General features: G+C 41.1%; 5 protein-coding genes across 8 annotated transcripts; 3 read left to right on the top strand and 2 right to left on the bottom strand.

The window, feature by feature from the left end:
* Positions 1-14044: 14044 nt before the first annotated feature.
* LOC117270038 (uncharacterized) lies at positions 14045-17688 on the top strand. Its single transcript, XM_033647451.2, has 3 exons — positions 14045-14176; positions 16150-16591; positions 17042-17688. Exons 2-3 carry the CDS (start codon positions 16284-16286, stop codon positions 17541-17543), a joined length of 810 nt encoding a protein of 269 aa, XP_033503342.1. The 5' UTR covers positions 14045-14176; positions 16150-16283; the 3' UTR covers positions 17544-17688.
* Positions 17689-68714: 51026 nt separating this feature from the next.
* Positions 68715-82343, bottom strand: LOC144458735 (scavenger receptor cysteine-rich type 1 protein M130-like). The gene is made up of 9 exons (XM_078161972.1): positions 82301-82343; positions 79405-79437; positions 79020-79316; positions 76844-77122; positions 76052-76357; positions 75179-75460; positions 73030-73350; positions 70766-70848; positions 68715-70644 (listed from the first exon to the last, which is right to left on the bottom strand). The coding sequence occupies exons 1-9, from the start codon at positions 82341-82343 to the stop codon at positions 70552-70554; spliced, it is 1737 nt and encodes a 578-aa protein (XP_078018098.1). The 3' UTR covers positions 68715-70551.
* A 4102-nt stretch (positions 82344-86445) lies between these two features.
* LOC117269353 (uncharacterized) lies at positions 86446-99186 on the top strand. Its single transcript, XM_078161997.1, has 4 exons — positions 86446-86576; positions 88972-89703; positions 95911-95989; positions 96516-99186. The coding sequence occupies exons 1-4, from the start codon at positions 86543-86545 to the stop codon at positions 96595-96597; spliced, it is 927 nt and encodes a 308-aa protein (XP_078018123.1). The 5' UTR covers positions 86446-86542; the 3' UTR covers positions 96598-99186.
* Positions 99187-116786: 17600 nt separating this feature from the next.
* scpp8 (secretory calcium-binding phosphoprotein 8) lies at positions 116787-121653 on the top strand. Its single transcript, XM_078162065.1, has 3 exons — positions 116787-116946; positions 117190-117269; positions 119115-121653. Exons 1-3 carry the CDS (start codon positions 116796-116798, stop codon positions 119703-119705), a joined length of 822 nt encoding a protein of 273 aa, XP_078018191.1. The 5' UTR covers positions 116787-116795; the 3' UTR covers positions 119706-121653.
* A 5108-nt stretch (positions 121654-126761) lies between these two features.
* On the bottom strand, positions 126762-134659 carry spp1 (secreted phosphoprotein 1). Of its 4 annotated transcripts, none has more exons than XM_033646463.2 (8): positions 134524-134659; positions 130672-130744; positions 130498-130542; positions 129840-129914; positions 129267-129347; positions 128985-129125; positions 128330-128662; positions 126762-128005 (listed from the first exon to the last, which is right to left on the bottom strand). In XM_033646463.2, the coding sequence occupies exons 2-8, from the start codon at positions 130723-130725 to the stop codon at positions 127628-127630; spliced, it is 1107 nt and encodes a 368-aa protein (XP_033502354.1). In that variant the 5' UTR covers positions 130726-130744; positions 134524-134659; the 3' UTR covers positions 126762-127627. The 4 variants fall into 4 exon arrangements, with proteins under 4 accessions (XP_033502354.1, XP_033502355.1, XP_033502356.1 ...); XM_033646464.2 differs by having other exon boundaries at positions 128985-129122; positions 134524-134654; XM_033646465.2 differs by lacking the exon at positions 129840-129914 and having other exon boundaries at positions 134524-134654.
* Positions 134660-134868: the final 209 nt, after the last annotated feature.

Genomic DNA, 134868 nt, shown 5'->3' with positions numbered 1-134868 from the left:
TCATCTTTGTATGTTAATGAACTGCAGCTATAAAACCTTGGGAGAAGCGCCAATCTTGGCTAAACTTTAGCCGTCCTGGCCAAATTTGTGCAGACTTGTCTTTCCACTAATTTTATAAGCAACTGTCTAAGATTTGCTAGACACGCCTTAGCAGCAGCCAAATCCTCAGTGTGTTTGTTTCGTCCAGTACATTTTATGTAATGTGTTGTGAATATTAAAGCCTTGAGGGGACTCTATTGTGGCTTGAAAGTTGTGGTCTTGTTGGACTTTATTTATTTAATCCTAGTTCACAACACCCATAGTAAACATAAATGCATACAATAGAGTAATAATTTCAGCATTATGTTCTCCATCCATTGGCAATGGTCAGGTCCTAAATAGTAACATGAGACTCTGAATGTTAAAAACGCACCACAACACAACATTCTGAAATGCAGAAAGCACAGCATCATTTGAAAACAGTGAGATGTGTGTCACTTGGCAGAGCAATCTCCAGGCGTCCTCGCTCAGAGTTATTAAGGATGGAGCAATCCATGACATTTTCCATCTGCCTCTTAAATCCCACTGTCTGGACCTTTTCAGACACATAAACATTGTGAAGTTGGAGGTTTGGTTTTGTTGAGTCACATTTTCTTCAAGATTTTACCTGCATGATTCCACTGTGATCCTAGAGTTGCCCTCTCTATTGGTTCATACAGCACCATGTAGACTGTTGAGTGATTGCTGTCTTAAAGGACGAGGCCATCAATATTTTCTTCCATCCATTAATCCATCCATCGGGCGGCAGTAGCTCAGTCCATAGGGACTTGGGCTGGGAACCGGAGGGTCGCCTGTTCAAGTCCCCGTCCGGACCAAAAAAATATGGAGCTTGGACTGGTAGCTGGAGAAGTGCCAGTTCACCTCCCGGGCACTGCCGAGGTGCCCCTGTGCAAGGCACTGAAGCCCCCCAACCGCTCGGAGCGCCTGTCATAGCCCCCTCTGACATCTCTCCACTTAGTGCATGTATAGGTCCAGTTTGTGCATGTGTGTGTTCGGACCAGTGTGTAATTGACAGTAATTGACAACAGAGTGAAAAAATGGAATTTCCCCACGGGGATTAATAAAGTATATAAAATTAAATTAAATTAAAAATTAAACTATAGTTGGTAATCCTGTTCAGAAACACTTCTTGTTATACTGGGTGAAATGGTCCTTCCATCCTGAGAGTAGTCAATACATAATGTGTTCAGAAAAAGGAACGAAAAAAATCCGACCTCTGTGGCACCTGCAGGCCTGTAAAAACTCACCAATCCCTGCCTCTCGGTGCGAGTGGAAAGAACCAATCAGATGCCTTCATGTCTTGTCCTTATATATCACTCTGGTCCTGCCCACGCCCCCTTCTGCCCCCCCCCCCCTCCTCCCTGCAGGCACTCATCACGTGTCACTGTTGCTGGAAATATTCAGCACACTCCTCAACAGAAATACCGAGGTAGCAGGAGAAAAAGTTTGCTGAACAATGGCAGAGAAAATGCAGCCAAAAGTACCACTTCCAGTGTTATTTGTAACGGCTTGCCCCGCTAAACAGGCTGAGAAAAGAAAGTCGGAGGCAGAAAAGGCTGTGACGAAAAAGCCTTTGGATAAAGCAAGAGGACAAACCAGAGTCAACCAACATCGCAGCTTTTGAACAGGGGGATTTGTTATTTTCATGAAATATGTAACTTTAGCCAACTTAGCTACTTTTGTAGCTCGTATTAGCCCAATGCTAACATTAGCTTCTCTGTCAGTGTACTGCAGGATGCGCGTTCAAGTTTGTGGGGGCGTGGTTTTGGACGGAGCACTGAGGGGAGGGGGAGGAGGGTGGTGGAGCTTAGAGGAAGTGCCACTTTCAAATCTCGCTAGCTCTCCAACATTACCATTACCATATAGCTTTAATCCATCCATCCATCCATCCATCCATCCATTCATCCATGTGTTTACAGGGTCACAGTGGGCTGGAGCTGATCCTGGCTGACATTGGGCGTTAATTGGGGAATCATTTTGCCTTTTAAAAAATAAGACTACATATTTGTGATCAGGCTTTTTTTAAATTTTCACAAATATAACAAAAACCGTTATGACTCTAGCAATAAGACTGTTGTCTTGTCTTGTTTATATTAAGGGTTGGAAACGAATGTACAAATCAAAATCAGCACGATCATGAGGAGAACTGCCCATTGGTCCGACAACCCATTGTTCCGACCGTATTAAACCCATTGTTCCGAAGTCCCGTTGTTCCGAAATCATCATGATGCCCTGTGGTTAAGGTCTGGTTAGGTTTAGGCACAAAAACCACTTGGTTAGGGTTAGGAAAAGATCATGGTGTGGGTTAAAATGAAAAAGAAAGTGGCAAACACATAAGCTGTGAGCCTGCTTCGCCTCAAGCCTTTCCCAGCTGACCCAGAGCCAGTCGCGGCGCACCATCAAGGTAGAAATACGCCCGCCGGGAGCCGTTCAGCACCCCGGAAAGCTCCCCACACGACCCCGACCCCAGAGTTAATAATGGGAGGTTATGGTGTTTCATTCTCTCCTCTCTATGGCACTTGTATCTTGACCAGTAGCCTACTTTTGTTGCGTTTGCTGATCATCTATGGTACACAAATACAGTATAGCCTAGTATAATCACATATCGGAACAACAGGACGTCGGACTAATGGGATGTCGGACCAGTGGGCTGTCGGACCAATGACATGGACCATCATGAGATCACGAGTAGGATAGTCCATTTCTCTCAAATTGTCTCTTTTCTGCCCTCTTCATATCAGGGACCCTAAATAAACTGCATTACCCAGGGTGCACTCACTGAGTGACGCTAACCTGTTTCCATTCTTGCCTGTCTACTTTTCTCTGCCTGTGGCTCGTTTAAGTAACATTACATTACAATAATGTAATGTCGGCCTGGCTTCAAAAGGGCAACACAAAGAGAACATGGCCAGAGATAAAATATATATGTCTGAAAACACACTGGCATATTCGGTCTGATTTAATGGAGACACACATATGGTGAACTGCACTGATGATGACTTTATGATGATGATTTTATACCTAGTATTTATAATTATGATTTTTATCTAGTTATTTTATAACTTTTATTTTATCCAGTTTTGGAGACAATGTCAAAACAACCCATTGTCCACCTTCCCACTTACTTACTGGTCGACTGCTACTTGCATTAAAAAGTAGTCCACCTCCATATCTGAGTGCACATAAACCATACTCCAGACCACTTTTTCAAGTGTACTCAGGCACTGATTGATATAAGTACTGTTCAGAGTGTTCACACCAATCAAACAAACTGGACTTTGTGGTTCCTTGTATACTCTGATCCAGGCCCTGATGTGAAAGCGTCCTCAGTGGACCAGCTTTTAACAAAAGAAAATAAAGCAGACCTGATTAAGTTTTAATAATGGAAAAGTAGTTGTGTTAGTTGTGACATAAGTTGGTATAGAGGATGAAGTTTGGAGCAGAGAACAAAAAGTCCCCGACATTTTCACACACACCGTTCCCACGTCAACACAGCAAGCTTCCTGGAGTGAGGGTGGCATTTTCCTCTCCTCTTAGTTTTGATCTTTGGTGTATGACTAACAGCGAGGGGCACTGGTGGACTCCGCAATAAGAGGCCCTCAGGGGTTTTCTCATGTTAGCTGGAACACTTCAACTTGAGCTGAGCAGGCCAGCCAGTATCAGCGTTCATTTAAGCTAACGTTATTGACAGTCACATTAAAGGCCTTCCAGTCGCTCAGAGATGAGCCATCGGACTGTTGGTCAGGGAGAACAAGCAACCTATGGACATCAATTTGAGCATTAGCAAAATTGGGATGTGGCTTTTTTCACAATTTTCTGACATATTAAAGATCAAACGACTAATTGAGGATACAACTGGTGAATAATTAATAATGAAATAATTAGTTACAACCCTATACAAGAGAACTGGTATTTCCATACCCCCCTCAGCCCCCAAAACACTGAGCTATGTCCCTACTGAAAGCTTAGAGATGACACTAAATATCGATATCTAACCGTGAGTAAGGCAGCAAATCAGAGACTTTCCCAAAATGTCAGGAGGGGCTTTTAGAGGGAGATATTTGGCTGTGAGTGTATTTGCGTGGCTGCCAAGCGGAGCCACCCTGACGGTTGGTGAGCGCAGGATGACGGCTGACTGAGAATGAATGTGGACAGCTGAGCGACCGCGGGGCAGCCCCGGCCGAGGGTCTTCGTCTGATGACCTTGTGCTGTCTGCTGTGGAAAGCTGATCTGACAGTGCAAGGCCCGAGGCCGCGGACACACATGTGGGGAGTGCAGATAGCCACCAGGATGTAGGCTGGCTGACCAAAAGACGTAGTGTCAGAAGGACTGTGATGACTGGGAGGCGTCGAGCTGTTAATGACGACGCTTTGCACGTCAATTAAATAATTAGTGCTCTTTTTTTCTTCAAAATTGGCAGTGTGGAGTCAGTGTGAGACTGTGACACATTCAGCGGGTCAAGAGTTCAGTCCCTGCGGTCAGTTAGTGCTGAGATGTCCAAGAGTGAGATATTGAGCTCCTGAGGTGTTACCCCTGACTGTGCCTGCCCATCATCTCCTGGACAAAAGATAGATGAGAAGATACACGGAAAAAAAAGTGCCCCAGATAAGAAGTAACTAAAAATGTTCTCTTCCCTTTAACACCACTATGTGGGGGGCACAGCATTAAACTAACTCCATAAACAGCACCAAACAATGGCAACAGTGCTGACAGAGCTACTCTACCATCTTTACATGGCAAATTGTGTTTTACTGCCATATTAATGCTCTGAATGTTGCAAACCTTTAAAGGGGCAATTAGCGGAAATTCATCATTTCTAGATTGAAGGAATTAAAAATCACTATGTGAAGAACTAGAGGTGTAGTTTCATAGCATGACGTCACACACCCTCTCTCTGTGTTGATCTCCAGCCCCTTGTTTACAAGCCGGTCCGTTGTGCGTTCATGTACGTTCATGTATGTTCATGTGAATCACCGCCTCCTCCCTCCTCTCGGAGCCCTTGGTCCTCCCTCCCTATAAAAGGCTACAGCCAGTGAGCAATGGCAATGTGTATTTTCGAAGCGAAATGGCAGAGAGCGGAACGAAATGTTCACTTGAAGACGACCAAGATCCGACATTACCTCTAAAAAACAACGGTAGTTGGCGAAGAAGGGCTTCAATTTGACTCAGAGCTAGCTCTTCTTCTCCTGGACAGGTAAGCTAAGTAACAACATAAAGTCAAATGTCTGTTTTAATTAGTGTTACAGTAACGTTAGACACATGTCGCTATGTCGATTCAATTAAATTTAATGTTACAATCATAGCATGGGTTAATGTCCGGAGCTTGAGTTATTAGCGGCTCAGTCCCAGCAGTGGGTCAGGCGTTACGGTTGTGTTAGGTGAGTAGCCCGGCAGCCCAGCTAACATTTGCAATTAGCATTGTAAAATGTAGTCAGGCTAAAACATCGCTCTCACTCACGAGAAGAGTAGGAACATTAGCGTTAGCTCCCGGTGTTAGCACTAGTCAGTATCCGGCGATGGCTCTAGCCGAGTCGGCTGCCTCCGGCTACTGGAGTAACTTAACGTTACAGCTATGGAGCGCTTCTACCAGCTCTTCTAGTCACTGAGCCTCGCCTCCATCTCAGCAAATATATTACATTTATTACAGGTACCATCATCATTTAAGTAGGCAGGGAAATAGCTAAACACAGCAGAGACCGAGAGTGAGTGAAAGACATGCTAACTGCTAAATTAAGTAGAGGGAGGTGTGGCTCATGACACACTTTGTTTTGGTCTACAGGCAGTGCACAACAGTAAACCTAGCAGTGAAACGATGCTTTTTGCCCCTTTAAAGACCTTTAAAATTTAGCTACAGTATCACACATCACCCCTAAAGCCCAGTTCAGACCAATGATTCACGACAAGATGAAACTTTGCAGAGAAGTTGCAGAGTTGCAGCGATGTGAACTGGCCAGTCTGAGCTCGGCTCAAGCTGGCTGATGGTGTCACCTGCAGCTCAGCTGGTCAAATCGCCGGCGGCTGGTTTTAGAACGTCAAGTACGTCACCTGTTTCAGCAGCCAATCAGCTTGTAGTGAAGTCCACTGGTCAAGTCAAAGTGACCACAGATGACATGTTCGCTTGCTGCTGCAGGTGCTCTGTCCCCACTGAGCCCTCTGTTTCTGTCCTCACGGTGCACTGGTATTGGATGGTGGGTCAGTGCTGCTGCTCGTTGTATGTGCTTATGCCCCCCACCCAAAATGTCAAACAAAAAAGGAAAAAAAAAAAGAAACAGAATGCATGGGCGCAGTTCACAGCTGTGCTGCACACTTGAAGTTGGCACTGCTGTTTTTCCTCTTCACCAATGATGCAGAGTAATGTCTGCACGATGTTGATTGTCCAAAGAATGGAGTTGTGCGCTGATATTTTCAGAGCAAAAAAGAACTGACTAGAGTCTTTGTCACAGTCAGTGGGATATTTTAAAAAATGTTGGGTTTGTGCAATGAGTCCGTTTGGACCAAGACTCACAAATCTCTCTTGACAAATCAACGGACAGCAGTGTTTTCTAACTCCACCTTTCCTAGGTACCTCAACAGAGGAGTAACAAAAAGAGGATGGGATGGAACAGCTCTGTTGGTACCATCCTCACCTTTTGAAAATGGAAAAAAAAATAGCCATTTTAATGTGTAATGAACTGAATTGAAACTCACTGCTGGGTGGGAATCAGACTTTAAAGGCTATTCATAAGACTATAGCACTAGATAAACAGTGATGGTGCCTGAGCAACTGGACCACTGTAGTTTAGTCTTAAGATAGCACATAGTATGTATGCCTTGTCATACTGCAGAGTATCTGCTCTTGGTTTGGGTGGAAGTAGGATTCAAAGACAGTTTAAGGGTACATTGGTTCAGGGCAAGAGAATGGAGTTGCCTCTTATGGGGTCCAGTAGATTTGTGCTGCACAGCCCACTGCAGGGCCTAATGACAGATCACGACATCATTTAACATGAGTATTGGTCTTCCATAGTAATGCGCACCCAACTCTTAGCACATTTTATTATTAGACTATTGATAACCAGCGAGATATACGGTGATGATTACTGCGATTTAGAGGTGCCAGTAGACAGATTGTGCTACCTTTAGACAGAACCAGGCTCCCTACATAAGCAAGAGTCAAGTCATTGTTGGCTTTGTTCTTTGGGATTTGTTGGGAATAAGAAAAAACTATTACAAGCCTTATCCTTTAACCAGCAAAGTGTCATATCATAATTGCTCCCCCAAAGCCAGCGGCCAGCACAGAACAGCCATCTAGAAACACAAAAATGGATTTATTTCATGTTATCCTGAATAACACGTCAAAACAAGTTCCTTTAGGCGTTCTGTGTTTAAGATAAACATCATCATGAATGAATCTAGTTACAGTTTTCCCAAAATTTCTCCAGAGGTTAGGTTTTAGAAACAATATTTTGATCAAGCAGGTGGCATCTAGTCCTGTGGAGTCCATTTAAATTCTATATCCCTCAATCAAGAATTTGCCTGAAATAGCTTCAGCCCCCATGCAGATATTTATCTGTTCGCCCTGTGCTGTGTTATTGAGCTCAGCATTAGTGGCCACTTTGCTCCTGAGCTGTCTGAGCTCCAGCAATGGGTTCAATTTCCTGATATCAATGTAACAAATGTATCACAGAGTTTATAATTTCCTTCAACAAACACACTCTGTGTCTATGAACTGTACTGGATATTACTGACAATTAAAAATCAGTGCTGACTCCCTGATGCAGCAGTCGCTCTCTGCAGATTGCTCTCTGCAGAGTGGATGCTATTTTTGGGGTGGAATTTACATCAGTCCTAGTCAGTGACCAGTAAAGTCATGTTACCCTCTTATGGTTGACTGGGCAGATAAGGCCTAATCACTCCATTGAGACTTTGAAGGAGAAAGAAATTCTGAAGTATGCTGAATTACACATTGAATTGAGTCCACTTTTATGTAAAATACTTCTATTAATAAATGCGTCAGATTATGCATGCAGCTTTTTTGGAATAAATGTCATAGTTGGATATAATTGCTGACTCCTCCAGAACTTTTCAAAACCTGCAGATATCACATTTGATTTCACGTAAATACATTTGAAACTTGTTGAACAAACAAAGGTCACTTTAACCCTTTGAAACAGCAGTGATAGATGGAAAGACAGACACTTAAATTGTGATATGAGAGTAAATTACAGAGTCCCTTTGAGTCTCTTTCTGAGTGCTGGACAGAACATTTTTTTTATTAAGACAAATAACATACACAACATATTGCAACACACAGCACGGTACACGTATACATATCTGGGGGTCACGTAGTCATGGCTAGGCCCCCCTCTGGCCACCAATTCAGACATGCCATTAGCATGTTAACGGATTCCCCCAAACAAGTACCATAACATATATGAAAACAATACATACACACACCCACACACATCTCCACAAATGATAACAACACTTATAATGATTACAATAGTAATGAAAGAAAATATTCATATAAACATATGATACATATTCATCAGCATAATGTGGTCGTGATGAAACAGAATCTGATCCACCGGGCACAGGGCCTATCCCACAACCTTCATACATCATTCATTTTATTTATCTATCTTTATTGAGATGCACTGTAAAAAAGTTATTTTGGGGGGTGGTAAATAAAATCCATGCATATCATTTAAACTTTAATTAAGTATATTAGTCAGCAATACTTTATAATGGTTAAATTGTACCCACTCAACCTATTTGTTAACAGTAACAACTGCAACATGAGAAATATCATAAGATATACTCCAAGATATTGTATAATCTCTGCACTGCAATGTATGCATGTATAGGCGCCCATGCAGCGAGGCTAAAGTCAGTTTCATTCAGGGGACTTGATCTGTATTCAAACAATGCATAGTTCTCGTTAGTCGCTGTTTCTCAGAAGACATGAACTATTTAGTTGAACATTGTGTGGTCAATTAAAAAAATGACATGGTTAGTGTAATCTCTGAACGGCAAAGTGTTACAGTGATTAGCACTGTTGCTAGAAGCTGGACGTTTCTGGGTTAGAATCCACCGGCTGGGGCCAAGAGCTGATACCACTCCCTTTGTATGACTATAATCAGTTGTGTAATGTATTAAAAAATGTTAGGTGTCCTTTACCCATTAAGTTTTAGTGCGTCATAGTTGTTAAATTTAGGTACTCTTCACTCAAGACAAGAGATGAAATCTACTCAAAGAAATCGAGTGCAAATTTTTACCTCACATTTATTGAGTAGATTGTACAGATTTGTTTTAGGGCCAGATCACGCTGAAAGCGTTTTAGCAGCTGGAGGTGGCTTTCTGTAATTGTTTTTAATGGGAATTAAGCATTTTGCTTGCGCTGTTTACGTTGCGACGTGCCTCATGTGTCTGCGCTCTATGGGTCTGGTTTTTTTTTTGTTTTTTTTTTTTGCTGGAGTACTCTGAACTCCTTGAGGAGAAAAAAACGGAAAACTGCCCTACAGCATCTCTTTTTTCATCATCTTCTTCTCATTGTCCAATCAGATGATTTGAGAGGCGGGCCTTCTGTGGTGGCCACGACAACAAGCTTAGAGTTGGTAAAAAATAAAGAGGAGCAACTGGTGGTAGCGGTCGCTGGATACCCACAGCTATACGGCCCCATGATAGACAGCAGGTTGTCAAACTGTCCCAGAGTCATCCTAAAATATGCCTGGAAACGGCCATCATGACCATACCATTGTGTAACAGAATATTTGTGTCTAACACACAGAAAAATTGACCCTAGAAAACATTGGTTGTTCATGTAAGGTGCAGGTTTGGAAGCTTTTACTTTGTAGATTGTTTAGCCATGGCATCCCTATGTTTCTCTTTATGGTTAAGATTGTCTTTTCCTTTCTGTTTTACTCCCAACAAGACAAAATAATATTTGGAAGAGGGATAGAGAGCTTGTATAACAGTATAATCTTAACTCAAAGGTTCACCTATATCCTTATTCATTCAATCACTTCTTGTGGTCGTGCTCAGTAAAGTGATGGCTCAGGTGGCCTGTCATTGAGGCGTGCGAGCAGAGATCTTCTGGAGCTCCTGGTAAGTGCTGATTCCTTGTGCCTTGAAGGTAACATGTTCTGACAGCCACTCAGGGGAGTCCCACTGGGATGTTTCTGGGGGTCCCTGTTGTTGACATAGCAGTGTCCTTCTCCTTTCCAGCTTCCTGTCCTTTTAAGTTTTCATAATTCCCGCTTTATATGTATTGACACCTTGGATCTGCTGCACCTCCTTGTCTTTATCCTCCACCTTCCTAATTAGATATTCTGCTCTGTGTAAGTGAAAACTGCATTTAGAAATAGGGATGAATCGATCAGCACTGTTCCTTCCTGATATTTATTCCAATACCCAGAGTCAGGGTGTCTGCTGATACCAAGAACCGGTCTGGGACCAATTATTTTTTCCCCTAATGTCCGATCTGGAAACCTCCCAGTGTGAAGCTGATTAAGACCATACTTCTGTGTGTAAACTAATGCAAGGCTGTAACTGCACATCGGTTCTTTAGTGTTTGTAAAGACATTCATACACCAACATCCATTTTAGGCCCATGCAACTGTCAAACCAATCGCCAGAATAAATGTTGGCACTGAACGAGACTTTGCAGCTAACTTAACAGCTAAACAGTACACTAAAATATGTTTCTGACAACATTTGAGGTGAGACATAGGCAATGCAGTAGCAGGATATTGATTCATATTTAATCAGCTCTGCCTAGTTTGACAGTTTAACCACAGTTCAAGAGCAGCATTAGAGACTCCTCGGCTCTGATTGGTTGTTTTCCTTCAGCCATGGTACATTCTAGCAAATGCAGATGTTCTGTTATATCACTCTACATGCACACAAGCATCCTGGCTTTTTTCCCCCACACTCCATCATACTTAAAGACTTTCGAGGGTGGTTGTAGAGAGCAGGATGTGATGAACAGTCTCTTATTTAACAGTGTAGGTTAACAGCGGATGGCCAGTCAAAGAGCACTTAACAGCTCCCTGGTAGTCTTTAGTCATACACACAGAAAAAAAGAGTCCAATCACTGAACTCCTACTTCAGCCGTCCGTCGGCTCCGTCAGCCTGTCGGAGCGGCGGCTCCACACATTAGCTCTTCACATGAAGAACTCATGAATAGATTTACATCTCTGGGATCATTAACTGGATGATTCTCTCCACTGCTTTTCACACCCAAATGTCTTTAATACACCACAATCAGCTCTAAAACATCGCCTTCATCATCATCATCATCATCTTCCTTAATATCAACATAATCATCATCACAATATCATCATCATCATTACAGCAAAGTCCTCGTCATCGCTGTCTGCATCCTCTATACTGTGTCATCATTCTTCTCCTGATCATCATCGTCACCATCATCATCCAGCCCCAGGTGCCAGTCATCAGGAGGTGAAGGGGTTGGTGGATGGTGCGACATATAGGCAAGATGGCTGCCAAGCTGCAGACCGCTGCAGACCACTGTTCGAGACCAACAAACAAGAAAACCATCAGTGTTTTGATGAGTCATTGCAGTGTTTCCAGCTACTTTTTAAACACCGAATGAGGGTGTTTTGAAGCAACAGGTTGCTGTGTTTACAGCTGTGTCTTTCGGCAAAGAAAGCAATTGTTTTTTTTACCGAGACATCACTGCGATTTCTGCTGGGATTGTGCCATCAAATGTGGGTATTCTGAGCCAAATTATGATATTTTCCTTACTGTGACCAAGGGATTTTTGTGCCTAAACAGAACCAAAACCACATTACCAACAGTACCAACCACCAACAGTATTCTAATGAGAATATTTCATTTTTGAAATATATTGATTTACTGTAATAACCCTGATCCTGCCTCAAAAGTATTAAATGACTGCACCACCGTGCCACCCTAAAAAAACATTTTTGGTCTAAAATAAATAAATACATTTAAAAAACCTGCTGGGAGCTGCTATTTGATTGTCTAAATTAGCCTATTAATGGGCAGCTGTGGGCTAGTTATAGGGATGTCCCAATCCGGTATTGGCACCGATCACATTATTTTTATAAAATCGGAATCGGTAATAAAAGATTGGAGGAATTAAATGGCCAGGTTTTTCATCTATGTTGTTCATTGTTGCCTCTGCTTTCCAATGTATTGTAACCGAGCATCCTGGGTTCGCCTAACTGAGTGCAGCTAATGAGCAATAAACGGACAGGAGTCGAGACAACAGGTTCAGCGGCCACCGCTTCTCTCTTTATTCCGAGCAACACAGCCACACCTAACGGCAGAACCTCGCCTACCACAGTCCTACGGCACCTCTGGGGGGACAATTTGTTTACAATTCAGAATTTGTTGACATTTTGTGCTGCTGAACCACCGATAAGCTTTTTGGATACTATTTAAATGAAAAACAAACCTTATGCGACAACTTGGACGCATTCTTTTTTTTTCTTTCTTAATGCTTTGCAAAGTATTGAATCGGACTCGGTATCGGATCGGATGCAAAAAAAAAATGTGATTGGGACATCCCTAGCTATTTATGATTATTTGGTACTTAAACTAGTGAACAAATCTGTCTGTGCACTGATAAATCATCCATTTTACTCTGAGACTAGCTGGACAAGCTTTTCCTTTATTGGATACCGAATCCAAAAAAGGAAAAGCTTGTCCAGCTAGTGAGACTCAAGACTAGACTATACAATGCACATTTCAGCTGACAAAATGTTTAAACTTTTTTTCATTTGGAGTATAGACAACATGTTTTTACAGCTGAAGAATGTAAGAATCAATGCTAAAAAATAGCTGTTGTTCATTTCCATGTAACCTTTTGTCCAAGCCACACTGCAGAGGGGCCAATAAAGAGCTGCATGGCTCCTGAGCTGCAGGTTGTCAAAGGCTGGTTAAGTTAAAGGGAAAATGACACGGACTGTTAAAGCAGGAACCCTGGCCACAAGACACATTTTGTTCATTTCATTTTGTACTTATGGCCCTCCATAGAAACCTAAATTTAAAAAGACATTAGGAATAAATAAACTAACTGAAGGTATCAGAGTGGAGACACTTGTTTCTATTATTGTCTTTGTGGTTTCAGAAAACAGCACAGCTCCTGAATCCCTCTCCAGCAGGTTGTCTGGGCGGATCGCCTCCACCCGCGAACTACAATTGGACCTCTGATAACAGATCTTTTAATATTACTCTCCTCTTCAATATCGGAGGATTGTGAGGGTGCCAGGCAGGGATATTGAGTGAGAGCTAAGAGTTTCTCCCTTTCGGCTTGGCCTGCCGTCAAAACTTATTAGACAGATAAATGAGAGCTGGACTTGCGTCGCAGCGGGCCTCTTTCTGTGCCCGTGTGTCATTTATTCGTCCCCTGAATACCGGCTCAATCAGATAGCGGCCAGCCTTTCACAGCAGTCACCATCTCTCTGCATCTGTTGACCCGCACTAACACAAGTAATGTGGGCAGCTTCGGTGGCACTGAAACAGCCGTTTCCCTTTCGCTTTGAAACTGCTTTTGTTCAGTTTGTTCCTTCTTTTCCCCCCTCAGATAAAGCTCTGATCTAAAGGTCAGGCTGTGTATATGTGGCTCTGCTGCTTCTCTATTTGGTGTTTTGTTCCCTGATGTATCAAAGTTAAGATGCCTAGTAAACCCCTTAAACACAAAGATCTCTCTTTGTGCCTCAGGTGACTTTCATCGTACTGTTCCAGCTTGTATGACGAGTGATAAGAGGCTTAATTTGCTTTTTTTATCCTACGTGGATGGATGATGTTGCCTGAAAGACTCCCAGAATAATAAGTATCTCTTTCCTCAGTGGACCCGTGTCTGCTTACATGTGTGTGTGTTGTGTTCTGACTTGCACAACTCAAAATGAAGTCCTTAAAAAAAAGACATCCTTGACCAGTTTCCTGTAACCATGGTGATAGGAAGTGCTCTCCAATCACATCTTTGTATCGTGTATTAGGGAAGTACACTGTTTCCTGCTGTTTCCACTGGCTTCCTCACACTGGAGTGTGCTTTGGATTTTAGTCCTGGAAAGCCACACAGTTCTTGACCAGTGCTCTGCTTGCGTTCAGTTTTTCTGTTTTGTTTTTTTTTCTAACGAATGTTGGAACGCCATCAAATTTAAATGAAGTAAGTTGCAATTTTTTGGTAACATTTATAAACAAACTTTCAAGACATGTTTTCTTTGAGTAGCAAAGTTTTTCTTTCTTTAATTTGTCCACTTAATCTTCTCTTATCGCATGTTAATATCTTTTTGGTTTATTGATTTCACTTGAATAAAATACTTGTTTAAAGATATTGTCTAAAAACTACATTTAAATATACTGAGATTACTAATTATTTACTGCATGGTTGTTCATAAAATCAAAGTAATCTAAAGGTATCCTGGGGAGTATTTGACCACTTATAGTGTTATGGAGTGCATTATGCTGATGGTTTCATGCTATTCTTTTGAGCTGCTGCTGGTGGTGCACCAGGACACCTTTATGTGTGAGCAAAGGTGGGGAAAAAGGAGACTTCAAGCCAGCAAACATGGACGTAAACAACACAGTTTGTTTAAAGTAGCTATAATGGATATTGTGATGTGAAAACAATGTATTTATGTGAGGGGGGGTTACCCGTATATGGCTGCAACTTTACTGCTTAAGTTAACTCTCGCCACTCTCACAGGGTCATTTTTGGCTCCAGCTGTCTTCAGGGAAAAAGCTACTGTATAGAGATCAACTTAACACTCCCTGCTCAGCAGCAAACAACAGACAAACACAGTCAGAGACTAGCTAGTGAACATAGTGGATCATTTATAAGCTAAGGAGACATATTTCCCTCAGGAGGTGGTGGAGACCATAAACAGAGCTAAAAGAGAGTGGATAATGGACTTGCGTTCATCAGGTGGACACAAACAGGACACCAAATGAATGATAGCATTTCTCCGTAACCAATATGATACGATACGATATACTTTATTGTCTGCTTGCACAGAAATTTGTCTTACGGCACAGCAGGCCCCGATTGCTAAAACAAGAGAAAAAGAAACATACAGAAAATAACACCACAAAAACATTACAAATATACACAAACAAACATGACACCAAAAGATGTTCCATTAATGCTCTTCTGTCCTTAGGTGTGAATCTTGATTTAACTTTAGAATTGACTGGTGGACAAAAGACCTTTGAAGTCTAATGGACATGTAAATAAGAAACTGTTTGCTAACAAACTCACCATATTTTTTAAAAGGTGATGACATGACATTCAAATGTCTTATCAGAAAGGAGATGCACTCAACACACGTGATAGGCCTCAAGGATACACACACTTCATTTTAATAAGAAAAACTGAATGTAAATATATGTTGTAACACAGGCATTTCACAAGGTCCACAGTGCCGCTTTTAGGTTTTGGGATTTAAGATTTTAAAATCTGTAATATTAACAATATAGGCCTGAGTGTCTATATAGTGTTTTTTTGTTTTTTTTTCTTGCAGAAAAGCGCTAGCTCTCTGAAAAGTTGACATTTTTCACTAGAAGTGCTCAAAGCAGCCATGCAAAAAAAACTCAAAGCGCTCTGAAAAAAGATGCTGGAGTGTGGCACTTATTCTCTGGGTGGCCACATATGCTCACACCTTAATTGGACCAACTGAAAAAAAGATGCTGGTGCTTGGATAAAACATGCTATATAGACACTCAACTTAAGATGTGTTGACATCAAAGAGTAAAAGCAGTCATTTTACTGTCCTCTATGATTTAAAGTTTAAAGCCTGTTTCACCTTTGACCACAGCCATCACTGAGGGTGGGTGCTCTCTTTGCACCTGTAACCACAGTGATGTCACTGTGTACAAACACACCTTGGAGTGCACTTGCACGTGACCGCAGCAATGTGAGAAGTTAAACCATTGTTGTTAAATGGCTCTGTTCCTTTCTAAGTACTATTTTTGTTTACAGTGTTTGTATTCTAAAATAGCCATTTTTAACACAGAATCCTGTAATATACACAAAAGACACAGAGAATACAGGTGGAAAATGACACAAGGACCTTTTTTGTCTTTATTTTAATGTAGAGGAATTTTGACACATCCAGTGATTGAGATCTTTTTGTGTTACAGAGCATCTGACACTTAAAGCCATCCAAAGCCACCTCCTTGGAGACACCCAAATACACTTCTCAGTGTATTCAACATGTCGAAATAATTCAAATCAAAACAGCACTCCACCGTTTTCCCCATCGAGCACGGCAGCGATGCAAGCTGGTCATCAGGTAACCATCAGCACATCTCTCCAGATCCCTTCCCAGCCTGAGACTGCTGTACTCAGGAACAGACACCCAATCCTGCTGGACACCATCCATCCCGGGTTGGTCCAGGCCATCATCAATCCAAAGCGAGGTATGGAGGGAGCCCACCAGACTCCGCAACCCCCGGGGACCTGCAGCTCACCTGCTGGGAAATCATGCTGGAACTTGGATGTGAGGGTGGCCGTGCTTCTGGTGACTCTGGCTGGAGCTGTGATCCTGCTGCTGCTGTATAAACTGTTACAGCTGAGACATAGGTGTGTACATGTTGCTGAGTGATACGTAATGTAACAAACCAACTTGATCTACACCCCATGTGACACATTCTATAAATAAAGTAAAGAAAAAGTCAGTCATACAGGTCATGGTAATCCTTAGTGCCATATTGTAGGCAACTGGACTTGCTTGAATTGACATTTCACCTCTCATCCACCCAGCCATCGTGACACACGACGACCAGATGGGTCAGTGACTCATATGTGATCTTAACAACTTTGAAACTCAGAGCTCACATGTGACCTCAACAACCCTGTAAGGGCTCACACCCACACAGAGCTGAAAGCCTACGACTCGGCACCAGTCTGTTAGAACTGAAGAAGCCTCTTGGATGGGAGGTGAAACATCTTCAAGAAACTCAAGCAAGTCCAGTTGCTTGCGATGTGGTTTGTGCTGACTTGTGTCATACTGGTCTATGTCGTGTCCTGCAGGTTGAAGTTGGCCCGGGCGAGGCACGCTCTGGAGTACTACAGCTTCTACCACACTGCCACCTACACGCTCAAACACTCTGCGTCGTGTCAGAGCTTGCCAGTGAAGAACGGGTCGGTTCCTGAAGCTACACAGCCGGTCCAAACGGTAACCCCTAGGACTACCACCGTCTTCACCCCACTTCCGCCCCCACCTGTGTCTTCTCCACCCCCACTGCCACTCCCCCCACCTCCTGTCCTGCCTCCACCACTGCTCCACTCACTACCTCCTGTCCTGCCTCCACCACCGCCCCTCACTCCACCTTCTCTCACTCCAACACCTTCTGTCCTGGCCCTCCCTCTCCCCCTGCCTGTGATCCACACCACCCCGCCCAGCCCTCACCTGTCGTGGGGCGCCTGCTCGGACGTGGAAGTTTACTCTCGGATTGGAGCTTTTAGGCCCTCCAGGCACTCCAGCCTCTCCAACCAATCAAAAGTCATCCTTTTTGAGCACTCGTCTCTCTGAACTCTTATTGGAGATGTTGACGGAAGACTGTTGCCAAAAACAAGCACCTCTGCTTCGAGTACTGTACACTGTATGTCCTAGTATACAGTGTAAATGAGAGGTGCAGACAAGTATTTGAAGTTCAAATACTTTCAGTGCTCTCCAAAAGTTCAAAAACTGACGTTTGAGTTTTGTGGGGCACTGAATTGATTCACCTACTATCCGTAGCAGACTTTGTGCCAACCTCTGCGGGAAAATTGCATTTTGGAGCAAAACATCTCAACTATAATTATGTTTTGTTCCACTGGAGAGTGGTTTGTCTCTCTCTTCTTTTTTAACAGGTATTTTTTCAGCATTTCTGCTTCATTTGACAGTGACAGCTTGAGAGAGACAGGAAGAGCAGAGGAGACAAAGCGGATGACATGCAGCAAAGGGCCTGGACTGCAATTGAACCCTGGGCGCTGCTGTAAAGACTCAGTCTTGACACATGGTCTTGTGCATTATTATGCAAGCTATTGGGGCGCCAGTGGCTTTGTTTCCTAATTCAGACAGGTGGAAGGACAGTGGAGAGTTCTTTCTTTTTTTACCCCTGAAGACTTTTACAACCTCACGTCTGTTCTGAAACTTGTTTTGGACATAAATGAGAACATTTAACTTCAAGAAAGACTTGTGTGCTGATCATTCAGAGCCTCACATTCCCCAGGATCGTCTTCGGCGCTTTATTTTCTGAGTGTATATTGTAAATAGTAACTTTTGGTGTTGAAATCTTTGCATACACTGTAAACACGACAAAGCTGAGGTAGACTTATTAAGGCATAAGTCTGTAATGACCTATTTGATTGCAGACAATTTTAGTTTTGGCTTTCAGTTCATCCGGCTAAGAATTTTCATTTTGTTTACTTGTGTTACACCAACAGTAACAGTACCTTATACTCTTACATTGCTACAGTGGCAAACTTGCTGAGTCAATTTAATTTAACTTAACTTAAGCTAGACAGACTTTTAAATTCACCAACAAGCAACTGATTAGTTACTTTGACAGGAGTTTCTAATTAGGCAACATTTCCAGAGGCTTTTGTCGAAGACCGATTTATTAGTGCAAGAGCTAGTTGTCTTTAGGTGCGTCCGTACTAAATAAACAGCTAAATAATGCATTGTAGAGAGCTATGATGCAATTATTAATTAGATAAGTTAAGTTCTAGCATGGGGTGTTAAAGTGCAGGCTAAAAAAGTAGTTCTCAGCCAGCAATGACTTTGCTGCCCTGACTTCATTGGGGAGTTCTTTCCACCCCTGTGGGACTAAAACAAAGAACAGGGTTCGACCATGGAGCAGTTCCTTTCACGAGCTGTAGCGGTGTGGCTCACACTGTGGCATTGTCAAGGAAGGAGCTGCAGTAGTCCAGGCAGGAAATGACAAGCATCTGCAGGATCACTTGGACTGATTCCATTGGGAGGGTAATGTCAAGGCTGATCCCTCATGTGTTGCACCACCTAATACAGTGATCAAAATTTAGGATATCTGGATATTTTTCACTTTCTGGTGGAGATTTTAATGAGAAGAGATGAGATGAGAAGGCACTAAGTAGTCTCCAAGCAGTCAGCGAAGACTCCAGGAATTTGTACCGGACTATTTCTTGACAACACATTCTCACTACGACCTCGTCACATATCGGTGTTTGGTCATGGACTTTCCACATCCAGATATAACATGCAAGGTACCCTGGGTGCATTGGATTTTTACACCATGTCAAGTTCTGCCTGTTACATGCATTGTCATCTTTCAAAATACACTTCCGTTTTCACAGGAAATTTATCATTTACATACAGTCTCACACTACATTGGTACAACACCAGTACTGACATATGGTTGGGTTTAGGAAACAAAAGTATGTGATTGGGTTTAGGAGATGAACGCCTCTCTCCCGGTTAAAAGTTGGTGTTTGTTGCTGCCTTAACTTTCGTTGATGTCCCGCTTTGTTTCCCACTGACACCGTTATAGTGACCAGCTGTGTATCATGCAGACATTAAAAGACGGCTGTTTTCGTTGGTATCTGACGCCAGAAGTTAGTACCCAAGCAACGACTTTGGAGTGAGACCTGGTTGTTTTTGACTGCAGTCAATAAATAGTCTGGTACATAACCCCAGGTAAAACTGTTGCTTTCATAAGGATTAAAACCACAGACTGTAAAAATAACGGACGTAGCCATGGTGAGGCTAAGTGTTTCCTCCTGTTTCCAGTCTTTGTGCTAAGCTAAGCTAAGCTAACTGCCTGTAGCCATATATTTAACGGACAGATAGGAGAGTGGTATCAATCTTCTAACATCTAATTCTCCATCAGGAAGTGAATATTTCTTTAAATGTCCAAATTTTGCTTTAAGTTACAAGACTGACTCACAAATAGAAGCGTTAATGACTCTTAATGTGAGGATGAGACAATTTAAATTAACCAGACTCAAAAGCGACAATCACATCTAATTATATTAAGGACATGATAAATGATGAGTTGATTAATTAACATGGTGTAAAAGTTTTCCTGCATTCCATAACTAAAAAAACACAAGTTCACAGAACTTTCTGATTTTCTAAGGCATCACAGATGAATGTTTTAACTGTGTGATTTTAGATCGCAAGACAAAAGTGTGGTTTATTGGCATAACAAAATGTTTTTATTCTTAATTGCTTAAACTTTATGATTCATATAATGTCTGTTTACAGTGTAGGTAGCAGAGCCCATTGTTTCCCTGAAAGGGAGGCATTTCCTGAGCTGGTTTTCCATGGCAGGGTCCCTCCCTGTTTTACACCATTCTCTGCATTCTCTGTGTTTCCTCTGACTTTCTCTCTCTGGAGAAATCCTGCTTTGCATTTCCTTCACTTGCAGTCTTAAATTACGACTCCGAAGATGTCCTGTTATTTAAACAAATGTCAAAATTTCACAGACAAATTTTAAATGGTTCATTCGTCTCTTAAGCGCAGTACAACTAAGATGTAGTTAGTACAGGTGCAACTTCTGAATATGTTCCTCAGTGTGCAGATGAAGGCGTTTACAGATGAGCTCAATTCATTATTCTGTAAAGCAGCGTTGTCGACACGCAGGTAACATCTGTCTGTTGTTGATATTGGGTAACCTGAGCATCCACCTTGGCCCTTAACAAGCTGTTAAGATGAGTTTTCTTTCAATATTTAACCACATTTTCCCAACAGGCCTCTCATTTATAATTCAACAATAGTTTGGAAATTCATGAGGGAAGCTGTTTTAGCTTGTTTGTTGCTTTCTTCTTGCCGGGGTGAAAACAGAGACCTTGTGTGACATGCCTCCTTAGTCTTTTCTGTATCCAAGTCTGCTCGTGAGGCCGCTGTCTCCATACTAAAAGCCCGTTAATTCAATCTGTGCATGTACTGCGGCATTGTCTCTTAATTGGTTGTAAGCTGAGCAGGAAAGACATTTGTAACAATATACTGCTGCGGCAATTAAATAAAACGAGGGACTGTCATGTGAGGATGAATACGAATGTGTTTGTGTTCTGGATCTGATTAATATTTATTGAGGGTTTTCATCTCAAAATGTTATTTGTTAATTTTAGAATGCTCACTGAGATGCTTTATACAGGGGTAAAAAAACATACATGAAGCAATTGTTGTGGTACATTCAAGTGTTATCTTTTCCATTGATTCTTTAATCCTTGAGTTATAAAGAGCAGGTAGGAGTTGCATCTTAATGCAATATATGCATGTATAGTAAAACTTAAAGCACCTTGTTGAACTGGTTTGTAACTCAGTCACAAACTCACCTATTCACATTTAGCAGGTTGAAAATACTCTACCAGAGCTGAGCCCCTCCCCACTGGACAAAAAACCCATTAACATCCACTAATATCTGGCTTTTATCTTTAGCGGGGAAGGTTACAATCAGCATTAATTCCTTGGACAAATGACTCTGCAGTAGTCAGCTCTGATTGGCTCAGTGGTGGAAACATGACACCTTTGTAGACATGCTATTTTTCGCCCTTTTTGTGGTGTAATGCAATGACACACAAGTTCAAAATTATTATGCACTGAGTTAGAAAAAAAAAAAAAACACTACAAAACAAAAAGGAAGTACCCTAACATTTTCACGGGCCCTCATGCTACTTTATACTGTTTATTAACCATATTTTTCTGAAGTTCTGGCTCGTCTGTGATGTTCAGTTTTACACAACAGTAAAAATAAAACAGAACGGAACACTCATCTACTACAGATTGCTTAATGGGAAAGGAGTCTATCCATTATTTTTAGCAGGTTTTCCCATGTTTAAAAAATCTGCATGTATGTGATAATCTTGGTGAAAAAAGGATAAATGAAAGGTCACTAACAGCAGTGGCAGCTTAGACCAGTAGATCTAGATATACTGTATCGTTGTCGCCTTCTCCAGGCAATAGAAGGTAACAGCTGCTGTAAATTGACATCGTTGACATCTCATGTTTGGTAACACTTGTAAATATAATATTAACTGATGAATACTTCTTGAGGTGTGAATTAGGCTGTGTGTGTGTGATTTAGGACCTTGGTCTGTCAGGTGCAAAGGTGCGGACCTAGCACAACATTACTAGAGAACTGCAAAACCTTGTAGACAGGAGGCCAGGATCAATGGATTAGTCAGCAAAGCCTGTGACTTATGCCCTGACTACAGATATTTTTGAAAATGGATACTTCCCTCTATGTTTTGGCCTCTTGTCCACACGAAAACCTACCTGGTCTCACTCCAAAGTGGTCGAAATCCTGCGCTTGGGCAGTGACTTGCGGCATCAGACACTGACGAAAAAGCCCTCCCTTCATTTTGGAACAGGCTGTGTGTAAACGGTAAATTTCCTGTGAAAATGGAAGTGTATTTTGAAAAGAGACAATGAACGTAACAGGCAGAATCTGACATGGCGTCCTAGATCATCAACAGCCAACACATCCAGGGTACCTTGCACGTCAGTGAGTGCAAATGTGTTGCACAAAGAGTTCTAGGTCACTAAAATGGAATTTTTAAAACTCCTTCTAAGATGCAGGTTTTTCAAAACTGTGGTTATTTTGTATCTGTGCAGACATGTAAAACTGAGCATTTGGGAAATGATAATATCATCTCTTCAATTTGTGCATGCCCATTGTTGCTTTGTGAAATGAGCATGCACCAGAAACAATAACAATGGCAGACTACCGGATAGTTTACATTTTGTTAGCACTTTTTGGTCCAGTGAGAACTTTATACTTAAACTTTAAAGTTTGGTCCAAGTAAGTTTCGGTTATGGATGAGATCTTGTCTTCTGTTCTGTGTCTGCTGGACCATAACATTTGAAGCAGTATGCTCAGCTCATATGAACCATCTTTTCATGCTGGGATGAGTCTCTGCAAAATGAATAATCTTGAGGAATTTAAGAGTACAAACTATCCTACTTTGCACTGGTTGGCGGACTACCCTAATCTGTTAAACATGGAGAAAGTGTGGCCTAGGCGACTACTGGGTCAACGTCATTAAAACCCAGCATGTAACAGCTTACCCAAAGCAAAAAGGTTGATGTCACAGAGCCGCGCTTTGTTTCTCCAGATAGAACGTGAGTCCTCACAATGTCAATGTGTGAACAGATGTTTGTCCCCACAACATATTTAGCAGTTAAAGAAGCCATCTAAATAGATAACAGCTGATGGATGTATCACTCAATGCCTGCAGGTGGTGCTAGTGTAAAAAACACCAGAAGCATCTGGGGATCTGCATGTGAAAATGTGCAGTTTCCGATTTTCACTTTAACTAACCTTTGTGTCCTTGTTCTTGAAACGGACGTAAACACAGTTTCTTGAGTAACAGGCTTGGCTGACACTCTGCAGGTTCATCAATCTGACCCGGTCTCCCTGCAAATGGTTTGTCCCAGAAGCCCTTGACTCAAATTGCCGATTCTTGGTAATTGCATCTGTCCTCTTCTCATTTTCTAATCTCTGCAGCTACACAGAGAGGAAATGGCCATTGTTTTAATTGCCCTCAATGTCGTCACCTGTGCGTGATACCAAAACAAGTCCTTTACTTGTACAACTAAGGGAAGCAAGTGTGGTCAGGTCAAGGCTAAACATCTCCTGACGACTACAATTAAAAACACATCGCTTAATGTTTAAGTCCATTGATTCTTGAGTTGAAACAAAGCCTGATGAAAGTGTTGCTGCTTGTTGAAAATAAATACAGTTTCAACGTTAAACATAGATGTGATCTGTGGAGTTGCGTATCCAGGCATTGGCTCCCTTTTATCCAGCATTAAAATGCTCTCCGATTTTATCTGATTACATTTACACATGGTATTATATGTCTCTCCAGTGTCCACATTAGATCTTAAGCGTGGTTGACAAGGCAGAAACAGGTCTACCTGATGGCAAGACAGTGATTTACGAGAAGAACACACTATAGATGAAGAAGACACCCCAGTAATGTTAGCAAATGATGAGAGAAAGACCACTATGTGCTCTGCAGCGTCAGGTAAGAGAGAGAGAGAGAGAGAGAGAGAGAGACGCTTCTGCCTTGCTGGTTTGGAACAGTCGCGTGCATTTACATATTTCCACCCACATAGTTGTTATATTTGGATTGAAAACACAGTTGCATTTACACTTGTGTTCAGTGTGCCCACCTCCGCAGGGGGTTTGGCCGATCAAGTTTTGGGTGCATTTACACCTGTACTTTCCTGTGGTCGAGCACCATCCAATTGCAATATGATCACCCAAAACACATTTTAATGCAGGGTGTGAAGTGGTGTCATTATGTTTTATATTCCATCATATTCTGTAAACTCATCAGCCATTAATTGCCATATAAAGACACATCTCTCAAGGCACAAACTATCACTCATAAAAAGTTAAAATGATTATTCAAACCACAAGGTCACTCACCACAGCCAGACCAAATTGAGTTAAAATGATGTGCTCTATCATTATAGCAAAGTATGCATTATTCTAAACATAAAATACAATTAATTTCCTGATCCTACATTGCATATACACGTGTCTATTATATGTATAGCTGTTTTCCCACTTCAATTGCTTCTATTTATCTGTTGTTGTTTTTTAAATAAGAAAGGGAGCGATTATGCCCTTTGAGCTGTTGGAAGGCTTTGAACCTGCCGACTCCACAGAGCTGACTGCTTCGTCTGGCATTATGACATGAAACAGCAGTTTAATGGTTGGAAAAAAACTGATCAATGAGCGCTGTGGGGGGGGGCAATGATTAGCAAAGCAGCTTCATGGGTGGGACTAACACTGTTGTCGAGTGTTGTCAAGCACTGCACTGGAGGCAATGACACATAACAACAACAACAATCGCTATTGCTGTGGACAAAATTGACGCTGCTATTGAGGTTGTTCTAATTCGACATGTCTTGTCAATATCACTGCCATTGTAGTTTATTTTTACTTCACTCCACTCCTAAAACCACAGCAAAACCGATATGTTGGCATTGCTATGCATCAGTGTTGACTTGAAATGGCACTGGATTTAGACAGATATGTTGGTCTCATAGACTGTAAAAATAAAGGACGTAGCTACTCTAGTTTCAGCCTCTTTACGCTGGTTCCCAGTATGTTATGGAATAGATTTTAAGATTTTACTGATTACTTTCAAGGCTCTTCATGGTCTCTTTCCCAGCTATATCTCCAACCTCTTACTGCTGAAACACCAGGACGTACTTTGGAGGTCCTAAGGTAGAGGTTTTTTGTCTGTTCCAGAGGCCGGGCTGAAAACCAAAAGGGGACAGAGTGTTTGCTGTCAGGGCCCCGAGGCTCTGGAACAATCTACCCGAGGAAATCAGGTCCGCCGAGTCAGTGATCTCTTTTAAGTCCCTTCTTAAAACCTACTTTCACCTGAGAACCTTTTCTGATTTTACTTGGGTTTTAAGTACATGTAAACTGTCTTATATTTCCTCATTTTTTATACACTTAAGTGTTTGTATCAGTTCTTTGAAAAGTCATTGTTTTCATGTCTTGTCTGTTTTAATTATTGACATTTAAAGCACTTTGTAACTCTGCTTTGAAAAGAGCTTTATAAATAAAAATTATTATTACAGTGACATCACCCATTGGTTTGTGGACTACCGTTTTGAAGCCTCAAATTCTGCATTATGGCCATCGCCATCTTGGTTTTTTGGAGCCAGAAGTAACCATAATTTGGTGAGAGGCTGGTGCTGTGGAGGCATGTGGAGGAGCACAGGGTAGATCTGACTAAAAAGCTGAAGCCACTATTGGTGGACAGCCTGTTACTCCAAGCGGCCAACACATTCTCACTCCGACCTCATCATATATTGACATTTCGTCATGGACTTTTTTGAAGTCTAGATACGACATGAAAGGTACCCTGGGTGTGTTGACATTCTGGGACGCCTTGTCAAGTTCTGCCTGTTACATGCATTGTCTTCTTTCAACATACACTTAGTTTTCACAGGAAATTTTCCGTTGACTTGCAGTCTCTTTTAAAGTAAACGCACTTTGTCAGTACAACAACACAAATTGACGTTTTTTTTTCTTCAGCAACAAACATACATGGTTGGGTTTAGGCAACAAAAGCAACTGGTTACGTTTAGGAAAAAAGAGCAGGGTTTGGCTTTAGAATCTTATGGGACACGAATACGGCTCTCCTGGGTGAAAGTCTGTGGTTGTTGGACCCATCCACCACCCCTCTCACCCACCCTACTTGGACTTTCGCTGCCTTAACTTTCGTTCTTGTCTTGCCGCTTACCGTTAAACTACAACAGTGACTGGCCTCGTATCATCTTGACATTCAAGGATGGCTTTTTTTTTGTCATTGTGTCACGCGGCAAGTCACTGCCCAAGCGCCGGATTTTGAGGACTTCGGAGTGAATCTACATTGAAGCGGCCCAACCCGAATTATATGTAACTTTAAGCCTTAATGAATGTCAATGGAGGAGTTATATAAAATTGAATCCCCTGTGCAGTTGTCATAAAAGGTGGAAATTAGCTATAGAGACCAAAACTGTTTTTTGTTCCAGGTTGTAAACATGTTTATTTCTGCTGTAAAGTTGGGCATTTTAACATGGAAGTCTATGGTGACTGACTGGCCTTTGGAGCCAGCCTCAAGTGGCCATTCAAAGAACTGCAGTTTTTGGCACTTCCATATTGGCTTCATTTTTTAGCCCCAGAGGCTGCTGCATGGTTGGTCTCCTGTGATTGGTTAGGGGAAATTGAATATCAGATGGAAACATGGACACAGATTAGAGTGGTGGCAATGTCAGACTGAAGATGGAAACAGAGGCAACCATTTTTACTTTTGAAAAATAATTGGTGGATTTCTTTAACATAATAAATAATAAATCCAGCCTGATCCTTCAATTTAATGTTAGTATTTGGGATACAAGAGGGAGAAGAAAGAAAGACAGATAAAATAACAAAAGGAATATGTGAAGACAATAGTCAAAAGCCATACAAATAACAAAGGCTGAGTAGGTCTCATTATCCCTTAGAAAATGTATCATCGTACGCTTCAGGTAATTTCTGTCTGTCGGACGTCAGCACTTTGGCGAAGAGTCCGTCTCTGCCCATCGAGCCATGACCCTCTCCCCTCCGTCCACCGAGAAACAACACTTGAGACTGAACAGAGTCTTAATAGACCAGTAGAGGACAGAATGCGAGCTGTTTAGGACTCTTGATGGCAATCACCAGACAGCTTGGGCGGAAATTGGTGCTGCCATTTAATGTGTCTCCTTGTCAGCAAGAAACACTGAGGAGGACTGAAGAGCTTCACCTTCCAAACTCTTCAACTCACACTGAATGTGTTATGAACGCAAATGACCGCCCCCAACACACACACACACACACACATACACACAAACACACACAGACATGACAAGATTAAAAGTCTAAAGGCCTGCTAATGTCTCAACGAGCCTGCTCTGGTCATCACACCCACAGATAAGAAACAAAATGAAAAAAGGTTCAAAGTAGGATTTCATTCAGTCCATTCACAACAACACTCAGTATACAGGGGGATGAAAGTGTGTCCCTTCACTGCTACAGTGTGAAAAATGGACAGACATGATAAACAAGAAACAGAAAACAAGCACAGAGACAGTAAAGAGTGTGTAGTATTACATGACATTTGCTTTAAGCGTTCGGTGAGAGGATTGATACCACTCCTAGCTGTCTGTTGAAGGTCCAGTGTGTAGCATTTAGGGGATCACCATGTTGCTTTGCCATGTTTCTACAGTAGCCCAGAATGGACAAACCAAACACTGGCTCTTGATAAGGAACACTTACTTTTTTGTGTCGGCCGCTGTATTAGGTAGCAGCCCCTCTGCAAAAACAGCGTTGGAAAAACAGCAATTTTGTAATTGTGAAACTGCTTTGTTTGGTGTTTTCACTGGTTTAAATCAATGGGTTTAATTGTTTTGGAGAGGAAAAGACCTCTGTGAATAATTCAACTCTTGGTAAAAACCTCCTGAACGTCTGGATCTCAAGTCAATAGAGAAAAAGGTGAGCACATCTTAGCAGGTGGTGGGCTAGCGGCTCATCTCTGACATGCCAATTTGTAGCTCGAATATCTTCCAGACCCTGTCTAAAATCCTTTACAAAAAATTAGAGCTAGACCTATTGTTGCCTTATTTGGCATTGCTGGTGGAGATGACCCCACCCTGACATCTGCAGAGCACTGTATGGTGACTTTTGCTCTGCTCTTGGCCAGGCGTGCCATCTTGCTCAAATGGAAGGAGGCTTCCCTGCCAACATCTAGCCAGTGGCTTTGAGATGTAATGTCCTGCCTACAATTAAAACAGCTGTGCTTCTCTGCCAGAGGTTAAGAGAAAAAAAATATCAGACCTTGGGACCCTTTTGCCTCATTTTCATAACACTCAAACAACATCAACTCTCAATATGATTCAGCCCTTTACATACTTTTTTTAAAAACTAAAACCTGACATCATGGATGTTGCTGCTCTGCATATTAAATTCTACACATTGTGCCTTAAAAATATTTAAACAAAGGGAAAAACTGGGGATAGGAGGATGGGTGTGGGAGGAAAGGGCTATTGTGTCATAAGGTATTACTGTAAACCCCTCAGGATCATGTCTACTATTGTTTATTCTGCACACTGACATATACTGTGTGGTGCTGTGGAATGAGTCTGCCAAATCCTGACTTTTTTTGTTTTGTTTTCCCCTTTTGAAAACCTTAGTAAAAATACTAAATAAAAAATAATTTGTGAGACGAAAATGCTTCATTCAGTGTTTTTACCAGTTAAAATCACATGGTCCATTTCTTTTGGAGAGGAGGAGACCTCTGTGGATAATTCGGCTCACGGTAAAAACCTCCTGAACATCTGAATCAGAAATAAAGTGAACACACATTAAGCTATTAGAGGAGAAAGGTGAGTACACAATAGCAGGCACTGGGCAAGGGGCCCGTCTGTGACGTGCCAAACTGCATAGGAGAAACACTGATTTTTAACACGAAACTGCTTTATTTGGGGGTTTTACTGCTTTTAATTACTTAGTCCATTTATTTTGGCGAGGAGGAGACCTCTGTGGATAATTCGGCCTCTGGTAAAAACATCCTGAACAATGAACACTGAAGGAACTCTAACTGGGAGAAGTTTCAGCCGGTTGCAATTTGCAATCCTCACCACTAGATGCCACTAAATCCCCCTAAATCTAACACACTGCTCTCTCTGAATACTCCATGTTATGAGCCTGTTTTTGTTGGATCCTGTTTTATTCTCATCATGTGTCATGTCTTGTTTCACCTTCTGCCTTTATGTGTTTTCCCGCCTTTGTGATTGTCTGCCCCGCCTTGATTTGTTTCACCTGTTCCCTGTTAGCCTTGTCATCACCTGCCCCTTAACACCCTCCTTTGCTTAGAGGCCGTTTACACGTTGCCGGCTATTTTAATAAACGGACATTTCGTTTTCAAAAAGATCTTCGTTTACACTTACCCGTGTATATAGACACAAGAGCATGCCAAACCTGTAGGTGGCAGTGTAACGAGAAGCTCAAGCCTTCCATGTATCCATTGTCACCATGGCAACATAGGTCGCACTTTTGACACAGGCGCAAGTTCCGGCGCATACTGTGACGTCGACTGCCTATAACTCCGTTTATCTCCGTTTATCTCAGTTTACATGCAAACGCGCTACCGGAGTTTTCCAAAATCTCCACTCTGGCCGGAGTTTTTAGAAAGACTCATTATCAGAGGAGAAATCTCCGTTTGCGTGTAAACGAAGGGCACAAACGAAGGAAGATGTCTCCGTTTATCAAAATCACCGTGTACGTGTAAACGGCCTCTCAGTCTGTGTGTTTTCCCTGTTCCAGTGTCAGAGCACCTGTGTTTGTTCCTTGTGCCATTTTGGTTTAGCTTTGTGATTTTTCCTTTTTACTTTAAGTTACTTCTGCCTTCTTCTTCTTCACTCTGGTTACCTGCCTGTTTTGGATGTCTGAGACAAGCTTACAATGAGACCAGTCCAGAAGAAAGTTGCAAGGGCTGAATTTTGTTTCCATTTTGTCTCTGGTTGGAGTGAGAACATGTTGAAGTACAAAACCACATTAACAACTTGTGATGTATGGTCACAGTCACAGAGACCACATTTGCAAACACTACACAGCTCTATGTGAAGTTTTATTTCCACAATGTTTTGGATACTTCAAGAACCTCTGAGAGAGATCTGAGCGTGTATTTCAGGATCAGTTTTCACGCCTCGTGATTCAAAGTGGACGTTAGTGTCAGATTTGGTTTGGCTCGAGTGTGGAGATAAGATGTGGGTTAAAAGGCTTTCATTAGTCTGTAACCGAATGCCTAATAAATGCTTCACACTCATCAAGCTGTGGTTCAATCCACTTCATAATTTGAAGGCTTATTTCCATATTCATGGCAGCAACGCAGAGGTCAGAGTTTGACTTATTGTCAAGGTGCCTTTGAACAGATTTTATGGCGAGGATTGTGTCTGATTTATTTGCACTGTTTAAAAGAAACAGCAGAAAAGCAGACAGCTCAAACTGTGATACAAAACTCAACCTAAAATTTTAAAAATGACATCTTTCAAAGTTTAAGAATGAACACCCACATTCAGTCTCCACTCAAGGTCTACTTACTACCGTGTTCCAGAGCTTTTGACTGTCCTCCAAAATGTGACCACATAGGTTGTTTTTACAAGCAGAAATTATGACCCACATCTAGGTTTTTTGTGTGGCTATAGTAACTATCCCAATGGCGTTTTGCAGCCGAGTGTGAAGCAGTTGGGATGAGAGTCAGCACCTCCAAGTCTGAGGCCATGGTTCTCTGTTGGAAACCGGTGGATTGCCCTCTCCAGGTTGGGGGAGAGTTACTGCCTCAAGCAAGGAAGATCAAGTATCTTGGGGTCTTGTTCACGAGTGAGGGTAGAATGGAGTGTGAGATGGATCGGCGGGTCAGTGCAGCTTCTGTAGTGATGCGGGCGCTGCACCGGTCCGTCATGGTGAAGAAGGAGCTGAGCCGGAAAGCAAAGTTTTCAATTTACTGGTCCATCTACGTCCCAACCCTCACCTATGGTCATGAACTCTGGGTAGTGACTGAAAGAATGAGATCATGGATACAAGTGGTGGAAATGAGTTTCCTCCATGGGGTAGCTGGGCTCAGCCTTAGAGATAGGGTAAGGAGCTCGGACATCCGGAGGGAGCTCGGAGTAGAGCCGCTGCTCCTTGACATTGAAAGGGGCCAGTTGGGGCGTTGGTGGCCTAGTGGTAGAGCAGGCGCCCCATGTATAAGGCTGTTGCCGCAGCGGCCCGGGCTCGAATCCAGCCTGTGGCCCTTTGCTGCATGTCATCCCCCCCCTCTCTCTCTCCCCCTTTCACACTTACCTGTCCTGTCCATTAAAGGCAAAATGGGGTCAGTTGAGGTGGTTCGGGCATCTGACTAGGATGCCTCCTGGACGCCTCCCGTTAGAGGTGTCCCAGGCACGTCCCACTGGTAGGAAGACCCAGGTCAGACCCAGAACACACTGGAGGGATTACATATCTCGTCTGGCCTGGGAACGCCTTGGGGCTGGAAAGAATTGCCGGGGAGAGCGACGTCTGGGGTGCTTTGCTTGGCCTGCTGCCCCCATGACCCGGCCCCAGATAAGCGGATGAAAATGGATGGATGGATAGTAACTGTTATGGGACCAAAGGAGGAAGTTGGGTGACGTAGTGAGTGACAAAGTCTGTTTTGGCAATCCATCTCACTCGGAAGTCATCAAAAAGTGTTGCTTGGTCAGTGACTTCTGGCATCAGATGCAGACGAAAAAAGCTGTCCTTTCTCATCGGCATGATACGTGGCCAGTAACTTATTGTTTCATAGCGCCCGGCAGCGTCAGGGGGAAACATGGCAGGACAACGATGAAAGTTAAGGCAGCGGAAGTCAGACAAGGGTTGACGTGAGGGGCGGTGGATGGGTCCAACAACCATCGTCATTCACCCAAGAAGCCGGTGTTCAGTTCCCCTAAGATTGTAAAGCCAGACTCTGTTCTTTTGTCCTAAACCCAACCATGTGTGTGTTGGCAAAACGTAACCACATGCATTCATTGTTGAAAGATAAAAACGTCACTTTACGATGTGGAATTGTATTTTGAAAATAGAAAATGCAGGTAAGGCGGCAACAGGCAGAAACTGACACGGCGTCCCACCCAGTACGTCAAGAACCAACACATCCAGGACACCCAGGTATGTGAAAGGTGGCATATGAGATAAGAAAACATGGCTTTCATTGGAATCAGTAGTTATTATTTTGGGTAATTTGGCCTTACGTAGTGTACACCTGATCACCTACAGTATCACTTCCAACAACCATCCACTGTATGTCCACCTATCACTGATGTGAGCCGTCTACGGACCTGCAGTCACCTCCACGGAAAACAATAGACATGTTCTCATTTCCTGCCAGACGTGTCCATCTCACTGACTGAGCTGCAAAGCTCTGAATCAAATGCCTCCCTGCTGCTCTGACTCATGACTTTCAGAACTTTAATTGCACTTTCAGTCAGGCAGGTGGCCGAGCACCTGTCAGCTCCTTTGTATGCAGTAACAAACACACACACATACACACACACACACACACACACACACACACACACACACACACACACACTGTATTAATTAAAATTAATTAAAACATTCAAGATATTTAATACAGCCACAGTTAAACATTCATTTATTTATCTAAAACCTGATTTCATTAAAGTTTTATTTGATAGTCAATAAAAACAAAAACAGCTCCCTCATATTTTTTAATGAAAATCTGTCACAAGGTCAGCTATGGGGGAGGAGGAGGAGGGTAGACAGAGGAAGGTGAACCAAAAGGATTTTTCTAGAAATCAATGGACAGTGTTAAGCAGTAGCATTGTTTGGTTCTTGTTTCATTTCCTTTTTTCAGTTCATTTTGGCTGGATGTCACAGTTCCCCTGAGTTGATTAGAGGGTAATTCAGATCATCTGTTGTGCAGGGTGTGTGTACTGACCTCTAATTAAGAATGGAGAGCAGCTTGGTGCATTTCTCCTCTGGGCCAATCAGAGTGTGACGACACCCCTTTCTGAGGGCTTAAGAGAAGTGAGGAAACACACACCCAGGGCTTTCTGATCCTTCCTCAATTGAATGCAGATCTAATGTTATGCTGTGTGGTTTAAGGCTGATTCTGTCCACCTTAAAACCTAAGTTGAGGGAATATTAAAGAATCTCTTAACACTAGGTTGCCTGCATCTGGGATGTTCTTGGTGCATTCATGCAAGATTCAAGTTTGCCAAACAATCGCCTAATGTCCACAGGCTTCATATAGTAAGACCCAACATAAACACATTTGTTCACTATTGAAGATGCATATGTTTAATATTATTGTTAGGAATCTCCATTGTGAAGGCTCACATGAGACAAATTCATTTTTTTTTTATTCCTTTCATTGGAAACTGCTTCTCATACCTCCTGTGCGACCTGCTGAAGTCTGGGGTATTAGTAACACCACAAGTGAACAGACATATGTGAGGGTTGTCCAGACTAACCCTTTAAAACACCAACATCACACAAAAGTTTATAGACGCTATAATTAACCTTCAGAAAAGAGCTCTTACAATAATACATAAAGCTGGTTATAGAGAATCTACTAATCAATTCTAAAGTTTAATTTCAAGTTTAAGTTGTGAACAAAAGCCTGCCTGACAACATTTAAAAAAAGAAAAAAATAAGAAAAGGAAATTTATAATTTAAGAGGGCTGTTTACAAGTACAGATGTGTTTCACTTTGAAACTATGAAACGGACTCAGTGCTGAGTTGATATTGTGTTGCTCTCTCTATTGAGTTTCCAAAAAGGATTTGTAAAATGATTACAGATTATAATGCAAAATGATTTTAAAGTATAATGTATTTCCTGTCTTTGGTATTGTTGATATTCTGGGTTATCCTTTTGGTTGATACAGGATAGGAAAAAACAAGCCTGGGGCTTCAGTCTGTTCCTTTTTTGGTTAGTGACTGTGAGAACATTTGCGTGAAATCTTTGTTTTTCAAGATGTATGAGACTGAAATAAAAATTGTTCATTCATAACACAAACTGATAAAAGCAGTGGTAGACCAGCAGCTCTCACGTTTAGTGAGGTAAAATCACTAGTGTCTGGCTTTGAAGAGAGCAAAGATAAGTTTCACTTCTATTTCAGTTCCCCAATAAAAAAGCTGTCAGTTTGAGAAGTACTGAGCATACGACTGGATAGATGAGACGTGGATTATACAGTACTGCATGAGTTGTGTAAGTGTTTCTAAACTGATGTTTTTTTTATACACTAAACAAAAATGCCCGCCTCTGTTCTCAGTTCTGCCAAATTGACACTGGAGAGAGCTTATGTTAGTGAAATGAACATGAAGTTCAGGAGCAGCAGCTCTGGTGGACATTCCTGCTGTTTAATCAGCCCCTTGATATGCTACATCTGTCAGGTGGACGGATTATCTTGGAAAAGTGCTCACTAACACAGATTTTAACATATTTGGAACCAAGATTTGAGAGAAATATATCTATTGAGTGCATTAAAAAGTCTTGTATTTTTAACTGGAACCTGTGAAAAATGGGAGCTACATCATAAGTGATGTTTCATTGAGTGTAGTTTTGTTGTTTAAACACAATCACCAAGAATCTTCTCTGTTTTTGGATTCTTTTGTTCACTGGAGGCATATACGAAAAAAAAGTGTCCTTCACCACAAATTTAACGAAACACTGGGCAGCTAGATAATATGTATTGTCATCAGGGGGTGAAGTATTCCTTTGAGCTAGAGGAGCTGATTAAGCAATTAGGAGCAGGTGTGCAGTGAGGCAGCCAGGTGACATATGGAGGTAGTTTCTGATGGTAGCTGGTGGACTGGTTCAGGAATGGCAAGGTCTGGAAAGTGCCAGAGAACTTATCCAGGAGTTATTCAGTGATTCAGTCACATTGTGTTTCCAACTCAAATCTTGAGGGGAAAAAATAAAATGCCTTTTTTTAACCTGTTATTCAGCAGTAGATTACTTATTGAAGTTTTGCAGTTTTGGCCAAATACATTATAATACATGCTGTATATACATGTCAAATGTCACAAGCACCTCAGGTTTTTAATTCAGCCTCATTTAATCTCCATCTCTGTTGGTAGACCGTTTTGCTCTTGCCCTGATCTCAGCGGACCAGAGGGTATAAAGCTTGGGGGATCATTTGGAACAGAGCCTCTGGATTTGTCACTGTGTGCCACAACAGAGGTAACTTAGCAATTCAAATCTTCACATGGCTCCAAATCAGTTCAGCTGCAAAAAGATGCTCATCTGTGGATATAAATACGATCGGAGCACTAATCTGAATCTAGCTTTGTAAGCCACAGAATCACCTGCTTAAGAGAATAAACATATCACTTCACCACACACTACGGCACAGTAAAGGAGAATATCCAGTCTAATCCCTTTAACAGCATCTTTCCTGTTCGCTGAGAAGAGACATACCGTCTTTTGTCTTACTGAGGGCAACATGAGGACACAGGAAGAGACGGTTGAAAAGCAGAGTGATTACAGTATGTCTGGGAGCAAACTCAATCAATTTCTCTGAATGTATTGTAGGTGTTAAATTTAGATGTGGGCCTCCTCTTCCACCTCCTCCGATGGTTTTACAAAGTGAGGTAGTGGGAGCCGGTAGAATTGATGCAATTTAAAATCCCCACTTCCTGTGAGAGAGATGGAGAAAATAAGTATTTTGTCAGCAACAGTCACTGTTGGAGCACTGATACCATAAACACCCCGTTAGCTATAGCGAGAGTAAACTGGTACTCCAGCCATTCAGTATGGCACCTTCAAATATTTTGTGCCTAAAAACTGAAGTGGCCATAGTGATGGGCAAAAATGAACGAACAAATCTCTTTGAACCACTGTTCTTAGTGTCCTTTGTGTACCAGGTCAGCCTGTCGAACATCTGAGTGTTGATGAATCCATAACATGTCTTAACCTAGCGCAGCAATGCGGTGAATGAACAAGTGAGGGCCGATTTTACCAGCCATGGCCAATGATGCATTTATGTGCTCCTCAGATGAAGATTCTTCCAACTTTTGGTGCATTCTTGAGCTTTAAAGTGTAATGTGGAAACAACATAGGTGCTACATATGCATTTAAACAGAAAGTTGATAACAAAGACCAAAGCAAACAGATCAGGGGAGCCATGCAATATGATGGGGAACTAATTTTTCAAATTTAATGACACCACATGAATGCAGCACAAGATGGGGAAATAAATGGGATCACGGCTACTTGCCCTTCCAAGAGCGACAGATTGGTCAGCGACATTTCTGTAACATTGTACTGAGCTAACGTAGCCTACTTACATACAGGTAGGATGTTAAATCAATGCATTAAAATAAATATTTTATTTCAATGTAACTTTCTACATGATGACTGGTCACATTTTGTGAGTTGGGCAGCAATTGCAAACGTATTTGAACAGAGTGTCACAAAGAAACTGACACCATAGTAGGGCTGGACGATATGAACAAAAGTAAATATCTCAGTATTTTTGAGCTGAATGGTCATACACAATATATATCTCGGTATTTTCTACATGTTCAATTATAAGCTGATCCACAGCTAATGTTGCCTGCTATTTTCGCTGCATGTGTTTTTCCATCACACGGTATTGCAGGTCAAAGAAGTTTACCTGTTGTAGGTGAGCTGTTTGCAGAGGTGCAGTAAAAGCCTGTTTGTAGCTCTTCATCAAACATCTCACTGTGGTTGCTTCTGTTTTCATTCTTCCGCTCTGATTTGTTATTACCTGCCTTTTATTAAAGAAAAGCTGCTAACAAAGTTCCACAAGTTCAGTGAAACACATTTAATTTCCTATGGATTTTTCACAATAAAAGTCCCCTGTTATTTGTAACTTAAAAACTTGTATTGTGAAGCAGCAAAATCAGGAAATGTCAAGTTTTTGAGCAGCAACTTCACACTACTTCTAATACAGCTGATGGCGAACATGAAACAGTAAAATAAAGCAGATATGTAAAGTAAAAACAGGAGGCAGGAGAGAAACTAAACTCCAAACCACAGAGATTCAATCAGAAGCTAAAGATGTACTAAGAGCTGAACACAGACTTTAAAGACACCTTTCTGTCTGGTCTCCTGCACACAGAGGGGAGTAGAGTTTCGTTACGCACACAGCTTGTTTGAGAGAAGTGGGGTCATTGGGGCTTGGCTGGCTGCAGTCGGTGAGACGTCATTACGACCCGCTTGAGGGTGGGCAGCCTGGCTGTTGGACCTACACTGGAGAAGGTCCATCTCTGGAGCAACTCCGTGTGGCTTGGTGCATCTAAACAGACAAATTGGCGCGGCATGGCTTGACTCAGCGTGACCAGAAGTGAGTGGAAAAGGCCCACAGTATTGCACAGGTGCTGCTGCGGTAATTTCATTCATCTCACAGAATGATTTAGCATAGCACGTGCAAATTATAGATCGATGTCACACTGTGGACTAATTAACAGACGGATTAAACAGAGTAGCAGCTCTGTGTCTCTCTGAGTGTTGCTGGAGAACTTGTGAGTGAGAGGGCAGAGCTGTGTGAGAGTGTGAGAGAGAAGAGATGCACACAGGGTCAAGCTGTGTTAAATAACGCATACCTATTTCAATATAAACGGTGTTGTCTAAATCTATGTGATGCTTGAAAAATATATTGTTATATCGCACGTAGTTGTTATATCGCATGTATCAGCTCAAAAGAACCGATACTGTGAAAAAAATTGGTCCGTCCATCACTAAGAGGCAGAGGCTGAGAGATCCTGACATTCAGCACCAAGAAGTGAGTCCAACTCCAAATACACCTACACTTCCCATAATGCACAGTTGACTGTGTCTTTCATTCTACTTGCCCAATAAATGTTCACATCTTTTAAACCCAACACCCTCAGTTTGTAAAACAGTGGCACAAATACATTGCATCAAAACTAATGCAAACTCAGACAAATGTACCTCATTCCAAAAGTCGCTTTTTTTTTTTTTGCTGCATAATATTTTGTGTGAAAGCAACAGCTCCAAAAATATATTGACTTGCAAATTAATTGCAAAAAAAAGGGAAAAAAAAGCCCCAGGTGTGAAAAGTCCTTTATTCTGTTCAGGGTCACACAGTTTGAGAATCACGGCTGTGCTGGAAAATGCCTAAAACTAGTAGGTTTTTAAAGTGTGGACTGTGTTTGGCTCCAGTGTGTTGGGCAGTCCTGAGCAGCCTCGAAATGTCCATGTAGTTTCAAAAATAATGCAGTGTTTACAGAGTCGTGATTTTGCATTTAAATTTAATCAGTTACATCACTGGGAATATAATGCAGATGGGTAAAACTCTACCGAAAAGCAAATTAAATTGTCTTTTAATATTAATATTGGCTGCCGGCAGACATATTTTGGGCCATGAGTCTGAGTCGCAGATGGAATCCACTGTAACTGCTCTGAATCCAAACTGACTGCGGCTGCCTTCTTCCATTAGGGAGCAACGGTGCAACAAAAAAAAAAAAAAAAGTGACTCGCTAAAGTCTGAATCTTACAGTGCAGCACAACACTGAATTTGCACTTGAGCATATTCTGTCATATCAGCCACCAGTGTCCAAATGTTTGAAGCAGTATCTGAATAGGAGAGTAACAGTAATATGAGATAAGGGTGTAGAACATGAACTGTGTTGTCTTACAGTAAGGTCAGCGCTCTACGTGTCTCTGTGTAAATTATCAAAAGGTCTCGTAGCCAGTGTTTGGACGAGGCCGCGTGTCTTCCTACCTGCCATTTTTAATAAAGTGTTTTCATCCACATGGCCTTGTTAAATCTTAAAATATGCTCTTTGTCCTGAGAGGAGTGGGCATATAAATGATCTGAAAAAGACAAAGTCATAGGCTTTTAGTCACCATGGTTACGGCCAATGGTGTGTCTGTGTCACTGAAACTCGTGGAATCAGACATTTAGTAAAATTTAGGTCATGTGGCTTGAAAATGGTCAGAATGGAACATGCCTGACAAACATGGGCCAAGTGGGGAAATATAGCACAGTACATGTTAAGTGCATCAATTTAAAATCATTTAGCCACTAGAGGCTTGGAAACATGGCATCACCAACACTCCTGTGCATGTATGAAGGAAAATCGAGCAGACAATTAGGGCAAAGAGAAAAGCTCAGGAGGGGTAAACATGAGAGACAAAGAGGGAGAAGTATATTTTAGCATTTAATAGGAAGGACTGACAAGTGGCAATTTAGATTTTACCAGAGGACTGGGCACACTGCTGGGCAAGCTACTTAAAATGTAGTGAGCTAAGCCACCGGTTACTCTACGTTAAAATGAAGTTTTACTACATTGTAAATTGGCCATCTTTATATGCGCGCCGGCTTGGCCATTGGTATGTCTTGATTTACAAGGCCATTCTTGAGATGATTCCATCTTATTTATCATCTCTTTTAATCCTGAATAATAGAGCCCACAGTCTCCGTTCTCAGGACTTTTTACATTTTACTGTTCCTAAGATCAGAACAGAATTGGGGAAGAAGGCTTTTAGGTTTTCTGCTCCAACTTCATGGAACAATTTGCAGTCAGAGCTCAAACTCCAAAGCCTGGTATCTCTGAATGTATTTAAGTCCATGATAAATCCCATTGTATCCAGGCTTTATGAGTGTAAATGTTATTTGATCTCGACCTGATTGTGTAAATTCAATTCTTTGTTATTTGTATCTCTTATGTCTATGTTTAATGTGACAATGTGTTGAAACTATATGTGCTGCCATTCTTGGCCAGGTCTCTCTTGTAAAAGAGATCTTTGATCTCAATGGGACAAACCTGGTTAAATAAAGGTTAAATAAAATAAATAAAATACATTGAAGCTACCCCAGAGAAATGTAGCAAGCTAAACTATGAGAAAATGGCAAAAGTAACTTGCTACTTGTCCTCCAATAACATGCCATCATCAGTCGGCCTATTGCTTGTGAGTATCCCCACACCTGCCCGGCACCTCTTCAGGAGCCACGGGGCGATGGCTCCATGTTATCTCTTCGAGCTGAGCCCGACCAGGCCCCATGGCCTATGGCCCAACAATCAGATGCTCAATGGTGGGCCTGGCTCTAGGAAGGGGCCCCGGTGTCCCCATACTGGGCGAGGTGATCACATCTCAATGAGTCCGTGTCATTGAGGTCTTTGAATCGTAGTCTGGTCCCTCCCCTGGGACCGCTTTGCCTTGGGAGACCCTACCAGGGGCTATTAGCCCCGACAACACAGCTCCCAGGTTCACAGGGACATGCAAACCCCTCCACCACGTTGCTGTGGCGATTCTCGGAGGAGCTTCCGACTTAATGCATTTCTCTGTCTTGGCCTTTTTCAGTAGGCCATCTGGTTATGTCAGTCATTCTTAAACAATATATATTTTTCACTCAATAAAACCATGACAAATAAAAACAGTGATACAAACAAAAAATAACAGACCTCAAAATGTTTTTTTTTTTTTTTGAGACATTAGAACATGAACATGCCCTGCAAATAACACGTGACATCAGTATGTCACTCTTAATACTGTTCTCTGTCTCTCATCTCTTTTCTTGGCCCTTGTTGTGTCTATTTTAATGGTGTCCATTGCAAAACCACTAAATATATACAGTCTATGGGCAAGAGACGCAAAAAGAAGTGCAGGGCGGGTCTTGCAAAAAAAAAAAAGCCAGTAGTGAAGCAGCAAGTAGAAGAAACTGAAAGATGAGTATGTGATGTCTGTGCCTGGAGCAGATGACCATATAGGCCAAAGTAGACCAAAAAAAAATTGTATTCATAACAGTCTAAAGCCTGAGGTTTTTGCCCACAGGGTTTACTTTTACATACACTTACCTCATTATCTGAAACTTTGGCCAAGTTTAATATGAACATCCTTCCTTCTAATATGATATATATATGTGACACACAGTACAGAACAGCATAACAAATCCTCTTTTAAGGTGCAAAAATGGCTTATGTGTATGGTGGCAGGTGGGAAGAAACTATTATTGGCTGAATTCTTCCTCGTAATGATTTGGAGTGCCAGAGGGGAGGAGTTTAGGCTGAGGGGTTGTGTGGTGATTGTGTCTAACCACACAGTGATGAGAGAACAGAGTCAGCGATAGCCATGTAGGACTGGATCCAGCACTGTACATACCTACCCCTGCTGCACTAGCCAGTACAGTTTCCAAACCACACACAGGCAGAGGCACCAATTATTGAAAGTCTATTCATCATCAGCTATTGATCAGCTGTGTCAGTTGGCTTTAGTGCCCAACACAGGGATGCAAATTTTGCTCGTCATCCAAAGCTCAGTTCAGAATCTCAAACAGCTTTGAATCCAAAATTTTAAGTGTTAATACTGTGAAATATAAACTGAGTGATTTCAAGCACTTTGACACTAAAGCAGTTGGCAAACAGCTTCTTTCTGAGCACCAGTGTTGCCACATTGGCCTTTTTCTGCCAAATTGACCTATGTTAATTAATTTAATTGGGTGGGTAAAAATTGCCTTGACCTAATTGTGTTCATTGGGCTGCCTTTTGTACCAAGTGAATGTTTCCACCCACAAAAATAAGTTAGGATATATTCCATTAAACTGCACCTCCTCTCATCTGAGTAGTATGATTGAGATCGACAAGAAAATTCCCCAAACTCAGGTCAACATTGATTATTAGTGTCATTTCAGTTCATCACAACAAAGTTAAAGCTTTTATCCTATTCTAATTAATTTGTGTATTTAGAAAAAAAAATATTCTGAAAATATGTGACAAAACTGTTTATTGTGATCTTTTCTTATTTATTTTTATTATCTTCTTTTATTCTATTTTATATTAGTAAAATTAGTTTGCAATAATACTAATAAAACAAAAAGGCTGGAGGGAATAGGACAACTTATTTTTCTTCTAGCTTGTTCCCAGCTACACGACACACACACACAAACATCTGTTTAGACTTATCAGCAGTGACTACGGCTGCCAGTGAGGACAGTAAAATCCGTTTTCATTGATTTGTAGTCACTCCGAGGTAAATGTGGTCAATTAGGGTGAGAGGAGGTGTGTCGGATCAATTAGCAGTGTGTTAAAGACACATTTGACATCTCATTACGAAAAGATGTGACTGCATTTGTATGGGGCAGTTTTTTCTCTACAGATTTTTACAAAAGATGTTTCGTTGGGATGTCCCAATCAGATCTTACAGATCAGGATCGCGGCTGATCAAGGCATTTTTTTTTTTCTGATCAGGATTGTATATATTTAGCTGTATAGAGGATTGTATCCTATGTTTAACCTCAGCTGTAACACATGTTGATAACATACATGCCATAAACAAAAGCAAAAATGCAATATGAGACTGTTTTATTTATGTTTTTACCAAAACTATGAGCACTCATTTCATTTCAGCTCAGTGTGAAAGTCCCAGCCATTTACGCCACATGGTGTTTATCTGCAAGTTGAGGAAAAACAGATGGTGGCGCTGAACCAACGACAGCCACACTCACCAAGCCACTGCAAACCAATCAACTGTGTACACCGTCATCCATACTACCATACTGTATAGTATGCCAGAAAAAGACTAAGTATGTCCCAATACATAGAATGTCAAATACAGTATGCCAAAAATAGGATGTTCTACTACATATGGTCTGATTTTGCCATGTGCAAGCCAGCATGCTTTTCTGGCTGTCCTGACTAACGATACACATTAGCTGAGCAGGAAACAGATGACATCTTGACAGCTCATTGACAGCTGTCAGCAGTCCTAATGATGGATGAAAGCGCACTCAAGTAACTGATGACCAGTCGAATAGTAATAATAGGAATGATGATTGTTCAAGTGTACAAAATAGTCACAAATATTACAAACAACAAAAGGACATAACTATAAAAGTAGTGATGATGACAGAGATGCAGATGTAATTTTACTGTCGCAAATAAAATGTTAGAATCTACGATCCGTGCAGTTATACCTTTTTAAACAACTTTAAACTACACACATTACAAAGTAACAGCAGAGCTCTCCAGGTTGATCTCCATCTTTGGTGAACTCTGTAAATGGCTCTTGTTTTATCTCCAAGGTGACGGATATAAAAGCAAGAGGGTCAAAATTCAGGGCGTAAGTAAGTTGTATGTCCCGACTGTGTGCACACTGCATGCAACAGTACATACTTTTTAAGGGCAGCTGCAGTACCTACTAAAGGTAAAAACAAAGTATGCGATACGGAACACCCAGCCAGAAAGGCAGCAGCATGTAGATAAAAAATAAACTGACTTTGAGTGCAACCAGTGTTGTTTGTTGAACACCACTCCTCTGGGTTAAAGTCCAGTGTTTGTTTGACCCATCCACCTCTGCTCCCGCTCAGCCTGAGTGGACTTTCAAGCTCTTAAAACAACGTCTGTTGCTCTGAGCATCTAACGGTGATGCGGATGGGTTTACATTGGAGTTGATTAAAAATCCCGGGGCGTCTCACACACGGTTGTTAGAGTGCCGGTGTTTAGAGAGCCAAGTGAACAAAAATTGTCTGGTCAGATATGGGGACATATTATAATTGTGACTGTACATGAGAGTGAGAAGAGGCAGTAAAAAAATGAGGGAAACATTTTTCCTTCTGAACTTTCAATGAAGTATTTATTTATTTGAGCTCTTATTCTGAAAAAATAGCCAAATAAAAGGCTGAGTTCTGCCATTCTTTTTTTAAGAATCTCTGAGAAATTTTGAGCAGGAAGAGAAGGAGACAGAAGTGCGGTCAAAGATGTGGACAAGCAGAGCCACCAGCTGCCGGTGTGCCTCTCCACCTTCTGGTCAGCACTTGGAGTATATTTGCTTGGGACTCCATAAGCCTATGAAAATCCTGTGTGATTATTGCATGTGAGCGTCGGGCTGTGAATGAATCATGTGTGAACCTCGGGGCAATCCAAGTGTGAACAACTTCTGTTCACCTCCGACGAGATGCCACACTCTGATGATTTTCCAGTGTTTGTCCACCCGCTCACATCAAAAAGCCTCCGCTGAGTGATGATTGGTTTTTAAATGAGCTGTCTAAACTGCTGTCCGCTCAACATGAAGATGATAATTCTCATTACCCTCAGGTTATAAAATCTCTGTGCTTTGTTATGCCCACTGAGGCATTACACTGGCGGCTAATTATCTGTCATCAGCGGTGACAGCGTCTGCCACTTGATCACATACGAGATGTCTCAATCTGAAGTGATAAAGAAATGCACACAGCGATAAACATGTGCACAGTGTGTCCCCATACACCTCTTTATATGTACATTTAAAATATGCGCATAAAGACATCAAGCAGTGCTGCAAGTGTGGGTACACTGCAAGCTTATATTTCTGCTGTGACATGTGCTTTATATGCTTCTTGAATAGAATTATGGTTTGTTCATCTGTATGGAAAGCACATTAAAATAGGTGACAACATACTCCTTCAGAACAAGGCTGGACAATGTCTGAATAAGACAAATTGTGTATTCTGCTTTAGAACAGCTTCTTTTGAAAAGTGGGAGACTGAAACGGAATGTATTAACTGATAAGGTGTATCGATCAAGTCCACCAGATTGGGAACAAAGATACTGAACTTATCCATTTGGATCAAATAATGGCCAGATGTGACACACACCAGTGTCATTAAAATTTGTATTTCCAATACTAGATACAATATTTAGTGCCTCAGCAGTCCCTGGTAATATTGCCATATTCATTAAATACCAGGTATGGGATCAAGACTGCATCTGCATCCTGAGTTTAGGAATCAGAATCGATCAACATGATCTCATTCCTACTCTTTTACGTTGTATCTTTACGCAGAAGGAGTCCATGGTAAGTCAGGTGAATCGAATCACATGACTAAGAAGAGCTCAACAGCGGATTAAGGCAAAAAAACTACTTGGCTAGGATTAGGAAAAAAAACTGACTGAGTCACAATCGACTCGCTTAACTGTGACACCCCTCCCATTGTCTTGGAGGCTGTTCTGGCCAACCTTATCAGGCAGTTCAATCAGGAGAGACAGAAGAATGAGGTAAGATAATATTTAAAACAGAATATGAGTGTACAGATTAACAGATGATTTGTGCTGATTAAGATATAACAGAAGTCTTTGGCACTCGGACACCATATATTTTGTGATCCAGGGACATCTGAGCAGCAGAAAGACATATCCCCCCATGAAGTCCAGACACTGGTGGTGGTGTGGTTACTGACTCTGAGGCTGCTGAAGCAGATGAGGCTGATGAATCTGTAAAGACTAGGTGGTGATGGGGAGGTGGAGGGCGCGCATGACTGCAGCAAGAAAGAACTACGGCAGAGAAAGAACCATATTTAAAATGAGGAGCAGTAAGATGATAGGCTGACAGAAGATGTGTTGCTATTGGTTGATTGTGAATCAGCTGATGACTCAATTGACCTACCCAGACAATGACACCTAGAGGTAGTGAGTGAGCATGCATGCAAGGAGTGAGTGGTAGGGTGAGAAAGAAACTTACAGCCTGAGCATGAAACATATTATCTTCCTGACTGAGCTTTCGCTAGAGCTTCATTTGGCTGACCTGGGCCTTCCAGGACATAAAATCTGCCTCATGTATTCACTCACTCTCTCCCATCCTACAGCAGATGTCCACCCTGCATCACTGCTTTTTGGTTTTGCTGTTTATGACAACTCAAAGTAATAACTGACATAAGAAATTAACTCAACATTGACTTTAAGTTTCACAAACGATGGTCTCCTTGGTCAAAGTCCTGTGCTTGTTGGACTCACCTGCCCAAAGAAGACTTCTGCACTCCTTATACTACATCTGTTATGAACATCTAATGATGCAGATGGGTTTAGAGTTCCTCAGTGCATCTCATAAAGGGATGGTAAAGGGAACCTGTCTTTATAGTGACTTTTTTAGTTTGTTTTTTGGGCATTTTTTGCCTTTAATGACTGAAGAGCTGAAGAGAGGGAGGATGATGCAGCATAGGACCGCAGGTTGGAGTCAAACCTGGGCTGCTGCGAAGGACTGAGCCAGCTGCTTGCAGTAGGCAATACAGGACTGCCAGGTGACAAGTCCCCTCGAGTGACACGATTGCTGAGTTGCTTTCTGACAGTTAAACATTTCGATTTTATTTCCTGAAGACATCCAACAAAATATAGTAATTCACATGGTTTCAAGTACTTTCAATTTTATTGTTAAACCTTTGGAGAGCTGTTTGTTTTGGCCAGTGCTTCATGAGAGCAGTATTTAAGGGCCAAAACAACCAGATCAGGAAATCCCCAGTAATTTCCCAAAACTACAGAAGACTCCGCTTATCTTTACAGGCACATATTGGGAAACGGCAACAAAGCAATCTGGAATCAAAGGTTGAGTTTGTTGCATACGGACACATTAATGATAGCTTGCTGAGGTGAACTTATTTGACTCCAAATTATTGCTTTTAACCACCAAATATAATACATGTACAGGTCTGAATAACATATATAATAACAGTTATTTGAAATGGGACCATAAAAACATGAAGTGATTTCTCAGCACATGGTGTATGACATTCAGCCATAAAGAGCACTACATTTAACATTCAGCCTCAACACCACATGGCGATTTGCTATGACACCTACTGGGGACATCACCTCTCCCAGCATAAACATGGAAGATGGGCTCATTTGAGAGAGGAGAGTTATCAAGCGGCATCTCGCCCACACAGCCGCTGATAGCTGCAATCAGCAGAAGAAGGAAGAAGGGGACTCAAGAGGGCAGCTCGTCAGCTCTGATAAGGCCTTTTGTATCACCTCTGATTGAGTTGGAATACTTAGAAGATGCACTGTAATGATAGTCATCTCGGCTAGTGCCTGTCTGGGTGGGTTGTTTGAGGATTTCGGCCGTTTTGTATTCATGTGCGTGTTCCTAAGAGCGAGGGAGCGAAGAGAGAGAAAGCGAGGACGCGAGAGTGTTTGTGTAAGTCAAGAACTCTTGCAGGAAAAGGTAAACACGACATGGCAAATCATCCTCAATCAAGAAATTCAATCTAATGTCATGTGGGACAAAATGTGAATGCAAAGACCTGTTGGGAAAAGAGACGGCACGCATTTGCATTTACATTGCAGATGTCGTGGTGAGGCTGCTATTTAGAAGGATTTACAGTGTCTCCATCAGCACAGTAAATATAGTTCTTCTGGTTCAGTGTACAATTACCTGGGAACCTTTTTGTGACTTGGAAATGTGTGTCCTATTTCTGTGTCAGAAACCCAAACTGGACAGGATTCATTTCTCCAGGGGGGCAATAAATATTTTGCTGGCTAGTTATTTCAATGCCAGCCGCAACACTTGATTGTCATCCCCCTCTTCCATGATAAATAGTTTCAAATATTTAAAAAAAAAAAAAGTTTGGCTGGAGCAGAAAGCAGTTGATTATTCAATTAACCAATCAGCACAGAATTAATGCAACAATTTTGATGAGTGATTGTCATTATTTTTAAGTAAAAACACCCTGGTTGCAGCTTCTCACATGTGAATAGCTGATGGTAAACTGAGTATCTTAAGGTCTGGGACTGTTGTTCAGACAAAACAAGCGATATGAAGTTGAGCTCATTAAGTATTTTTCTCAGTATTTCCTAAAATGAACTGGGCAGTGAGTTACAGCTCGAGTTTCAACCCCTTTGTTGTTGTTTTTATTACAACTACCAAGCACCGATCAGCCAAATCGTAAAATCAGAGCTGACTGATTGACTAATGAGGCCTTCAAAAGGCTACAAAACTACCAGAAACTACCTCCAGAGGGATGTACAGGAGGATATGCTGGCATGGCAGTTGTGGAAAACATCATCCCTAAAAACACTGAACGATGTTTATATCTGAACTAACAGTCCACACTGCTGTAGATGCCAGTTGGATTTCTTTCCATGCACATGGTATAGATGTCACATTTTGGCTGGTTCACCATGACAAGGCTACCAAATAATGCAAAAGCAGACCTACAAACACTGTATTTAGCGTGTTTAAGAAATCCCAGCTACCTCTCTGTGCTAATCATTAGCTACCTAAATGTCGGATGTTATCTCCAGGGAGCTTTTGGTGATACTGTCGGTAGTAACCAAGGCAGGTGTGCATCATTCAGTGGATGATAAATTCAGATACACTGTGACAAACAAGTGCTTCATTTGATTTATTGGCTCTAACATCACAGCTGTCAAAGACTTGATATCCACAGAACATTTACATTGTTTCACATTACATGTAGTTACAGGCATAAGAACTTCATCTAAGAAGCAAACAAAGCCACGCCCTGTATATTGTTTATTCATTTGTTACTCATTTCATGTGATTTCATTTCATTATATGGATATTTCACTTTCACGGCTCAAGGAAATACACAGAATACACTGTGCTCCAGCTTCCTGCGTTCAGAGATGGTAGAGTTAGCCAAGCGTTGTTGCCACTTTCAGCCACAAGAGGGAGTATAGTGCCCTTCTGTCAGAAGTAAACAAAGCCAGGGCACGTGCATTATACTGTAGTGCTTAGAGCAAGGCTGGACACAAATGTCTAACAATGTACTATGATGTCTGTATTTTGCAGAACGCCAAGTAAAGGAAGAAAACTATGATTCACAATGAGTCTTGTGCAACATAGTAATTACTGACTGTATGAAATAATGGATGTAGTCACTGTGACATCACCAGTAGGCGATGACAAAGTTTGGCATTTTGGCTGTCACCAGTCAAGCCAGAAGTGACCATATTTGGACACAATGGTGGAGCTAACCCTAATGCTAACTGCTAGCTTGGTTAGGACCTTCGTGCATTTACAGCTATGGTTATTTATTATAATGCTAATGCTGATATTTGTCACCGAAAAACAGGCTTTAAACAATTAAAACAAAATGTACAAACAAAACTTAACACTTAGGTCTTTTATTACAACCACATGCTGAACAAGACTTTTTAGGTTGACCAAATGTTGCAAATAAGTTACTATGCTTTGTGAATCTGGGCTTTCACCATGGTTAGGCCACCTAAGCAATACTGTCTTTATAGTAGCAACTTCTCAGCAGACAAAGTAGTCACTCAAAGCAGCTACACCCTGTACAGTTGTCATGAACAAAATTTGCTATAGAGACCAAAACCATGTTTATTTCTACTGTAAAGCTGGGCATTTTAACATGGAGGTCTCTGGGGGTTGACTCACTCTTGGAGTGCCTCAAGTGGCCATTTAAAGAACAGCAGTTTTTGGTGGAGGCTGCCGCTTGGTAGTAATGTCAACTATCTTCTTAATATAGAAAATATGCATCTGTAATACTTACCTTCCCTGGAATATAAATCCAGACCACAGTGTTTAAAACACTGTTGTCTTAAATGTAATGAAATGGCGTAGCATTAAGATCTACCTTCACTGAAACTAAGGCGCCCAAACCATGACAAACAGCCCTGAGTGTATCTATACCTTTGGCCATGAAGTGTGAAAAAAAATAGAGAAAGCTTGCTTGAAGAGAACTTCCATCTATTTTGGGTGCCATTGTTTGCCGGGGCCTTGTTTTCATGATGGTTGATGGGGGTGGGTGTCTGGTGCTTTTTGTCTCGCAGCATGTTGCCGGCTTCCTAGAAAGCTCTTTGGCATCATGAAGCTGTCAAGACGCAGAAGGTCCGAATCAGCTGAGCGTGCCGCAAGCATTCCTATCCGCAGATGACCAAGGCCTTCCTAATATTATCTGATGTCGTCATATGATGCTGGTGTTGTGTGTAATGTGTGCTGGATTGTGATAGCCCACTCCCTTACTACTTTTGAAAGGCCTAACTAATCTTTCTAAGCACACTTTAAGTTTTGAAAGCATGTACGTTCTGTGTGTAGTCATACATTCAGAAATAAAATATCAATGAACAGAATTCAGAGTACACAGGTGGGATCGATAGTTTGGCCTGGAAACTCCTCAGGTTACATCAGGTGGAGCTGCAGCACGTAGCTGAGGAGGACAATACCAGTTGGTTAAATGGATGGACGGATGGCCTCCTCTTCAAAGCTGCAGCCTCTGTGAACTCAGTTCCCAGCTCCCCAAACATCCATGTGAGCTATTTTCTCCCAGTTTAAATCAGAACCCAGCTGCTGATCATGGGGCTCTGCCTGTAGTAGAGAAAAAAGCCTGTGGCTCATTTTGGCCTTGGAAAATAAACCTGTGAGGGCTGCATGGAAAGCCTCTGCTTGTCCCCTGGAGCCTCAGTCTCTCTGGACCATTTTGCAATACTCATCTTTGAGAAATGTGAACATGTTTATCTGCAAACCACTCAGTCGCCAGAATAAATGTCGGCATTGTAAGTTTCTGAAAACAATGGATATGAAACATTGGCAACATTTTCTTCTAGCAACCCGGCTGTGACTAAACCCTTTCGGTTTAACAAAAGAAGCCAAATTGTGCTGTTTTCCAAACGCAAAAGCCATAAAAGTACTTTGCAAAAATAAAGTAGTCTAAAACTGGCAAAAAAGGCAAATATAAATTAGGAAGTGTCTAATTAGAGAATGTAAGTTTCTTCTTTATGGAAGTGGCTGTGTTGGTGGCACCAACTCCACAGCTGCTCCTCTGATGAAGAGGCAAGGGGGATTGTGGCCTCTCCTAAAGTCCACAACCATCTCTTTACTCTTCCCCACACAGAGATTGTTTAGAATAAGTAAACAAGGCCAGACTTTTCAATACTTGGAGGTACAGATGGTTTGGTCGATAAAAATAAACTGGGATAATAATTTGGTGATCAGCCAAGGCCGGTCCTCACACATTATCAACAGACCATACTATAAGTGTGCTGATGAGATATATTTCTTAGCTTCCTGTTTATGGCAGTACCATATGTTTTTGATGTTTTACTTAACACAAAACATCCCAAATACTTTAAAACAGCCATCTTCAGTCTCGAGCTGGTCAGTTATACCTCAAGTATATACATGTGGCATTTTCTCAGAGCTCTGACTGGACTTGTGTTGATCATCATGAAACTCTGGTAGACCTGAGTGGCTGGAGGTGCTTCCACCTGACAGAGTAAAGTACACATGTCTTTGTTTTTAATATTATTTCCATGCATAGACTTCTCCCACTTTCCCACAGAGCATGATTGAGTGCTGATGCCATTTGTGGTTCTAGGGAAGGGTAGTAGTGATATGATGAAGTGCTGACGGCGTTCCTGCTAGTGGGTCTGTTTTTTTAAAACACATGAACCGTGTCCCTTGCTCATGAGTGCCACAGTATTTTTTGCTTTCCTCTCAGCTCCACCTTTTCTGTCACTCTTCCTCACTTTATCTTCTGTGCTGTCCATTCTTCCTCCACCCTCCTCGGCCACACTTACTCCACACGCTGGCTGACTGTTGTGTTGATGTGTACGTAGAGGAATTCTCCTAGTGCCTCAGATTTTTATTTACAATCTTCAATTGTTACCATTAATGAATAACACCTTAGTATGTAAATATCAGATGTGGGTCATTAGCTTAATGACATACATTTATTTATTAACATGCATGCAAACAGTGGTACAGTGGTTCGCATTGTTGCCTCATAGCAAGAGGGTTTCTGGTTTGAATCCAGGGTGAGGGAGCCCTTTTTATGTGGCGTTTGTCTCCCTATGTCAGCGTGAGTTTTCTCTGGGTACTCCAGCTTCCTCCCACAGCCCAAAGACATGCAGGTTAGTTTAACTGGTGACACCAAATTGCCCGTAGGTGTGAATGTGTCTAATTGTCAGCGACCTGTCCAGAGTGTACCCAAATGTCAGCTGGACCCCTTACAGGATAAGCAGTCATGGAAAATGAATGAATGAATGCCTCATTAACATGCATGCAAACACCATCACAACAGTCATTGAGATTACTCTTCTGGGGACCATTACTGTCTGTACAAAATGTAATGCCAGTCCACATATTTGAGATTCTACTCTGGATCCAACTGACGGTGACATACCAGGAGTCACGTCACTAGTGTCTCCAAAGCTCCACAAGGGAAGAGAAGCAAGCTTATTGTCAGCCTCTGTCTAAAAAGTGTGTCTCAGCAGAGGAGAACAAGCATCTGTGGACTAACGTGTGAGCTCAGAGACAATAGGTGGGTTTCCATCCACCTGTTTTTATGCGTCATTTTCAATTTGGGAATTAAAAAAAGCAACCTGTGAATGAAAAAACTGCAATGAAATGCCACAGTGTATCAAGACCTGCAGAAACAAATGTTAGACAAAGGCTTTGTCAAATGGTGACGAATTCTGAGAAGCAGATGGAAGAGTTTGAAACACTTTGTGACTGAGAAGCATAAAATATGTACAATAAAAGAACATTAACTGGCAATGTTTTAAAACAACAAGAGATGCAACAAGTCAGTGTAATGTGTAACAAAGTTCATGTTGTATTTCCTCTGTAGGGTTACTCCCGTTGTCCTAAACTTTGGATATCAGATTCTATATGCTCGGCACGCCAAACTTGTTTTCTACAAAGTAATATGTAAATTCAGACTGCAGAAGCTAAACAACTTTTCCGTGGCCTTCAGTGAGTAGCAGGTCTTCTGATACTGGCAACACGCACAGCATGTTTGATTTTCTCTTTAAACTGCAGAAGGAGCCGTTAGGGAGAGAGCAGGAGACCTTGCAGTCAATATCTAATGTCCTAAATCGGGCTGTGCAATGATTTGAGAGATGTACACAAGCTGCTGAGGTTATGGCAGGAATTAGGCAGGGCAGTGACACACACATCCTATCCACACTATCCCCTTTAACTACCCACAGACACACACCACAAACATACTATGACTAACTTCTTCACTAGTGATTCATTTTCTGCCTGTTTGAATGTGACACCATTATTCCTAAAAGGCCACCAGATCACCTATTTTTTTATTGTACTTTATTTAGAGTGCTATACAGGTAAGTACAGTAGAAACATGTTGGGGAAGGTGGGTGTTAACAGAGTACAGGTGACAACAAGGCTGAATCTAAATGTCCAAATGAGCCCTCGCAGACTTCAGTTGTAAGTACTGTGGCAAGTTCATCATCATCACGTAAAGTCCGCAAGGGCAGAGACCGCAAGCCACCAACAGACAGCCCTGGAGACTGTTTTACTCGTTGCCATGGAAACGTTCAAGGGATGATTACAATCATTGTAACTGCGGTCATATTATGTCTGCTCATCTGTCCCTGCAGATAACAAGATATGAATCTCCATGTATAGGATTGTTTTGTAAAATGTATTTCTGTATAACATGCAGACTGCAGACATTCAAATCAGATGTTTGTGAATAAGGACTGAGCTATGACTAAATAAATCCGGTATGGCCATTAGTTACATCAGAAGATCTTCCTCCTTGTTTTTCTGCCACAAATGTAGCCTATATATTTGGCATTACACTGCTCAACCTATAGCATAGGCTGCAATAATACATTACGTTTTGATTCCTCTCTATAGCCTTTATTTCTACATATTTGTGTATCGTGATGCTGTTGAATATTTTTTTCTGGTCATGAGTCAAGCATTGTTTTGATAGGCTAAAGTTACAGCTACTGTTTTACACATACATAAGTTTTGTTTTTAAAGATGGCTATATATATTAAAAAAAAAAAGTCAGTCATGTCTGTATTGCAATGAATTATGGGCAGTGAAATCAGTGAAGTCTGCACCCCGAGCAGACTCTCTGGAAGTCTGCAGAAAGTCCACCTTAGGGCCCCTTGTGGACCGGATGAATTGTGGATTCAGAGAGCCCTAAGCACTCTTACACTCCCCGGGAATGCGCCCGCAAAGTCATCAAGTTTGCTCGTGTGGTGAAGTCTGGGCATTTGGATTCAGCCCAAGGCTAACTGGGTACAGGTGAAACAAATCAGAGTGGGGCAGACAATCACAACAGCAGGAAAACACAAAGGAGGGAAATAAAACAAGATATGGGCCATGAGGAATGATCTTCAAAATCAAACCACGAGAAATAAACAAGCAGCAACCTCTGGAGCTGAAAAATGAAGCCATTATGCCAAAGTGCCAAAAGCTGCAGTTCCTCTAATGGCCACTTGAGGCTGATTCCAGAAGCGAGTCAGTCCTCATACCCCCATGTTAAAATGCTCAACTTTACAACTTTGGAACTGCTTTGAGTGACAGGCTGAGTAACATCCACCCCTTGCTCCTTTGCAACTCCTTCACCCTCTCCTCCTCCAAGATGGCGACATCCACAATGACAGACTTGAGGTTTTGAAACAGGAGTCCTCAAACCAATGGGTGATGTCATTGCAGCTATGCCCATTATAGTTTGCAGTCTATGCAAATAACAGGATCACAACTGCAGATATTGTTTTTTTTTTTAATGAATCTCTCACCACTGTCTATTTCAACATTGACATTTTCTTTTAGTTAACTGTCACTGTTTGCCAAAGGTAATACTTTGGGTCTCCAGTTATCAACTGAAGGTCAACACATCTGGAGATTGATACTAATCTTCCAGACTTGTAATCACCTTATCAGCTTGTCACATGCTCAGCCCACCCACCTTTTGGTTGTACTTGTGAGAGATTTGAGTGTGCTGTTTTGGTAATGAATGTATAGTGAGTATATGATCACAACAAGTGACACTGATGCAAGTAACAAGAATAGAGTTTCAGATTCTCACATGTACACATTCAAAGGACATGGGGATCACTTTGGGTGAGGAGGAAGAGGAAGTATATATCTCTATTTTGTTTAGCACTTTGATCTGGATACAGACTGTGTCTTTCATGTTTTAGGGGTCAGGAGAGGCCAGAGGACGTGAGGACAGTTTGCTATTGTTCTCTCTGTAAGTAAGGTAGTATACCACCCATTCTTATCTACTAATCTCAGCTACAGGGGCTGTACATATTTCAGAAAGATAACTTCCAGCACATGTTGCATGAATGGCGGATTCCGCCACTGACAATGAAAACTAATGTATAAAGAAGAAAAATCATAAATTCTGTCAGAGTTTGATTTGAATGTTAAGATAATCTTTCCTTTTTTTAGTGTTTAATACAAGTTTAATCATTTCCATCCTGTGGAGTGCCAAAAAGTTCTGCATTTCTTTTTCATATTTTGCTCAGTTGTGAGCCAAAGGACTGTGGCATACAGTAAATCATAATCCCCCTGCAGTCCTTAAGTCCATGTAAAGGCATAAATCAGTAGAGACAAAAGCCACTTCTGTCTGGCATTTTCCAGGTCTGAATTTTTGCAAGTTGTGCAGGCGTTCAAAAGGTGCGTGATTCTAAAGGGTGGGGGAAAAAAGAGTGATTACCTGCCTTGAAATGCTTTCTTCACTGGAAGAAAGCCTGACCTCTTCATAATCTCAAAATGCCACAGTTCCTGTCTCTCACAGATGCCTGCTCCTTTTTGCCTTCCGGTCTTTTCTGCAGTGGGAAACAGAATGCATCACCCACTGCTACCATCTGCCATTCTGGCATGGCACAGGTTAGCAGGTTTTCACATTATAGAGAAGGTCATATGACCTGTGAACTGTATGGAAAAAACTACCAGAGCAATCATCTGAAACCTTCTCTAAATGTGTCCATAGACAAACTTTTGACAAGTAACGTACAGACCTGTCTCGATGTCACAAACTTCCTGGAAGTCATTAAAGGAAGTCAAGTCATTATGAGCTGTGTGAGAACACTGAGTAATTAAAAGGGAAAGCAAAAATAATGTGTGTGTGTGTGTGTGTGTGTGTGTGGGAGGGTGTGTGTGTGTGTGTGTGTGTGTGTGTGTGTGTGTGTGTGTGTGTGTGTGTGTGTGTGTGTGTGTGTGTGTGTGTGTGTGTGTGTGTGTCAGCACTTGTGAACCAGTAGGAGATTTGTTACTGCGTTCAAGTCCTGGGGAGGATTCAGTCAATTAAAAGTAATCCATTAAAGGTAATTGGGTTAGACTGCTATGACAATATGGGACCTTAATTAAATATCAGATACTATCTCTGATAAAGATAATGATATTCTAAACAATTTTATAGCTACAGATAAAATAGGATTCTCATTAGCATAATGGAGGTCAAATTAATGAACACGCAGCACAAAACAAAACTATGTACACTTTAAATTAGATCCAAAGACAGCAGCAATTTTACACAGTGATCACACTATAGAGCGGCGACAGCGTCTCTTCTTTATGCTGCCTTTGCATCTTTACACAGAAACAAACAACTCCAGTGTGTCATTTGTAGAAAGCATGCCAACATCACAGAAGCAAGAGGCATGACGGGTATGGCATGTAACACAACAGTGTTGGCCTCTAGTGTGACATAACACATGCATCGGCAGCACTTTATAAACAATAACAATGGCATTAACATGGCAATAACAGTCATTTACCTTCTCTGTTATATGGTGGCAGATCTCATCCTCAGCTCAGAGGGTAAGGAGCTCCTAGACTTCATTGTTTTCCCAATTTTGAGTTAGCTGCTAACTGTTACCTGCTACTTTTCTGCATTGGTGAGTTGTTGCACGGATAACATGTTGTCAAAACGTCACACCCACATGATCCCAAACTGCCAGGCGTCCCTCTTAGGGGGTGATCACACAAAAATGAGACGCTAGAGACGCGGACGCTTCAAAGACACTTGAAACGCTGGAAGCGCTTATTCAATGCGCACTAGCTACTGGCGTCTGACGCTCAAAAGTTACAAATATTTTAACTTTTCAGCGTCTACGCATGTCTAAAAACGCGCGTCTACAAAAACGCGTGTCTAAAAAGACGCTGGAAAAACGGCCTGAACGGTTTAAAAAGACACTTGAACGCCGGTCAGACGCGCCATATGATAGGAAAACAATGGTTTTATTAGCATCGTGTTTCTTGCGTTTCATCTCGGTGTGATCGCTCCCTTAAGCTCTGTTTCCACCGAGCAATACGGTTCAGTTCAGTTCAGTTCGGTACATTTTTTTTCTTTTGCTTCCACCGTGAAAAGTTGTGGATGATACCAATGGAACCGTTCTGTACCGTCCCCATTTTTGGACACCCCTCTGTTGGGGTACCTAGCACACAGATCTGGTACTAAAAGTTGGAGCGGTGAACACTGCAGTCTGTTGATTGGTCAATAGAGGATGGTCACTCTGCTCAGGGCTGAGTTGTGGCTGGTTTTGAGGCTCATGTAACCACTGTTTTATACATTAGTAAACTGTAACTATATAATGAAAGGATGGTTTGCTGCCTCTCACAGCAGCGGCAGTCTGAAAAAAATAACTTCATTCACTGGGTCAAGTCCCGGCGACTTTTAAGGTGGAATGTTAACTTGTAATGCTACTCTATGTATGAGTTGACGACATGAATCAATCAACACATCTTAAATTTCAATGTGACAACGTGACCATTACTTTAGTTTTTTATTCGCTCTCTTGGATGACATACACTTTTACTAATGAGTTCAAGCATTTAAAAATATTAAATTCGATCGCATTCTGTGAACGGCATATATCCCAATCCTCACTCTGAGGGGAAAAAAGGGCATCACGGGGCGTTGTTCCTGTGGGCTCCGGCAACACTAAACCCCCGAGCTTGCCTGAGAAGGACTAAATCCACAAATCTGCTAATTCTAAATTTCCCATGGAAAGAGACTCTCACTGCAGCCTGTTCTAGTTTGTTATGAACATGTCAGCGTGCAGCCCGTTGTGTGGACAATAAACGAGGTGCAGACTGATATATGAGGAAATACAGTGAGTGCTGGACAGAGCAGTGAGTGACAACAACCCCGCACACATAAAATTGTACTAGGGTCTTGGTACCATGTCTGAAGGGTTACTTGTCGTTGCAAAGACACCATACAGAAAGTGTTTTGTGGAAATGGGGCTTTATACAGATATCATTTCGGCACTCTTACCACCTTCGATGCTGTCTTAAAGGTGAGGAAAAACTGTCCTCCCATTCTGCAATCATACGTTTTTACACAGAACAGCAAGGTGGCATCATGGCATAAAGTTCCCATCTTAACAAGGCAATTTAAAAGGGGCTAATGGTGGAGAATATTGGTCACAAGCATTTACAATTTATACAGTTTAAATTTGATGACATTTAAAAGTCTTATCTGCCATTGTTTTTGTTGCTGTATGTGTCTAAAAAATGTGTTGCAAATAAATTGTATAACAACAATAACAAGAAGAAGAATCACTATTACATTTTTTTAACGATGTGTGTGTAAATGTTGACTATCTTAGTGTGTTATAATGCTAATATATGCTAATTAGCGCTCAACAAAAAGTGCAGCTCAGGCTGATGGGACTGTCATTACTGTTACATCACAATAATTACAATTCATTCTGAGGAGAAAATTAATGTCTGCACCAAATTGTTATGGAAATCCATCTTATAGTTGTCGAGACATTTCACTCAACTGTACATTTGGTGAAGTAGAGGAAAATCCAGCGCATCACCAAAGTCTTTTAGATACATCATATGTCCAGGAACGATCAATGTCTGTACAAAAGTTTATGCTGGTCCATTTAGTGATGTTGATATTTCAGTAGATGCATGAAATCTTAATGCTGCTTGGCTAAAACATTCCCTCATGTGGATTTTCTGTGTGTTTTTAATAGAGTAAGTCGGCCTTTAAAAGCGTTTAGTTAGCCCAGGTCAACCTCTCAGAGCTATTGATGGCTTGTGTGAGGTTTTGCTGCCACAGAGGAAATAAATCCCTGACAAGCGAGTCAAAAATGTCTCCCGATGTCTCCACTGTAAGCGGACCAGGGACTGAATCATCTGTCAAGCAGGTAAGAATTAGCAGTGTCACAATGTCGTGACAGGAGGGCGTGTAAGTGTGTGACTGAAGAATCAGCTGCACTTGGACAAGCTACACCGATTGGATTTATAGTATGCTTTAATGGAGGTCACTTTTCCCTATGACAGGAAAAAATTCAAGGATGAGGATAACTCTTCCTTTGAACTAACAGTAAAGCAGAGACACTTTTCCAACAGGCCCACTCTGCAAGTTTAAGTGTAAATGTTACTCTCTTTTAGCTCTGCTTTAGGAAGCCCGGTCACCAAAACAACATGTTGGTATTGTACATTTCTATTGGTATTGTACGTTTCTGTTGGTATTGTACATTTCTATTGGTATTGTACGTTTCTGTTGGTATTGTACGTTTCTGCAAACCACAGACGGCTCTGTATTCCCTGTGCTGTTGTCCCTTTTTCCTCTTCTTCTCAGGTGTGCTGCATTGCCTAACAAGCAAGGAGCACCTGGCCTGGGAGGGAGGGGCTTAAGAGCTCCTGTGCCAGCAGCAGAGAGGAAAGGCATCGGGCATGGGGACTGCTGGTCCTGCCGCCTCTCAGCCCTAAATTTTACTGTCTTGTTTGCATGTCGTGTGGATTTTATTATTTAAAAGCTGTCTAATGTGGTTAATTTGGACCAGTGGTGAAGTGTTATTCGACCCAGGGCTGCCCAACGGTGGGACGTTACACATATCAACAGTTTCATAGAGGGAGGTGGAGGGGTGGCGGATGGCGGATGGCGGATGGCGGATGGCGTGTCACCCAAGCAAAACAAAACTGCAGACCACTGTCTGAGACTCACAAAAAAACAAAGCAGTTGTTTTTTATTAAGCTGTTTTTGAGTTTCCAGCTGCTTTTTGGACAACAAATGTGATTGTTTCTGAGCAACCTGTTGCTGTGTTTCCACCAGGATAGTGTCATGAATAGCAGTTCCGAGAGAGTGCCATGCAAAGCGGTGTTTTTTTGGGTTTTTTACAGAGCCATTGTTGCATTTTCTCCCAGGATAGTAGCACCAAAAGTGGGTATTTCCCAACCATAACGTGGGGGTTTTTGTGCCAAAACTTAACCACACTGTAACCACATATTTTTCACATAATAATGTACAAATGTAACATATCCTTGGTTTGCAGAAATGTACAATGCCAACATTTATTTTGGAGATTGGGTTGGTTTTTGGTCTCTACCAACTCCTGAGGGAAATATCTCGCTCTTTAGTTGCTGAGTGATAAGCGACACTATGTTCACCAGCTAGTCTCTGACTCTGTGCGTGTCTGCTGTTTGGTGCTGAGCAGCTAGTGTACAATGAGTTTTTAAAGCCTTTTCTCAAAACAGCTGCCTGTTGCAACTGATAACGAGACCATGAAAGTGGTGAAAGAGAACCAAAACAGTAAAGTTGCTGAAACTCACTTTAAAGCTCCTTAAAGCCAAAAGGAGCTGCAGATACAAACAAGTGACCTCTTTGACACTGTCACATTGTTTTCACATTGTCATTTGATACATTATTATAGAAATAGCATCTATATCTGCTTGAAGAACTCCCTGTGTTATTGCTCTTATTGGTTGAGGTGCTGTGTCACTTATCAAAACCCTTTTTTTTGTGTTTGTTATTAGCAGTGTTAGAAAGAGCAAAACTCTTCAATAATGTCCCTGCACTCTCTCATATTGGTTTCTTCTCCGAGCAGCTATTGATTGATCATCGCCATCGACCCCAATCTCCACGACGACCTTTGGGACTTCATCAGAAAAATGTGTGAAACAGGGAAAAAAAGTCGTCTGCTGTCAGCTTGGCTGGGGAGACCAAAAGGTGCCCAGATCATCCAATATGTCATTTTATCTGACTGTGTCCAGGCTGCAGCCGCTGCAACCACCACTGCATCAATCAACACATTCCTCCCGTCAATATAAATGCAAATCATACAATCTGGTAAGGCCGTGTGGATTATGACTTAGCAGTAGACTGTCTGTGCAAAACGATGCTGTGAAAGGTCACTGGCTCATTAACTTCGGGCGATTGCCAGGACTGGAACAGCAAGCATAAGGGGATGAGCTGACTCGTCTGTACACTGTAAAGAGCAACAATATTGCCGGGCCTTTTTAAGATGTTCAGAGCTGGGACTGCTGCATCGGGTAGCAGCTGTATGATGTGTCAAATCACTTGCAGTGAGGCAAACCTGCACAGGGGAACTGTGTGACCTTTTGTCATTTGATTCAGTATACTGGAAATTTAGCTTATTCTCCATCTTGTTTTATCATTAGCATGACTTTCTTTATATTAACTTCTTGACTTTATGTCTGCCGTTAACGCACGATGCCTCGTTACCTTGGTTTCAAGAAAATCCCAAATCAGGTGATAAGAATTCAAGAGAGGAAAACTGTTGGGAATGATTTTACAGGGAACATAACATTTTTTGCATAATAAAGAGCACATGACTTGAATGACTAATATCCAAAAATACCCACTGCATATATTCAGGAGTCCCATTGGCCAGATTACATATTGCAAATTAATATTTCACCACATGACTGGGCTGTGGATAAGTCCCCTGGTGAGGCACACACACATAAACACACATGCACTCATATCAGGACAGTTCTGATTGACCCACTTTCCATTTTAATTACAAATTTTTTAGTACTTGGGATGTGTGTTTGGTAGTTTTTGTTAAAAGGAAATGACCACTTTAGAATGAAAATACAGACAGTACTTACTGACCCTCATGCCGACAAGAAGTCCAGTGTAGTTTTTTAATCCACAAAACTCGTTCGGGGTATCGGAGGATAACAGCTAGCCGGATTTTTCCATACACTTAAAGTGCATGGAACCCACGTCCAAAATCATTTTGAAAATGTAATAAAACTCCGCTAATGCATGTCAAAAATGTCAAAACGGCTCGTCCATCATAATCCAAGTGCCCTGAAGCCGCGGTATGCAAAATTAGAGAATGTTCAGATACGTTCTTGTTCTCCAGTCTCGCGAGTTGCCATGTAAACACAGCACGCCTGCAGGCTAACTGACCATGGTGAGAAATTATGCTATAAAAGTTGATTAAATTATGTCTTTTCAAGTCAATTTTGTACACCATGGCTTCAGGGCACTTGGATTATGACGGACGAGCCGTTCTGACGTTTTTGAAATACATTAGCAGAGTTTTATTACATTTTCAAAATGATTTTGGACGTGGGTTCCATGCATTTAGTGTGGGCGGCACGGTGGTGTGGTGGTTAGCACTGTCGCCTCACAGCAAGAGGGTTCGATCCCGGGTTACTCCAGCTTCCTCCCACAGTCCAAAGACATGCAGGTTAATTGGTAACTCTAAATTGTCCGTAGGTGTGAATGTGAGTGTGAATGGTTGTCTGTCTCTATGTGTCAGCCCTGTGACAGTCTGGTGACCTGTCCAGGGTGTACCCCGCATCCCTGCCCAATGTCAGCTGGGATAGGCTCCAGCCCCCCCGTGACCCTCAAGAGGATAAGCAGTTAGAAAATGGATGGATGGATGGATGAAATTTAGTGGGAAAATTCTCATGAGATTCACTCAGCACATTCAAGCTCCAAGGAGAATGATCTCTTTTGATTTTTAAAGACCCTGGGACCTTTATTCTAGAGCCACCTTTAGCAAAACACAATGTTTGTCTGGTCCGACTCTTCCATAACTGTTAGTGTACATACACGCAAGAACAGACAGAGGCACACACACGCACACACAGATGGACACCTCCTGGACTTAATCTAGTGGTGGCTAAACTCCAGCCTCAATCAAACAGTCCATTTAAATCGCAGACCTTTCTCCACTCCATGGATAATTACCCCCATTATTCTATTGATGAAGTGGCACCTGAAAAATCCCTTTAATGTTTTACCCTCTTTGTATTTTGCAGCAGCAACACGCCTCCTGTGCTGCATAAAGCAAAAAGTTCTTTAAAAAAAAGGTTGTAATGACTGTGTGGGCGCTGGTTCAACCTCCAGAAAAACCAAATGTCCACCTGTGTCAAGCTGTGCTAAAGGAACACTAAACTCCACCTGCTGCGGCTCTGTTGCATGTGTCTTTTGAAAGCACAAAGTCCTCATCCTCTCTTGTACCTTCTGTGACCATCAATATAAAGCACAGAAAGAAATATGAAGTTATTCCTCAAACATTAGAGAAGTATAGGTCTTGTTATTCATTCATGCCAGCTCCTCTTTCACTGCCCTTCCCCACAGAGGTTTCAGTGGCACGGCAGCCGTCCTCATTTGTTTTGCAAACTAATTCAGGGCTATCAGCAGCCAGACCGATTAATTAGGCAATCGGTCGGGAGCGGAGGGAGTTTGTCACAGCGAGGTCACTGCATGAGGTGTCCATTATTCCCATCTCCCACTGAGGTGTATGTAAACCTCCCACTGCTGGCCTTTATCAGGGAAAACAATACTAACTCACAGCAGAAATGTCTTAACATTACTGTGCATTTATGGACTTTAGTGCAGGTGTTATCCATAATGGTTCCAGGTTCTCACTTTTAAGCAGCTGGAACCAGAAATTGTGGCTTTTTTTTTTTTTTTTTTTCACTGTAAGTTACTGAAACAATCCATTATCCACATTCACACTGTTAAAATAGCTGATTATTTTCTGTCCTGACTTGTTGGTCCGTAAACAAATGTTTCAGCACTTAGGAATACTTATTCACAGAATCCTCTGATGCATATGCAAAGCAAAAGGCAAACACAGTCAGTTTAACATGCAGATAGAAAACCTGTTTTAAGACATTTGAGACAGGTGGGGTTAAGGGGTTAACAACTTTATAAAACAACAGGAAGTTGCTTATTGTGGTTTGGCCGCCTGATTCAGCCCTCTTACCAACATGGTCAGCAGTTGCAGCAGCAGCAGCAGCAGCAGCAGCTGTGCAACACTTTTCATGGTGGAAATCCAGGTACTTTAAAAACGGTAGTGCCGATTGCTGCAATTTGCATTACAATCCTTCTTACAGTCTTAACCAGTGCTGGATGTTGCACATTCTGCACCCTAACAAGCTTCCCCTGGAAGTCAAGTCAATTTTTGCTTAGAAATGATTGAAAAAAGACACTCCTTATAACCCCTGAACTTGTCTGAGGATCATCACATTTTTAAGTTTTCTTTAATATTAAAGTAATCTAGTGATTCTTTACATCGGTGGGTACATTGCAAACAGGAACTGCTAATGGACAATGTGGCATAATTTTAAAAGGTATACTCTGCAGGATCAGACTGTTCTTACACATTGCCCAAGCGTTTCCATCCAAAAAGTAATGCACCAAAATTCATACATATCTCAGTAATAAGTCATTTAATTCATGTCATGTAATTTCTGCATACTACTTTTTTTGGAGGGCTGTGATCATGTGACTAATGTGCTGATGGGACGAAAGAAGTAATACTGAGCAATCCAATAGGGAGGCAGGTTGGGGTGGTGGATGCAGTGTTAATTTTGACAGCTATTTTAGATTCAGTCTTAGTCTTGCGATGAAAATGCTTATTAGTTTTAGTCACATTCATAGTTTTAGTCAACGAAAATTCACAACATTTTAGCCAACTTTTAGTCATTATGTTTTCTATGTTTTTAAATCTTTAAACTAATCCATTTAGGCTAATTCATGTATTAGAATCACAGTCACAGGTTGTATTAAAATATCATTTAGACAATTTTTTTTCTACAACTACAAATTATTTATGCGCACTTTCATTTCTCCCGCAGTTTTTGGCAGGTTTTGAGCGGTGACTGAAGAGCACACACTTACTGATCATCATTTTGAAAAGCTAAGCATCTTTATTTATGGTCTCAAAAACTTTGACACCACAAATAACTAATCTGAGACAACTATGATCTGTAACCAGGTTCATTGTAAATTCTGACTTATTGATCTCACTGTTAAGAAGCAGAAAAATATCCCAATCAAAGCTTAAATTCTTTCTTCATCTGCAACATGTTCGTCTGGAGGTTTAAACTCATGTCCTCATACATAGACGGTCATTAAACTTTATCTCTCAGCAAAAACTCAGCTGAGTTCAGACTGTTTACACCACAGTTACACTCACAGATAACTGAGCTTTTTACCTGCCTGTCAGACAGCATCAAACCATAAACCTTCTTCATTCCGGACTGAGTGGTCCTACAGGGATCAGCTGTGAAGTCTGGCGGCCAGTGGCTGCTTGCTCCACTGCCACCACAGCAACTAACAAACTCCACAAATCCATTCAACAGCTCCACCATCCACAGTCAGACACACATGGCTGATTATTTACTGCTGAATTACAGTTAATAGCTCGCAACAATGGCTGATGCTGCTCCGGTGGGGTCCATGTCATTGGTTCGACAGCCCATTGGTTCGACATCCCATTAGTCCGACTGTCCGCGGTGCTGAACGGCTCGCGGCGGGCGTATGGTGCGCCGCGAAAGGCTTGAGGCGGAGCAGACTCACGGCTTATGTGTTTGTCACTTTCTTTTTCATTTTAACCCACACCATGATCTTTTCCTGACCCTAACCAAGTGATTTTTGTGCCTAAACCTAACCAGACCTTAACCACAGGGCATCATGATGATTTCGGAACGGACTTCGGAACAATGAGTTTAATATGGTCGGAACAATTGGATGTCGAACCAATGGGCTGTCGAACCAATGGGCAGTTCCCGCTCCGGTGTGAGTGTTTTTGGCTAACGAAACATCCTGGTGCAGACTATTTACTGGAGTTTCCCAGTCTGTTGCTCACGTGGCATTTAAAGGTAATTACAAGCATGACCGTTCTCAGCTTTCAATGTCCAATAGTCCATCTTTCTCGATCATTTTTATCAGGTCTCATCTTGTCAACAAATGAAGCATAGATTTCGTCTTTTTATTAAGATCTATTTTAAGCTCGTCATTGTTTTGTTTTCATCATGGAAAAAAGACCATGGACAAAAAATATTGTCAGTTTTTTGTTAGCGGAGTTAATACTGGGGGGTTGTGTCAGAAAAAACAGGACTCTTCCCAGGAGACCAGAGTCTGGAATTGTGTTACTTTGAGTGAACTTTTAGTCATTTGAGTTACAGTGTCACCATGTTTCATTTCCCGAAACCTAACCACAGTAACTTTGTTTGTCTAAACCTAACCTCCATAACTGTTAATTGCATGATTTAACTAATAAGGACGTAACATCATTCGTGGGGCACAGATTCTTAGGACATCATACAAACCATTCACCAGCAAAAGTAAAATCCAACCCCAGATGATGTTGTTGTTTGGTGTTTTGCCCCTCTCTTTTTTTTGGTGCTGTGTCGCTTGGATACCTGCTGCTTATGGTCTGGCCACGACTTCACCTGCAGGGGTACTCGTCCATAAACATCCTGTACATAGACAAGAAGAAAATACAGATAAAGGGCAGAATATCTGCAGAAAAATACGCCGTCACACCCTTAGTGGGTCATACGTGATAACTGAGGGGGACTACTTCTGTATGAGTGTACACATTGTTTTGTTTTTTAAAGGAAAATTATGTTAAAAACACAATCTGTTAAAAAATGTTTGCTGTTTTAGATTAGTTGTATGTTAATGTATTGCTCAGGGGATAGACTTGTCAAGTGTTTTCTTCTATGATGATGGCAGGCCTCATCCATAAACACAGATAAATATTGAAATACACTTTGTTTCTGTAATTGGTCAGTGGTGATGTATGATTTTATGTGTTCCTGTGTGTACTTTTACTATAATAAAGGTATACTGGGGCAAAATCTATATATAGCATTATTACAAAATAGTTTTTAATCGGTGGCATTCCTATGATATTCCTAGCATAAAATGTAGGCACCCAATACAGACAAAAACCAGTACAGAGGTGTTTTTAAGCTCCAGTGGTTGACTTCAATGGTTTTGAAATGACAGGCCACACTATAAATGAATCTGCTGCCCTCTTGTGGCTTAAAGTATGAACTACAGATACTTTTGAAAGCAGCTAGGTCATTTATTTAATCAGTACATGTAATATGAAAACAATTCAAGCATTTCAAACTGAGCATTAAATAAAAAACACAAATGGTGAATCCAGACCTCCAGCAGCAAAATCTGAAGTATGCCAGACTGATGAATCCTTTGCAGTCATTTCTCATGACCAAGTGACCACACTGAAATCAAAATGCAGAGGAAAAACGAGAAAATCAAAAAACATCCCTTACAACACATTTAAATGATGTAACATGTAGTAAAGGCATGGATCTATGCACATAGTAAATTTCAGAAGTCAAGCTGCTGAACAAGCTGCTGCCTCATAGCTCATCAAGCCTGGATTCCCCCAAAATCATATCATAGAACTTGTAATATTGTCATAATCAAATAACTTGTAATGCTGCTGTTACACATGTGGGTGCAATAACTGGCCCATTTTTTTGTTTTTCAGTTAAAATCGACGTATCGTTCGTTGACTTTGAGGTGGTCTCTCATCTTCTCTTTACTTAAATCTTCGTTCACAGTGTTGCCTCTCCCTCTTTTCAGGTCTCAGCTATATGCGAGTTTCATTCAGAGGCTTAAAATCAAATTTAAAGTCTCACTTCCAACCTGTTGTTTTCATGGCTAATTTTCAGGGTCAATTGACGCTCATTCGGAGGTAGTCGGTGGAGTGAAAAGCCCACTGTCATAAAAGTGGGGAGAGAAGTTCAAACCCTGATTTCCTTCTCACCTCTGGAGAGGGGTTTCAAAAGTAGGCCATCTGGCAGATTTAAGCTTAAAGGCTGTTAAAACCAGGGCCTTTGCACTTCAGCATGACCTGCCTGGTGAGCTAAAGACCAGTCATTTCGAGTCAAACTGGAAATAATGTCCCAAGTATTGATTGATGACACGGTGAGACTAAACCCTGTCATTAGCCAGTGGAGGTGATTTTTGGGGCATTGTCAGACCAAGTGTTTGGAGTCAGAAATATTCTCTCTGGTGCAAACGCTGGCACACTTTGAAAGAAAAGGAAACAGATGCATCTTTTTTTTTTCTTCTTCTAATGAGGGACAGGCATATTGGAAAAAACCATCCAGGAAAAAATAAGATCCATGTTGGACCACAACAATGTGTTTGTCGATAAAAATGTTCTAACTGTGAGCTACAGACAACTTCAGATCCATTCTGATCTTTTGTCTGGGTGAAAGTCAAATTAAACAACCTTCAAGTTCTCTACCAGTATTGTGGGTTTTTTTTTTTACATTTTTCAGTTAAACTTTCAGCTCCCTAATAAAAGAAGGCATCTCTAATTCCATTTGAGGAAGGATAGAGCTGCATGATATTTGGGGAAATACACAGTGATGACTGTCAGCCAGCAAACCATGCACCCTGAAGTCTCTGTCTGTGGTACTGTGAAAGTACCACAAAGCAACACAACAGTGGAATTTAAAGTCTATGACAACACATCTGAAGAGGTGATGGGGGAATCCTCAGCAGCATTACCAACTAAAACTGCCCAGTCCTCACATAGCCACCCTGCCTTGTCACCATGTGGCCGCTACAAATTCAGCTCAGTCCACCAATGCTGCTAGTAGCAGCATCGATTCAAATGAGAAAATGAACTCTACTGGCAGTAATCCACAGTTTGTTGGTCACCTTTACCTTATTGTTTAGACACAAGGAAAGTCCAGCTCATTCAACTTCAATCTTTAACCACATAATTAGCTCAAATATGTTAATCCTTTCTCCATTCGCCAGAAAATAAAATATTGGCATTGACATTTCAGCGAACCATGGATACATTACATAATTATGTGACAGCTATGTTAAAACATTTATTTTTCTTGGCACTACAGTGAAAGGTTGCCAAAAAACAACCACCTTTGGTACGCCTAAAAAAACTCTGTAAAAACAGTGAAATAAAACCAGGTTTGTTGTTTGTGGGTCTCAAACAGTGGTATGCAGCTTTGCAGCAATTGGCAGGCATCTCGTGTAGGTGTCAAGCCATTCACTCTCCCCTCCACCTCCTGATGACAAAGACAGCTCACAGCCAGACTACATCTCAAAATTAAGTCAATTCCCTATGAATAAAACTAGGTAAAATTCTCATGTATTAAGCAAAACCTTTATTATAGAAAAAGCAAAAGCCATCATCATGAAAGTTGATACATTCAATTAGTACAAAACTTCTTATAAAATAAGCAAAATCCTTAACTAAAAAAAGCATACACAAAATCCTTTTAATACAAATCAATTCAATTCCTCAAGCACAAAATAAAACAAAATTCTTATGGAATAAGCAAAATCCTTCATTAGAAAATTAAGCAAAATTCTTGAGACAGAAGAAAAATCCTTAATTACAAATGAAATGCTCATGATATTAAGAAATCCCTTAAGTACAGAAGTAAGTGAAATTCTTATGAAATAGCAAACTCCTAAACAAGCATATTCCTCAAAAGGACAGTTCACCCCAAAAATACAATATTGCTAGTTCACCTAGCACCACTGAGCTAGCTAACGTTACAGCTCAGCCAAGGATGATGCAAATATTGTTTACATCTCTTGCTGTCATGATGCTGTCATTAATGGTTAGTTACGTGCTTCCTTCTGCACAGTGATAAGGTTGGTGGGTGTTGTTCTTTAGAAAGGTACAGCGGTACAGGTAAGAGGAAAATATTGATTTTTAGGGTGAAATGCCCCTTTAATTACAAAAATAAGCAAATTCCTTAAGCATAAAAATTAAGCAACATTGTTATGGAGTAAGCAAAATCCTTAATTATAAAAATGAGCAAATCTGTTAATTACAAAATCAAGCAAGATTCTTATGAAATACATAAAATTCTGAAAGACATGTATGCCACATTCAGATATTAAGAAATTACAGCTATAGCTATTTGCTATGTACAGATGGAGTGGAGTAATGGCATCCTGACCAGAGAATGAATTCAAGCCCTTCATCATTATGTGTGTTGTCTGAGCTTCTCTGTCTTTTGTTTTGGTGGCCAGGCTGGCCACGTGTGCATGAGTGTCCCTTTCTTCATGTCCCATTGGGTAGCTAGTTGGGGCTACTCTGCACTGTGCTCATACTGGGCTTACCGCTGATAATGTAATGTTACAGAGAGAATATATGCCAGTGTTACACATTCATTTTGATTTAATACATAACATTCAGCCAACATTGTTCTTGATCGGCCCGGGTTGGTTTATCTATATCTGCTTGGTGCAGGTATTTGGTTTCAAGTCTAGTTTCCAACAGTGTTTGTGAGGCGTTTGTTAAAGATTTACGTGTTCAATAGGAACCAATGGGCTTGGAGTTAAGAGTCAGACAGGAAGTCAGAAAGTATAAAGAGACTAACACCTTGACGGTTTGGTCTTTCCATGATAAGAGTAAGGGCTCATTTAGGCTTAACGTTAAATATATATAGACACAATTGGAGTCTTCTGTCTGTACTCTGTGCTCGTATCTTTCGTATTTCTGCATGTTTTCTAAGAGCTTACGAATACAGATGAAAATGAGCTGTATTATCACCTGAAATTCTGGGGGCAGTGTAGTCAAGTGAGACACAGCCATAGGATATACAAAGACATTTTAAATGGCAGTGTGGAATGAACTGCTAATTCAGTGAAAATAATTCTCCGTCTGCAGGTCACAATGTAATAAATGGTCTCTCAGTAACGCTGCCTCTGTTGAAAGTTGCATTATTACAACTTCCTATGCCATCGTCATGTTGTCTGAAACTTTTGACCCTCTAGTGGATGTACCTATACCAACATGAAGGAATGTAAAATGTGGGCAGTGATGGTTACGTTTGAAATGAACTTTCTATTTTTGTACGTAAAGACAGTATAAATGAGCCTTAAGAGAAATTCCAGCCTTTTTTAAGGGAACATGCACATAAAACCGAGCTGATGGTGGGTTGTGTGTCAGCTGATAAATTCAACTGTGTATGAGATGATTTCCCTGGAAGTGCAACTCAGCTCCCTGTGCACCTTTCTCTTAAATCGGCCCTCCTTCAGCTGCAGAACCACCCTGGTTACAATAATCCAGCTCAATGTTCTCTTGTGTGGCCGCCCCCTGCCTCCTGCTGGCCTGGAGAGACATGACAGCACAAAGATTTGACTTTCTGCATCACTCGTCCCTTTGGTTCAGTAAACACAGACTGGGTGGTTCATTTCAGTCAGTCCTATAAACAATGGCCATGTGTCAGTACCTTACAATAGATACAAATGGCAGCGTTCACCAACACCATAGTCAGCAACAGGATGACCGCTCTGATAATAAAAGGTGTTGGGTCTGATACTGAAACACAAGGACAGTCATCACATCACATTACATATGAGAATAACAGCTTACACACAAACTGTGGTGACCTGAAATCTCAAATTTTACACTAAATATTTAGTTAATATTAAATGTATTTTATATCTTCATTGATTTTGTTCATATGTAACTATTATCCTGCTGGTCAAGATCCTCCTGATAGTTCTCCTTTTTATGCCTCCGCACAGGCATAATTTTTTCTGGTGGTCCATCTATACGTGTATATTCTCGTGAACACAGTATCTTAAGAACGCATGGAGGGAATTTGTTCAAATTTGGCACAAACGTCCACTTGAATGCCAGGAAACTTTATTAGATTTGGTGGTCAAAGATCAAGGTCACTCTGGCCCTGTTCATCTCATTCTTGTGAACATCTCACGAAGGCCTTGAGGGAATATCCTCAAATTTTGGCACAAACATCCACTTGGACTGATGGATGAATTGATAAGCATTTGGTAGTGAAAGATCTGTCTCATTCTTGTAAACGCTGTATCTCAAGATGGTCTTTCCTCAAATGTGGCACAGACATCTACTTGGCCTCAAGGATGAACTGACTGTCACTCTCATGAATGCAATATATGAAGAATGCCTTTAAAGAAAGGAATCAAACATCCACTTGGACTCAAACAAAATTTCACACAAATATCTGATAGAATCATATAATGAAGTAATGACATTTCATATCGAAAAGGTCAAAAGTCAGTTTCACTGAGACATCATAATGTTATCCAAAAACACTTTTCTGGCCATTATTCAACATAAGTTAGAAACAGAACAGGAGACATTTGGTCAGATGTTAAATTGGTCACACTAATCTTGGGTTTCCACCTTGAAACTGTGCTGAGTGTATAGATCTACTGTAATGTCAGATTAAATGTAGCTTCTTAGCAGCAACATCCGTTTTTGAAGCATTGTTAACTGTCTGAGTCTGTAACTGCAACTTCACTGGTGTGTGGAGGCATACAACCCCAAGGCGGTAATTCTAGTTTCTTGTTAAAGTCATTTTTTGTGGAGTTCATATTCATCTGATAAAGGCACCAAGGATGAGATGAGTACTCTGTTGTACAGGTTGAAATGAAACCGCCATGACTTTTAGTGAGACTTCTATGTGTGGACCAAAATGGTGTAACAACAACTAGAATATCTGGATCTCTTTTGAACCTCACTCATTACCTCTCCATTGAAAGCACCTTCTAGTGTGACCAATCACAGAAACGCCACCACGTCTGTCAGGGACAGGGGTAATAGAGCATAGACCGGGCCCCTAGGAGGTGCGCCGGGTTTTCAAACCAATTTTCACAATGGCCAATTTGTCACATTGTCCCCTGTGGAAAAAAAACCTTTTCCCATTGAACATGGCAAAAGAGACATCTGTAAATCAGTGGATTAATTTCTTTGACCGCCACAACCTCCACAAAATAACTTGTTTCACTATCAGAATTTGATCAAACTGGTCCAATAACATTTGGAAGAGCCGCACCATTGAATCGTGTTATTCCTATTCAAGTTAGCAGAGCGCTAAACTGGTAATAGCTGGCTTGACCAGCAGTTGACCTTTTTTGGCTTCATGTACAGCTGAGCAACATTTATTCACCTCAATCACTGTATTCAGTTTTCTTTAAACATCCATGGTGTAGACAATCTTCCATTCTCACTCTCTTCACCCTGAAGATCACCAGCTCCTCTGCTGTCCTGAACACTTCTACTTCAAACTGTTCACCAACATGGCTGTTGAGGTCTTACCCAAATGTCAATAATCTCATAGGGTAAATATGTTTGTGAAGTTAGGTTGTTGGGGCTCAGGAGGTGGAGCTGTTTGTTCACTAATCACAGGGTTAGTGGTTTGAGCCTTCTGGTCACACGTTGATGTGTCATTGGGCAAGAAACTAAACCCCCAAACTGCCCCAGCAGCCTGCATGGTAGCACGCTGCCATCAGTGTGTGAATGCAAATGGAAGCCAAACTGTAAGGTGCTTTGAATAAAATTGTTATATGCAGTCCAATAACTAACTAATAGCTAACAAACATCAAGTTAGCAGCATAACATGCATTGGACACTGTTGTCAGCTAATCATTTTCAGACAGTTTGGAAGGACTCACTTTTTCAAACCTGCATGTAAACAGTCAGTAACATTTCACTTTCTCTGTAGCTTACCTGAGATGGTGAGAGAGAGCAACTGGCTTTCAAATAAGATGTCATGAGACAAAACATAGACACAGCTGTAGTTTCCTTGGTGGGCAGACTCTGCAGAATGGAACAGGAAATGGCCAGAGTGATTGACAGCTGGCTGGGTGTAGTTGCGTGTTGAGTTGGAAGAAGTGAAAGTAAGCAGGAAGAAGCCTCCTGGGTACTCTGGCTGGATGGAGCAGCTGATGGTGAAATTTGAGCCCCTAAACACCTGAAACCCCTGCTGCTGGGCCTGGGAGATCCCATCCACGTTGGACGACACAGAGATGTTAGGCTGCAACAGCAGGTCTGTGAACACAGAGAGATGATGAGAGGTCACATTCAGCCTCTGTTCACCAAATGGCACCTGAAAAAGGAAGTGATTTCACAGATCTGACAAAAAGACAGGAAACACTTGGAGGAACCTGTTTGTCTGTCTGTCTGGTAAAGCTTAGCAATCTTTAGTGGGTTTGAAGCTTCAGGAAACAAGCCGATTTCTCATTACTTTTAGGAAGTCATTGTCCTGGAGTAAAGCATTTTTACTATCGGAACTGTTATTTTGTTCATGTGATGGCTGATAAAACAGATTTATCAAAAAATGTGCTACTTCTGCTCTGATGCCACCACCTCTCGCATAGCTTATCAGCACTGAAGGCTGCCCTGCCACAGAGATGAATGCAGCCTCGAGCAACATCAGAGCTAATCTGATGTTGCAAAAAACAGAGTCTGAGGTGTATAAGTATGAGAACTGCAAGGAGAGGACAACAGAGTGACACAGCGCCTGAATGCAGGTGACAGAAGTGACAAATTTATCATGAACTATTATATATAACTAACACAGTTGATTACTGACAATACAGACATTTCATACACCAGACGTGTGCAACACAGACTTGATAATGCACATTCAGTCTACGATGGACATTCATATGAGTCAGCATCACATTTATTATTGTTAGGAAAGGTTTGCCATCTGCTAGTCTAATTTATGCAATGTAAAATACCATAGCCTAATGCTAATAACATTAGCATGTTGTATCTGTGGGGAAAATATGTCCAGCAAAAGACAATTGTTTTGTAAGCGAACTTTCTAAGTTTAAATAGAGCCAAATTAGTACCTTTTTTTACAGTACCGTTGCTATTAAGGCATGTTTTATGTGTGATTTAGGTGTGTTAGTTGAATCATCAAACTGTAGTGAACTTCAGAAAACTCAACACAGTGGCACAGAAACCCCATCACCGACTAAGGTTTTGGAGGTGTAATTACAGAGCAACGCATAGGTCACTTGTATAGGCTACGGTGTCAACTCTGCATAGATGCTGCATGTGCTCCTCGGGTGGCCTCAGATTCTAAATTGTGAAATAACTCATCTGACATTGGTGTGTTCATGAGCTTTAAGTTGCAATATGTAAACAATAAGGACATTACAAAGAATATTTGTCATGTTTTATATAGTGTGCATGACCTGACATGACTCTGACCAAATTTGGGTAGGTGAGGAGAAGCAGTTGGTCCCAGAACTGGTTATCAGAATTACAGGAAACAGCAGCTTAAGTGACAGGAAACACTTTTAATTGTGAGTATTGTTTGTCAAACACTATAAATTGTCAAGATGTACCAATTCTTGGCTTTCTCATAAGTAAACCCTCAAATGTCCAATCCTATGTGTTTTGAATCTCTTAATTCAACAACATTCATTGGTCAGAAAAAGGTGATACTCGATTGAAGCTTTAAATTGCAAAGTTATATACCACTGTGCTGTACCAGCACATCCCCTAAAACTAGGCCTACTGAAATACCTGAATAATACTAACATAAGTTTTAAACTAATCTAGGTTGCTCTGTGTGGTTGCTCCATGTTGGCATTGTGGAGTTTGTGTTATGCTTAATTTTGACACTAATATTTTCATTTTTGCTGCAAATGTATGTCATTTCCAAAAATCAGTTTGTGGTCTCCTGGACTGTAAAAATCAGTATCAGAATCTGCCCTGAAAAAAACATATTGGTCAGTCCCTATCCTGAATAGCTTAACAGTTCAATACCAAAGCACTGACTGTCACTGTGACAGAGGAAAAAACACACTGGAAACACGACTGTCATGAATAATGTTACAGATGATGTCACTGATGGGATTACCTGCGCAGGTGAGATTCAGGTTTAGGAGAGAGAGATTTATTGTTTTACAGTATCTTCGAGGAGATCCAAACGAAACACAGTCAGCGTGTGTCCTCATCCAAGATGTGATGAATAACCTCTCTCTATGTCCTACAGAAACAGCAGAGCCACAGTACAGCGCTCTGCAGGCAAAGTCTGCTTCCTTCAGGGTCCAGCCAAGGTCACTAACTTTTTTCCAGTCTCCCTGTTTCACCTCCAGGTAACCTGCACAGCGACTGTCTCCTCCCACCAACCTGACAGGATCTGAACAGAACCAAGAGACTCATCAGTCACAAAATAAAGTGAGTTTCATTGGAATAGAAATTAACCACATCAAAAAGCCCTTTTACACTGCCTCATCAACGTGGAAATTTCATGTTGTTAGGCCGCCTCACCATTCTGTATAAAAGGTACAATCGAAGAATGGGGGGCAGAGTTGTCTGGCCTCTGAGCTGGGAACAGAGGTAGTAAAAGTGTCAAAATGATGTCTGTATAAACGGGACATCGTCAGGACAGGAGCATGGGCAGAAAGGTGTGATGTTTTGAAGACGTATTTTGTGTGTGACCCACCGCGGGAGATTTAAAAAGTAGCTGTTAGCTGCTAGCTGTTAGCAATGAGCGGCAAACTAAAAGAAGGAGAACAACAGCCAAAAATGTCAGCAAATTGGGAAAACATGAGGTCTGGGGGCTCTTTACCCTCCATGCAGAGAATGAGATCAGCCGCCATGTAACAGAGATGGTAAATGGCTGTTATGATGCCAACGTTGTTTGCTCTATGTAAAAATGCAAAGGCGTCATGAAGAAGGGACTTTGTAGCATCCCTAAAGTGCGATCCCTGTGTAAAAGGGCTTCTACCTAAGCAGGTGAGTCCAACAGCGTTGCCAGGTGAGCAGGTGTTTCTAGCTGGGCCTGAGCTTCCACAGTCCAGAAGAGCGGACTCATGACCCCCACACTGGAACTCTTTGGTCCACACTGGATCCTCCTCTTCGCCATAGAGCGCCCCCTGAAAGAATAAAGGAGACCCACAGCCAAGCTCCCTACAGACCACCTCTGCATCCTGCTGGTCAAAGTCAGTCTCACACACTGAGGACCACTGCTGGTTTGACTTCACCTCCAGTCTGCCTGAACACAGACTAGGCCCATTCACCAGCCTGACAGATTCTGCAAAAAAAAAAAAAAAAAACACCAGACACAAAATAAAAAGATTGTGGCCAGAGCCTGCTGCCAGATAAATCTGCCTGACTGAGATAAGGTCAGTTGATTGTTTTAACCCTTGTACTGCTTCCCCAGACATTTTTTAAAAAAAAATAACATTTTTTTCATGGGCCTTTTATATTTTTTTATGACTACTGCTTGTTTTTAGTACAGTATTTTAGTGGTTTAACTTATTGTCTTTTAGTGTCTACACATCTACAACACTAGTGAGTTTTAGTACTGTAACTATTTTAATTTTTGTAATGAATTATTTTTCTAACTTGAACTAGACTCCTTGGTTATTTCAGTTTTGCTCGCCACCCGATTTCAAAATCTAGGCAGTTCATACAACTCTGTCAAGGCTGTCAGAGAAATCCTGCTACCATTCTAGCTAGTGCATGTGAGACATACTGTCATAAATTATGTCATGGATGATGTCTCTGATGGGTTTACCTGAGCAGGTGAGATGTACAACGTTGTAAGAAGAATTTGAAATTGCACACTCCCTGAGAGGAGATCCTGACTGAACACAGTCAGGATCAATGACCCACACAGATCTTTCTAAATACCCCTTTCCCCGTCCTACAGAAACAGCAGAGCCACAGTTCAGGTCTTTGCAGGCAAAATCTGCTTCCCTCAGGGTCAAGTCATCCACTAGTCTCCAGACTCCATCATGCTTCACCATAAGGTAACCTTCACAGTGACTGTCTCCTCCATCCAACCTGACAGGATCTAAACAAAAACAAGAAACTCAACGGCAACAGAATATAGCAAGTTTCATTTCAACAGAAATGAACCAAATCAAAGCTTGCACTCTTCTTCTACCTAAGCAGGTGAGTCCAACAGCGCTGCCAGGTGAGCAGGTGTTTCTAGCTGGGCCTGAGCTTCCACAGTCCAGAAGAACAGACTCATGACCCCCACACTGGAACTCTTTGGTCCACACTGGAGCCTCTACCTCTCCATAGAGCGCCCCCTGGAAGACTAAAGGAGACCCACAGCCAAGCTCCCTACAGACCACCTCTGCATCCTGCTGGTCAAAGTCAGCTTCACACACTGAAGACCACTGCTGATTAGACTTCACCTCCACTCTGCCTGAGCACAGATGAGACCCATTCACCAGCCTGACAGAATCTGCAGAGATAATAGGAGATAAAATAGAGAGATAAAAAAACACCATACACAAAATAAAAAGATTTCATAAAATAACAATTCAGTGAATCAAACTTGACTCAGCACAATTCAGACATGAGATTATCATTAACATCAGAGCATGTCTGAGCCTTGGCAGACCAAGCCATCGATCTGCCATGAGTTGCCATCAGTGAGCATCTAATCTTGGTGGTGTGTCCTGCACCTTTTGGCACTAATTGGCCCTTGTCAACTTTTTTGGCTGATAATGCATGTTGAATCGGAGAAGGCAGAACCCATCACTCTGGTTGACATCTCAGTTCAGAGCATGAGAAGAGTAACAGAGATCTAAACAAACCTGTTATATTAGGTAAGACTATGTTTTTATCCATTGAGCTCTTCAGCATCAGCAATGGTTTGTAACAGTTTATCGTTTGCTAGCACACAGTAAATATCCTTTGCTCTTTCAACATCAGGTTGTGTTGTCAATGTGCTAACTGGCTTATGAGCATCTTGAATCCATTCTGTCGGTCTAACGGTTTCCCTTCTTATGACTAATACAGATTACCGCTGCCTGCTGCTATTGAGAGTTATTTCCACTCATGCAAGCAAGGAACACATGCACTAGTTGGCCATTGGCTTTAGTCTTTGCAGTGTTTTCATTTGCAACTTTCTGGCCACTAGTTCTTTGATGTCAGTTTGGTGCGTCTGGGCCTTAACACCACAGACTACAGCAATTTTACAATTAATGTGAAGATGGCACCAAAGATAGCTGTCATATCTCAAGCTCTGTTTTTTTCTTGCTCTATTTTCTTATTCATTTTTTACTTTTTCACAACATACACACAGCACAAGTGAGTCCTTTCATAATTTTGCACATCAGATGGTTGGTGGAAAGCACTTTATAACCATAACCAATGAACAATAGGGAACATCCAAGGCTTGGATTACCTGTTGCCTTACCTGGAACACGGAGGAGACAAAGGAACCAAGGGTCAGGGATCAGGCTGAGAAAACCACTCTTTTATTTTTCTACTAAATGTTCAATCACTGGATAATAAGCGTGGTGTGCTAAGGAGCAGGATGGCTTTTATATATATTTTGGTTCATCCTCCAGCAGTCATAACAGCGACGAGACAATGCACGTAATGATGTAGTACGCTAGTATATAAAGTATCCTGTGCTAGTGATGTAGGTGAGGTGTCATGTGACGTATGTTGGTAACAAACAGTAATTTTTAGCCTAACCACGGAATTGTGTAGTCTAAATTTAAGGACTTTTTTGTTTGTTTATTTTGAAAAGAGACTGTATACATTTAACGAGTGGAAACTGTACACATTGTGTGAAACCAGAAAAAAGTGTGAAAAATGTATTTCAAAAAGACCCAATGCACATAACAAACATAAATTGAAGCACAGTCCCTCAGCGTCCAAAAGAGACACTGGAGGGGTACTGGAGCGTCAGTATTTGATGAGTTGGGAGTCAGAATGTGTCAGCCCACCTGAGCAGTTGAGATCCACGGAGGAGGAAGAGATCCATGATATTTTACAATCACTCAGAGCAAAACCAGAACGAACACAGTCAGAGCCGATCGCCCACACAGATTCCAGTGAGGACAACTTTCGCGATCTCATAGAAATAACAGAGCCACAGTCCATCTCACTACACATAATATCTGCTTCCCTGAGGGTCCACTGAAAGCCAGCTTTAACGTCACTCACTGGTCTCCATTCACCCTTATGTTTCACCTCCAGCGTTCCTGCACAGTGACTCTTTCCTCCCACCAACCTGACAGACTCTAAACAAAAACAAGACAATCATCAGAAAAAAAAGTGTCTTTAATCAAGAAAAGCTTAAACTTATAGTACTTTTACTTCTCTGTTTACCTGTTGAGTTGTGATTTTCTTTAGCCTGGAGTCCTGAGGAGAAGATCAGATGATAAACATCAGTATAAAGTAGCATTTTCTTTGGAGCACAGCCATGGACAGAACAAACACTTTCAGGTTGTTTTGAAAAGAATTTTCAAGCAGCTCTGAAACACCTCAGGAAATTTACTCTGGAGTCATTTTTACTGGTTTACTATAGGTGAGATGAACCTGTGACTATACAGAGAACATCTCAGTTTATATAGAGTTAAAGGAATAGTCAACACTTTATAAAAATTGTTTATTGATTTCAGTTTATCATAGTGCAACATCCTAAAAGGAGTCTCTGCTCATGTTAGAGATTAAAAGAGTTTTAAAAGTTTTGATAGCAACTATTAAGTAACTAAGGTAACTGGTTGCCAAGCAGAAATCAGTTGAATTTTTCCCTAGCCAGGAAAACCCAGAGGGACCACATCACAGGGAAAAAAGATGCCTCCAGTTCACACCATCGCCTGTCACCTGACTCCTATACCCACCTGTGAACCTCATTTTCTCATCAGTAACTACAGTAATTTATACTGTTGGTAGAATTGTGTCAATTCCCAGTTTTAACTGTTACTGTTACTGTTCGAGCTTAAACCAGTTATGGCTAAACTGAACCAGCACTCCAACACATTCTGGCAAATTAAAAAGTAGTCTACGTTAGCACCCTATACTGATGCCACCACAGCGCTAAATCCAACTCATAAAGCATTATTAGTAAGTTAGCAGGCAAGCTGTGTTTGTTTACTTGAAAGTTCACGTTTTTGAGGTGACAAGAGGAGATATGGTAGTTAGTCTCTCAAGAAAACTTTGCCACTGTGACAACATTTTGGATTCGTTGCCAATGACAGCAGTGTCCAAACTGGATGCAAGCGCAATTTTGAGCTTAACTTTTGTTGTTTCTTTTTATTTCGGTCACTCGCCTTTATAGCAATGCAATTAATGAGGAACAGCTGTCTCATGAAGTTACAATGAGGAATTATCTATATGAAACTTCCTGATTTTACTACAGAAACTTAATAAGGTGGCAGCTGGCTAGAGGGAGATCGCCAGGGAGCTGAAAGTTTCTGGTAAGGTAAATGACTATTGCTAATACAAAGCTAGGCTACTTGATGTTAAATTGTATGTCCTTTGCAGTAAATATGAAAATATAAAACATTTATTTTTTTGTTTTTAAAAGTAAGGTTACAAATATAGGAAGATGGCAAGTAGGCTAGTAGACAAGTAGGCTGATCTGGAGTGCATAGCTAATAGTTACGTGTTTTTTTACAGACATAACAGAAGAAGATATTTATGAATTTAAAGTGGACAGGGATGCTATGAGATAGTCAGACCCTTGTTTTCTGTTGGAACACAATGTCATTATGTTCCACTCCAGGGCCGCTGCTGAGTCAGGTGGAAGGTTAACTATTGCAAAATATTTATGTGAGTTACTAATGACTTACTTTGTCACTTTTTGACCTATCCACCCAACACCTGTGATATCTGCTAGTAAGCTTACCTGAATCCATCCGACCCAGGGTTGTAGGTTGACCCACACATCACTAGTTCACCAGGTTTTGGCCAGCCTATCACAGCTCCTGTGCCTCAGAACACCTCTGTCCAACTATCCCTTCCCTTGGGTGACCTCTCTGCACTTCCTATTACACAACACTCATAACCATATATATTAACCACATTAGCAGCAGCTCCTGGTTGTCTTGTATCTCTCTGTCATTTCCCTTCCCTTTGTTAAATTGATCCTTTAAAGATGATACAGTCTGTGGACTGCAGTTAAATTCTCTGAGCTGCATTTTGTGGAACACTCTAACTTTAATTTGATAAGAAGCTGCTAACTTATCATAGGTCAAAGGACTGTGGTGTATGTGACCATGACAACTAAGGCAGACCGAGCTATTACTATCAGATGAATGCTGTCTAATTATTTCTGACAGATGTGTTAACATCAGCAGAGCATCATTCAGAGGAACCTGAATTACAGCTGCAACTAGCAATTACATTCACCCTTGATTTAGCTACCATTTATGTTTTTCAAGTAATAAATCACTGAGTCTATAAAACATCAGTAAAGAGTGAAATATTTGCAGTCCATGTTATCAGAGTCCAAGGTGACATCTTTGAAATGTCTTGTTCTATCGGACCAACAGTCCAAAGATAGAGATATTCAATTGATATGAATCTCTGCAGACAGCTCAGATCTGTCGATTCCTTTTAAATTCCTTCTTACTTCTGAATTGCTGTGTGTGTGTGTGTGTGTGTGTGTGTGTGTGTGTGTGTGTGTGTGCGTCGTCCCATGGATTTCAATGCACTCTATTTTCTTGTACCGTTTCAGTCTGTCTTTTTATGTCTCTTTGTAATATTTTAATTTTTCTTTTGTTATTTCTTCTTTTGCCCACCTCAGGGACTGCAGATGGAAACTAGCTAAAAAGCTATAATCTGGTGCAGTGCATCTTTACTCTGTTGAGTTCAATGTTCTCTGCACATGGTCCCTGATTTAAAAAAAAAAAAAAAAGAATCCAAACATCATCCCTAAAACTTGCAGGAAAATGATCATCGGAAATGTGTTTCAGTATGTTGTCTCTTTGTGAGGTTTGTACTTGAACCCATTGGTCCATCTGAGATCATTACTGAATGTAAATGCATCGACTGGATGTTTCAGGAACAATAATTTTGTAAAAATACAATCATATCTGAAAGATTATAACTCAAATGTTACCAAATTTTCAATGTCCATTCTTGCTTTTTTTCTTTTCTTCCTGCAAGGCTTTGACATGATGTATGTGCATGGGTGATGGTGCTGTCTGTGAGCAGTGTGGTCTCTGATTTACTCAAAGATCAATATTTGAATAATCACACATCATCTTTAAAGTCCTACCTGAGCTCCACAGCAACAGCAGCAGCATCAACAAGTGATCCATGTCCAGGTAGACAGTCTTTCTGCCCATCTGTCCGTCTGTCCGTTAGTCTGCTCTCTGCTCTCTCCTGACAATCACATGAGCTCATCCTCAGTGTCTATTTGAATACAGGAAAAGGTGGAGCCCATGACTATATTACACCAGTTTTAGCTTCACTGGCTCCGGATTTATGTCAGGTCAAATTTTAATGGGCTTCTGATGACTTACAAAACTGTAAATGGGAACACCCCCTCACACCTATCTGACCTCCTTAAACCTTCACTCCTTTGGACTTTCCTTTCCTCTGGACTAACCTCCCTATGGACATCAGAAAGTCTTTAAATTGAAACTTAAAAACAAGTGTTAATATTGGCAGCTATTTTTGATTTTAGTCTTAGACTTTAGACAAAAAAAAATCCTTTTTAGTTTTAGTGTCATTTTTAGCCTTCATTGTTTTAGTATAATTTCAGTCAATGAAAAACTCAAATCTTGTTGAGTCTTTTTAAGGTGCCCACAACTGCAGCATGGATGTACTAAAGCAGCTAGATGATAACAGTAAATATTTGTTGTGCTGTGCTGTTGGTCAAATGATAGATATGAGCTGATAGATATCTTAACTGACAGCCACTGACGGTGACAGCAGGAAATGGTGGTCATCGTCATATGCGTGAGGAGTGTATGACAGATGGTATGATAAATAAATTACAGGCCTAAGCATGCAAAAGTATACTTGTTCTGGCTGAACATCACTTTTATTCTTTTTCTTCTTTTCTCTTTAAATTAATTTTATTATGCTGATACAGGTATTAGAAATAGGAATAAAGGCGACAGGTTGTATTAAATCTTGAAATTTCATTTAGACTTATTTTTCCTACACATTTACAAAATTGCAATTCTCCAGCAGAGTTTTTGACAGGTTTAAAGGATGATTTATGAGCACACACTTACTGATCATCATTTCAAAAGCCCAAAATCCTAAACTTTGAGACCATAAATAACTAACCTGAGACAACTAGACAGCTTACTTTGTACTTGAGTACACTGTAAACTCTGACTTATCAATCTCACTTTTAAGAAACGGAAAAATTACCCCTCACAGAGTCAGTGGTTAATACTGGATTTGTTGCTCTGTCAGAGAAAACTCCACCACTCTTCCAAGTCTGAGTGGAGTCCTTTGGGGATCAGCAGATGTAAAGTCTGGCAGCTGCTCGCTCTGCTGCAGTTTATTGGCACACACAGAGCTAGCTGCTAATAGCCACCACTGCAACTAAAACACTCCACAAATCCATTCAACAGCTCCACAATCACAGTCAGACATACGGCTGCTTATTTACCACCAAATTACGGCTCAAAACTCAGCTGATGTCAGTGACATCAATTTGTTAGAGGCAAAACATGACTCTCCACCACAGGAGTCTTACAATGTTGTCTTGTTGTGTTATTGGGAGCCTGAATAGAGGAAGTCATGACTCAAAATTTATATTTTGTTGCACAGGCCCTACCAGCTGCCTGTCAACAAAAATGCACACTTTATATCAGGTTAGGAAAAAAGTATTTACTGTTGTAGGGATGAATAACGTTAACTGTATTATCATGTCCACCTTATCAAAACATGGGGTGGTATTAGGAGGAATACTGGATTTCTCCGCAACGCCAACTTTTTAGTGCACTAGCTAGCGTTAGCTTTGATAGCAGAGTGTCGTCCTCTTTTGTGAGGCTGGCATAGTGATTAACCACAAAGCCGGCCATCCCACCTTCAGCAATCCTGTCAAATCATCCATTCACTGAGTGAGAGCATATGGGCTGGCCAGTCAAATTGTTTTGCCTCCAGCTTTGCCCTACTTACCAAAAAACATTGTACTGTTTACCACCAGTAAAAGGGTCTATTTACTGACATTTACCAACCTATTGCTGCTTTGATCTCATAGTGCTCACACAGCATTCGAAATTAATTGCTGAGTTTAAAACATTTTTCTAATACATTTCATAAAATGTAACATTGAGTTCTTCTTTGTAGTTATTTTGTGTTATTTTCAGTTTTGTGCATCTGTTTGTGGTTTGTCATTTTGAGCATTTTTCTGGTTGTGTTCATTTTAGTGACTTCTGCAGGTGAAGGCCAAGGAGGCCCCTGACACTTTGGGCCCCTGGGCCCATGCCCGATAGGCCCATTCAGTTATCCAGCCACGATTAAAGATGATATTTACACTCTGTGCATTTCTGGGGAACACTTTCACATTTGTAAACTTTAATTTGATAAGATGTTGCTAACAGATAACAGGATATAAGACTGAGCTGTTTCTAAGTAATGCTATTAGTGTGTAAATATTTCTGATGATTTCTGTTTCTGATAGTGTTAACATCAGCAGAGACAGAGAGTCATTCAGAGGAGGCTGAATTATTGCTGCAATCAACAACTGAGTCTATAAAACATCAGTAAACAGTAAAAAAATTTGTGGTACAGTTTATCAGAGATGAAGGTGACATCCTTAAATGCTTTGCACTGTCAGACCAAAAGTTCAAATCCCAAATATGTCCAGCTGATGTGAATGTCTGGAGGAAGCTCAGAGGTGTGGATCCTTTTGGATTTCTTCTCATTTCTGAATCCAAACATTGTCCCCAAAACGTTTTGCAGAAAATGATCATCAGAATGTGCATTAATATTTTAGTCTTTCAGTGTGTCCTTTCTTGGAGTGTGAGATGGTTTGGCGCAGCATCTGCAGTGATGCTGACAATGTGCCGGATTGTTGTGTAGCGAGAACTGACCCGGAAGGCAAAACTTTTGATTTACTGGTCAAACTACGTCCCAACCCTCGCCAATGGTCATGAGCTCTGGGTAATGATGGAAAGCGTGAGTTTGCAGATTCTAGCTGCCAAAATGAGTTTCCTCACCAGGGTGGTTGGGCTCAGCCTTAGAGATCTCGGACATCTGGAGGGAGCTCGGAGTAGAGCCGCTGCTCCTTTGCGTCAAATGGGGTCAGCTGAGGTGGTATGGGCATCTGATCAGGATGCTTCCTGGGTGCCTCCCATTGGAGTAGTTCCTGGCATGTCCCACTGGTAGGAGGCCCTGGGGCAGACCCAGAACACGCTGGAGGGATTACATATCTCATCTGGCCTGGGAACGCCTCAGGGTCCCCCAGGAGGAGCTGGAAAGTGTTGCTGGGGAGAGAGGGGTATGGTTATTTTGCTTGGCCTGTTGCCCCCATGACCCGACTTCGGTTGAGCGGATGGATGGATGGATGGATGGATGGATGGATGGAGTGTGTCGTCTCCCTGTTAACTGCAGTCTGTACATTTTTATGATCCATAGTGTTTAGCCTAATTATACTGTATATATTTTGGATTTGCACCTTTTTTTTTTGCTTTCTTAAACTTTTATATTTGCATTCTTTATATTTACACTCCTCCCACTTCGTATTGCAACTGCAGCTCCAACCAACACTGCCTGAAGTGACTCTGGCCAGAGCAGTATTGTGATCTATTTTGGTGTAAAACAGTTAAACAGATCATTAATTCATTCATACTTTTATCGATGTTTATTGCATTTCAAGGACTCGTTCTGCTTTCAGCTGTGAGTTGTGATGCTTTTTATGTTTAAAATCTCGTTCCTGGTTGGGAAGTCACATTCTCTGTGTATGTGCTGCACTCTGCTGGCGTGTAGTGCACATGACAGAAGTACAGTATTACTGATTTTATAATTTAATCAATCACATGAAACAACATATTTAAAAAAGAACAGAATAAATATTAAAAACAGACCATATATGTATGCATATAGAAAAGAGCTGTATTTGATGATACATTTTATTGCAATTATTTTACTTGTTGTATAGCACATTATAAGCACCTATAGAAATATTTGTGAAACCATACTGAACACTATTAATATGCTTCAATAAACTCACAGATACTTAACTTTAAAGCAAGACAAGATTGACATCACACTTTATATCATTCTATAAATATACTACTAATATAGTTTGCCACTTACAACTCAACTTCCTGTGGTCTTCAGTTTTTATCAGGCTACAACAGCTTCATACTATGACCAGGCCGCTCTTTTTTTAAACATGACTCAGTCATCATGTAGCCTCGCCCCCAGGCTCTTATAACCAGTCACCTCCAGTCACAAGCAGCCACACACACTACAGCCGTCCACAGGGAGCACAGAGCACAGAGCTGCAGCTACACAAGTGTTTGCGGAGATATACAGTGACAAGAGCACAATGATGAGGATCAGCCTGCAAACTCTGACAACATGTGAGTACATTCTGACATCAGTGCATGTTTTCTGATGTGGTAACTACCCTGAAAATCTGATGTATGTGTTCAGTGTCTTGTGCAAGTCGTGATATGAGGATGATCATATTTTACTATGTTAAAAGTTGACAAGCCACCTCTACTACCATGTGAACTCTGTTTAATATTCAGGCTCCAGTGTAAAAATGTTTGATCTGATATGGCTCTAAACCCATGGAACAAAAAATATGTCCACATTTTATTTAAGTGGATGTTTGGATGAGATAATTTCCTGTCTACACTACGTCAGACTTATTTCAAGACATTTTCACAATTCAAGTCGCAGCATCTCTTGAGAACAGCCTGTTTCACTGGTTGTAAGATGCCATAACAAGTTATTTTTTAAGTGGAAAAAAGGCTCTCACTAATGGGAGTTCCCATATAATCTAACACGTGAGAAAGTACATTAGATATTTCCACTCTTCATAACTAAACAACTTTGTGATGATTAAACAATTCTGTGTAGGAGGCACTTAAGCTCACATGAAGGAAATATTTTTTTATCCTCAACTCTGTGAGGAAACACTGCTGTTTTGAAATCTTTGGGTAGTAATGCAGGTCTTACATCACAAGATAATGTGTTATCAGTTAGAGTATTCCTGACTTTCTGTCATGGGATGACACTGACAAAACGTCACTTATTTCCAGTAGAGTTGTGATGTGACTCTCTCTTATCTTTCTATATAAAAACAAAGACTACATTTAAAACACCAATGACTAACCAGAGTACTTAGCAGGCGGGAAATCTTAAGTGCATCATACCTGGTCTCTGCCCCGACTTCCTGTTTGTTAAAACACAGATGACAAAACTCTAGTCTCCTTCTAAAGAACTACACAGCCCTGTTCCAAAGAACAGTTCTGTCATGATTGTGCTGTGAGCCTCTAAAGTTGTTGAGTTGAATGTTGGATGTTGAATGTTGTTGTCAAAATCCCAGCGGCTAAAATACCTAAACACAATGCACTGTTAAAGGACAAGGCTGGCATTGTGCTATATTTTTTATTATGGTCAGCAACTCCCCCATAAAAGATCAAAGAAATCTTTATAAAAACTCACAAATATATAATTTTATTTTCTTAAAGGTTCAGTAATTTTCTAAACAGCTGGTCACTGTAGTTTTTAACAAACAGAACTCAAAAGGAAGAAATTCTACATTTGCTGGGGATTATTTTCAGCAGTGGATTAATACACATTTAGTGGTCTGGTGGGTGTTTACGGCAGCAGAATCAACTCACTGGTGTTTTTGTCTTTTCCTGGGATTTGTTGACAATAAGAAAAAGATAGAAACATTAAATTTTTTTTACTGTATGCCATGTATACATGATTATACTAGGAATATTCATTCATTTTCCATAAAAGCATATCCTGTTGGGGGTCTCAGAGGGGTTGGAGCCTATCCCAGCTGACACTGGGCGAGAGGCTCTAAATTGGCCATAGTCGTAAATATACGTGAAGGGTTGTCTGCATGTGTCAGCGCTGTGATCATTACCAATTAACGTGCATGTCTTTGGATTGTGGGAGGAAGCCGGAGTACCTGGAGAAAACCCTCGCTGACATGGGAGGAACATGCAAACTCCACACAAAAAAAACCCACCCTGGGTTAGAATCAGGAACCCTCTTGCTCTGAGGCGACAATACTAACCACTGCACCACCATGCTGCCCACTGTTGGGACTGTTTTCAGCAGTGCATTAATACATATTTGGTAGTCTAATGAGTGTTTACATTGACATAATCATTTTTGTCTTTTCATGGGATTTGTTGACAATAAGAAAAATCTAAAGAAAATTAAATATGGATGGATGGATGGATGGATGGATGGATGGATGGATGGATACAGCATTGTTTGTGTACCATAAGATTCTAAAGCTAAACCTTCTGCTTTTTTCCCAAACCTAACCACTTGCTTTTGTTGCCTAAACCTAACCATGTGTGTTTGTTGTTGAAGGAAACCAATGTAGTGTGTTTATTTTGAAAGAGACTGTATGTAAACGGTAAATTTCCTGTGAAAACAGAAGTGTATCTTGAAAGAAAACAATGCATGTAACAGGCAGAACTTGTCAGAGTGTCCCAGAATGTCAACAGTCACGTCATATGTGGACGTGGAAAGTCCATGCACATCAATATGTGATGAGGTCGGAGTGAGAATGTGTCGAGTTGGGGGACTCATATTGACGGCATCATCAGGATTAGAACTGAATGTGTAAAATACATTGATTTAGATAGTAATCATTCCACTGTGGTGTCCTCACAGACTGTGGGGCCATAACAACAACAACAATAGCTGGTGTTTCTTATACATGTTGAAATATGTTGCTGCAGAGATGTCATTCATACAGTCTTTTTCCTTAAATTGCAGGTCTACTGTTGTGCGGTGCAGTAACAGCACACTCAGCAAATTCAACCGTCCCAACATTTTCTCCATCACCCTCCCCAACAAATAACCTCCTTCCCACCACTCCACCGAGCCTTGGGACCACACTGACCACCATCATTTCCTCACCCACAACTGTGAATTCATCAACTACACAACCTGCCGCAGCAACTGAAAATTCAACCAATACAACTTCTTCCATCAGCGGTACAGCTTCCACTCCACCGAATGTCACCGCTGAGATAAACACTCCAAACTCGACAACGCCACGAACAGTACAAACCTTGTCCACGTCCTCTTCATCTTCTTCCTCATCCCCATCACCTCCATCTACCACAAATAGCACCCAGGAGACTAGCACCAATAGCACCGGCCCTGGCACCGGCACCACCGGCCCTGGCACTGGCACCACCGGCCCTGGCACCGGCACCACCAGCCCTGGCACTGGCACCACCGGCCCTGGCACTGGCACCACCGGCCCTGGCACCACCGGCACCAGCACCACCGGCCCTGGCACCACCGGCCGCACTACACAACTCACCGGCACCACCGGCACCAGCACCACCGGCCCTGGCACCACCGGCCGCACTACACAACTCACCAGCACCACCGCCAAACCCCAACCCCCCATCACAACTAGTAGTATCACCACCACCACCATCACCAAAACCACCACACTGGTAGACGAAGGACACGAGTCCAAGGCTCTGAGCTCAGGTACACAGCAACGAAAAGTTCTTTGTTTTTATATTTGCTCTAACTGTGTAAAAACAATGTAAAATATGTTGTGCAACAGGTTTATACACAACAAATTATATTCTCATTCAATATTTATTTCAAACTCTGTAATAGCCCTCTTTTAAGTTACATTTTTATACTAATACAAATCTATAGAAAGAAGACAGCCATGCTAGCAGCTGTGTGGAGCTACACTGGCAGTGTGGTAGTTTGAGCTAAATGCTCACATCAAAATTAACTTCTGGGGACCATGAGGGTCTGTACTAGATTTCGAGATAATTCATCCAATATTTAAGATATTTCAGTAACAGCAAAAAATGTCACTCACCGGGCGGCACGAGAGGAAAAGTCAAAGGATCATCAACATTGTCAGGATTCACTCTGTGGGGATCATGAACGTCTACATCAAATTTTGTGCCAAGCCATTAAGCACATATAGGCTACACCCTAAGTTGTGTTTCCATAAACATATTTTTATGCACATTTTGAAGTATCAGATTAGAAAAGCTGTATGGAAACAGCAAAATTTAATACAACTTCCTCAACTGCTCCAAAATTCTTTCAACAGCTGCTAAAGGTGGGTTTTGCCTTTATTGAAAAGGAGTTGATGGAGTATGAAAACACCTCTGCTGAATAAGTTTTGATGGAGCGAAAATTGAAGTCACATGCCTATTGACGCGTTTCTGCTGTTGATGTCTTCCCGTATTAGAATCAGTGCATTTGTTTGTCTCCATCTCCGAACAACATAAAACATGGTCAGTACTAGCTTTCATTCAAAGAACTTTTAAAACTTGCAAAATTGAAACAAATTTCTGAAGACCTCTCAGTATTTCTCCCATAGATGGGTTAGGTGGCCAAGGCGATTTGTTCTGTTTCTGGTTCGCAACTTCAGACAAAACTACACTTTGCAAAGCAGTTTATTTGCTCCAGACCAGTTGATGGAGATGTTTTGTATTTGCATTTCTTTTTTACAACTTGTCAAAGGTTCACTTGTAACTGACTTGACAATTTAATGGATACACAGCTACAAAGATATATTTCAGAGTAAGTGAAAACTTTGACCTGCTGTTGCCTCTAGAATTCATCCTCTAGGGACCGTGAATATATGTAGCAAATTTCATGGCAAATCATCCAAAAGTTGTAAAGATACTTTGCTCATAACTATAAATATTAATCTCATTGTAGTGCTAGAGGAAAAGTCAGGGGTCAGAATAATCAGTTCAGAAATTCAAATTGGTAAATTATAGGAAATAATACATCAAATTACTGGTGAATAACTGTAATTTGAAGGAAGTGCAGTAAAAAACAGCTCATAAAATTGGCAAAATGCAGAAAAAAACAAAGCAGAATAGGGTGTCACCTATGTGAAAAGATTTTTGTGAAATGATTGACTCCAGAAAAGAAAACAAAAACCTTCTACACATCATTGTTCAGGATCAAATATGTTTTTATTTCTTTACTGGTCACATGCTGGCATTATACTTGGACCAAAAAGAAGCGTTAAACTATGAACTTTCCAACAAATCACTCATCACTCATCCCATACTAAATTGGGCAGGCTTGTTATGGGGTCGTATCATGAACTTTGGTTGTTATGGTTCCTTTCAGACCATAAAAAGAATGCATTAAAAACACAAGGGGCTGTATTTGTGTAGCTACAGGTACTGGTGAGAAAATAAAACCCCATTGGAATAAATGTTGGCACTGTACAGGTCTACAAACAGCAAATTACATTTGTATGGTGTTATGTAGTGGGAGAAGTCAAAACATGTCTCATGTTCTGAGACTGCGTTTTGGGTTAAAATACCCAGTTTTAGTGGGGCTAAAAAAAGAGAGACCTGTTTTTGTGGCACTATCCCAGCAGCAAACGCAGAGATGGCTCTGTAAAAAACAACCATTTCACGCGGCAATATCTGCAGTGGAAAAACACCCACGTTTAGTGACTAAAAAGCTGCTGATAGTGTAGTGATGAAAAACCTGTGTTGCTGTTTGTTGATTTGACACAGCGGTCTGCAGCTTGGCAGGTGTTTCGCCCAGCTGTTACGCCATCCACCATCCCCTTCACCTTTCTTCTGCTGACTGGGCTGGAAAATTAATTAGATCAAGGATTTCCACTTTGTGTCATTTTTGTCTGAATGCAGGCTCGCTGTTTATCACTGGACTCAACTTTACAAACCAACACCAGCTGTGCATCATTGACAGCCTTTGTTGGGCCAGTTACTTAACATCTTTATGATGGCATAGTCAACATATGTTGCCAGTAAACTGCGTGTTATCTCCCAAAACCACCTGTTTCTGGTGTTAGAATGTGTCTCTGAATGTGTCAAACTCTTACATTTGTCTAACACACAACTACACTTCACAAAAACCACAGGTGATCACACTTCTCTGATTACAGACGCACGCAGAGTCCATGCATCAGATTATCCGTTCCTCCTCCTTGACCTCCTTCAGTACTGTGTCAATTTGTGGTTAATATGTGAACACAACATTTTCCTCTTACACTTCCTTATTTACTTTGCAGTTGAGGCTTTATAGTTGAATGAGTGAAAACGAACTGCAGCCCTTTGAAGAGAAAAGGCTGTCTGCCAATTCTTTCCCTACGTGTTTTATCATTCACACAACTGTTCAACCACTGACCTGATTTTTCATGACCTGCAGTCATTGCCACCATTTCGTTCATTGTGGCAGCATAAGTCACTCATTATAGATCTGTTAGTAAATGCTACGACTTATACAGGCAACCCTGGCATGGAAAATTTAAAAGCTTGACATACACAAATTCTGTGAGTTTTCTTTGTTTTTCAAGCTATATATTCAGCTATGTTCTATATTCTGGTCTGTTTTTTCATATTCCCTTCATCTTTGCAAAGACAGCTTATATACCCCTTACAGATCTATTGATTCTTACTACCTCTTACAGTATGTATTAACCCTGTGTACGTGCTCTTTAGCCAAGCACTGACGCCCCAGCAACTCCATATTTTAGGTGTTGTCCTGTAGTTTGAACTCTGTCCCTCAAAGGCAGAAATGAGGAAAGAACTTCTTTCCCGTCATTAGCAACCACTGAATCTGATAATGCATCTGACTCACAACTTTTATGGTGTCTCTTCAGGGCGGCGGTTTTTGAACTTGACTGTTTCTAGGCTAGGTGTCCCATTAAATGTGTTAAGTACTATGAGTCACCCAGTGTCCAGGAATAGCCCCAGAAACTTAAGTCAGAAAGTAAATCTGTGAATAGTTCTCTGCAGGTGTACACTTTAGCAGAACCAAAGGGCCAAAACTAAAAGTTTCTGTTTGCGTTCCCATCACATCTGTAGAACCATGAAAATTAGGCAAATTAGACTGACCAAAATTTAAACAGCAATGGTTTCTGGTCCTGAATCAGTGCACACCCCTGGAGCAGAAACTTTAAGGAAAGTAACTTTATACCATGGTTCCTCCAACTAAATTTAAGGTAAAGTGCCTGAGCTCTTTGGATTTCTGGAAGCTTTCTAGAAGAGTAGACCAGTGGTGTAGGACTCTGATCCCCTGACTTGTCTTCGGGCATCACCATGAGATTGACATTTTGGTTTTTAATGAAATATATCATCAACTATTGGGTGTGTTTTCATGAAATTTGGTACAGATATTTTTATAATGATGGGATTATGGGTCATACAGCTTGAGGATATTTCTAGACCTTAACAACTAGTCTCTCCTCATCCATTCTGACAGCATGACTCCTGAGGCTACAGGTCAGGCACGGGGATGTACAAGCAAGTGGGGGAAAAAATGTGTTTAAGGAGTGGCGAGGCTGGCAATAGGACAGTGTCATAAAGCCTGGCAAGATGATGCATTCTCAAGCATCTCTGAGTGTCTAGCCACCGCCAATGTGGGGTTGTACACGTCGTGTTATGGCCTTGATATCATGAACACTGTAAACATTGTGCCTGCTAAACATCAGCATGTAGGCATTGTCACTAAAAATTTTAGCTTGTGATGTTAGCATTCAGCTCAAAGCACCACTGTACTCAATACCAGCCTCATAGAGCTACATGGCTGTTGACTCTTATTTTGTTATGCATATTGAGAAAGATTTCTGATCTCTGGTCACATTTTGAAACGTTATTATTGCCCGTTTTATACCTTTATTTGACAGTGACAGTAGAGACATGATGACGATGGAAAAATAGCTGAGACATTGTGGTCCATGGTCGCGGCCTTGACCTAACACCTAGACCTCCAGGGTGTCACCTTTGACTGGTCTCACTGATTTAAATTTAGGAGCTCACAGCATCTTGCATTGTTTTGTATTGGCCTGTAAAAGCCTAAAATGCTGGCAAACTGGACTCAGAGACTGGAAAATAGGGTATGATAGTGCCTATATCACCAAGGTCATGCCTTATGGGGGACCAAACAGAACTACAGAATGTACAAAAACATGGCTTATTGTGATAAATACAGAGGTTGTCACAGCTGCTTGAGTGATCCTCAGATTCTGGAAGAATACATCACCTCCAGATTTTGAAAAATAGAAGGAATCTTTGTGAGAAATTGTGCCATAAGAACACATGCTAGCTATTTTTTCAGATGCAAAAGTTTATCATGAAATATTTCTTTTCTGATGTCGCTTGTAAGCAGTTGGTTTCGGTGTCATTTGGAATAGGAATGAATTTTCAGTTTCCATCTCCTTGATTGTGTTGCCGAAACCTATCTTACACTCCACCCACCCAACACCAAGTGTGTTCAAAGATCAGACAGCTTTGTTCTATGATGAGTTGAGGACTGACTGTCTACAGTAAACAGACAAAAATCAAACAGAGCCCCCAGATCCTTAAAATGTCCTCCCAGCTCACTGTTGAAACTCATTATTGGTGGTCTATCAGCTGAGTGACGTAAATTTTGACCTTAAAGGGAAATGTTGGGAGTTCCCCAAGATAGTGTTTAATGATTGAATTCTGCTCCTGGATAAAACAGTGATTTGGGGTGTGGCAGCTGTCTGAATATTTGTCTGGCCCTCAGTACCATCTCACACAAACAAACAGATCTTCAGCAATGTGCTTGATACAGTTTACCTCAATGAGATTACTCATTATTGCTCAAGCTCAAAGGTCAGAGTTGCCTGCTGGAAAAGAATTATCTTAAGGTCATGGTACATTGTAAGACAAAGTAGCCATCATGTCTTACCTGATACAGAGTTAGAGATTTACCATGTGACGACTGAAATCAGTCACAAAGTATAATCAGTTGAGGCCAGCGAAATACCAATCAGGGAACTATGAGTGCTTAGATGATGGCATAACCTCATGAAACCTCTGGATTGCATAAACACGGTTTTAAGTCTCAAATTCATTTTGAAACCAGATTTTTCTAATGTCATGGCTCCATGGATGGCAACGTCAGTGTTTCTATTGGTCAGTCGATCAATCCATTTCAGTTCAGAGTGAAATATGTCAAAAAACATTCAATGGATTGCCATGAGCCAGACATGCTTGGTTCCCAGAGGATCGATCATAATGATTTTGGTGATCACCTCACTTTTCATTGAGCACCACTGTGAACAAACTGTAGCTTCACCTACTTTCTAACATTAAGGTTTGTCATGAAGTAATTGACTAGATGTTAGCTAGCATCCCTGTACCCTGTGTTGTTGGAGGAATGCAAATGGAAGAGGAAGTATCTTTCAGCAATGCAATAGCAGCCTTGTCTGATCAGGGCCAGCCTCAACAAAAGAGGCAGTGCAGTGTGCAGTCTGGTGAGCCCAGTCTCACTCCAAAGCCATCGAAATTCAGCGCTTGGGCAGTGACTTGCGACGCCAGTAACCAAAGAAAAAGTTATCCTTTAACGCTGGCATGATACGCGGCTGGTTCTTGTTTTAAAAAGACAATGTGTATAACAGGAAGAACTTGACACATCATCCCAGAAGGTCAGCAACCAACGCACCCAGGGTACCTTTCACGCCGTGTGCCCTCACGCCCTTAATCTTTAATACCACTTACAATATGCTACCTACCCATGTAGCTGCAGGGGAATTTGCACAACACTGGTGATAAGCAAGCTGAAGATGTAGGGTTTAAATTATGAAGTACAGAAGGTGGAAAGGAAGAAAAAAAAGTTAGGATGGATCATTACTTTATTACAGGACTAAAACTTTGTTATCAACAATGTATATTATATTGTCTCTCTCTTTCTCCCTCTTTCCAGGAAGTATTGCAGCCATTGTATGTGTGTTCATCATCATCGTCACCTTAGTGTTAGTTGGGCTGTACCACTACAAGATCCGGTGAGTCCAGAGCTCAAACAAATCTCTTACGAAGTGCATTAACATGTTACTGTTCATTCAGTTTGTGGGAAGTGTCACTTCGTGTAGATTTAATTCATACTGAGCGAACTGCAAATTATTATTATTATTCTTATCATTTCAATGTTCTGAGCCTCACAGAGTACAGTCAGTGAGTTTTGGCTCAATCCTTTAAAGGCAGAAACATATTTTGCAGATAGGTTTAAGACATCTGTCTCTGAGATTTCTGCCACTATAATAAAGATGAACGGAATTTGTTTGGGGTTTTTTAAGAAATCGAACACACTGTGAACAGAATTCACATGGACTATTCTTGCAGTAGAAGAAGAAGCCTGTTCACAACCAAATTTTATTAGAATAATGAGCCAAAAGAGTGGTTTTATGTGTCTTTATTTCCCATTATCCTATGTAAATAAGACTACTGTTATTTGATCTCTGTAAATACAGTTAATGTCATATTTATTTCCCTTTTCTCCCCTCTATTTTCCTCACTTCCTCTACATTCCAGACGTACATCCTACGGCCCTCTTCTGGAAAACAATGAACGCAGCACGTTGGGAAACTTCAGCAACCCCATGTATGACCCTTGAATCTTACCTTTTGACCTCCGACTCCAGAAGTGACCCCCTAAACCGAAAGTCCTCAGTTTGCATAAGTAGACATTCTGATCAGTGTGTTTGTACTGTGACAAAAGTCACACATTTCATAACTGTGACATGCAGCCTGATCTCTTGATTGCAAAATGCAAAACAAATGTGATGTTTCTATTGATCTTTGTTCAGGTAGCCTTGTTTTTTATTGCAATAGGTACAGTTAACTTGGCAATAAGTTGCAGTTTTTGCTCAGGTAGCTTTGCAAACAGCTCTGGCTGCATAGACACAGTTCTTAATCATCTGAACTGATTATTTGAACTCAATCAGAATGTTTTTCACAGTAAATAGGGATACAAAATTCTACTCTACGAATTTGTAAAAAGAATGTCAATAAATGAGGAAGATATGACAGTGACAATTTTCCGCTGTCCGGAAGTAGCAGTGGAAACTGTGTGACATACGAAGTTACGAAAGGCCTGAATTTAAGCATGAAGTTAAAACAATATAAATGAACATCATGGCACAAAATATTTTTATTTATCATGGACTCTTCCTTTAAGTACCCGCTGAGATACTTTTTCCTTAGTTAAACTGGGAAATGATGAAATATCTGTCACAAAAGTCGATAAATGTTCAGATTTTCATGTAGCTGGATAGACTAAGTTCAAAGCTTAGACAGCACTGATCTACAAGTGACCTGCTTTTACATGTATGTTTAGATTCTGTAGATAAGGAGGAGGTGTACCATTTGGAGGAAATGGAAATTCTGAGAAAGCACTGAAAAGGACTGTGATGACACATAACTTTTAGCAAGTGGTTTGACAGCGAGTGGAGGTATGGAAATAACCTTTGAAAGACAAACAAGAATAAAAAAAAGGAAAAAATGCATCAAAGCATCTTAAATGATCCTGAATCTTTTCTATTACTTTTATCAGAACCAATAATTAGGACCATTTCAACTCCGAGCAGAAAAGTAGGTGCTAATACTTTCAAGACTTTTGAGGATTTGTCCTGAAAGCTGTGTAGTACAGACATGTTTAGGCAACACAGAGGGGCAACGTCAGCGTTAGTAGCAGAAACTACGATCTAGAAAGGAGACTATAACTTGAGGAAAGTGGTTGTGGTTTCATTCATTCATTTTCAAATGGAGTGATTCTCCATCCAAGGATTTACATCACATGCAGTCCTTTCAAATGAATACTTCAACTTTCAAATGACCATTTGTATATCAAATGCTCATCCGGCGTTACGTTGAATTTGTGAGGGAAAACTTTGCTTTACCTCCACGGTTAACGAAGAATCCAAAAAATGGAGAAAATTGTTGATGAATTGAAGTCACGGGCAAAACAGACAAAACTTTCACACAACTCGTGCAGTATAATCCAAGTCCCATTTATCCAGTCGTTTGCTCAGAACTTCCCAAACAGACAGCCCTTTCTGACGAGGACGGAAGTGAAGTTGAATATTCTCTCTGCTCATTTCAGAGCCAAACTCCATTGATAAAAACTGTTATTTTACCTCACTGAACTCAGGAGCTGTTGGTCTACTACTGCTGTGATTAGTTAATAAATTTGTGCTTTTGTGAGACTTTGGAGTTTTAAATGGGTATTTTGGATTCACCAGAGTCACACAATTACACAAACAAACGACCAATCCAGGCAGTAGCAGAGCAGCACCTCCTGTGTTCAGTGAGGTAAAATTACTGTTTTTGTTAATGGAGCCTGGCTTTGAAAAAAGCATAAATACATTTCAATTTTAGTTCAATTCCCTGTCAGAAAGGATTGTTTCTTTGGGAGGTACTGAACATGTGACTGGATAAATGAGACATGGCTTATGCACGAGTTGTGTAAGAGTTTGTAAACAGATGTTTTGATGTAGTTTTGCTGCTGTGAAACATGGTCGCCTATGACTTTGATTCATCAGGATTTTTTTCCAGTTTTGGATTCTTCGTTCACCAGAGGCACGCAAGGAACACAACATTTTGTCCACAAATTCTGTCATTTGGAGGAGAGTATTCCTTTAAAATGAATATGAATGGTTTTCGAATCATATCACAAACCCAATGGTGCAGAGGCAGAGAGAGACTGGCCTTTAAAAGGACAATCCCTGGGTTAAGCCCCTTGCATTCATCCTGCTGAAGTGTCCTTGAGCACAACACTGAATCCCCTCCTTCTTCATGTGCCAGTCTGCTGAGCCTGTCTCTGTGGAGAACCTAAAACACACCAATCATTTTAAAATGGAGAACAGGAGTTCTTAGAAAAACAGAAAATGTTATTTACATTAAATGTGGCCTTAATAAAACAGAGCAGGGAATTGCGTCCCTCTCGTACCTGATCAACTTCAACCACTATTTATGAGTGAGTATTTTTATTATTGAATGTTATTAGTGTGAAGTTTTTTCATGTTTATGTGTGATTTTGCTTTGCTCAGCAGCTCACCCAGGCTGCATTTCTGATTGTAATTTTATCTCTTTCAGTATTTGATACAGTATTATTTGTTTGCGTTCAGATGAAGAATAATGTGACAATATTTTATTGTGTGATTTGATTGTGTTAAATTGTTTGTGTAATAAAAGTGTTAAAGGAATACTGAGTCCCTGTGATGGTCGTGTAAAGGAAACAAGCAGTGCTGAAAATATTAATCTCTAAGTTGATTTATCAAATTACAAATTCTGGAGTTACAAAACCAAAGTAACAATGACGTCAGAGGACAGAAAAGCTTCGGATCTTCAGAGCCTCTGTTGCAATCTCAACACAAAAACATGATAGCTGTTTCAAAAACACACGAAACAACTGAAATGATATGACAACACACAGATGCGAAGGTTCAGCACAATGTCTTGGTCTCTGATCCTCAATGGGCTGCAGAGCATTTATTAGTGGAAGCTTTAATAGTGGTCCTGTCATCACTGCCCTCCCATCGTAACTGCTTCCATTCTTCTTCTTTCTGAAGCCCTTTCCCATGAAATCCTCCCCTCCTGCCCACGCTCGGCTTCTCTCTCCCTACTTCACCCCATGCCAGCTTCCTTGCGTTGTTTTTCTAACCTCCCATATTCAGTCCTTCTTTCCTCATCTCCATCAAGATTCTAAAATTGTCTTTGGAATTGGTTGATACATTGCGAGGAGCTAAACAATTTATTGTTATTTTTTTGCAACAACCTTCATGGTTCCATATCGCTAAGATAGTGTAGTGTAACCAGCATTGCCTGGTTGACATCAGCAGTGTGCGGGAAAAACCTGACTGTCACCAGATATGTTCATCTCTTTCCTAATCTGCCTTTAAGGTTAACACTCTCGCTAAAGTCTCAGGTTAACCTCCTGCTGTTTTCTCAAGATCCAAATAAAAGTCTTATAATTCACATCTTAAACTCATGTTCACATCCTTTACTTTAGATAAAAGTACAGACAGCATAATGTAAAAATGCTTCATTTCAAGAAGTCTTGCATTCAGAACTTTACTTACACAGAAGCATTGAAAACAATTGTGTAAAATATTTAAATGTCATCAGAGGGAGGTAAACTGCCTGAAATCTAGGGTGTAGGATTTAGAGGCATCTAGCAGTGAGGTTACAGATTGCAACCAACTGAACCTTCTCCCATGTTCCAAACATGTAGGAGACTACGGCTGACAAGAAAATGCAGAAACAGGAATGGCCTTATCGAGAGCCAGTGTTTGGTTTGTCCATTCTGGGCCATTGTAGAACAACATGGTGGACTCAGCGGCACACACTCCATGTGTAGATGAGCTCATGCTAAGGTAACAAACACAATTCTTATTTTAAGGTGATTAAGGTGAGGTGCAACAGGCATTAAGCCACAGGGTCGTCAGCTGGGAGCCAGCCTTCACAGATGTTTCACCCCTTGAATCCCAGAACATCTCAAGGTGGTGGGGCAGCAGCAGGGAAATCTCCCTAGAGCTCCCTCCGGCTCACCCTAGGATCCTTGGTTCCCCAACTTTTGGTCTTTTCCTCTGAACCACAGCCAGAAGCTCTTTATATGAATTATGAAATATTGAGTCAAGTCAATTTTACTTACATAGCACATTTCATATGAAAAGCATGAACTCAATGTGCTTAACATACATCATACATGACAAACAAGAAATATCATATAAGATGATAAAGTGTTACATATATAAAGCAGGACATGATAACATCAAACAAAATAAGAAGGTATTATTATCATTAAAACCTAACTTAAAACTTGTGAAAACAAAGATATGTGTTTAGTTTGCTTTTAAAAGAGAACACTGTTGTAGCAGCCCATAGTTCATGTGGAAGAGAATTCCAGAGATTAGAACCATAATGACTAAAAGCACCATGAGCTGATTGAGAGTTGAGGACATATTTATGAATATTATGTACCATGTCTGTCAATAGATGACCCTAAATCTTACACACTGGACAAAAATGACTTGGTACAATGAGAATTTAACGCAAGGCTGTATCACGTCGGGCGGCACGGTGGTGTGGTGGTTAGCACTCTCGTGGGAGCCCTTCTGTGTGGAGTTTGCATGTTCTCCCTGTGTCAGTGTGGGTTCTCTCCGGGCACTCCGGCTTCCTCCCACAGTCATGCAGACATGCAGATTGGGGACTAGGTTAATTGATAACTCTAAATTGTCCGTAGGTGTGAATGTGAGCATGAATGGTTGTCTGTCTCTATGTGTCAGCCCTGTGATAGTCTGGTGACCTGTCCAGGGTGTACCCTGCCTCTCGCCCGATGTCAGCTGGGATAGGCTCCAGCCCCCCTGTGACCCTCAAGAGGATGAAGCGGTTAGAAGATGAATGAATGAATGTATCACGTCTGCTGAACAGTGACCCCTGTGGCCACAAGTAGCAATTACAGGATATGACACTGAACTTTTTCATTTCCCAAGAAAACTTGAGGCACTTTCTTCTTTTGCTTTAACAATAATTGAAACATTTATTTCTTGCATGTTATAAACATAAGTTAATACTAACACAAGCAGATAAGAGTCAAAAACCTCAACAAGCAGGGAATCCCCTCAGTGTACTGAAACGAGTAAGGGTGCATTTTACTGCTTCTGAATTCAGCTTGATACGTGCAGTTTGTGCAAGTTCAAGTATCTCAAAAATGTGCAAAGCCATAGTAGCGTAAATGTACGTAGTTACTTTCCACCACTGGTACATCGCCTCTCTATTTGTCGTCATACTGGGCAGCAGCAGTAATAATAGAGAGAGCAGCTCTCTGTGATGCACTGTTATTATCAGGCCTTAAATACCCTGAAGAGTGTGTCTGCGCGTGTGTGTGTGTTTCTTTATAATTACACTGAGGAAAGGGCGGGACCATGTTTTACATTACAAGCATCTGGACGGCAGAATTGGGCAGAAAATGATACATCACACAAGGACTTACTTTCACATTTACTATCTGAATATAAATATGTAACAAATACAGTCCCTAGAATAAGCTACTGTCTGTCACTGTCACTTTTATTGACAGATATGACTGTACAGTGCAGTAACTGAAAATATATAAAGAGTCAAATTCAGTCCAACTGTACTTTCTCTGTGTTGTATTTTCCTCCTGACTGGATAACAGGTGAAATAGCACAGAAAAAAATGATAAGAGAAGTCTGACAGGCTGGTGGTGATTCTCAGAGAAAAATACTAGACAGTAAGTGTGAAGTATGGTGAATAATCAGGTGGTTTTTCTTCAGCTCATCCGCTGCCCTCATTATACAGAGATGGTGTCAGACTTTGAGAAACAGGAAGAGGCCTTTTCCTCTCTCAGTCTTCACTTGCTCAGAGCTGCTGGAAACCGCAGTCTTACATCATGCAGAATAACCACAACAGCAGAGAGGTGGCTTACATGCTGCAGACATTTAACATATTTTACTAAGACACTTACTCCTTAAATGAGTTGCTTTTACAAGACTGAGAATAAATCATTTAAACGGACAAACTGATATATTAAATAATAATCACATGATCTCAATGTGCTGCTGTGGTCAGACATACAGCCTGCCCCAGTTCTCTGTGTGTGTGACACCTGCTTCACAGTAGCAGACAAAAGCAGAGCTGTGTTTTAAAATATATATATATATATATATATATATATATATATATATATATATATATATATATATATATATATATATATATATATATATATACACATTTGAAACACTCAACAGCAATGTTTCTTTCCAGAAATCATGACCCAGTTACTTTAGATAACCCACAGACCTTGTTGTGAGCAGTTTCATATAGGAACCACTTTCTTTCTACCGAACTACACCTGCCAACTGTATCACTGCACAGAAGGAAGCATGCATCTACTGTTAGCGCTCATAGCACCATTAAGCAAGCTAATGTAATAGCTCAGCAGAGTGGGACGCCATACATTTCGTGCTCTCAGTTCAAGATCACTAGCAGGTATAATGTTTATTGTGTTCACCTTCTTAATTAAGCATGTAAGCATGCTAACATTTGCTAATTAGCATCAGCAGGGGCTGATGTCATTAGTTTTGTAGGTGTTAAGTCATAAATCAAGTTATTCATCCATTCACTTTCAACCACTTACCTGAAACGGGGTTGCTGGGGCAACAGGCTGAGCAAACTACCCCAGACGTCTCTCTCCCCAGCAATGCTTTCCAGCTCCTCCTGGGGGACCCCGAGGCGTTCCCAGGCCAGACAAGATATGTAATCCCTCCAGTGTGTTCTGGGTCTGCCCCGGGGCCCCCTATGTTTGCCCACCCTGGCAGTGCACCTGCATACAAAAATGGAGCGCACCTCACCCCCCCCTTATGCTGCATGAAAAGGCATTGGTCAAATTGAACGGACATTCACCCAATCACAGACTGCTGTCCGCGACCGGCCGCCGGCCTGCGAAATTTGAAGTCAGTCGGGGGTTTTGTCACTCACCGATGGCTGACATTGAACAACATTGACACACAACAGAGAGAAGAAGGAGGCAGAGATGCCAAAAAGGAAGAGGCAGCAGCAGAAAATTGACTTCTTTTTCAAGTCAAGTTGTCATGTAAGTGAATGCAGAGGAAACCGGCTCTCCGCCACCCCCTCAAATCAACATCATCTCTCTGTCGGCGGAGACCCTGCTCTCCCCCGCAGCCCGCACCACACCACACAAAGGAACTTAATGGTGAAAACTGTGATCAGAAGCTTACTTTTTTGGCGATCTACGGTGGGCTCAGGACAATCTTTTCGAGAAAGTTTTCAATCCAGCCGTTAAGTGCAGAGGGTTTTTTTTCTCTCCCAAGAACCTCGTTGCCTAGGCTACAGTAAATCCACCGTGATAACTCCGTGATACTAATTAAATATTACATTTTGTGATTAAAAACGTGTAAATTATGATACCGGACCTCCATTGTGAGGCTTGACCTTTTTTATAAACAGTCTATGAGCTTGACGTAAACAATGACGACTTCTGATCAGTCTCTCGACCAATCAGATGCTACAATTTCTTCTTCTTTTGTTTTTTGACGGTAGCATCCAATCAGGAGCAGCCAAAGATCAACTTGAGGCAAGATAGTTTTCTGCCAGAATTGAAAAGAAAGGAATAGCCTAATAATCCTCCATGATAAAATAAAGATAAATTGATAACTGTTGATATGTGTGTTTTTTAAAAATAAAATTCTGTGAAATTCAATTCCCGGTTAATTTTTAAAAATTTTTTCTTTTGTTTTTGTAGTCATTTAACTTTTAATCCATTCATGTGACATCATTAAATGATGTCACATGAATGAATATGTATGCTGAAAATTTCAGCATACATATTCTGATTTTCCAGGTTGTCCTGAAAAAGAAAGATATTCATTACTTGACTGTACTTTATGTGTGGATGTCTTGTCTCAGTTCTCAGGTAGCCTACAATGATATGGTTTGGTATATGTTCATATTAAAAATTGATAACAGATTAAATTTGTTTTAATAAATATGCATGTTCATGATGAATGACTCTCAGTTCATAATGACCGACTCTATGTTGGAAGAACCTCTGAATACTGTCTGGGAGCATTAATTTTGGAGAGGGAAACAGCCAAAGGCAGGCAGGATGTGGTGCTCATGTGCCACCCCTGGAACACCCCCACATTTAAAATCACTGCTCCACCCCTGGTCCCACAAGTTATTATTGTTCATCCCTGTGGCACCGGACATGTGTACCAAATTTCATGGTAATCCATATGATAACAGTGAAGATATTTCAGACTGGATGTGGTGGAAACACAGACTGACACTGCTGTCAAATCCCAAACTTTAAAATATTTGTGACACATTTATAAATTTAAAGAAGGGATTTTTGAAACATATTTGAATATATTTATCATTCATACTGGTAACCTGTTTGTGTCACTGTGCATATTGGTTTGCACCTATTTTTACCTTACTGTCAGCTATAGTTCTTATATTGTGCACCTCACTATTATCTAGTTTTATATGTGGTTTATACTGCGTTTGATATTTTCTGTTTTATTTTTATTTTGCTACTGTATTCCTTGTATATTGCACTCTTTGTATCTGCGCTCCTCTAACTTTGTATTGCAACTGCTGCACAGCAATTTGCCTCAGGGTAAATATAGTTCTATCTATGTTATCTTATCTTATCTCACCTCATAAAATGTTGCACAAACAGAAGTGTATCTGTTGCAATTGAAAACCTAAGCCATGAGGGCGGCAGTTGTAAAGGGCAATAAATCTTGGTCTGAAACACAGTACATTTGCCCACACATAGAGACAAGGTCTACTAACAGAACGGAAACCATTAGTGCTTCATCTACTTGGAAAAAACGGTTGCAGGTTTCACTTTCTGCCTCACAGACACTGAGGCTTCACAGCACTTTCTTCTAATTTTTACATGTTTTAATTTTAGGATTACTTCCTGTTGTAGAGTCTGAAAACACTTGAGTGTATACAACATTTATAACCTGTTTGATAAACTCCAACCTGCATGTGGTAACACTGAAAAAGAAAATAAGAGCGGGAGATTTTAAAACACCTGCATGAATCTTGGTTGCGGTTTTCCAACATGAAGTGTTAACTTCTTTTAGCGAGCAAACCACTGTAATCTCACTTCTGTCCAGCTATTCAAAAATCAACCAAATATCAGTGGTGATGCTGTGGCAACTGAAGAGGGAAAACTGCAAAATACTCAGGGGAATTTTTTTTTATGAAGTGAAACTTTGCTGGTGTTCTTTTTATTTGATGTGTTCACTGCATTATCCAAGAGCAGTGCAGAGCTGTTTGACGTGCCGTAAATATCTAGAAATCACCTACAAAAGCTTCATGAACAGTGTTCCTCTTTTGTAAAACCCTGTTCCTGTATTTGAGACTTCATTTTCTTGCCACATCAATAATGATGCTCTTGTGAGGATGTGAGGACATAGGAAATAATATTTTTGTACCATTTTGCCAAAAAGATGTATAGGGGCACATAACCAAATTAAATAGTCATCTATAGTGTTACTAGTGCTTTGTGACCACATTGTATATGCAATATATGGTGAGTATGAGTAGAGAGGTCTAGTAGAAGTCAAGTAGTTAAATGCATCCTGTAATGCAAGCTTGGGGAGCATAGGTCATTCAAGAACTTTCTCCAGCTGGTTCAGTATTGGGCAATCTTCTCTGCTTCCTTAGGATGTTCATGAGTCCGTGAGTTCTGCCTCAACAGACCTTCTCCAGGTGTTCTTTGGTCTTCCCGGCTTTCTTTTCCCCCGTGGGTTCCAGGATAAAGACTGTCTGGTCGTGTTGGAGGGAGGGTTCCTCAAGGTGTGCCCAGTCCAGCCCCATTTCCTGCATTTGACTTGTGCTTCAAGTGGTTCGTGTTGTGTGGCTTGACAGAGCTCTTCGTTTGTTACTGTATTTGGCAGGTATATTCCCAGGATGTGTCTTAAGCATCTGTTTAGAAAGGCTTGCAGTTTGTTGGTGGTGACTTTTGTGGCTCTCCATGTTTCTGCCCCATAAAACAAGACGGACTTGACGTTTGAATTGAAAATGCAGAGTTTGTTTTTCGTGGAGACGCACTTTGAGTTTCAAATTGGTCTTGATTTAAGAAAGGATGATCTTGCTTTTCCTATTCTTGTTTGGATGTCTTTGTCACTGCCTTGGTCTTTCTCAACAATCTACTCCATCAGTCCACCAGCAAAGCACCTGCTCCCAGGTCGTCCATCCTCAGTAGCACAGCAGCTGGGTTGTTCAACTGCGATGTTCCTGCAGCTTTCCTACAATGTCTGTCTGTTTGCAGGAATCAGTTGGTTTTTCATGAGATCAAATTAGGCTGTATGTGACCCATGGACCAAAATGAGTTTGACCCCCCTGCTGTAATGGGTAAGTTCAAAATGAGTATTGCCCCTCATGCCAGACATGTTACATTAAGATCCAGAAACTGGCATTTTAGGCACTAAGGTCCTCTTTTCGTTCTGATGTTAGCAGTGTGAGCTGTAGTTACTGCAGGATGCACATGTTTGATTTCACCAGTAGATGTCACTAATCACCAGGGTTTGTCACATACAAGCTGCAACAACGGAGCAGACTGTAACACAAGTGGGATCAAGTCATTGTTTTGCAAGACATGAGTCTCAAGTCCTTGCACTCAAGTTGCAATACAATTCAAGTTCAAAGTCAAGACTGACAAGTCCAAAGTCAAGTGCCGAGTCCTTAACGTTGGGTTTCAACAAGTCATAATACTCTTTTTAACAAATATAATACCATTTTAATAATGGAGTTATAATATATTGAATTAACAGATCATGAATGCTTTTAAAAATGTGTTTATTGTTAAAACAGAGAAAAGTGTGACTGAATTTATTTAATAAAATGTATAGTGCTGACATTGCAGTTCCATAACCACAACAGAATGAATTTTGAATGTTTCTGTCCTGTCTTGTTGTATTCAACTTGTGTCATATTAGAAAAATGTCTATACATTTATCTCACCAAATTGGTATTGGAGAAGGTATCAAGTAATTTTAAATCAAAAGGCTTAAGTCCAAGTGAAGTCACGAGGTTGGTGTGAAAGTCCAAGTTGAGGTGTGAAGTCTTTTTATTCTGTTGAGTCCAAAATCACCAAATCTCTGACTTGAACGTGACTCGAAACCAAGTCACGCGACTCTCTGCAGCCCAGCGTAAATACAGCACAATCCAAAAAGAAACCCCTGTAATGCTTTTGACCCTCCAACATTTCAAGGCTTAAGCACTATTCGGACGGGATTAGTTTTACATGGGCATGTGGGGTAATGTCACTTTACCACAGGACGTCGGTAATATTAATGGCCAATTCGCACGGGATAAGAAATATCAGTAAAACTACCACAAGTGGGAGGGATAAATCCATTCACGCACTGCCGTCCCCTCCTGTCGTCATGTGCGTGTGACGTTGCTTCCTGTGCGTACCATACTCGAACACACTTGAATCGTGTTCGTCGTAGGCCCACAGTACCTGAGGTTTCACACGGACTTGTCCGACTGTGAAGTGCAAAACTGAGTGCTTCTTCAAGAGCCTCCATGCTTGAAAATCTGCGAAAAACCACTTGTAAACAGGATATGACGAAATATCTACACACACACACACACACACACATATTTACTGCTGGTCTATTCACACGGGATTAGTATTACCTGAGGTAATTTTCCGGAACCCTTTTACAGAAGGTAAAAGTCGCGGTAATCTTTACTGACATCGTGCGGTAATGATTACTGACATGGCACATTCGGACAGAACTAAAATCTCTGGTAATTATTACTTTACCCCACGTACCTATGTAAAACTAATCCCGTCCAAATAGGGCTTAACTCTCACACCCTTCTTGTGTTCCTAGATGAGATGTATAACAGTAATCAACAGCTGATGCACTGAGACCAAAATTTCATCCATCACAATAAAGTTCATGACAATGTTGGGACTGATGCCATCTCATGTACACCATGGAATGGCACCGGTATGGTTGCCATCTTAAGGGAGAGGATGTTACATGTCATTCTGTGTGCTGTTAGTGCTTTGTGTGTGTGTGTGTGTGTGTGTGTGTGTGTGTGTGTGTGTGTGTGTGTGTGAGTGAGTCTGATCTGTTTGTGTTCTACGTGCAGCTGCACTGATTGACTTGCTGATGACAAATGACTGATTGAGGGCACCTGTGTGAAGGTGTGGGCTGGGTCTATATGAGTGGCTCCTCATGCTGCCCACACTCTTCCAGACTCCCTGATATAAGACCCAATTCTCTTGTTTGTTCTCTTGTTTGCTCTTTTTTTGACTTTTTTTTTTTGCATTTTACTCAGTGTGGTGTCCCTCTTAACATTGTAGCTTTTGAGCCAGTCAGAACTGTATGTGTGACCTCTACTCTACTTCTAGCATTATAAGGACCCATTACAGTTTTAGACCTTCAAAGTGAGGATATTTTGGAAAGTGGGGACATTTTATTACGTCCTCAGTACAAAGACTTAATCACTAACTGATTAAAATAAAGCTATCGTGTTTCTGGCTTTTGTTTTAAGATTTTAAGTATTTAAAGCTTGAAAAAAAATTAGGCCTAGTTGTAGGCCACTAAACTTGATTTGATGTGTGTGGTGCTTCTCTTGCATTAAATAATTCTAGTTGCTTATGTCTCTTTCAGGTATTTTTATTTTGATTAATACATGTGTGAACACCCAAAAGTAGGTTAAACTCTGAATTCAGACAATTAACCTTCTCAAGTAAAAATAGATGCATAAAAATATAGTAGTGGCCTAATTATTATTACTGTGGTTAAAACTGCTTTAATTCAAAATTTAAATTCATGTAACAATGAATAAAAAAAAGGAGAGATGTGACACAATTTGGCAATAGTGGCCAGTAGGAGTCATGCTGGCTCTTTACAGAAGAGATGACTCTTTACAAAGATCTGAAACATGTCTCAATGTCTAATGTGGGTGACAAAAAGAACTCTCAAATCTGAATTAAAAATGATCCATGTATTGAAGAGTTTAACATTTTCACCAGTGCACTGAGCCTTTGTCTCTGCTGATTCTGTATTAATTCATATGATCTTGTGCTCTGTTCAGTAAAGCCATTCTCTTGTTTGGGCTATTGAAAGGTGTTGTAAAATATAAAATGTAACGACAAGTAGAAACAAACATCATTAAATCACACACACACACACATTCAGACCACTAATTACACTTAATGAAATCATTCCATTGAGCCACTTTTCACTTGCACTTCCCTCAGTTTTGGTTTTTATCTGCAGGTCCTGACAGCAGAGTCTCTTCATTCCAAAACAGAGGAATTTGGGGTTTCTTAACTCCCCCAGGGAGGTTGTCTTTTCGGTTTGGTTGGTTTGTTTACATTAGCAGGATTATGAAAAAACTACTGGCCTAATTTTCATGAAAGGTGTTGCAAGGGTGTAGCGTGGGCCGAGACAGAACCCATTACATTTTTAAGCGGACTCAAATCCAGTGGCGAATACACACATTATTTTTCACTTTTGTTCACATTGTGAGACAGGGCATTTGGTTTTGGTTCATGTCCCCACTGAGTGCCTCTCTTAATTTGTTTTGGGAAAATTAGGCTTTCGCAAATGTGCATCCATCCGTCTATCCATTTTTATCTGCTTATTCAGGGCCGGGTTGCAGGGACAGCAGGCCAAGCGCAGCAACCCAGATATCCGTACCAGTTGAGCACCGCTGGAGCACGTACCAGTATCAGTTGGACACCTCTAGAACACGTACCAGTATCAGTTGGACACCTCTAGAGGAGTTACCAGTATCAGTTGGACACCTCTGGAACAGGTACCAGTGTCAGTTGGACACCTCTAGAACACCTACCAGTATCAGTTAAATACATCCAGACCAAGTACCAGTATCAGTTGAACACCTCCTAAGAAACCATCAACTGACCCCTTTTAACGCAAAGGATCAGTGGTTCTACTCTGAGCCTGTGCTCCTCACCCTATCTTTAAGGCTGAGCTTAGACCCCCTTCAGCGGAAACTAATTTCGGCCATTTCTGTGACCTCACTCTTTCAGTCATTACCCATATCTCATAACCATAGGTAAGAGTTGGGACGTAGATGGACCAGTACATCGAAAGCTGTGCCTTCTTGCTCAGCTCCCTCTTCACCATAATGGCAGGGCACAGTGCCCACAGCCCTGCCTACGCAGCACCAAACCGGAAATCCATCTCACGCTCCGTTCTACCCTCACTCGTGAACCCCCAGCTACTTGAACTCCTTCACTTGAGGCAGTAATTCTCTCCCAGCCCAAATGTTCGGTTCTCCCTTAATCTCAGTTTGAAGGTTTCTCAGTCTCTTTCCTCCTCTGAGACAACAGATATTTGTAATTCTATTAGGTAAATGGATGATGACATTAATTGTAATAAAATTCGAACTGTTCTATCTTGTATCAATGTCACATCTATTACAAATTGAACATTATCTCTCCAGCGTGTTTTACTCATTGGTAGAGTTGTGCTACGAGATGGAAAAAAACAGAGATATGATGCAAGCATTTGCAGAGAGAAAGCTGCCCTAGATGACGTCAAAAGATGACGCTGACTTTTATTTTGACATGTTCAAAAAGGGGTGCTGCAAGTCAAGGGGAGGGACCATTGAAAATATCAATAATAGCTTTTTTAATAACTGAAATATATGGTTCAACCCTTCTCTCCACCCCAATTATTCCCTTTACATTTGATGTTTCTCTACATAGGGATCAGTGTGTCATGAAAGAATAAGATACGGTTCAAGTTTTGTCATTTAAACCAGAATAACTTTCTTGTCATGATGACATGAGTGCTGTAACCTCTTTCAGGAAATGTTGTCAAGCTGTCTGCAAGCGAGATGCTTACTGGAAATGCTCTGTAGTCAACAATCAGCCACAGCCTCCTTATATTTACTTTACATACTTTAATGAAGAGCGCAAGATGTCTTAAAATAATAGGCTCTATTCATGAAAACAAACAGAGGAAGTAGTCTGACATTAAACTATCACAGGGGAACGTTGGCAGAGGAAGAGACTTTGACTGTCAACTCCTACGACCTTGGTTCAACTCTCAAATCATCAAGGTTTCTATTGTGATGAGCTTGTTCTTTTATTGTTTAACCATTAACAAAAGTTTAACTTTCCTATGTCAGTTGTCCGACTCCCACAGTATAGTTTACTTACAAACTTAATTGAGCACTTCCTGTGTATGACGATACCCAACAAGACTGTGTTTGGATGATGGTAATAATTGACCCAAGTTGGATTTTCCCCTACATGGCTCTGGATGAAGTGTAATCAATGTGGTTGAAACTATTTCCAAAGCTGCGTCTGACTCAGAGCAAAATTACCAAACTGCTATAAAGACTTTTTCATGTGTTTCAGTAGGAAGTGGGTTCATGTCTCATAATGTTGGAGACATGCAATGTGTTGTGATAATGGAAACATTTTGGTGTGTGTGTCTGTGTTTTGCCACCAGTTTAGGAAGTTACGGTAGATATCATGTGTTCAGATGAAAATGTTTTTCATGTCTTGTACTGTTCAACTGATGTCACACAACAGGAGGCTTTTTCATGATATGATGTGTTGATTTGCGCATGATTGTGTTATGGGCTAAACGTCTTGTCAGCATATTACCATGCTCACAGTGACAATATGAACTAGTGCTGGGTATAATCCAGGACCAAGTAGTATTGAAACTTCTCCAGTCAAACAATATCTGCATTTGATGGTCCCTGCTCCGGGGGTCTGATCACAGGCAATCACAACTCTACACTGGATCTGCAAACTTTCTATTGCTGCCATCTCCAGTGGACGGTTAATGAACATCTGCCCAGTTAGCACGAGCTATCACTGCAGTAGCAATTAACATCCAACACTAAGCCCATAAACGATAGTATTGCTAGTACTGGTACCTGTATTAGGGCTGCCCTGACTAAGAAATTTCTTAGTTGACCAATAGTCATCATTAAGGGCCATTAGTCAACTAGTCACAATGGTTTGAGTTGAAGGTGTGAGAAAGAATAGCATCCGTAACATTGTTAACACTGTGCTACATTACAGAGAAATACAAAACCGTACTAATGAACCTTCATTAATATAGGCCTATATTTTATCTACAAGTGCACGTCACACACTGAGCGAGCCGCCTGTTAATGACGCTGTCGGCAAAGCAGTAATGATTGCGCTAAGTGGCTAATGGGCATGTAGCTACTTCCATGTTTCAGATGATACGTCATGTTTGTAGTCGACCAATGAAGATGAGTTCACATATCACCTTGGGTTCGTCCTTCACCTTCTCAAAATGATCCCACACTTTGGATTTCCTGCCCGACATGTTATTAACTAGCCTGTGGAATAACCGCAGGTACCAGCCCTGGAAATTAACATGACTCCTGTCTGACTGCTGAGCGTGGCCACTTCCTGTGTCTGTCCTTTCAAATTAAATTCCCACATTTATTTTGACAAGCTGCTTTCTGGTCGACGAACATTTGGTCAATCATTAGGGAGCAGCCCTAAATGGTATCATTGTTTTTAAAATCCAGCCCTAATATTAAGGTATGATATGATGATGTCTAGCAGGTATAACATTTGAGATGGTCACCATTTTAGTTAAGCATATTAGCTAACATTTGCTAATTAGCATTGAACACAAAATACAGCTGAGGCTGATGGGTGTGTCATTAGTTTTACAGGTATTTGGTTATACACCAAAGTATTTGACAAATTGAAATTCTGACTTGATGGCGCTAAAGTTAAGAGCTCAACAAAGTTACAACAGCTCATCCTGAGGGGAACATCACCTTGTTGTTTATACCACTTTTCATTGTAATCCAACAGTTTACCTTATGAATAGTTTACCCCCAAACCCCAAATGTTAACCCCTATGGTGGTAAAGGAACCAGAAGGGGCAGAGCTGGCTCTTCTTTCTCCTGAAACTCTGGTTATTTAAAGTGTGTAGTGACGTGATGCATATGTTTTACTAATAGGTGATGGCAAGTGCACTCTTGTAGACCGCAATATGAAATGCAGGCTATACTCGGGAATGGCAGCCACCCTCTCTATAACGTCATGGGAAGGACAGAGAAGCAGCTACAGTGATCGGCTCATTTCCTTGTGTTGCAGGACTGAACGCTTCAGGAGATCCTTCGTCCCTACAGCCATTAGACCATAACACCTCAGTCAGTCGCAGTGACTCATGATCCCCCCCCACATCCAGCCAGTTAGTTAATAAAGAGGCACTATTTTTTTTTTCTTTTTTTTTTTAAAGATTTTTTTGTGGGGGGGGCTTTTTGCCTTTAATGGACAGGACAGAGTGAAATAGGGTGAGAGAGAGAGTGGGGGTTGAGATGCAGCAAATGGTTGCAAGCCGGAGTTGAGCCTGCAACCGCTGCAGCGGGGCATCGCCTCTGTATATGGGGCGCCGGCACTTTCCACTACGCTACCCATGCCCCGGGACTCAGGGACTTTTTACTTTATTTATTTCTATTGGCACCATATTTATTGTTGTTGTGATTTTTAAGTGATTTTATGTGCTTATGTGTTCTTTATGTGATTGTACGTGAGTTACTGGATACCAGAATTTCAGGACAACCAGATAGACAGGAAAGGTGGGAGACAGCGAGGGGATGACATTTAGTACAAGGACACGCGTGGGAATTTAACATAGGCCACTGTAAATGACTCAGCCAATAAGGGGCATGCACTCTACTAGGTGAGCTACAGGTGGCCCCTATATTACATAATTAAGTCACATTACACTACATTTGACCGTTACCCTCTCACTGTTTTTCTGTGTGTTATTATTATTTAGCTTTCTCAATTTTCATTTCTATATTATGTTGTGCAAAGCAATCGGGAAGCCATGTATTATTTCCATATTCAGAATAAACAGTACAAACAAAAACAAACAAAACCCTGTAACAAACTTACTCATTTTAACCTAAAACATTTTTTTTCTAAACATAACGAAGTAGTTGTGTTGCCTAAACCTAATCACGACCTTCCACAAAGTTAAGCACGTGTTACATGTTTTATGAGATGCTGAGGGGTATGTTGAAGCATTTGTGTTCGTGGTAATGAATATGAGTTGACAGTACAGATGGTCAGAGGCATAGAAACACCACAAAAAGGAGAAGTTATAGCACTTCTTACATCACTGGTTAAAGAGAAAATGCAAGAATGTCTTTACTTTGCACTGCATGAGTGCAAAGTAAAGTAAAGTTGTGCTGATCAGTGTCCCTAAACATCGAATCCGAAACCTTTTCGTGATTCATCTTACTCATGATACATCCTGAGGTGTGTTTGCAGGGAGAAGGGAGACGACGACAGGAGGGGAAAGTTTCAGAGCGATGAAGTAACACAGTGGTGTCACACACGCACATGTCTGATAAAAGTGTGGCTCTGCTCTGATTTTACTGTAACATTCCACTGACTGCTCAATGCTCACAGACTCAGTCAGTGTGTTGGATCATTTTTTCCTTTATCTTGTTTAAACTCCTGTTTCCATTTGTCATTTCTCAGCTGCCTACTGTCATCATATCACATTGTTGTTCAGTCGTTGACGCAAATTTTCATCAAGGAGTGCCAAACCCATCTAGACAAGAACACTGATATCAGACAGCTCTGCAAAAATCCATATAATATCCATACCTAACGTTATAAAGTTTTTTCCCTCTACAATATGTGGACATATGGTACAAATTTGTTAAAGATTGTGGTTACACTTTTAAAACAAATGCAAACATAAGGCTATTACATTAAATAAGATGTGCTATATGTACGTCTATATAAAAAGTACACGTCTTCCTGCATTGGCACTGAAATTTGGGATTGGACATGAATCCTGAGTAGCTGAAATATACATTATGGACATAAGTAACTCTTTTGTAAAAATTCATGTTGCTAAAAAAACATTGTTGTACCTAAATTGTAGCAGTATTTGTCTACATGCAGTAAACTCTCAGAGCAAATCCTCCTCTCCTCTCTTTTACATATATGCAGATGACACACTCATGATCATCATCATCAGGTAGGAATACTTTATTGCGTTGTACTTCAGTTGCTGTGTTAATTTTGACAAGAATTTTAAATTTAGTTAGTCTTAGGTCCCCAGAGCCAGTCCACGACGCCAGAGATCAGCATGTGTCTGCAGCCTGTCTGCTGCCTGGCACACAATGCACCAGTCCCTGATTTCTGTCCCTGCCGGTGGTGGGCCCACAGGGCAACAGCTCCATTTTGTTTCTTGGATTGAGCCCGACCAGGCCCCATGGCCTAAGGCCCGGCCACCAGATGCTTGCTGGTGAGCTTCCCCCCAGGTCTGGCTTCAGGGGACGCCACGGTGTCCCCATACCAGGCGAGGTGCTCAAGGTCCGAAAAGAATCGCTTTTAGTCTGGTCCCTCCCCTGGGACCACTTTGCCTTGAGAGACCCTATCAGGGGCTATTAGCCTCAGGTTCACAGGGCCACGCAAACCCCTCCACCACAATAAGGTGTTGATTCTCAGAGGAGACCTGGACACCTCCCGCCGGACGTGTTTCAGGCACGTCCCACTGGTAGGAGGCCCCAAGCAGACCCATAACACACTAGAGGGATTACATATCTCATCTGGCCTGGGAACGCCTCGGGGTCCCCCAGGAGGAGCTGGAAAGCATTGCTGGGGAGAGGGACGTCTGGAGTGCTTTGCTCAGCCTGCTTTTGTTTTGTTTTTTTGTTTGTTGAGATTTATTCAGTGGAGCTTTCGTAATTGTATTTTCATAGTCAGTGTTTAGTCATAATATCCTCAGGCAGTTTTATGACACTGTATTGGATTTTGTTGAAGGATATTTCTCCTGGCTGTAGAAACTTCAGTAAGAAGTAAGCATACCTTGAATTATGTCATCTAAGCTGAGTGTTACTAACCGTCCATTGTTTTCATATCATATAAAAATTAATGCATAAAGGTATTTTAATGCTACGACTTTATATCACTGAGGTCTTCTGCTAAATTTGGCATCATGTTTCACTCAGAACTCCCTAAATCAGCAGTTATAAAAATGTGTAAACTGCATCATTAAGGCAGACAGCTTACCAAAGAAAATGCATGACTCATGAGACACAATTACTTACTTTCCACTGATTCATGATGCATTTAGGTGATCTGTAAGTGTGTGGTAAACTTCCTCCCCTGCCCCTCCCCTCCATTCCAGCTCCCTGCAACCCAGCCTTGCCCAAACTTCCCCTCAGGTTCCCACACAGCCCAGCCCAGCTCAGCCTCTCTGTCCACAGAGTATATATGAGCAGCAGCCAGTCCTGCATGGAGGTCAGACATCTTTCTGCACTGAGACAGAGAGTGATCACAGCCGCACAGAATCCTATTGATTATATTCAGGATTTAAGAGAAACAAGAAGGAACGAGAGAGCAGATTTGGTGCTACAGAAAACTGGTAGGATTTTTATCCTATTTTATTTTATTTCATTTTACATGTTTGCTTAATTTTTTTATCTTGTATGTGGTGTTGTTGTCCTGTGGGTTTAAGATTTATTTATTTGTTTATTTATTTATTTGTTTAGATAGAGGTTTTAGATTCTAAAGTGTAAATCTGATTCTTATGCCCAGCTTCTGACCGTGCCTGTTTCTATTGTTTTTAAGTTGATGTGTTTTTGTTTGTGGCTTCCCTCCTTCGCAGACAAGAACCAATCAGAGATGGAGCTTCTGACAACCGCCCTCGTCATCGTTATTCTGTCTACAACAGCCTCCGCTAATCCAGTAAGCTAACCACTCTTCCCTCATCCTCTCCACCTCACTGCTCTTCCTCTTTTTTTCTAAATAAAAATTCTTATTTTAGATATTCTGTTTTAATTCCTTTGAATGTATTGTGTGGTGTAGTCAGTTCCCTGCTAATACTGAATTTCCTCTTTTTGGCAACTGCTCCAGTGTTGTAGCTCTTCTGATGACAAACCTACTTTACTCTTTTGTTTTTAATGATCACAAGACCTTGACTCTCGTGCCACCTGGGTGATATGATTTTTTTGTCCCATTATTCATAAGGCTCAGAATGTGGCTGCATTATTAGTATCTGTATGTTTCAACCAGTGGTGGAAGAAGTACTCAGATTCTTTACTTATGTAAAAGTAGGAATAGGCCTACCACTATATAAAAATACTCCGTTACAAGTTTTTAATATTACCTCAGTGAGAGAAAATTAAGTATTATCACTAACATGCACTTGCAGTATCAAAAGTAAAAGTACTCATTATGCAGAATGGCTCATTTCAAAATGTTACTATTATAGAATATTGCATTATTTTGTTTTTATCCTCAATGAACAAGAGCCTTTTAATGTTGTACTTTGTCAGTGTGGAGCCAACTTAAGATGTTTTGCGTACTACTAGATATATTTGAAGTATAGTACTAAATTATATCATAAGCATATAAACTTTTGTGTTTTGTTTTGTTTAATGTAAAAAGTAACTTAGTGTAAAATAACTGTAGTGCAATACTTACTGATGAAAAGAAGTGGAGCAGAAGACATAGCAGAGAATGGAAATACTCAAGTAAAGTACAACTATGTCAAAATTGTATTTAAGCACAGTACTTTAGTAGATGTACTTAGTTACATTCTTCCTCTGATTACAAACAACTCATTCCCGTCATGGGATGGAACACTGTAATCTCTAGGAGGGCACCATGTGTCATACCTGTCATGTATTCCCTTCCACTGTTCTCCCATTTAAATAGTTTCCTGTAAATCCTCCTTTTTTAAATCTGCTCGTAAACAAATACAATGTGCTCTGAGAGAGATGCTGGCTTCTTCACAAAACCTACTGTAGCTTACTTAAATCTGAACCAATTTTCATGATTTTGGTTGCTCTTAATGTGAAAAATTAAACTAAGTGCTGGTTATTTATTGGAATTAAATTCAGTTACTGAGGGCAGATCTAGCTCTATGCCAAAATATTAACCTTCTCAAATATCACAACTCTCTCTGGGACATACATACATTTTGAGACTAAGATTTTCACTTTTACGTCACTCAAGACACAATAATTGTGTTCTTTTTGCCATCTCTTTTTTTTTTGAAAAACCATCTGCTTTACTAAAGGGAAATGCAGCAAACACATCAATCAAGTCTTTGTCTTCCTTCATGCAGCTCTTTGACAGGCTGTTAAACACTACAGGAAACAGTAATGTCACAGCTAAAATAAGAAATCAACAACAACAACAACAACAACAACAACAACAACAACAACAACAACAACAACAACAACAACAAATGTTTAAGTTAAATTATTCCTTTGCCATGATAGCAGCCTTTAACTAACCATGTTCCAAAAGTGCAATATCTATGGGAGTTTGTATTATCATTAATTCCAACAGCCACACAGGAAGTTAACAAGGTGAGAGACGAATGGGGTTAGGCACAGATATTTTTATTTGCTGAAGGCAGCCTTTGAAAAAGGGTAAAACAAAAACATCACTATTCATAGACGACAATGCCTGCACACTGTAATATGGTTCAGTTGACTATCTCCTGCACTGGCACTGAACATAAATGATGTTGTTGAATCTTACAACGTAAATCTAATATCTTTCATCTGACGTTCTCCACAGACTGGTTCACGTCGGCATCATGATGCAGACATTGCTGACCATGATTTGAAACAGGGATGGCTGGATGGGAACAACAGGTGGTCTTGGTCTTCTGAATCTACTGAATCTACTGAATCTTCGAGCTACGAAGACTCGTCTGCAGAGTCGGATCAGTCAGAGTCATCAGAATCCAGCGAATCTTCAGAAAGTGAATCTTCGGAGGAATCCTCTGAGGAAGTTCTGATCACTGATCAGACCACTACAGTCGTGACCACCACTGGCATGACCACCACGGACATGACTACCACAGACATGACCACCACAGACATGACCACCACGGACATGACCACCACAGACATGACCACCACGGACATGACCACCACGGACATGACCACCACAGACATGACCACCACGGACATGACAACTACCGATATGGAAGACGGGAGTACGCCCACTCCTGAGCCAGACACAATGACCACAGATGAGCCAACTGTGACAAAAACAACGCCCCCGCCTGCCACACCGACCACACCACCCTGTGATGTGACTCAGTGTATTACCCTGGATATTCCAACAGAAGCTCCCATCACAGAAAACAGAGGAGACAACTAAACAACTGTACTTCCTTTAAACAACTGTAAACAACAACTCACCATAGTCTTATAAAAAAAAAAAAGTGTCATTTTAAGGGCACATTTTTAAGTCTAGTTGTGAGAGGTAAACCTCAGTGGTCTTAACATGAGTATAGATGGGCTCAGTCATTCCCTTGGTATGTGTTTAATTTTTTTCCCATCCCAATCAGGCCCTAAATTTACTTAGTCCTATGTTACCTTAGCCTTATGTTTCCTCAGCATCCAAGCCGGCCCTTAGGATAGGGTTAGGGTTAGGGGTTAGGGTTGCCCATGTTAAAATCTGTCCATAACTTTTTGAAAAGTCATGCTCACAATATCAATGACACAGACAATAAACAAATAGACAAAACAAGGGCAAAAACATTACCTCATTGCCGGAGGGGCTGATCTGATGGAGCATATGGCTAAGGAAACATAGACACGCTCACGTACAGATACTCACAGATATAAAACGGTCATCTAACTATCTAACAGTATCACTACAACCCAATCACCAGAAAAAAATGCTGCCGTTGTATGTTTCTGCAGACCATGTGTATATCATATTTGTGCGTGATTATGTAGCGGATACATTGAAACTTTAACATTTCAAAACACTGTGCGTGGATTTAGGCACAAAAAACACTTGGTTATGGTTAGGCACAATTCTTACTGGAAAAGCAGTGATATCTCTGCAAAAAACAATCTGTTTTCTTGCCACTACCCCCACTGGAAAAAAGATGACAGGTCGCTTCTAAACACCCACGTTTGGTGTCTACACAGCAGCTGGGAAAACAGCAATGCCTCATTTAATTACAGCCATTTCAGTTGTTTGTTGGTCTCAACCTGACTGGACCTATGTGCTACCAAAGAAAAAGTTCCTATGAAAACAGGTGGAGAGACAAATATCTCAAAGCCTGGCACAAAAAAAACAAAGCTCTCTTCCAGGGTAACTGAGAAGAGTGATAATGAAAAGTGGGGGAAGTGGCTCTTTACCATTAACTGGTTGTGTTGATTGTTGGTCTCCAGCAGTGGTCTGGAGCCTGGGTGGCATCTCACCTTGGTGACTCACCATCCACCTCCAGATGACAAAGTCAGCTCATATACTACTGTGTGTCACATTAGAAACGTTAATAATATACTTTTGAAACTGCAGATGTAACATATTCTTTGCAGAATCGTACAATGCCAACATTTTCTCCTGGTGACTGGGCTGATCACCAGCTGCCTTAAGATGCAAGTCCTGCAATGACCACTAGATAAATTCTATATTATCTATTGTTGTGAATACATTGTCTTTTTTTCTTTACCGATATAACATGTTGACCTGCAGTGTTTTAAACAGATTAATGGCTTACTCATGTTTACCTTTAAGTATTATTAGGAAAGTACAGGAAGAACAGTTAGGTGGATTTCTTTCAGTGTGCCAAAAATATCCAGTCTCAGTGTTTCTGCATAGATCTGCTCTTGAAGCATTGTTGAAAGTATTTTTATTGTTCAGTATTTCCTTGTGTGGCACCTGCAGCACAAGGTTGTTACAAGTACAAGTACATAATCTGTATATTGCACTGGAACTTCACCAAAAAACGTCCCCCTCTGCATGAAGCATCCAGAGTATGTATCCCACAGCAGTGTGTTTATAGACTGTGGAGGGTGTGTCCTGTTTATCTTATTCACATTGTAAAGACAAGAGCTAACAAGACGAACTGAGTTATTGCCACAGTGGGTTGCTTTAATTATGGGCTGTGAATTCGTCTTTTCCCAAATTAAATATGGCCCAGAGGGCTGAGGACAAAACCTTAATGCTGTCGGTTTGTTTGTTTTAACATGTGGTGTTCTTCATTTTTCTGAACTGGATCTAATGTGTGTGATTGTTTGTGTTGTATATAAAGTACTGAGTTTTCTTCTTAAGGAAAATAAAGGATCTAAACCACCATGAAACTGTCATATTTGGTGATAAGTAGTATATCATTAGGTGAGAATGAAGTTCAAACAAGGAATGATCAGGGTGTGAAGTGTCCATTATAATGCTCTGGGCTTTTCTGAAACAACAGGAAATGTGCAATTCTTCCAGAGAGAGGAGAGGGCAGCAGACGATCTTCTGTGCCATGTTTATGATCCTCTGGAGCGTTTTTCTCTGGAGCCACTGTGCACATATACAGTATGTAAGGATGTTCTCAATAGATCATCGATAAAAGGACGGGGAGCAGTCATTGGTGTAGAGGGTGTAGAGCAAGAGGCTCAGCACACAGCCCTGTGGGGAGCCAGTGCTGAGCCTGAGGGCCGTAGATGTATGATGACCCATTCTGACCCTCTGGCTGCGACTGGACAGGAAGCTGCTTATCCACATGCAGGTGGAATGTGGAAGTCCCAGGTACCCCAGTTTGTCGACCAGTTTGTGGGGGAAGATGGTGTTAAATGCAGAGCTGTAGTCCACAAAGAGCAGCCACGCAAACGGCATAGATCAATGAAAACAAGGACAAACAGATTCAGAAACAGCTTCTACTCAACTGCAATAACCATACTTAACAAAGCAAGAATGCAATAACAGGTTTTTAGTGCAATAAGGGACTGTGGTCCCTGCTCCTGTGGTCTCAACCCAGTGGTTCAGAGAATGAGGACTGGAGGATGTTGTTTGAAAGGTGTTTCTACTGCACAGTATTCAGGTGAAGTTTAGTTTATTTTTAGTGTTTATAGATTGTAGTATTTATAAGGTAATTTTACTGTCCTCAAGTGGTACCCAGCCAGGCATGTTATTTTGGTTTTATGTGTTTATGTCTAGGGATAGCGTCTGTGTTTCCTGCCGCTGCTCCAATACTTTGAAGGCAAATGGAATTTTTGTGGTGCTCACAGCATTGAAAAATTAGATTTTCCCCAGAAACAATGCCCCATTACTATGGATAATCTGCAGACCTCACTGTTTTTATTCAACCAACATTATACCAAAGAAAAAGTCCCTCTGAAAACAGGTGGAGAGACAAATCAAAGCCTGGGAACATAAAGCCAAACCTCTCAGCCTGGGTAAGTAAGAACCTGTGGTAATGAAATGTGGGTAAGGTCACAGCTGAACTTCCTCTGTACCTCATAGGAGTGAGTGGGTATATCATGCACTGCTCTGTAAAAGGCACCACTCAACATTTAAACCAAGCAGGGCTGACCAGAAGTACTTGGAAGTACTAAAAGTATTTAAATGAGTTGGCACCATCTAGTGGGGAAAACAATGTATTACAGTCTGTCAACCTTGGGATTTCAGGTTTCTGGCTGTGTGGACCTGTCAAGCCCTTTGACAATGCCCCTGTGTACAAAACCAAGTCCCAAGAAACACTCTTTCCAGTTTGTTGCGAAGGGACTTCACCAGCCTGCAAAGACCTCAACCCCATCCATCAAATTTGGGCTAAACTGGAACACTGATTCCAGGCGTCATCATCCACCAACATCAGTGTTGGACCTCTTTATTCCTCAATGGCTCTGCAGCCAGATTCCAAAATCTTGTGGAAACCCTGACCCCAGACAAATGGAGGCTGTTATAGCAGCACATTAGTGGTCATGGTTTTGTAATGCCATGTTCAACAACTATATTGGAGTCTAAAGAAGTAACAGGTTTATGAATTTCTCATGGCGTGCATAATTAGCAAGAGAAAATACAGCAAACCTACTTGAATACAAAAGGAAGAATGGGGTTGCCGCATTCAAAGCAAAGAAACATCCACAGAAGTCATCTAATTTATGCCAGACTATTGTGTTAATTACACTCTTTGACCTGGTGGAACATGGACAGACCTCTGACATTTGGTCAGTGACCATGGTTCAGTTTTACAAACCCGAGTACTTCAAATTAGAAATCTCGTATCCCTGAGGGCAGCGCTACACAACTGCGGTAGGTCCATTAAAATCCTAAATGTTGTTTTTCTTTTCTCTTTCTTGATGGTTTGGACTCTGAACACACACTGTTCCACTCAAAAGAGTCTTTAACGACTTGATTTATTATCGCTTCTTCATGTCTCAAATCCCATTGCAGAATTACGCAGCTCTCACAATGACTCATGGGTAAATATAGTCATCACAATTAGCCTATTATCCTGTTGTTATTACTTTAAAGCTAAGTTGTCAGTTGCCCTCCCTGATGAAGTGGCATGATGCCGAGGTGAGGAGGGCAAGAGGGCTTGACACTAAGCTTTTGTAAGACTAGAACATCATTTAATAACCCAAAACACTTTTTTATAAGAAGAGCTACAAAGCTGTTAAAGTCTTGAACCAACAAGAGAGGGTAAAACCAAACCAAGCTATGTAACTACACTTAAAGGAACAGTGTGTACGATTTAGGGAGATTTAGTGGCGTCTAGCAGTAAGGATTGCAAACTGCAATCAGCTGAAACTTCCCCTGATTAGATTGATGATTCAATGTGTGTTACTTATTTCTGATCCAGACATACAGGAGGTTTTAACCGTGAGCCGAATTATCCACAGAGGTTACCTCCTCTCTTCTCACCTCCGAACCCAATGATTTAAACTGGTAAAACACCAAGTAAAGCAGTTTCACAATACAAATCAGTTTTTTTCTGAAGCTGTTGCTGCATGTCAGATATTGACCATTAGCCTAGCACCTCCTAATATGTGCTCACCGTTTTTGTCTGATAACTTAAGATTCAGATGTTCAGGAGGTTTTTAAAGGAAGAAGAATTATCAATCAAGGTCTCTTCCTCTCCAAAACAAATTAATCAGGTGATTTAAACTGGTAAAAAACACTAAAAAAAAGCATTTTTACGTTAAAAGATCAGTGTTTTTCGATGCTGCTCATTGCAGAGGGGTTTTACAGTGGCCAACACAGAAACACAAATGGCCCAATCTACAAGGTGATTAAACACTAAGAAAACATTCTTATTATTGCCAATATATGCCTCCAAATCCTGGATGCTAACGCTAGCTAACATTAGCCATTACGTCTTTTCAGCTAGTGGGTATTACAAGATAGCTACGCTGCCTGAAAAAAATAAATTTGGAAGTAAGCAGTTTTCCTCAAGCTGATTCTCTAAGGTATCTGTGACCATTAAGTTACTCTGATGGAGGAACTGATGAAGCAGCTGTTTTTCATCACAGATGCAGCAGGGGAGTTCTTCACCTGCACAAGCAAACCAAGACACGAAAGCTAGCACCACTCCTTTTGAACCATGTGTAGTTGCGCCTGTATATAGACATCACTGTCAGTTTATTAAGATATACCTCTTCAGACCCTTAGATTGGTGGTTGAAAAAGCAATCTTAGCACACATTTACTCGTCTCGTCTTTCCACCTGAGGGGCTTCACTGCTGCACTTTGGGGGCACAGACGATATGGAGCCTGTAATCAGTCTGAACTCTGTGTTTATGTGTCTATACAGCGTTTGACAGGGGAGACCATTAGCAGATGAGAAGATGAAGCCTAGACAAAAATGAATTTTGGGAGAAATCACTCAAATTGCCAGTTGTTCTGAACATTTCTGCATATAGATCACGCTAGCAGGTCTGTACTATAACTTTGACACATACAGGACATTTTACCCGAAATATAAGCACTTAACTTAACATTGCTTTTAATTTGAAAATTACAGTTATACACTGATCAGACAGACTGTTCTCATGCAATTATGTTCTCATGTGTTTTCCTGCGAAAAGTCATGCACCAAAATTTGTACATATCCCATGTAATCAAGAGCCAGTAATTGTGTTGTAGTTGTGTATAACCCACATATTTCTGAAGGGCTATCGTGTGACCAATGCGCCATCTCCCCTTCAAGTGAATTTTAAGTGATTTTAAGGTATGTCATCACTGTTTCTTTTCCTAAACCTAACCACATTAACTTTACTTGCCTAAACTTAACCACGGTAAATCAAGATTAGGTACGTAACCTCATTCATGGGGTGCATATAAGAGTATATCACACAAACCGTTGTGTGTGCATTTTCATAGGATATCCTAAAGCCTGTTATATGAGGATATGTTGGATTGGATTATTATTTGGTCTAATTTTGTCCCCGCAATTTCATTGCAAAAAACTATAGCCCTAAACATTGCAACATGCATCGCAATTTTTTAGAAAATTTAGGTCGCAACAATCCCAAAAAAAAGCCCACAAAATCCTGGAAGGAATGGCATAAAAATCACTACTGTATTTTGTGCTACCAATTTGTAAGACACACCAAATTATTAACATTTTTACCCCCAGTGCTGCATGTGCATGCCATGCAGGAATAGATAAACAATTTGGGAAATAAGCATATTTGCTTTCTTGCACAGATCAAGATGAGGAGATTGATCAGTCTCATGTCTGTGTGTAAAGTATGGACCTGGGATCTCATTTACAAATATTGCGTATGCACAAAACAAAGCCTGAAAGTGGCGAATGGCATTTCCCACACAAGCAGACTTGATGGGAGAAACTTTGACCAGTGCCCATAAAAATGGAGATACAGATGGTGAGATGGAGGCCTGATTGTAGAAATTGTCAAATTTTTTTGGCGCACGCCATTTTTGGCTTTTGTCTGTATGTACAAGATCCTGCATATTGTTTTATAAATGAGAACCCTGGTGTCAGGATGCAATTAGCCTAGCTTAGCACAAAGACTGGAAGCAGGGCTAAACAGCTAGCATGGCTCTGTCCACGATGACAATTGTGGTTTTACGGGGAGTTACATTCAGTAACTACTGTATGTCTTGGGGTACAACAGTTGAAAGATTGAGATGCTGCCGATTGAGATGCTGCACTAAATCCATGGCGGATGGATAAACACCATCAAACTAAAACCTAATATGTAATTTTTACATCAGTTAATATCTGTAATTAAACACATTCTAGCACTGTTTAAAGTTTTCTTGGCTGTTTGGCCAGGCTGTTTCCCCTTAATCTCAGACTTTATATTGAGCTAAGCACCTCCTGTTCTTATCTCCTCATCTTAGTCAAATAGGCATATTACCCAAAATGTCAGTACTGCTTTGCTTATTCTTTATTATCTATTATCTTCTCAGCCTCACCACCCTTCTTGTCTTAACTTCTAAAACAAATGTAAACAACCAGCTTCTCTTTTTATGAAAAAGATCTTTATTAATATTTTAGAAAAGGTACAATATGATACATTACAGTAAACAACATGGGACAAACAACATGTAGTGTAAGTAGGTAACTGTGCAAATGAACAGGACTGTGCTGTGTGTGTGTGTGTGTGTGTGTGTGTGTGTGTGTGTGTGTACTGCATCTACATCTGACTGGACCCTGTGATAGATGGTGAGCTCTCTGGGTTTACATCCTTTTATCTACACCAGCAGGTTTGATACTAGCGAGCAACAAAGCTAAGCCACACAGGCAGCAAATGTGTGGCTTAATGTCAAGTTTAAATTGTATTACGCTTGAAATGATTACAAGTATTTAAATAAACCGTGCACTTTTCTCTCTAAGCACAAAAACAATGTAGGTTTGCATATTGCAGTTATGATTAAATGCAGTGTGGTGCTGGTGTAGATATCAGGACTCTCTTTCCAGTTCTGACCTTTTACCCTGCAGTAACAGAGGGGACAAGGGGGGGGGCAAAGGTCATGAGGTCAGACTTCCTGATGCAGGTAGCAGTCGTCAGTTTCGACATCCTACCGCTTTTCCCCTGCAGGGTCAAACGTGGGATTTACCAGGGCAACCAGACCACAGGATGAAGGAGTTATTGGTTTATTTAAATACAATCCTGAAGGAAAAGCATTTCTGCTTCCCAAAAGATGCACAAATAATCACACAAACATTGTCTGAACACATTGAAATCAATAATAACGAAGCCTTGGCCGTCCCTGTTTGGCCCTACAGTGGAAGGTGGCTCTGGAGGGGGCTGTTTGCACCTGGATGCAGCGTGTGCTTTTTATGTGACTCTATCTGACACCACCGTCCACTTCCTGGATGGGCAGTGCTTATTTGGCAGTGATGACCACTGGCATGTCAGTGGTGGCGTCGGGTCCCGCCCCCTGTTCATCTGAGTCACTCTCATCGCTCTCATCTGAGTCGCTGTCAGCAGCTCCGGGCGTGGCTGTGGCCTCCTCGCTGCTCTGGCTGTCCTCGTCCTCTGACTCCTGGCTGGTGCTGGCGCTGTCGCTGGTGGTGCTGGCGCTCTCCTCCTCCTCTTCCTCTGGGGTGCTGGAGCTCTCGCTGGTGCTCTCCTCTGGGACCTCAGCCTTGCGGGGGCTGCCGTCCTGGTCCTGAGAGGTGCCGGAGGAAGCGTCGAGACCCTGGCTCTCCACCTCAGGGGTGCTGGTGTCCTCCTCCAGGAGATCATTGTGGACCTGAACAGCCTGGAGGTGAGGCAGAGGAGGGATGGAAGGATTATTTCATTTATCTGTCCACAGAACAAACTACACAAAGAAACTAGGAGCGCAGAATAATTCATTCATGCCATGAAGTTTTGTGGGGTCATGCTACATTTTTAAGCCCCAGCTCTGATTCTGCATATTGGAAACGCTCACATATTGCCAAGGGTAATGTAGTACCATGTAGAAGATAGCATTTATGATTACTGGAGTAGTAATTCTATGCGGCACCACATGCTACATTAGCTTAATTGGATTCAGACTCCATGGACAAGCCAACACTGTTACGAAGCTCAAACTAGCCTGTACCTTGTACACCTTCATTGACTTCTCCACCTCGTTGCCCTCTGTCATATCGTACGCCATCTTCTTGCCGATGAACTCGTAGGACTTGTAGGGAACAGGAACCTTGTGGTAGGATTTGTCCTCAACGTAGACAATGGACTTGTAGTCACTGGGGTAGCCTCCCAAGCTGTCACCGCGGCCTGAATCTTGGTCAGTAACAATGGTGGGCTCAATGGGCTCGGCAGTGGTTTCAGCCGCAGGTTCCTCTGTGACAATCACAGGGGTGTCGGTGCCGGGAGCAGGGGTGGAGGCCTCGCCTGACTCTGAGCTGTCACTAGATTCATCCTCGTCAGTTTCCTGGAGACACAGAGGGGGGAAGCTGAGTCATCAGAGAGTTGGTTGGTGAAAATGTGGTTTGGTGTTTGGAGCATTCGGGCAGGTAGCCAGGTTGGATGTTCCCTCCTTGGACTTTACTATGCATGTTTTGTTGCTCAATGTCGTCTTTGTCAATCATTTTAACTGACTTGGCCTTTACTTTTCTAATATTCTACCACATTTTATTTGGCACAAAGGTCCGGCAAAACTACTAGCCTGTTGCTGTTAACTTAAATAGCATTAGCGAGTGTTTCTGTCTGAAGTGAAACTGAAGTTTAACTCTCAAAAAAGGGTTTTTACTCACAGTCTCCTCTGCTTCGTCGTCATCATCATCGTCGTCACTGTCTTCACTGTCCTGGCTGTTGTCAGAGGTTGTGTCAGGGGCTGAAGTTGTGTCTGCGCTGACAGATTTGAGTTCTACTAGAGCCTCTGCTGGTGCTTGCTGCTGAAATCATTCAAACACAAAGTCATAAATGTCAGCACACCTCTGGAAACCAGACATACAAGTTATCTGATTGTTAAACAAGATGTTTCCCTGACAAATTATGATTGCTCTGATCTGAAATATTGATTTGACGTCTCTCACCTCTTCCTCTGAGTTCTCTGTGCTCTCATCTGACTGGGCGGCACCTGCTGCTGCTGCTGCTGCTGCTGCTGCTACAATGTTCTGCAACACGAGAGAGACGCAAAACATGTTATTAATCTTCTTTTTACCTTATACTGTTTTTTATTGCTTTTTTCAATCATGTCACTTGTTTCATAGATACACTGTTGTGCCCCTGCTGAGTGCTCTCTAGGTATTAACAAGGCCAGCCCTCAGCTAGCACTGATGCAAGACTTAAAGGAGCACTCCACTGATTTTGTGTTGCACTACCATAAAGTTGCAGTACTCACAAGAGACATGTTGAAAAGGGAATGGTCAAAATTCGATGGACCAGAGGCCGAAATATCCTGACTTTTAAAAGTCAAGCTCCAAAAACACTGAATCCTACATTTCCCATAATGCTACTCATTACACCCTCCCTGATTCCTAAATGCTCACATTTCTCAAACTCCACACCACCAGTTTGTAACCCAGCTTTTCTTTTAAAAAATGTCCAATCTGAGATAACCTCAAGGACAAATCGAACGTGATGGTATGACAAAAAGAGTATTTTACTTGTACAGGTGGTGCACGGTACTGAGGAACCTCTGCCGCCTTCCTCCTGAGAGGGGGAGCTGCTGGTCGTCTCACCTGTGGGCACGACCGACACCATTCAGAAGTCGTGTTGCCATTTAATCCAGTCCATTCTAAGCACTTAACTTTTGAAATGTTGCCATTAGGGGCATTTCCATGAACTGCTTTGGAGTGACTGGACTAGGCTTTGCAACAGCTAGTTTCATCAGAAGTTGGTGATATAAGAAGTTGAGGTTGCAAACTGGTTAGATGGCCAAGACGACTTATTTTGTGTCCAATCTATAAGGGGAAAATGGAGTGTGTTCTTTAGGAATTTGTTTTAATTAGGCAAGTCTGAATTGTTCTTTCAGGTCAGCTAGTGCTGGGCATGTTTCATGCTGCTTGCTTATGTTGTCATGGGAATAACTGGAAAATAAAGTTGTTCAGTCATGTAAGTCAGATGTCGCTACATCTTATTCGCCAAAAGTGTTGCCGTATCCCATTTATCGCATTAGGTCTTTTTTGACAAAGGCAAAACCCATCTCAAGCAAGCGTAAAACATTTTTGCGCAGTTGAGGAAGTTCAACTTTTGCTGTTTCTATACAGCTTTCCTAATGCGATACTTCAAAATGTGGAAGTCTGTCTCTCTGCAGATACTCACCACTTCCTCAGAGCTCTCTGAACTGCTCACAGAAACTTTTCTCGCCTAAAAACAAACACAAATATACATAAGATGAATTGAAAGTAGTCAGTAAGCAAAAACCAATGTCAAAAAGGATTGAAACAAATGTGAAACAATGACAAATGCTGTTCTTAGACAGAGTGAATGACTCACTGGCCGGCAGAGGACTGTGGCGAAGAGTAGAACGAAAACAATGGCCACTTTCATTGTGTCACAGTTGTGGTGTCTGCGTGAGGAGAAACCCAAAAACACGCAGGTTGAAGTCACACAATAAAACATCATTGTACAACACAATAAAACAATAACACATAATCATGATTGTGCGACACCAAAATATCGTCCGGATGCAATAACTTCACAGGAAACACAATGACATGTCAAACTTCAAATGAGCTGCTAGTCTGGCCTCAGTAAACTTTTCCTAAAAACGGAGGCTGCGTGGTCACGACTGTTAACTAGCAGTGGCACTCCTGAGACCTTGGTAGTTTACAGGAAGTCATTAAGTCTTTAATTACAGCCCTGAATGAGTGGTTATGAGTCCCTGACAACTCTGTTTCAATATAGTAAAACATTGTCTCTGTCATCAGAGCGAGAAAATCACATCGTTTTGGTGCGTGGTTTATTTAACTATGAGACAGGATGTTTCTGGGTGATCCTGGTCTGAAAGATGTGAGAAAATAGACGAATGTGGGATTTAAGGGAGAAAACCAGTGACATTTAGAGCTGCTACTGTCAGAGTCTAGTTTACATTTCCATCAATCACCCTGCAAAGCACCCTCTGAGGAAGTATTAAACTTTATGGTAGATTAAAAAGAGCTGTTTCCTGCAAACAAATGTCCTTAAATAAGAGACCTCAGTGTACTAGACACTACAAACTCATTGCTACTTCTGTTCTTCAAAATGCTAAACTATAGCATCAAGAAAACAGGACGAAACTGTGCATCTGTTGGGGACAGAAGAGTAATGCTCATTTGGTGAACTAGTGAGTATCAGGCCTTGGGTGCAGAGAAAATACTTGTTAATGGAATCATTTCATTATTGGTTTAGGTCTTGGGATTTGACAGTTACTGAAGCAGACATTTAAAGTACTTCTAGGTATCTCTACGTAGTTGAATCTTGTTAACAGCAGCTTTGAAAACACTTCTCTTTTCCTCTCTTCCCCTCCCTTATTGTAACAAGTTCTCCTTTCCGTGTACGCTGTGGGAGTGTCTGCGTCTATCTTTAATGATGGACTCTTCCTATACTGTGTAATTCAGTAGGTTAAAACTGGAAAGCCACAGTTCAGCAGAAACATGACAGACGCCCATATGACTGTATGCGTGTGTGTATTTCTGTACGTCTATCTTCGAGAGGCCCAATTTAAGTTTCAGACCTCAAGAGTATGGGCTTTTTTTTTCTGGTCCTCACTTCGTCCAAGGACTGTGAGAAGACTAAGTCTTAGTTATAGGGTTAAAGGGACAGTCCACCCCAAAATCAAAATACTGTAGTGCTATTTATCAATCTTTATTGTTTTGGTGTGGGTTGCTGAGTGCTGGAGTTGTTTGCCTGTTCTCTAATATAATGGAACGAGATGGCACTTGGCTTGAGGGGTTCAAAGCGCCAAAAAAATACATTTGAAAAAGTCAACAGCAAAGTCTCTTTGCAGAAATTATGACCCAGGTACTCAAGATAATCTACAGACGTTGTTGTGAGCAGTTTCATGTAGGAACTATTTTCTTTCTACCGAACTACACCTGCCAACCGTATTACTGCCCAGAAGGAAGTGTGCATCTACTCATGGATGAAAGCCTCCTGCTTGTGACAGTGCAAGGTCCAAACTTTAATCTCCATGACACTGCCCACAACAAGGTCTGGGGATTATCTTGTGTAAAATGCACTAGAGGTAAGAGGTAAAATGTGTGTTTTTGATTTAAGGGTGCACTGTCACTTTAAGGCTGGAATTGGGTTTAAGGTAAGGGTAAAGGTTGGGAGTTAGACAGAAAGCTCTGGTGGTTAAAGGAATAGTTTGACATTTTGGAAATATGCTTATTTGCTTTCTTTGATATTGTTATATGAGCAGATCAATACCAGTCTCATATGTGTAGACTAAATATGAAGCTAAAGCTAGCACGGAATTAGCTTAGCTTAGCTTAGCATAAAGACTGGAAGCAAGGGGACAACAGTTTGCCTGGCTTTATCTAAAAGTAGCCAACCTGCCCCTTGAAAGCTTAAACTGTCATATCTCTTTTGTTAAATGTGTACAAAAACCAAAGTGTGAAAACAAGAAGTTGAGGTTTTCCGAAGGGTAGACCTAATGGTCAGTATATTTCTTAGACAAGAGCCTTGACTTCCTGGAGTCTTGTTGTCATTGTGAGATTACCAGAGCATCAAGACACCCCAAATCATCCCAGCTCTTGTTTTGAGAGTGGACTAAGGGGTCTAACAGGATGATGCCTCTCATCTCTCTCTTCAGTTCTTCAGTTCCAAACACTGCTGACTGAGATGGTGGATAATCAGTATGCATGAGTTGTCAGTGTGTTTATCCAGTGTGGTTACTCAGGACTGGACCTGGTCATGTGGCACATAATCCCCAAATTAGTTTCCTGCTGCCCACAGCTTCCCCTTCCTGCCTCGGTGTCACTGTGATATTAATCAGCCAATCAAAGCCGTACAGCCGCCCCCAGCTTCACCTCCAACCAATCACAGATGGACTTCCACCATCGTTAAGTCTTTAAAAAGAACTCATAATTAACTGCAATAAAGTGCAGAGCTTTTATGGCGGATAACCAAACCCTCTTGTGGCTCTGCGAGTTTAATGTGAGTTTGCTCAATGCTGACTTTTGATTCCTGTTAATGTTGAACAAATGTGTTTGAGAATCAAATTTAAGATGCAGATTGTTAGAAAACTCTGAGATCTGCAGCTGGACTGTGTATGCTCCAAAGCAATGACCCTTTACATTAAGAACACCCCAAAACAATCTTTAAAAGATTATTGTCTAGTAAAAATTGTTATTTTTTCTAATTTTCTAATCATATTTTTTTTTTTACTTGTTTATTTGTTTGATATGAGTTGAACTAGTTGCACCAAACTTTTTCATATCTTTTCAATAAACTGTTTTAGAGAAATTTTTAACTTGCTTGGACAGTGCTTTTTTTTCTAAAGAAAGGGTATTTTTTCCTATTTTATTTATTTATTTTTATTTTTTTTATTTTATCTGATTTATTTTTTCTTGGGGGTGGCTATATAGATAAAATAAAACTGAACTGAATTAAGAATATAACATTTTTAAAAATTATATTTCTGTAAAATTATTTTTTTGCAGTGAAATGTTTGCAAAATCAGCCTTTTCCTTGTTGTTCAAGGTGCTGGAAGAAGAAATCCATACAGAAAAATACACTACATGGCCAAAAGTATGTGGACACCTAACATGGTCATTTTCAAAACCAAGGGCCTTAATCTGCTGCTATAACAGCCTCCACTCTTCCAGGAAGGCTTTCTGTAAGATTTTAGAACCTGGCTGCAGAGATTTGTTCCCATTCAGCCACAGGAGCATTGGTGAGGTCCAACACTGCTGGGTGATGAGGCCTGGCTCACAGTCAGTGTTCCAATTCATCCCAGAGGTGTTGGATAGGGCTCAGGTCTCTGTGCAGGACAGTCAAGTTCTTTCACACCAAATTGGGAAAACCATTTAGAGAACTGGCTTCGTGCATGAGGTTAAAGGGCCCTTTCTAAGTTGTTGCAATGTCTAAAATGTCATTGCATGATGTAGCATTAAGATTTCTTTTAATTGGAACTAAGAGGCCCACAAACATTTGTACACATACTTATGGCCAGTGTATTTCTAATGCATGGAAGAACTTTGGATTTTTCAACACTGCTGAATTGTATTCTTTAAGTTAAATAAAGCACATTTCCTGCAGCCTGTGCAAATATTAACCTGTCGTCCCACCTCTCATCACACCACCAGGAAGAACTCCAAAAAAACACTGTACACTGTAAATATAGTGTCATGTATTCATTCTGACCTTGTTTGCAGTCGGAGGAAGCTTCAGGAGTTCAGCTGCTGCAGACTGTGGAGCAGAAACAGGCAGACGTGGTTTGTCTTTAGTTTATCTCCTGGGTTTCCCTGGATGTTGTTCGGTGCTCAGTGATGCTGCTGCTGAGACTGAGGCTCCTGGTTGGCTTATAAATCCTCCAGCCTCGGGCGGCAGCCAATCGGCTCGGAGCTTGTGATGTCATGAGGTTAACCGCTCCGTGGTCCACCTCTCCTCTCCCTCTCCCACTCTTCCTGTGGTTGGTGATGTGGTGGTGTGGGGGCAAACACACACACACACACACAATGCAAAGACAAATACATGGATAAAGACATG

This window comes from Epinephelus lanceolatus, chromosome 19, assembly GCF_041903045.1.
Source record: "Epinephelus lanceolatus isolate andai-2023 chromosome 19, ASM4190304v1, whole genome shotgun sequence".
Taxonomy (NCBI): domain Eukaryota; kingdom Metazoa; phylum Chordata; class Actinopteri; order Perciformes; family Serranidae; genus Epinephelus; species Epinephelus lanceolatus.
Note: the sequence above shows the minus strand (reverse complement) of the source record. Positions and strands in the feature narration are given on the sequence as shown.

Coding starts and splice junctions, on each gene's coding strand:
- LOC117269353 (XM_078161997.1), top strand. CDS start 86,543: ATGATGAGGATCAGCCTGCAAACTCTGACAACAT. Junction 86,577..88,971: donor CCTGCAAACTCTGACAACAT/GTGAGTACATTC, acceptor CTTAAATTGCAG/GTCTACTGTTGTGCGGTGCA. Junction 95,990..96,515: donor CTGTACCACTACAAGATCCG/GTGAGTCCAGAG, acceptor TCTACATTCCAG/ACGTACATCCTACGGCCCTC.
- LOC144458735 (XM_078161972.1), bottom strand. CDS start 82,343: ATGGATCACTTGTTGATGCTGCTGCTGTTGCTGTGGAGCTCAG. Junction 79,438..82,300: donor GCTGTTGCTGTGGAGCTCAG/GTAGGACTTTAA, acceptor TCTTCTCCTCAG/GACTCCAGGCTAAAGAAAAT. Junction 79,317..79,404: donor AGAAAATCACAACTCAACAG/GTAAACAGAGAA, acceptor GTTTTTGTTTAG/AGTCTGTCAGGTTGGTGGGA.
- spp1 (XM_033646463.2), bottom strand. CDS start 130,725: ATGAAAGTGGCCATTGTTTTCGTTCTACTCTTCGCCACAGTCCTCTGC. Junction 129,348..129,839: donor ACCGTGCACCACCTGTACAA/GTAAAATACTCT, acceptor CTCGTGTTGCAG/AACATTGTAGCAGCAGCAGC. Junction 128,663..128,984: donor ACGACGAAGCAGAGGAGACT/GTGAGTAAAAAC, acceptor CTGTGTCTCCAG/GAAACTGACGAGGATGAATC.
- scpp8 (XM_078162065.1), top strand. CDS start 116,796: ATGAGCAGCAGCCAGTCCTGCATGGAGGTCAGACATCTTTCTGCACTG. Junction 116,947..117,189: donor TTTGGTGCTACAGAAAACTG/GTAGGATTTTTA, acceptor CCTCCTTCGCAG/ACAAGAACCAATCAGAGATG. Junction 117,270..119,114: donor CAACAGCCTCCGCTAATCCA/GTAAGCTAACCA, acceptor CGTTCTCCACAG/ACTGGTTCACGTCGGCATCA.
- LOC117270038 (XM_033647451.2), top strand. CDS start 16,284: ATGCAAGCTGGTCATCAGGTAACCATCAGCACATCTCTCCAGATCCCT. Junction 16,592..17,041: donor CTGTTACAGCTGAGACATAG/GTGTGTACATGT, acceptor CGTGTCCTGCAG/GTTGAAGTTGGCCCGGGCGA.